The following is a 144,179-nucleotide window of genomic DNA, read 5'->3' on the forward strand; positions in this document are numbered from 1 at the left end:
TCGGAATCTATACGGTTCACTAACCCATATCGGGGAATTATGTGCTCTAATATTGTTTTAGACACCCCATTTGCAGTGGCGGTAGCTAGGGGGTATGCCTCAACCCAACCAGATAGATGATCTACTATGACCAACATATATTTTAATCTTCCTACTCTAGGTAGTTCAGTATAATCTACTTGTATACTCTGAAAGGGTCTCAATCCTGGGTCTCTTCCTCCCTGGGCCTGTTTTCTCAGAACTTTTTTATTTACCTTTCTGCATATTATGCATCCCTCACATATTTGTTTAGCAATGGTATATATCCCTTTACATCCATATTCCCTAAGAACTAAATCACACATTGCTTGTACTCCCCAGTGACTGCCTTGGTGTAGGATAGCCATAATCTCCCGCATCATCATTTTGTTTAACATTTCCCTTCCATCAGGTAACTTCCAATGCCTGTCAGCTGTCTTTGTAGCCCCTAAATCTCTCAATTCTCTTTCTTCTCTTTCAGTAAATATAGGAGGTCCCCTAGGACCTGGGACAGTAGGTATTAGGGAATGAATCACCACTTCTTGTGGATTCAGGGCGGCTTCCCTAGCCACTTCATCAGCTAATCTATTTCCCCTAACCTCTGGTTCATTTCCTTTCTGATGACCATTTACGTGCACTACGGCTATCTCTCGGGGGAGTAATAGAGATTCCAAGACCCGTTTAATCAATTCTTCATGAACTAATTCCTTCCCCCGGCTATTGATCAATCCTCTTTCCTGCCATTTCTTTCCGAACGTGTGCACAACACCAAATGCATATTTAGAATCAGTGTATACTGTTCCCTCTTTATTTTCTAATGTCCTAAGGGCTCTCTCCAATGCATAGAGTTCGCAGGTCTGAGCTGACCACCCATTTGGCAACCTTCCTGCCTCCACCACACTACTTTTTGTCCCATCTATAACTGCATACCCATTATGCCTTTTCCCTTCAATCACCCGGGATGACCCGTCTATAAAAAGTCTAGCCCCTGCATGAAGTGGAACATCTCTCAGGTCCATACGGACCTTAGTTTGGTATTCAATAATGTCAAGGCAGTTGTGCTCTGGATTCTGAGGAGAGTCTCCTTCCCCTTTCCAAAGAAAAGCAGCTGGATTTAAACAATTGTCGGTGACTAGCACTAAATCATCCTTTTCTATCAGTATCGCCTTATATTTCAAAATCCGCGAGTCTGTCAACCATCGCCCAGCTTTTTGGTTTAGGATTGTTCTCACTTGATGTGGAGTGCTTACTATTAGGGCTTCCCCAAATGTAAGCTTTCTGCTTTCCTCCACCAACAGTGCAGTGGCAGCCACAGCCTGCACACACTCAGGCCACCCTCGGGATACTGGATCCAATAGCTTTGAAAGATATGCTACTGGTTGTTTCATCCCTCCCCACCTCTGAGTTAATACCCCCAAAGCCGCTCCCTTATCTACGGTGACAAAGAGGTGGAAGGGTTTATCTAGGGAAGGTAAGACTAACACGGGGGCATAAATCAAATCTCTTTTGAGTTTCTCGACTAGTTCTTTTTCCTCATCATTCCAATTTAGATGTTCTGGCTCCCCCTCTATTAGTTTGAGATATAATTTCCTAGTCTTCTGAGCATAGGAATCTATCCACAATCTGCAATATCCCGTTAGACCCAAAAATTTGTGTAACTCTCGTTTAGTGCTGGGCAGTGGCATCCCCACTATTCCCTCGATCCGCTCCGGGCTTATCTTTCGCTTACCCTCACTCACTAAATGTCCCAAGTATTTTACTTCTTGCTCCACATATTGTAATTTGTTTTTAGATACTCGCAGGCCCTGCTGGCCCAGAAAATTCAATAATTTGTTAGTGGCTTCTACTACTCTTTCTCTTCTTATTCCTGATACTAAGAGGTCATCTACATACTGTAACAGGGTAGTCCCCTTGGGGCTGCTAAATTTCTCCAATATTTGTTCTAACTTCTGTCCAAATAAATTCGGGGATTCCGTAAACCCCTGGGGGAGCACAGTCCATCGGTATTGCTGTTTCCGCCCTGTCTTGGGATCCTCCCATTCAAAGGCAAACAAATTCCTACTTTCCTCCGCCAAGGGACAAGCCCAAAAGGCATCCTTTAAATCTATCACACTAAACCATTTGTGGTCATGAGGGATCTTACTTAATAACGTATAGGGGTTTGGCACCACTGGGTGCCTGACCTGTACTATCCGATTTAATGTTCTCAAATCCTGCACCAATCGATAAGTTCCATCAGATTTCCGTACTGGTAGAATTGGGGTATTATAAGGAGACATACATGGCTCCAACAGTCCATCTCTAATCAGTCCCTCAATTACTGGCTGCAGTCCCCGTTTACCTTCTATGGAAATAGGATATTGTCGTTCACAGATAACGTCTCCTTTTCGTTTTAAATTTATTGTAAGGGGAGGGATCTGTAGTTTTCCACGATTCCCTTCTCTAGCCCATACTATAGGGTTTATCTCTCTCTCTGCGTCCTCTGTCAACATTGCCAGTTGTACAACTAATTCTTTTTCCTGAATTCCAATCTCCAGTCCTAAAAGGATAATTAGGTCTCTCCCCAGTAAGTTACTTCCTATATCAGGGATATACTGCAGTTCCCCTGTAACCCTACCTTTAGGACCTTCTATCATCATAGGTTCAAATAGTGGAACAGTAAATCCTTCCCCTTTCACCCCCGAAACAGTAATTGACCGTGTTAACATTTCTACTTTCTTTGGTTTAAATTTCAGCGATGACCGTGCTGCCCCCGTATCTACTAGGAAGACTACCTCTTCCCTACAGGGTCCCACCTTCAAGTTTATCAAGGGTTCCTGGTGGGTCCCCGAGGGCAGGAACCCCTGACACCCCTATTCTTCATCATAATTCATAAGTGGAATTGCCCTTTCTTCCCTTTGTAGATCAGGACACTCCCGCTTAAAATGCCCTATCTTTCCACAATAATAGCATCCTGCCTGTAGCGACTTCCATCTCTGCCCCTGTCGCTCAAACCCTCTATCAAATGTTCCCCCTTGTCCTCTCCCTCTTCCTCTTCCTCTCTGTCCTACATGCTGCCTCCTGCCGCTCCGGTTGCCCACTATCGGTTCCATTCTCCTCTTAATTACCTCATCCACCATAGCTACCATCATTTTCGCCTTCTGTTTTTGTCTCTCATTCTCCCTCTTTACAAATACTTTCTGTGCCTCTCTCAACAATTCATCTAATGGTTTTTCGCTCCATCCTTCTATCTTCTGTATCTTTCTCTGTATGTCTGGCCATGCTTTTGTCACAAAATGTACTTTCAAAAGACCCTGTGCCACTGGGTCCTCAGGGTTCATTCCAGAGTATTTCCGCACTGAGTCCCTTAATCTTTGCAAGAAAGCTGAGGGAGTCTCATCTTTCTCCTGTCTAATTTCAAAGGCTTTAATCAAATTCTGTGACTTCGGAACTGCCTCTCTTATTCCTTTTAGAATCAGGTCTTTCAATTCCCTCATTTCTTCTCTATGCTCCGGGTTTTGGTTTTCCCACTGGGGGTCTCTGAGGGGAAACTTCACCTCTCCCTGTCCAGCATCCCCATCTCCAATCGGGTGTTCCCTGTCCCATATTTTAATGGCAGCTCCTCGTATAAGTCCCCTCTCCTCCCCAGTAAATAGTATATTCAAAATAGACATTAATTCAGCCCAGGTATACAGACTGGGCCCCAAAAATTGATCAATTTGTTCAGACAACCCCACCGGATCCTCAACCAGGACCTTCATTTCCTTTTTAAATGTTCTGACCTCCCCACTGGCGAAGGGGGCACTTACAAACCCAATCTCTTTGTCCCCTATGGGTACCTCCCGAAGGGGATAAGTCGTTACGTTTTTCCCCTTTTTCTTTTGTTTTCCCCCCTTAGACTTTGATTTAGATTCTCCGGAGGCCTCCTCTACATCTCCTGTAGCTTCCCTTTCTTTTGCTGAGGATTGAGGGTCAGGAACAACAACATCCCCAGCCCCTGTCCCTTCGTCCTCCTCTTGTGAATCATCTGTTCCCTGTCTGTCTGTCTGTCCTCCTTCCCCTTGTTCACCTAACCTGATTTTATGGTACGGGGGGGGGGGGGGGGGGGGGGGGCAAACAGTTAAGAGGATCCCAGGGACTAGGTGGGGCAGAGGGGGAATCCTTTGTCTTTACTACCATCATTCCCAAACTGCCCTACCAACAGGACGCATAATCCGCCTCCTCTTGACTAAAAGGTTGTTTTCCATTCACATACAACCCTAAATACTGACAGACCCAATCCTCGTCCGAACCATACTTTGGCCAGCAGACAGACGGACGAAGGATTGGTTCTTTGGTCCACACTAAACAACAATATTTAATCATTGTCTTTTTATCTTTTGCCCTTGTACAAGTATTACTTGTCCAATCCCGGAACATCCTCCCCAACGGACTTTCAGGAGGAATGTTACCAGGGACTTTTTCGTCCCTTACTCCGTGACAGCTACTCTGCCTACACCCCATTTTCCCGGGGCCCTCGCTAATCCCTCAGCGAGTAAATACCTCTTTTCCCGGCCACCAAGGCAATACTTAAAAGTCTGTTTTTCTTACCTTGGTCCGTGCACAGAATTGTCTGGCCCCTTTTGTCACCGTATCTTCTATCGAGCTCCTATCACTGTCTGATTCAGATGTCTCTCTTATAGGATTCACATCAGTCACCCAAGGGAGCAGACCAAACCGGGACACGAGACCGCTCCTCAATGGGGAACGGGACGGGTCTTCCCAGTGTCCAAGGCCAGCTACTCCCCCCCGGTGATGGAAGAAAATCCCGGACACGAGCCCCCAATTGTGAGAAACAAAGCCCACTCACATCAATAATTTCAGTCCGAGACCAAATTTCTGAAACAGCAGCGTCGTTTTATTTGTACACCTGCAGGTGGGTGCTTTGTCTAATTGCCAGGTAAGGCAATGACAAAATGCACAGTATATCCCAAAAACCCTTGCAATTTATACTGTTTTTTTCCCATACGTTTTCCTTATTCCATTGTCTGTTCCCTGCTTCGCTTACGTCACTCATTTCCTTAAGACTTATCCCACAACTTCTGTTTATCCTGTCTTGTCCGTGACAAACTCTTATCTCTGACTCCCATAAGGGTGTTTGACGTCAGTCTATTGTAGATTATTGATTAGGCATATCTTTTCTTCTATCAGCATCTATTTCCATCCAGAGGCCACTTTGACCTCTTTGATTAGGGTTTGTTCCTGTGTCTCCGAGTAGGGGGAAACAGATGCTTTCCTGTTTGCCCATACATCCACCATTGTTCTGTAATCACGTCTCATGCTAACATATCCTTTCTTTTTGCTGAATATGTATTTTCTCATTCCTGTTCTGTATCAGAATTTATACTTGCAGAAATAACATTAATTCATTTATATCCCACAATATTGACAGGAGCTTTTAAATATATTGTGGGCCTCCTTAAGACAGTGGCACAGCCACCAGGGGAGCTGCAGCAGGACCTGGATGGTTTGCCCAGTGTTTACAAACCTATCCAGTTCTGATGTCATGGTCACCACACACACAACTACAGACCACACGCTCACGCAGACCCTCTCTCATATGCTCAAACACACACTCCCACACTCTCACACGCACCCTCTCACAGACTTAAACCCCTTTATGCTCACACACACACACACACACTCTCACAGACACCAATAAGACCACCCCCAACACACCCCCACATGCACACATACACATATAAGTTTATGGGGTGAATTTGTACATGCAGAATTACATTTTACTTTGCTCAAAAACTGCATGAATCCATGTAAGATTTTGTAAATCCGTTCTTTCAATTGGAATCAATCTGACCATTGTGGCACAGACAGCCTCACAGGGAAGTTCACACGTTCAATACAATATCTGGGCCAACATGACACCAATTAGCGAATTTTGAGAAGATTTGTAGCTCAGGTTGAGGTTTTGGATGTAGGTTTGCTCGCTGAACTAAAGGTTCATTTCCAGACATTTCATTACCTTACGAGGTAACATCTTCAGTGGACCTCACGCGAAGCAATGCTGAAAATTCCTGCTTTCTATTTATATGTTTGGGTTTCTTTGGGTTGGTGATGTTATTTCCTGTGGTGAAGTCACTTCCTGTTCTGTTTCTGAGGGGGTGGTAGATAGGGTCTAACTCAATGTGTTTGTTGATATAGTTCCGGTGGAATGCCATGCTTCTAGGAATTCGTATGCGTGTCTTTGTTTGGCTTGTCCTGGGATGGATGTGTTGTCCCAGTTGAAGTGGTGTCTTTTCTCCCGTATGTGAGGATACTAGTGAGAGAGAGTCATGTCTTTTTGTGGCTAGTTGGTGTTCATGTATCCTGGTAGCTAGTTTTCTGCCTGTTTGTCCAATGTAGTGTTTGTTACAGTCCTTGCATGGTATTTTGTAAATGACATTAGTTTTGCTCATTGTCTTTATAGGGCCTTCCAAGTTCATTAGTTGCTGTTTTAGTGTGTTGGTGGGTTTGTGGGCTACCATGATGCCAAGGGGTCTGAGTAGTCTGGCAGTCATTTCCGAGATGTCTTTGATGTAGGGGAGAGTGGCTAGGGTTTCTGGCTGTGTTTTGTCTGCTTGTTTGGGTTTGTTTTCGAGAAATCGGTGGACTGTGTTCATTGGGTACCCATTCTTTTTGAATACACGGCATAGGTGATTTTTCTCTGCTCTGCATAATTCCTCTGTGCTGCAGTGTGTGGTGGCTCATTGAAATAATGTTCTGATCCATCTTCCTTTGTGGGAGTTGGGATGGTTGCTTCTGTATTTCAATATTTGGTGTTTTTCTGTAGATGCTGGTTTGAAGTTGCTCATTGGCTGTTCACTCTACTGTGACATCTAGGAATGGCAGTTTGTTGTTGTTTTCCTCTTCTTTAGTGAATTTTATGCCAGTAAGGATATTATCAATGGTCTTGAAGGTTTCCTCTAACTTGTTTCGTTTATAGACAATAGGTGCAGGAGTAGACCATTCTGCCCTTCGAGCCAGCACCACTATTCATTATGATCATGGCTGATCATCCTCAATCAGTGATGACAATGGTGTCATCCAAGTAGCGGACCCAGAGTTTGGGTTGGATGGTTGGCAGAGCTGTTTGCTCAAGTCTCTGCATTACTGCCTCTGCTAAGAACCCTGATATCGGAGATCTCATGGGTGTTCCATTGGTTTGTCTGTAAGTTTTGTTGTTGAAGGTGAAGTGACCATATACAGACAATGAACAAAACTAACGTCATTTACAAAATACCATGCAAGGCCTGTAACAAACACTACATTGGACAAACAGGCAGAAAACTAGCCACCAGGATACATGAACACCAACTAGCACACAAAGACTTGACCCTCTCTCACTAGTATCCTCACATACGGATGAGGAAAGACACCACTTCGACTGGGACAATACATCCATCCTAGGACAAGCCAAACAAAAACACGCACGAGAATTCCTAGAAGCATGGCATTCCAACCAGAACTCTATCAACAAACACATCAAGTTAGACATCTACCACCCCTGAGAAACAGAACAGGAAGTGACTTCACCACAGGAAATGTCATCACCAACCCAAAGAAACCCAAACATATAAATAGAAAGCAGGAATTTTCAGCATTGCTTCACGAGAGGTCCACTGAAGATGTTACCTATTAAGGTAATGAAATGTCTGGAAGTGGACCTTTCAGCTCAGTGAGCAAACCTCCATCCAAAAATGACACCAATTCTTAAAGTTCACTTGAGAATGTAACTTTTAAAAAAGTTTTGTGATTTACATATGAAAGAATTGAAACCAACATGATCATTCTAACAGATGAGAGACTTAACAAACAATCCAGTTATTTTTCAATATATAATTTCAGTTACATCATACTATAAACTTCTGCGATAAATTCTGTGTCTCATAATCTTATACTCCACAACCACCTGATGAAGGAGCAGCAATCCAAAAGCTAGTGCTTCCAATTAAACCTGTTGGACTATAACCTGGTGTTGTGTGATTTTTAACCAGACTCGAAACGTTAATTCTGCTTTCTCTTCATAGCTGCTGCCAGACCTGCTGAGCTCCTCCAGCGACATCTGTTTTGTTTAAAATCTCCTGTGGACCTTATTTTCCCCCCATTTCTACTTGCCTCACTCAGAGTTGTTTCTTCCCCCACCAAATGGGCTGCCCAAAATTTTCCAAATGAAAACAAGACGAGTCTGCATCTTTTTTTTGAAGTCAAATGTTTCCCCACTTCTGTGGCCATATAGTTAACAATTCAGTTCCAACAGAAACCATCACTCAGCAAGTCTGAGACTTACATTTCTGCAGGGCGATACTTGGATGTGATAATGATGATCTCTGTGCTTAACCGTAGCTATGTAAAGACATAAACATACTAAGGAGAGGATGAGGCAACTGTGGTTGTCAAGGGAAGTCAGGGACAGCAAAAGAAATGTGGTGAAGATTAGAGGGGAGCCTTTAAAAACCAGAAGAGAATAACGATTGTGGGAAGGGACGAAGTAATATATATGATTGCAAGAATTTTGTTTAGCTATCTAAAAGGTAAGAGAGAGGCAAGAGTGGATACTGGAAAATGAGGCTGGAGAAGTAGTAAGGGGGGAGACTGCAAAGAAATGCCAGAGAAACTGAACAGGTACTTTGCATCAGTTTGCACAGTGGAAGCCACTAGCAGCATAACAGAACTTCAAAAGAGACAGAGAGCAGAAATGAATGTAATGGTTATTATTGAGAAGAAGGTGCTGGGGAGAAAAGGCAGAGCAGTAGCTGTGCTGTACAGTACATGGATTTTAGCAAGGAGTTTGATAAGGTTCCACAAGATAGGCTCATTCAGAAAGTAGAGAGGCATGGGAAAGAGGGATTTGGCTGTCTGGATAGAGAATTGGCTGGCCCATAGAAGACGGAGGGTGATAGTAGATGGAAAGTATTCAGCCAGGAGTTTGGTGACCAGTGATGTCCTGCAGGAATCTGTTCTGGGGCCGTTGCTCTTTGTGATTTTTATAAATGACTTGGATGAGGAAGTGGAAGGGTGGGTTAGTAAGTTTGCCGATGACATGAACATTGGTGGAGTGGTAGGTAGTGTGGAGGGCTGTTGTAGGTTGCAACAGGACATTAACAGGATGCCGAGCTGGGCCAGCAGTATCTGCAGAAAGGTCACTTTAACCAAAACACTAAGTCTTGTTTTCTCAGCACAGATGCTGCCAGACCTGCAGAGTGTCTGCAGCTATGATGGGTTTAATTGGGATTTTCAGCATCCACAGTTCTGAATTTTTTAAGTAGCTGCACAGCCTTGTCATCATTTGTGTCTGCTGCTCTCTGTTGGGAGGACCATTGTCTCCCTTTCACACATTAATTTACACCCATTTTATATCTTTTTCGCTTTCTCTACCATTTCCCCCTTTGCCTTTTGCACTGCACCTCCACCTCTGTCAAAGGTAAATATATTTTAAAAAATTTGCCAGCATTTTCAATTGACTTCAAGCGACTTCACCTGATGAAGGAGCAGTGATCCAAAAGCTTGTGATTTCAAATAAACCTGTTGGACTATAATCCGATGTTGTGTGATTTCTGACTGTTTTCTCTCCGCTGATGCTGCCAAACTTGATGAGTTTCTCCAGCTTTCTCTGTGCTTGTTTCAAGTTTTTATTGCAATTTGTTTTAAACATATACATCATAAAATTATTGGAGACTGAGTGAAATGATGTTTGAGCAGGTATGGCAGAGCTGAGAGAACTTGTGACGATACCTCCAGAGTCACATTGAACAAGAAATAATATCGATAGCTTCTTAAATATGGAGGGAAAATCTGGGGGATCACAAACATTAAATTAAATAATCTGGAATAACTGAATCTAATGCTTTATATACATTGGCAACTGTGGTTAAAACCCATCTGCTCCACCAATTCTCTTTAGGAAAGGTAAACTGCCAACTTTACCTGGCGTACATGTGAAGCTAGTGCCTTAGCACTGTGGCTGACGATTGATGTGCAAAACACACGTGAGCCTTGCCTGTGATTCCCAAATTCCATGGATGAATTTTTAAAAAATTCAAATGACAATATCATTACTGAATCCCCAGCAACCAACATTCTAGGGCTATGGCGAGTTTTGATAAGATTTGTGGTTAAGGTTGAGGTTCTAGATGTAGGTTTGCTGGCTGAGCTGGAAGGTTTATTTCCAGATGTTTTGTCACTCTACTAGTTAACATCTTCAGTGGGCCTCTGGGTGAAGCACTGCTGATGATTCCTGCTTTCTATTTATGTGTTTGGGTTTGGTGATGTCATCTCAGGTGGTGATGTAATTTGCTGTGGTGATGTCATTTCCTGTTCTTTTTCTCAGGGGGTGATAAATGGGGTCTAAATCAATGTGTTTGTCGATAGAGTTCCGGCTGGAATGCCATGCTTCTAGGAATTCTCGTGCATGTCTTTGTTTGGCTTGTCCTAGGATGGATGTGTTGTCTCAGTTGAAGTGGTGTCCTTCCTCATCCGTATGTAAGGATACTAGTGAGAGAGGGTTATGTCGTTTTGTGGCTAGTTGATGCACATGTAACCTGGTGGCTAGTTTTCTGCCTGTTTGTCCAATGTCGTGTTTGTTACAGTTCTTGCACGGTATTTTGTAAATGACATTAGTTTTGCTTGTTGTCTGTATAGGGTCTTTCAAGTTCATTAGTTGCTGTTTTAGTGTGTTGTGGGTTTGTGGGCTACCATGATGTCAAGGGGTCTGAGTAGTCTGCAGTCATTTCCGAGATTTCTTTGATGTAGGGGAGAGTGGCTGGGGTTTCTGGATGTATTTTGTCTGCTTGTTTGGGTTTGTTGCCAAGAAATTGGCGGACTGTGTTCATTGTGTACCCATTCTTTTTGAATACACAGTATAGGTGATTTTCCTCTGCTCTGCATAGTTCCTCTGTGCTGCAGTGTGTGTTGGCACGTTGCAATAATGTTTTGGTGCAGCTTCGCTTGTGATGATTGCTTCTGTAGTTCAACATTTCGTCTGTATGTGTTGTTCCTGTGATGATGTCATTTCTTGTTCTTTTCTCAGGAGGTGGTAAATGGAATATCAACAAACACATTGATTTGGACCCCATTTTCCACCCCCTGAGAAAAAGAACAGGAAATGACATCACCAACCCAAAGAAACCCAAACATACAAATAGAAAGCAGGAATCATCAGCAATGCTTTGCCTGGAGCCCCACTGAAGATGTTACCTAGTTGAGTAACAAAATGTCTGGAAGTGAACCTTTCAGTTCAGCGAGCAAATCTACATCCAGATTCTGGAGCTATCATTGACTAAAATCTAACTGGACCAATACACATATATACTATGGCTGCAAGTGCAGGTCAGAAACTGGAAATTCTGCAACTTATAAATCAACTCATCTGAAGCCTGCCCACCATCTACATGGGACAAATTAATCTATGGTGAAGAGTCAATAAGGAATGCATGGTCAGGTGACTGACTGATGTATACCAGCATAGGAGCAAATTCGGATTATGTGGGAATTTGGTACACAAGGGAAAGGTGTACCGTAAGTAACATTTATTGTAATTAGTAAGGGATCTTAGTATGTTTTTGTATTTATCCCTACAAGGTTTTTATTAATATTTCAAGTCATACAGCATGGAAACAGTCCAACTTGTCTACACCAACCATGTTCCCAGACTAAACTAGTTCCATTTGCCTCCACTTGGTCCATATCCTTCCAAACATTTCCTATTCATGTACTTATCCAAATGACTTTTAAACATTATAACTTTACCTGCATCCACCACTTCCTCTGGCAATTGATTCCACATATGAACCACTGTAAAAAAAAAGTTGCCCTACAAGTTATTTTTATATCTTTATCCTGTCACCGTAAAAATATGCCTCATGGTTTTGAACTCCCCCACCCTTGGGAAAAGACCCTTGCTATTCAGCTCATCTATGGTCCTCGTGATTTTACAAATCTCTATAAAGTCATCCTTCAACCTCTTATGCTCCAATGAAAAATGTCCCAGCCTATTCAACCTATCTTTATAACCCAAACACTCCATTCCCAGCAACAGTCTGGTAAATCTTTTCTGAACCCTCTCCAGTTTAATAATATCCTTCTTATATGAGGGTGACCAGAACAACAGAGGAATCTCGATTATGTGAACATCGATTATCCGAATTTCAGATTATACGAACAAGATTGTAAGGTCCCAAAGCTTGGCTAAACTGTGTTATCTGGCATTTGATTATTCAAACAAAATACTCCCTACCATGTCGTTCAGATAATTGAGGTTCCTTTGTATACACAGTACTCCAGAAGAGGCCTAACCAATGTCCTGTACAATCTCAACATGACATCCCAACTCCTATACTCAATAGTCTGAGCAATGAAAGCAAGCATGCTGAACACCTTCTTAACCACCCTGTTTAAATGTGACGCAAATTTCAAAGAATTATGCACCTGAACCCCTACGTATCTCTGTTTTACAACACTATCCAGGGCCCTACCATTAATTGCACAAGTCCTGTCCTTATTTATTTTACCAAAATGCAATACCTCACACTTATCCAAATTAGAATCCAGTATAGATTTTTTTTTAAAAGGGATAATGAAGTTTACTTAAATTACTGAAGACGTTGAAGAAGTAACACAGAAGGTGGATCAGGGTAATGGTGTTGATGTGGTGTGTACAGACTCCCAGAAGGCATTTGATAGAGTGCCACACAACAGACTTGTAAGCAAAGCCAGATATCATTGAATTCAAGGAGCAGAAGCAATACACATACAAAACTGACTGCAATTCGGGAATCAGGATTCCTAACAGATGAATGCTTTTCAGGGGTGGAAGGAGCGGATGGTTTGCAGTGGAGTCCCTCCGAGACCACTGTTTGAACTCTTGATTTTCCCAATATACTTCAATTAGTTAGACCTTGGGGTACGGGGTACAATTTCAAAATTTGTGGATGATCTGAAACTTGGAAGCTTTATGGGAGAAAAATGTTTATGTGGAGAACTGTGAGGTGATACATTTTGTTAGAAAGAACAATAAAAAGAACTAATTTAAGTTCAAGCTGTAGACAGTCCTAGGTCTACTTGTACATAAGTCATTAAAGGTGACAGCACAGGTTCAGAGAACACTTGAGTAAAGCAGACAGTATCCTGGACTTTATTGACAGAGACATGGAGTACAACAGCAATGAGATTATATCAAATTTGTTACACTATAACAAAACTTGTAACAGCTTCAGCTGGAGTATTGCATCCTGTTCTGAGCACTGTACTACAGAAAGGATGTGAAGGCTTTACAGAAAGTGTACAAGTTTATGAGGATAGTTCCAAAGATAAAGAATTATAAAGTTATGAAGATTGATTGGAGAAGCTGGAAATATTCTTCTTGGAATGGGGTGGGGCTGGGTAGAGTCTGATTAAATTTTAAAATGATGAGAGGAGTCTCGACAAAGAAAATTGGGAGAAAATGTTCCAGTTTGGGAAAGGATCAAGGAGACGCTGCAGATTTTAAGTACTTAGTAAAATATGCAACTTTTTAAACTCATTTACAAGATGAGGGTGTTGCTGAATAAGTAGCATTTATTGCCCGTCTGTAATTGTCCAAAGGGCTTGCTGTGGCTCTGGAGTCACACATATGCCAGATCAGGTAAGGACAGCAGTTTCCTTTCCTAAATGACATTAGTGAACCAGATGGTTTTTCAAACAATTGACAATAGATTCCTGGTCATCACAGACTCTTGATTCCAGATATTTATTGAATTCAAATTCCCCCATCTACTGTGGCAGGATTCAAACCTGGCTCCCCAGAACATTATCTGGGTTAAGAGTCCAGAAATAATACCACTAAATCATTGCCTCTATTAATGATGACCAAATGATGAGTCTAATGATGACCATTAAACCATTGTCAATTGTCAGGAAACATATCTGGTTCAATAACATCCTTTAGGGAATGAAATCTGTCATCCTTACCTGGTCTGGCATATCTGGGACTCTACATGCACAAGAAAGTGGTTGACTGCCCTTTGGACAATTAGAGATGGACAATAAATGTTAGTTCGAGTAGGAATGTATTGCTTGAACAGTAGTGAAGGCACGTCAGTTGAAGAAGTTGGGGCGGCACAGTGATTAGCATTGCTGCCTCACAGCACCAGGGTCCCAGGTTCGATTCCAGCCTCGGGCGACTGTATGGCGTTTGCACAGTCTCCCTGTGTCTGTGTGGGTTTCCTTCGGGTGCTCCGGTTTTCTCCCACAGTCCAAAGATGTGCAGGTCCAGTGAATTGGCCATGCTAAATTGCCCATAGTGTTAGATGCATTAGTTAGAGGAAAATGGGTCTGGGTGGGTTACTCTTCGGAGGATCGGTGTGAACTGGTTGGTCCAAAGGGCCTGTTTCCACACTGTAGGGAATCTAATCTAATAAGAATTCAGAAAGGAATCAGATGGTTATTTGCAAAGCAAGAACATACAGAGTTATGGATACAAGTCAGTAGAATGGCACTGTATGAATTGCTCATTTAAGCAGCCAGCGTGGACATGATAGGCCTGTGATGTCACAACTCTGACTGTGTGAAGTCAGGAGTATGTTGGAATCCTTTCCTTCTGCCTAGCTGAGGACAGTTCCAACAATATAAGAGTGTCAACACCATCAAGGCCAAAGCAGCCCAATTGATTGGCAGCAACTCGACCACCAACTGACATTGACCACAGTGTGCGTAATTCACATTACACTGCAGCCCATAACCAAGACTCCTTCAAAGACTCCAAACCTGTAAACTTTACCAGCTGGAAGGACCAGGGCAGCAGATACATGGGAACTCCACCATCTGCAAGGTTCCTGCCAAGCCACTCATGGCCCTGGCTTGGGAATATATCATTGTTCCTTCAGTATCATTGGGTCAAAATCCTGGAACTCCGTCTCTAACTACACTGACATCAAATGAACCCACAGTGGTCGAGAAAGCAACTCACCACCTCCTCCTCTACAGCAATTGGAATTGGGCAATAAATGCTGGCCTTTCTAGCAGCAACAACCACATCCTGTGAAGGAATTAAAAAACAAACCTTAATGAACAAGCAGAGAAATGCAAGAATGTTTTGCTCCCAGAGGATGATTAAGGTCTGGAACTCTCTGACTGATGCAAGTGTTTGAGGCAGAAACCCTGATAAATCTCTAAACCCAGTTCAAATATTAAGTGCTGTAACCGACACAGCCAAGGACCAAAAGCCAGAAGATAGCATTTGATTGGATTGTTCTGGTCAGAGGTATGTATATGACTGACCAATTAACCTGATGACAAATTGTCAATTTCTGGTGTTTAAGATGATCTACTTTCATGAGGCAGCCAAGGTGCTTAATGTGATTGCTTCTCTCAATTCCTAAAGAACTATTAGTAGCAAATAGTAAAATAGAGGCCTACTTGCAAGACCCAGCACTTATTGTTGTCTGTCAGGTTGTAAAATAGGCAGAAATGCAATCAATCCTTAGGAATAGAGTTGTCATTTAGTTATCTGTAAGTTGAACTGGTCCATTGTTCTTCATCTGTCTCACCAGTACTGACAGTATGGATAATCTGTCCTCTGGCCTAATGTAATAGTTTTTGACTTATTACAGTCTGTTCTCAGAGTTTATATTGTTAATTGTGTGTATAAAACACCATAAACGACATTGTAATGCCACAGTAATTATCATCTGTCTGAGATTCTCTTAGTGGAAGTTACATGTCTTCCTCACAATGTCAAATGTCAGTGCTTTAAGTGTAGTTCACAAAAACCCATTATGCGTGTTCCCTGCATAATATAGAATGTTGATTTGAGAAGAATTGCATTTGAGAAGAAATTTTCACATCAACACACTGATTCTCATCTAAATAATAACTTTTGGAGATTAGTCAGCGTTATTTTGCAGGCAACCACAGCAGATAATCTAGGCACAACAAGTTCCCCCAGACAGCTGTTGAGATAACAAGTCAACCTGTTTTTGGTGATCTAGATCAAGATAAACTGTGCAGTAGCTTTCCTTTCTCCTTGCACACAGTAATAACTTGAATTTACTCTTATGTAGTAAATGTAGATTATGGATCTAGAAGAGCAGCCAAAAGTTTGAGAGTTGAAATCCCAATATGACACATTGAAGTCAATAATAATGATAATTTGGGGCATGTTATCAGGAGATTGTTTGGATTATCAGAAAAATAATGGTGGGAAAAAAATTCCTTCACTAGGTTAACTAGCAGCTTGGGAAGAGAACATCTCCTACCTTCACTGTCTTCAATCCAACTTCATCATCGCATTACATGACTGACTCTTAACAACCATAATTCGAATCACAACAAATAGGGACAAATGAGGAACACAAAGTAATGTCAAAATTAAGAGTACTTTACTTGAATGTGTGGGTTGTTAACATAGTTCATCAAATTCAATGTTTTAAAATATGGTATATAATTTGTAGATTCAAAGTAAGAGTAGACCTGAATCTACCTCAGTTTATGTGGCCACCAGTCAGACTGACACAAAAATGGGAGAAAATGAGACTGCACATGTTGGAGGTCAGAATCAAAATGTGTGGTACTGGAAAAGCACAGCCGGTCAGGCAGCATCTGAGGAACAGGAGAGTTCGAGCATTAGCTGAATTGCAGTGGTAAGGTGAGAGTGACAGCCCTTGACATCAAGGTCGCATTTGACTGAGTACAGCATCAAGAAGCACTGACAAAACTGGAATTAATGGGTATCAGGGGGCAAACACTCCACTGGTTAGAGTCATACCTGGCACAAAGGAAGATGGTTGTGGTTGTGGAGGGTCAGTCACCTCAGCTCCAAGACATCTCTACAGGAATCCTTCAGTATAGTATCCTAGGCCCAACAATCTTCAGCTACTTCATCAATGACGTTTCCTCTGTCATAAGGTCAGAAAGGGGGACATTAGCTGATAACTACACAGTGTTCAGCACCATTCGTGACTCCTCAGATACTGAAGCAGTCTGTGTTCAAATGCAACAAGATCTGGACAATATTCAGGCTTGGGCCAACAAGTGGCAAGTAACATTCATGCCACACAAATGCCAGACAATGACCATCACCAATAAGAGACGCACTAACCACTGCCCCTTGACATTCAACATATTACCATCACTGAATACCCCACTGTCAACATTCTTGGGGTTACCATTCACCAGAAACTCAATTGGATTCACCACATAAACACACTAGCTGCAAGAGCAAGTCAGAGACTTGGGATACTGTAGCGAGTAACTCACCTCCTGACACCCTAAGTCTATCCACCATCTACAAGGCACAAGTCAGGACTATGATGGAATACTCCCCACTTGCCTGGATGGGTGCAGCTCCAACAATACTCAAGAAGCTTGACACCATCCACAAAAAAAGCAACCCGTTTGATTGGCACCATATCTACAAACATTCAATCCTGCTCAGTAGCAGCAGTGTGTACTATCGACAAGATGACCTTAGAGGTTTATAAAATCATGAGGGGCATGGATAGGATAAATAGACAAAGTCTTTTCCCTGGAGTATGCAAGTCCAGAACTAGAGGGCATAGGTTTAGGGTGAGAGGGGAAAGATATAAAAGAGACCTAAGAGACAACTTTTTCACTCAGAGGGTGGTACATGTATGGAATGAGTTGCCAGAGGAAGTGGTGGAGGCTAGCACAGTTGCAACATTTAAGAGGCATTTGGATGGGTATATGAATAGGAAGGGTTTCAAGGGATATGGGCCGGGTGCTGGCAGGTGGGACTAGATTGGGTTGGGATATCTGGTCGGCACGGACGAGTTGGATTGAATGGTCGGTTTCCGTGCTGTACATCTCTATGTCTCTATGCAGTGCAGAAATTCAACAAAGATCCATTGACAGCACCTTCCAAACCCACGACCACTTCCACCTAGAAGGACATGGGCAGCAGGTGTTTGTGAACACCACCTTCTGCAAGTTCCCCTCCAACCCACTCACCACCCTGACTTGGAAATATACCAGCTGGAAATGTGTTGCTGGAAAAGCGCAGCAGGTCAGGCAGCATCCAGGGAACAGGAGAATCGACGTTTCGGGCATAAGCACTTCTTCAGAAGGGCTTATGCCCGAAACGTCGATTCTCCTGTTCCCTGGATGCTGCCTGACCTGCTGCGCTTTTCCAGCAACACATTTCCAGCTCTGATCTCCAGCATCTGCAGACCTCACTTTCTCCTTGGAAATATACCACCATTCCTTCACAATTGTTGGGTCAAAATCCTGGAATTCCCTCCCTACTGGCATTGTGGGCCAACCCACAGCAAGTGGACTGCAGTGATTCAAGAAGGAAGCTCACCATCACCTTCTCAAGGGCAAATAGGGATAGGTTATCAATGCTGACCAGCCAGTGACTCCCAAGACTCTCAAATTAATAATAAAAGAAGCTCATCAGGAATGTGAAGGGGCGCAAGGGGGCTGAGGGATGGGCAGCTGGGAATTCGATAGGTAGATGAAGGTGGGGGGGGGGTTTTGATGGTGATAGATTGGAAGGGAGGATGGAGCAAATAGGAGGGAAGAAGGATGGACACCACCTTCCTTCCCGACACCTTCCTTCCCTCCACTCCAACCTATCACCGTCATCCCCACTTTCATCCATCTATCATATTCCCAGCTGCTTTCCCCCCAGCCCCACCCCCGTCCCATTTATCCGTCAGCCCCCACCCCCATTCCTGATGTAAAACTTATGCTTGAAACGTCGACTCTCCTGCTCCTTGGATGCTGCCTGGCCTGCTGTGCTTTGCCAGCAGCACATTTTTTGCACAAAAATGATCCAACTAACGACCTTTCATCATGAACCAGAGTCTCTTTTCTAATTTTGTGCTTGCAATTACATTCTAATCAGGGAAGCTATGGGTGATTTAGTTAACCAATCATCTGGAAGAGCTGGTGTTGGATTGGGGTGGACAAAATTAAAAATCTCACCACACTAGGTTATAGTCCAACAGGTTTTGCAGCCTTTGCAGCGCTGCTCCTTCGTCAGGTAATTGATGAAGAAGCAGTGGTCCGAAAGCTAGTGCTTCCAAATAAACTTGTTGAACTATAACCTGGTGTGGTGAGATTTTTCATGCGGTTAACCCAGTTATTTTCAGAACTCTTTCAAATACCACTTTTACAATTTTTTCAACAGCCTCCTAAGGCTGAACAAAAGAAAATGTTGTCCCACCATAAAACAAGAAATTCCACTATAAAGCATCTAACATTTGGATTAGGATTAGATTCTCTACAGTAGGAAACAGGCCATCTGGCCCAACAAGTCCACACTGACCCTCCAAAGAGTAACTCACCCAGACCCATTTTCCCTCTGACTAATGCACTAACATTATGGGCAACTTTAGCATGGCCAATTCACCTGACCTGCACATCTTTGGATTGTGGGAGGAAACCAGGGCAGCCGGAGGAAACCCACACAGACATGGGGATAATGTGCGAACTCCACACAGACAGTAGCCCGAAGCTGGAATCAAACCCGGGTCCCTGGCGCTGTGAGGCTGCAGCGCTAGCCACCGTGCCACCCACCTTAACCTTGAAGGTCACAGTGGCAATTGTTGCTTAGTGCAATATATATTCTGAGTCTACTCAGCATTTACAGAGTCATAGGGATGTACAGCACGGAAACTGACTCTTCAGTCCAACTCGTACATGCCGACCAGATACCCTAAATTAATCTAGTCCCATTTGCCAGCATTTGGCCCATACCCTGATAAATGCTTCCTATTCATATACCCATCCAGATGCCTTTTAAATTTTGTAACTGTCTCAGCTTCCACCACTTCCTCTCGCAGCTCTGAATGCAAAAGTTACCCCTTTGGTCCCTTTTAAATCTTGCCCCTCTCACCCTAAACTTATGTCCTCTAGTTTTGGACTCACCCACACCAGGGCGTGTCCAATTACCCTATCCATGCCCCTCATGATTTTATAAACCTCTATAAGGTCACCCTTCTTTTCTGAACCCTTTCAAGTTTCACAACATCCTTCCTATAGTGAGACCAGAATTGCACACAATATTCCAAAGGTGGCCTAACCAATGTCTTGTACAGCTGCAACATGACCTCACAACTTCTTTATTCAATACTCTGACCAATAAAGCATATCAAAAATCCCATCTACCGGTGACTCCACTTTCAAGGAATTATGAACCTGTACTCCTCGGTCTTTGTTCAGCAACACTCCCCAGGACTTTAATATTAAAGGGTTTAAGTCCTTCCCTGATTTGCCTTTCCAAATTGCAGCAACTCACATTTATCTAAATTAAACTCCATCTGCCAGTTCTCGGCCCATTGGCCCATCTGATCAAGATCCTGTTGCGCTCTGATGTAACCTTCTTCGCTGTCCACTTCACCTTCAATTTGGTGTTATTTGTAAACTTATTAACTATACCTCCTATGTTCACATCCAAATCATTTATATAAATGAAAAGCAGTGGACCCAGCACCAATCTTTGTGGCATATCACTGGTCACAGGCCTCCAGTTTGAAAAGCAACCCTCCACCACCACCCGCTGTCTTCCATCTACGAGCTAGTTCTGTATCCAAATGGCTAGTTCCCCCTGTATTCCATGTGATCTAACTTTGCTAACCAGTCTACCATGAGGAACCTTGTCAAACATCTTACTTAAGTCCACAGAGACCACGTCTATTGCCCTGTCCTCAATCCTCTTCTTTACTTCTTCAAAAAAACTCAATCAAGTTAGTGAAACATGATTTCCCATGCACAAAGCCATGTTGACTATTCCTAATCACTCTTGCCTTTCCAAATACATGTAAATCCAATGCCTCAGGATTCCCTCCAACTTACCCACCAATGTCAGGCTCATCGATCTATGGCTCCCTGGCTTTCTTAAATAGTGGCATCATGTTAGCCAACCTCCAGTCTTCCAGCATTTCATCTGTGGCTATCAATGATACAAATATCACAGTAATGTGCCCAGCAACCACTTCCCTGGCTTCCCAAGGGGTTCCTGAGGATTTATCCACAATTATATATTTTAAGACATCAAGCACCTCCTCCATTGTAATATGCATATATTTTTGCAAGCGGTCACCATCTATTTCCTTCTATTCTATATCTTCCATGTCCTTTTCCACAGTAAACACTGATGAAAAATACTCATTTGGGATCTCCCCCATCTCCTACGGTTCCATACATAGGCTGCCTTGCTGATCTTTGAGGGACCTTATTCTCTCCCTAGTTACCCTTTTGTCCTTAATGTATTTGGAGAATCCAAAGGGATTTTACTTAACCCCATTTGCCAAAGCTATCTCATGTCCCCTTTTTGTCCTAGTCATTTCCCTCTTATATATACTTCTACTGCCTTTATACTCCAATGATTCACTTGATCTCTCGTGTCTTATCCTGACAAATGCTTCCTTTTTTTTTTGAACAAAACCTCAAATTTCTCTAGTTGTCCAGCATCCCCTAGGCCTACCAGCCTTGCCTTTCACCCTAACAGGAACATAATGCAAATGCAGAGACTCTCTCATTTTTGAAGGTTTCCCATTTTCCAGCTGTCCTTTTACCTGCAAACATCTGCTCCCAATTAACTTGTGAAAGCTCGACCAATACCAACAAAATTGGCCTTCCTCCAATTTAGAACTTTAATTTTTAGATCCAGTCTATCCTTTTCCATCACTATTTTAAAACGAATAGAATTATGGCCACTGGCCCCCAAAACACTCCCCCACTGCCTTTTTTCTTAAGAGGTCAAGTTTTGCACCTGCTCCAGAAGGTACATCCACGTACTACATCTGAAAATTTTCTTGTACACACTTAAATTCCTCTCCATCTAAACTCATAACATTATGGCAGTCCCAGCTTATGTTTACCATAACCACCCTATTATTCTTACAGATAAATGAGATCTCCTTACAAATTTATTTTTCAATTTCCCACTAGTGGGGGATCTTAGTACAATTCTAATAAAGTGCCCATCCCTTTCTTGTTTCTCAGATCCATCCAAATAACTTCCCTGGACATATTCCCAGGAATATCCTAAGTACAGCTGTAATGCTATCTCTTATCAAAAATGCCACTCCCCTTCCTCTCTTGCCCAACTTTCTATCCTTCCTATGGCATTTGTATCCTTGAACATTATGTTGCCAATCCTGTCCATCCCTGAGCCACATTTCTGTAATTGCTATGATATCCCAGTCCCATGTTCCTAACCATGCCGAGTTCATCTCCCTTCCGTTAGGCCTCTTGCATTGAAATAAATGCAGTTTATCAGTCCTACCTTGCTCTCTGCTTTGTTCCTGCCTGCCCTATTTGACTTTCTCCTTTTCCCAACTGTACCAGTCTCAGACTGATCTCTTTCCTCACTATCTCCCTGGGTCCCCCCCCCCTTTACTAGTTTAAATCCTCCTAAGCAGTTCTAGCAAATCTCCCTGCCAGTATATTCATCCCCTTCCGATTCAGGTGCAATCTATCCTTTTTCAGGTCACTTCTACCTCAGAAGAGATTCCAATGATCCAAAAACGTGAATCCTTCTCACATACACCAGCTCCTCAGCTACATATTCATTGGCTCTATTCTCCTATTTCTACCCTCACTAGCTTGTAACACCGCGAGTAATGCAGATATTACTACCCTTGAGGACCTGCTTCTTAAATTCCTGCCTCTTTGTAATCTCCCTTCAGAATCTCATCCTTTTCCCTTGCTGTGTCATTAGTTCCAATGTGTACAAAGACCTCTTGCTGGTCCCTCTCCCTTTCGAAAATATTCTTCACCTCTGAGATATCAGTGTTCCTCCTTTTTAAAGTGTGGTTGTTCTTAAATATCAAAAGGTGACAAAATTAGTTGCCTTTAAAAATTCTTATCAAAGGAGTAAGCCAGAGGAATTTATTTTATGAACAGAGAATAAAAGTGGAAACAAATTTGTTCTAAATTTCAAATTTTATTGGATGATCAGACTCAAAACGATTGTGTTTCATGTTAAGTGCAAATACAAAAATGAAATAGTATTCCAAAATCTTAAAATATTTGCTTGACGAAATTGTGAACTAGTACAATATTGGCTAAACTGCTAAAGAAAAAGCTGATTTTGCTTTTTCCTCTTCTAGTGTACCCACCCAAAACTCAACAGAAAGAGGGTTACTTTAAAACAATTTCTGGTCAATGTAATTTCCAGAAAGTCTACAAAAGGGATATTGACAGATTAAGCCAATGGGCAAAACTACAGCAGATGGAAGCTTAATGTAAGCAAGTGTGAGGTTGTCCACTTTGAACCAAAGAAAACAAATCAGGATTCTTTCTCGATGGAATGAATTTACCTACAGTGGATGTCTTAGAAACGTAGGGGCCCACATCTTTAAAATGTTCAACAGGTACAGAAAATAATCAAAGCTAATGGAATGCTGACCTTTACATCTCGAGGTTTGCAGCAGAGGCAGACGTTATGCTGTAGTTATATAAAACCCTGGTTAGACCCCACTTGGAGGACTATGAGATCGATATATTTTTGTTCAGTAAAACATATGAAGGAATACGGACCAAACACAGGTACATAAAGTTAGGCTACCTATCAGCCATGATCTCACTGAATAGCAGAACAGACTCATGCAGCTGAATGGCCTGCTCTTATGTTCTCCGTAGTTCATTAAACCACTAACCAAAAGTGTTATGATGAGGTGGCAGCATACCTGCTTCATGTGAGAGTCACATCCCTGAACTTGATGGCTTAGGAAAGCATAATCCTATATGATGCAACAAATTGATTACTAACCTGCAAAACTTTCCAATACATACTGATGACAGGTTGTAGGAATGAGACGAATCCCTAGTTAGCTACATGACGGAAAGAAAGTTGGAACCTCTTGTGCTCCACAATAGCTGTGGAGGCAACAGGGTTGGACTGGGTTGGACAAGGTTGAAAATTACATGACACCAAGTTATAGTCCAGCAGGTTTATTTGAAAACACTTTTTGAAAACACTTTTTGAACTGCTTCAGTATAGAACATGTAGGTTGCCATGGCGATGCAAACTTTTTTTTAAAATTGGGATTATTTTCTTGCTTTTCACACAAGTTTTGGCAAATGTTTACTGCCGAAAAACATCCAATTCGCATTTCCACAATAACAGTTCAGCACGTGTTTTCCATTGACAAAAATGGCAACTATAAAGAGGGTTAACAAAATGGAGCAGTCAGACCGAAGTCAGCCATACTGGCCAGAGGCTGCCAAATTCAATCAGGATAAAACTCACCCAAGAGGACCAAGGACTTCCAAGCCTCAAAAGCAAGAGGCACAAAAGTCTAGTGGGTGGCACAGTGGTTAGTACTGCTGCCTCACAGCATTAGGGACCTGAGCTCAATTTCACCCTTGGGCAACTGTTTGGAGACGGCACATTCTTCACATGTCTGCATGGGTTTCCTCAGTTCAAAGATATGCAGGTTAGGCGGACTGGGCATATTAAATTGCCTACAGAATCCAGGGATGTCCAGGCTAGGTGGGCTAGCCATGGGAAATGCGGGGGTTACAGGGATAGGGTAGAGGATGGGTCTGGGTGAGATGCTTTTTTGGAGAGTCAATTTGGACTATGTGCTGATCGGCCTGCTTCCACACTGCAGGGATTTTTTGATGAATCAAAGTGTTTTTTCCAATGATGTCTGCTAGGAACGTGAGAGCAATTTGATATGAAGTAGCATAGTTGTGATGTCCAATAGACTACCAGGCTCATTAAAAAAAAAATTGTACCTAGGTGAAGTACCAACTGCCTAACAGCAAGAGGAGAATACTGAGAAATAAAAAGCAGAAGAGAAATGTCCCCAGTTAACTATTTTTAAACTGTGTGTAAAATAGTGCCATAATTTTTTCTTAGTTACAGTCAACAAAAATAGTTAAATAATTAACTACAACTATTGCAAACCTTGAAGTTTAATGAGTAAAACAAAAATAAAGTGTTAAATGTACACAACATAAAATCTTGTCTGCAAATATTCCAATATATTCATTATAAAGCTACCATAATTCTCAGTATCAAAATTCCACAAAATATTACAATTATATATTTAAGCACGGAGGCAAACGACCGCATTATACATTTTCCCATGAACCTGTGATATATTAACATTGAGAACAACATTAACGCTAGCCTGTTGCATCAAGATGTTTGCTTTTTTAGGATCATGGATTACAAATACAGCTTATTACAAAAGGTAACAAAAGAAAAAATACATTCAAAGCTCTGTGACACCAGTGGTTTCGTGAGAACAGACAAAATGTAGAAATGCACTCTCGTTTGTTTATAGTTGATGACAATGATCTATCATAATACTTTAAAACTCCTTCGTCCGCACTTGCCAATATTTAATACACTCAACTTTTATAAAATATTTTAAAAAAAGAAATGCAAAACCACCGTTGTCTCCCAAAGTTTAATATTGCATCATTTTTGGACAAAAAGATAAGAACAGAAATAATTGAACTCAAATAGACTTCATGAGTTACCATTTGTTAAAACTAATTAAGACCTGTTTTACTGAAGTAAACAACTAAAACTACATTTGTTAAATAAAAAAGCTTTATACTCTTTGAAATGAAAGCTTATTCCCTAAATTACATGCAGTCATGCACCTAATCTTTCATCAGCAACTAACAAATGCAGATTTTCTATAAAAAGTAACAAGTTAGACAGTAATCTCTAACATAAAAATGAAACAATATTTTAAGAGCATCCGAAAACATAACATGCACTGTTGTACGGAGACCCCACCACAAAAAAGATAAGACTAAGATGTTTATAGCACCGGAGGCCATTTGGCCCAAAGATCTGACTACATTAATCCCATTTTGCAGCTCTTGGCCCATAGCACTGGAAGGCTATGGCAAAGCAATTGCATATCTAATGAACTGCTAGAGTTTTCTGACATTTGTTCGATCCTTGAATGTTAATTCATGTTGCTGTTCTTAGTGAACTGACATGAAATATAACTCAGCCAGCATGAAGCCACAAAGACTGCACTTTTCAAGATTCCACAAATTTAGGTAGAAAATAAAACAACGTAATATTTTTCTGGACTGGAAGAAAGTTAGAGACAATGGCTTTAGTGATAGAAGCTCCAATCTGGAAACCATTGGAGTGCAGGGTACAACTGCAGACTAGATAAGACTGATTCAATACTATGCAAATTTCAGCCAAATTCATTAAGTGGCAAAAAATTATATTTAGAGAAAGTAAGAGTGGAGGTTCACAGATATTAGATTCCCACATTGCTAAAAAGGTTACCTTAACAGTGAAGTCAACAGTAAGGTTACATTTTCAGATATGCACATCAAAAAAAGAGTAAATTAAACCCAACATTGGCAAGGTGGATAGGGACGTGTCATAGGTAAAATTACTAAAATGAGCAATACCAAATGCTAGCCACAGTCAATGGAAAGCAAATAAAAATGTGCAAACAGGGCTGTTGATTCATTATTACCCTCTCCTTCGGTCGCTCGATACAATTCCCGTTTTGAATATTTGTACATTTACTCTGAGTTGAAAGACCTAGCTCGGTTTGTTTTCACAAAAATTCAGCAGATATCAATAGGCAGAATATTTTGGAGTTAAGTCAATCAAACTATATTCAAAGGATCAAACTAATAAACAAGTCACAATAATGTACACTAACTGCACAAAAGTGTGTGAGAAAAGAGCTGATTTGCAGTCTGCTCATTTTCTTTCACTTGGATCAATAAAGTCAACACTGTAATATTAGCCCTAACTTATACACTAATGATCTAGTTTTTTGTTCAGTGTCTGGACAGTCAGGGCAAATTTTGAATTACAGGTTGTCTTTTACTGGAGAATAATGGGTAGCTGGCAATTGAAAGTTTGGTGATGTTAACAGGTGAAACATCTTCAAACAGTGACAAACATTTGCACTTCGCTTCCAGGCCAGGCAGAATTATTACTAGAGGGATCAGATTTTATGAGCTAAACAGACTATTATCTTTTACTTAAATTCATACATTAGATTACATTTGAAAGCCATAGAAATCATGAATGAAATTTCACAACTAGGTAGTTTTTGGATGCAACAGTATTGACATTCATCAACGATCAGACTTTTGAATTCACTATTTTCACTTTTCAAGTCATAAATTAACAAATTTGTTTCTAAACACCCTTCTTAACTCCACACATTTTTCAAATACAAAAGCACAGGTAAGTAAGGCTACTGCATAGTTTTGAAATATAAAAGGAATCTCTGAAATTGCAGACCTGAAGCAGAGTAGTTTTGTTCTTAAATTCATTGGAGGAAATATTGAATTTTCATCATTTCAAACAGAGGTGGCTATGGCCAACATTCCATTTCATGATCAATGAAAGTTATTCCCCAGGAGGTAAGATTTTGCGTAGAGATCGACCGTAATTGCCAGTTAACAAGTATATAATGCAGTATGATACAATTCAGAAGTAGGCTGAATTTTAGAAGGTCAATATTGCAGTGGACAGCCCTATAAAGACATACTCAAAAGTGCAGCCTGAATCAGTATGCACTCAAGTTTTTTGCATTTATTTATATCAGTTATATTCAGCGTATACAAACAATATTTTGACCAAAGACAGTAGCAATTAACAGATTTCAAACCTTAACACAAGCTTATCACTCAAACAATTGTAAACAGTACACTTAACAATGGGCATCAGGAAAATTGTTCTCAAATAAATATGTTTGTCAGGTAAGGCAGATGCAAAACGCAAATATTTCCAAAATGCATAAAATTTGCAACAGGTTGAGAAGTAGGAACTAGAATCAGGCCAACCAGCTTGAATATAAGAAACAATGTATTTTATGTTTCATTTATTTATGTTAATAACAAGAATTGTGGACAATTTATGTAGATAATTATGCTATGAAGTTACTGTAGGGTCAGGGTAACAAAACTATTACATCTTTAAAATACATTTAAACATAGAACAAAACAGCGCAGAACAGGCCCTTCGGCTCTCGACGTTGCAGCGACCTGTGAACTATACTCAGCTCGTCCCCCTACACTATCCCAAAATTACCCATGTGCTTATCTAAGGATTAATTAAATCTCCCTCATGTGGCTGAGTTGACCAAATTAGCAGGTACGGCATTCCACGCCCTTACCACTCTCTACTTAAAGAACCTGCCTCTGATATCTGTCTTAAATCAATCACCCCTCAATTTGTAGTTATGCCCCCTCGTATAAGCTGACTTCATCACCCTAGGAAAAAGACTTTCACTGACTACCCTATCTAATCATCTTGTATGTCTCTATCAAATCCCCTCTTAGCCTCCTAGTTTCCAATGAGAATAGACCCAAGTCTCTCAGTCTTTCCTCATAAGACCTTCCCTCCAGACCAGGTAACATCCTAGTAAATCTACTCTGCACCTTTTCCAATGCTTCCACACCCTTCCAGAAATATGGTGACCAGAACTGTACACAATATTCCAAGTGTGGCCGCACCAGAGTTTTGTATAGTTGCAGCACGATATTGCGGCTCTGGAACTCGATCCCTTGAGGAGTGAATCTTAACACATCATATGCCTTCTTAACAGCACTATCCACCTGGGTGGCAACTTTCAGGGATCTATGTACATGGACTCCAAGATCCCTCTGCACATCCACACAACCAAGAATCTTTCCATTGACCCAGTACTTAGCCTTCCTGTGAATCTTCCCAAAATGCATCACTTCAAATTGAGCTGCATTGAACTCCATTTGCCACCTCTCAGCCCAATTCTGCAGTTTATCCAAGTCTCCCTGCAACCTGCAACATTCTTCCAAACTGTCCAGTACTCCACTGACTTTAGTGTCATCTGTAAACTTACTAACCCATCCACCTATGCCTGCATCTAAGTCATTTATAAAAATGACAAACGGTAGTGGTCCCAAAACAGATCCTTGTGGCACACCACTAGTAACCGGACTCCAGGCTGAATATTTTCCATTAACCACCACTTGCTGCCTTCTTTCAGAAAGCCAGTTTCTAATCCAAACAGCTAATCACCCTCAATTCCATGCCTCTGCATTTTCTCCAACAGCCTACCATGTGGAACTTTATCAAAGGCTTTACTGAAGTCCATGTATACCACGTCAACTGCCCTACCCTCATCTATGTTTGGTCACCTTCGCAAAAAACTCAACGAGGTTTGAGAGATACGACCTGCCCTTGACTATCCGAAATCAAATTGTTGCTTGCTAGATGATTACAAATCTTATCTTTTATAAAACACGTGGGATTGATCGACATTACCTCCATACAGAAATAGCTTTAGATTTTCTCCATGATAATTTCACAGCTAAATTATCCTCTATAGTTGAGACACTTAAAACTATTTAAATTTTGATTGATCCACTTTTTATTTTACATATCTATTAGCAAACTACAGCTGAACTATGTGCACTCTGCACAGCAACAATTTGTCAAGTCCACTTTGGCACCCCCTCAGGAACCCATGACCTCAACCATTTCGAATGGCTGAGGTGCATGGGAATGTGGACCTTATGTTCCACTCCAAATTTCATATTATCCAGACTTGGACACATATCCTTGCTATTTCATTTGTTTTGGAGCCAAAAGTTTGGAACTGCAGACCCAACGGAAAAGCTGCAGTACCTTCAGGAAATTGACAACAGGTCAAGGAGGTCCATCAGCACTCAAGAGCAACTAGTTATGGGAAATAAATAGCAATACTGTCAGCGACACCAACAGCTCAAAAAACAGATCTCTCAAAAATTATGGTAAGTGCCTTGTAGCAACGAAAATGAATATTTGAGGCTGGATATCAAAATTTGGTCTCAAGATCCAGTCGTGTAGGGTAGTAGATATTCAGCATTGATTTTTATATTAAAAACACAAATATTATTGGTGCATTACATTGGATGCCAAAGGGCTGCTTGCCGCCTGGTAGAATGCAGGCTTAAGGCAAGTAATTAGTGGAGAGAGCTAGTGCACCAGAAAGAAATACTCTTCACCGTTCACTTAAACCATCTATTAGCTTGCTGATAAGATAACACAGGTAACAGCCTGGAATGGACTTATTTTAGCAGCCTTTTGGGAGCGTGTGTGATGTAAAGCACAGTAGGTGATGAAAAGGAGAAACAATGAGTCAATGAATAAAAATGAAAGATTTCATTGTGCACTGGATTTTCTGAAAAAGGTCTAAAGTTATGCTCTAGTTATGAATCGCGAAGCTGACAATGAAACAGCTCAGGCCAGCCTGCAAGACAACCAAACATCTGAACTTGAATGGATATCTGCACTTCATAGAATGTCTGGAGATCACGGTCTTGAACTTTCAGCTGCACCGTTTGTATAGACTCTAGAGGGTACCACTGATAAGCCACATTAATACAAGGGCAATGCAAAGCTTGTGCACTCTGTAGTTCAGTTTGTGCCCTCCAAAGTATCTTCACCACCTAGCAAGAGTTAAGTGTGATAGAGCATGTACCATTCATCGAAACCAGAAAAGGCTGATTGCTGAGATAAAAGGGAGTGTTGAGGAAAATTTGAATCTATACACACAGGGTTTAGAAGAACGAGAGGTGATTTTATGGAAAGATAAGATTGAGGAGACTTAACATGCCTCACCTCATTGGGGTATGTAGAACTAGGTGGAATAGTTACAGAATAAAGGGCTTGCTCACTCAATGTAGTAACAAGGAATTTCTTCTCAAAAGATTGTAAATCTTTGGAATTCTCCACATCAGGGATCAGTGAAAATTGACTCACTGATCAAGGTAGAGATAGATTTTAATGAAAGATTTTTGGCCTAAAAGGGTTAGAGGAAGCAAGAAAGCAAATGAAGCCAAGATCAGATTAAATATGACCCTACTGGATGACAGGAAGACTCAAAGGACCAGATAACATATGTTTGCTCAAACTCCCAGTGTTCTCCACACTGTCAAGGACACACCTATTATCTCTGCCACTGGATTCAATACCTACCCCCTCACTACAATCAAAGTGATGTATGTATAATCTTCAGAATGCAATGCAACTACTCACCTGGGTTAGACAGATTGTTATATCTTTAACTGTGACAGTCAGTAGGACAAAAGCAACCGCATTCCAATTACACACTCACTTCAGGTTTCCTTCCTGATTATACACCATACTGAATTGGTGCACATGACCAGTTCTGGGTGAAAATCATTGAATTTCCTCAAGCACAAGGTGAGCATATGATTCTTACATGGAAAACGGTTCAAAAAGAGGTAGCCCCCAACATCACCAGAGGGCAACAGGGATAGTTAAAGACATCCACACCCCATGAACACACACGCATTAAGCAATCTATTGAACAAGTTCAATGTCCATATTGCACACATTATCTATTGTACAATGGAGAGAGACATTCGTAATGCTGGGTGTAGAATATCTTTGAATGTATACACTAAACCAGAGATATTGAATGTGGTGGTGATAGTAGGACTTTATATTTTCACAAATGAGATGCTGCATATTCCCTTAGGAATTTTGATCTTAATGTTAGATTTTCCAAAAAGAAAACTAGCTAGTACTGCAACTTTAAATCCATCTTCTTAGAAACATCAACATGTACTGAGAATGAAACACAATAATGCATTGACTGAGGACAAAGCATTTCAGTGAAGGGTTGTTCCAGAGTACTTCATTTCCGAATTAAAATAACCCAATCTTGCATTCAACTGGCAAGGAAACTGAGAAAACTGTAACCAATGCAAGCACTCAGTCCTTATTATCTGCCAAATCATTGTTCACAGATCCACATACTTGTAAGTTTGGCACCACAAATACACTAAGGACAAAAGGGTAACTAGGGAGAAAATAGGGCCCCTCAAAGATCAGCAAGGCGGCCTTTGAGTGGAGTCACAGAAAATGGGGGAGATACTAAATGAGTATTTTGCATCAGTATTTACTGTGGAAAAGGTAATGGAAGATATAGAATGTAAGGAAATAGATGGTGATATCTTGAAAAATGTCCATATTACAGAGGAGGAAGTGCTGGATGTCTTGAAATGCATAAAAGTGGATAAATCCCCAGGACCTGATCAGGTGTACCCGAGAACTCTGTGGGAAGCAGGGAAGTGATTGCTGGGCCTCTTACTGAGATACTCGTATCATCAATAGTCACAGGTGAGGTGCTGGAAGACTGGATGTTGGCTAACTTGGTGCCACTGTTTAAGAAAGGTGGTAAGGACAAGCCAGGGAACTGTAGACCAGTGAGCCTGACGTGGGTAGTTGGCAAGTTGTTGGAGGGAATCCTGAGGGACAGGACGTACATGTATTTGGAAAGGCAAGGACTGATTAGGGATAGTCAACATGGCTTTGTGCGTGGGAAATCATGTCTCACAAACTTGATTGAGTTTTTTGAAGAGGTAACAAAGAGGATTGATGAGGGCAGAACGGTAGATGTGATCTATATTCTGGATGTAAGTTTGCTTATTGAGCTGGAAGTTCATTTCCAGACATTTCGTCACCCTACTAGGTATCATCTTCAGTGGGCCTCTGGGCAAAGCACTGCTGATGATTCCTGCTTTTTATTTAGATGTTTGGGTTTCTTTGGGTTGGTGATGTCATTTCTTATGGTGATATCATTTCCTTTAGGTGGTAGATGGGGTCCTAACTTGATGTGATTGTTGATAGAGTTCCAGTTGGAATGCCATGTTTCTAGGATGAACAAGCCAAACAGAGACACACACGAGTATTCCTAGACCTGAATTCCTAGAACATCAACCTGAGCTACAAATCTTCTCAAAACCCGCTGTGATCTATATGGACTTCAGTAAGGCTTTCGACAAGGTTCCACATGGGAGACTGTTTAGCAAGGTTAGGTCTCATGGAATATAAGGAGAACTCGCCATGTGGATACAGAACTGACTCAAAGGTACAAGATAGAGGGTGTTGTTGGAGGGTTGCTTTTCAGACTGGAGGCCTGTGGAGTGCCACAAGGATTGATGCTGGGTCCTCTACTTTCCATCATTTATATAAATGATTTGATTGTGAGCATAAGAGGTTTGCTGATGACACCAAAATTGGAGGTGTAGTTGACAGCAAAGAAAGTTACCTCAGATTACGAGATCTTGATCAGATGGGCCAATAGGCTGAGAAGCAACAGATGGAGTTTAATTTAGATAAATGTGAGGAGCTGCATTTTGGGAAAACAAATCTTAGCAGAACCTATATACTTAATGGTAAGGTCCTAGAGGTGTTGCTGAACAAAGAGACCTTGGAGTGCAGGTTCATAGCTCCTTGAAAGTGGAGTCGCAGGTAGATAGGATAGTGAAGGAGGCATTTGGTATGCTTTCCTTTATTGGGCAGAGAATTGAGTACAGGAGTTGGGCCACTGTTGGAATATTGCGTGTAATTCTGGTGTCCTTCCTATCGGAAAGATGTTGTGAAACTTGAAAGGGTTCAGAAAAGATTTACAAGGATGTTGCCAGGGTTGGAGGATGTGTGTTATAGGGAGGGGCTGAACAGGCTGGGCTGTTTTCCCTGGAGCGTCGGAGGCTGATGGGTGACCTTATAGAGGTTTATAAAATCATGAGGGGCATGGATAGGATAAATAGACAAAGTCTTTTCCCTGGGGTGGGGGAGTCCAGAACTAAAGGGCATAGGTTTAGGTTGAGAGGGGAATGAGCTTCCAGAGGAAGTGTGGAAGCTAGTAGCATTGCAACATTTAAAAGGCATTTGGATGGGTATATGAATAGGAAGGGGTTGGAGTGCTATGGGCCGGGTGCTGGCAGGTGGGATTAGATTGGGTTGGGATATCTGTTTGGCATGGACAAGTTGGACTGAAGGGTCTGTTTCTGTGCTGTACATCTCTATGATTCCATGACCAGACCCCTTTTTTATTCCATCGTCTCATCCGACCTGCCTGAGTAAACCGATCACATAGTCCTTTGCGGTATATAGGATTAGTATCCGCAACTTCTTGGTATACGCAGGAAGTCCATGCCTCTACCCCTCGCAGATTATGAAGACTGAGTGTATAGCTAAGCTATGTACTTTCAATTAGATGTCAAGAAACAGCATCCAACAAAACTCCTTAATGCAAAGAAGGGATGGATATAAAAGTGCCCTAGACTGGTCTGTGACCTGGCATGCATTAACATATTGATTGAGGTAACAAGCCACAGTTTGCCCAATCTCAACGCTAAGAATAGTCCACCTATTTTTAATATATTCATATAATCCATAGGAAGAGTTCCATCCTGTCCTGAGCTTCCTGTAACAGAGAGTGTATATGAAGGCACCCACTGAAACCTTACTACAATCAATGACGCTGGATTTTCTTTCAATAAATATTCAATGATACCCTGTACATCGATTTTTCACTCACCTATCTCTTATTGGTGATATTGATTTCTTGATGGGAATAGACGCAACATACAGAGTTTGCCTCTGGCACCACTGTCAAGTGGGGATTTATAGCATCACAACAGCCATCATAGTAAACAATGATATTCGGTGTTACCAAAATCTGCACTCACCAAGACGACCCAAGCCAGTTTTTCTAATCTAAACCTTTCGATATTGAGGCAGATTGTAGAACTATTTCTGCCAGAGCAGAAAAAAGCAACGCCAGTGTTTGTAGGTTAAAAGGGGAATAAAGAACAGCTAAGTTTTTGCAATTGAGATCACTATTGAGAAAGAAGGTGAAAAGTACATGTCATTACATTATAAAAGGTTTATATTGAAATTAATATGAAATTACATAATGATGTACAGCATCATTATTTAATCCAAAAACCAACAAAATGTGCACATTATAAAATGCCTGTAGGTACTTCAACAAAATCTTTTTTTAAAAAATTGAAATGATCTCCAGTTGATCAAAAGACATAATACCCTCCCATTCCACTGATCCTTATTTGATTAGAAAGATGAGCAGTTGAGAGATTAACCACAGATGGCATGAGTAAAAGATTTGGATATAATACCTCAAAAGAGATAAGCTTTGCACAAGATGGGTCAAGAAATTATCAGTTTGAATTACTTATTTTCAAGGAACTTTTTACTCAGCCAGCCTGTAATACATTACTAAAGTAAACTGACTAACAACTTAAGAAATCAATACTTTTGGTCAACAAAAAAACCCCAGAAATCATTGTGATCACAGAAGTGCATAATTCGCTTACTTATAAGCTCTGATATTATCAAAAAAGTATATTGACATAGTTACACAGTCCACTGATGTCTTCACAATATATCCATGTTATAAAGCAGATGACGGCCTTCATGATGTATTGGCAGATAACACCTGTTCTAAAATCTCATCAACAACTTCACTTTCATAGTTTATTTGTGTTAAGTCCAGTTCAGGTATAATCTTAACCAGAATCTGTGCAATGCCAAACCGCAGAGACCTGAGTTTCACACTGTAAGGAATGAAATATCCACACGTTAACAATTGTGACAGTTGAATAGTTCATTTCAATTAGATGGAATGTAAGATTGTCCTTAACATTTTTGTCCCCCCCCCCAGAGATTCTTGCAAATGCTCCAACACATATCTAATGAAGAATACTACTGCAAAACCCTTTAGGCATTATTATTGTTCAAAACAATCTTAGTGTTCAATCAAGGCAAAACTGTCATAATTGAATTTCACCAGAACAGATTTTATATTAGTTTTACAAAATCACCAGCAATCCCAATATAAACATTAAATCTTTTCAAAACTCGCAATAAACATTAAAATTCATTAGTATGAGAAAATTTCTTTTTAGTTTGAAATGAAACAATTCAAACTTCAAAAAATTACTTATTTCAACAATCAGTGCACAGAATGGGCTAAGCTTAACTTCTGTCAGCATTCAGAGGCATGTTTCAGTGGGGAGAATGGCTGCATTTTGTTAGTTTCCCCTCCAGAGAAAATGCCAACAGGAACAGGAACAAAATTTCTTAACGATTGTGAATTCCTAAGCTTACGTCAGGTTTGTCAAACATTTTTGCAGGTCAGGAATAGTTCCAGCTATCAGTGATATTGTTTCTGCCCAGTTTAGGAGGGGTAGACAAGAATTATGAAACCCTCCTTTTCATAGTTTCTGAAATCCATTCAACCTGTGTGACCAATGTCAAGTTATAGAGAAATTCTGCAGGCCAGGGAGAGGTGCTGAGGAAGGAGGACAACAAAACACGCCTTACTGTTTGCTGCAAGTGTTGGGAGCATGACACTGTCTGCAAGCAAGCATAGTGTCTGGCAGGAAGGGGGAGTCACAGGCAGATTCCCTGAAAGACACAGCTACCACACAAAAAAACACACCAGCAAAATTGAGACCCCAGACCTTCAATCTCAGACTCCTGAGTATTCAGACAAGCACTTAATAAACACAGCCTAGAATGGAAGCAGTCAAATCCCATCCATGTTAAACATAGGAAAAGGTGGAGCAGCAGCCGCCTCAAATGGCTCACTCACAACCTGAACAGTTCCAAAGCAGGGGAGCACCATGTCGCAGATGTAGGTGACTCTGGCTAGACCAGAATTTCCTGTGTATCCCTAATCGACTCAGGGAAGAAAGTCTGTGCAGAATGCTGAGAAACACCAAATGAGCAGACTATACAGGAACATGGTAAGCTACTTTGAAGGGACAGGGGAGCAAAGTCAAAAGAAGATGCCTCTGTTCCAAGATATGCTTCTAAAGCTTTACAATCTTATGACTGAAAGCTGAAGGGAAAGCCAAGGGGATTGCCTAAGGGCAGGCAATCACAGTGGTCTTGATGGTGTGATGAGGAGCTTCAATTTCTGTGCAATTAATTTTTTTCCAAAACTCCACATATGACCCTGCAGGACATCAGAACTGCAGCAACCTGATACACCCATCAGATCACCAATAGCCTTTTTTAAAAAATCAGACTAGTTACAACTTTTTTGGACACACAGCACAACACATCCTGGATAGGTATAGCTCCAACATAGTCCAGGGAGCTTGACACCATCCAGGACAAAGCAGCCGCTTGATTGGAGCTGAAAATGTGTTGCTGGAAAAGCGCAGGTCAGGCAGCATCCAAGGAACAGGAGAATCGACGTTTCGGGCATAAGCCCTTCTTCAGGAATGAGGAAAGTGTGTCCAGCAGGCTAAGATTAAAAGGTAGGTAGGAGGGACTTGGGGGAGGGGCGTTGGAAATGTGATAGGTGGAAGGAGGTCAAGGTGAGGGTGATAGACCGGAATGGGGTGGGGGCGGAGGGGTCAGGAATAAGATTGCAGGTTAGGAAGGCGGTGCTGAGTTCGAGGGATTTGACTGAGACAAGGTGGGGGGAGGGGAAATGAGGAAACTGGAGAAACCTGAGTTTGAACTCAGATTTCTCCAGTTTCCTCATTTCCCCTCCCCCCACCTTGTCTCAGTCAAATCCCTCGAACTCAGCACCACCTTCCTAACCTGCAATCTTATTCCTGACCTCTCCGCCCCCACCCCATTCCGGCCTATCACCCTCACCTTGACCTCCTTCCACCTATCGCATTTCCAACGCCCCTCCCCCAAGTCCCTCCTCTCTACCTTTTATCTTAGCCGCAGGACACACTTTCCTCATTCCTGAAGAAGGGCTTATGCCCGAAACGTCGATTCTCCTGTTCCTTGGATGCTGCCTGACCTGCTGCGCTTTTCCAGCAACACATTTTCAGCTCTGATCTCCAGCATCTGCAGTCCTCACTTTCAGCCGCTTGATTGGCATTGCATCTGCAAGCATCCACTCCTTCCACCACCAACACTCAGTGGCAGCAGTGAGTAGTACCTACAAGATGAACTGCAGAAATTCAAAGATCCTTAGACAGCACCTTCAAACCCAGTATCACTACCATCCAGAAGGACAAGAGCAGCAGATACCTGGGATCACAATCACCTGCAAGCTCCCCTCCAAATCACTCACCATCCTGATTGGAAATATATCACCATTCTTTCACTGTTGCTGGGTCAAAATCCTGGAATTCCCTCCACAGGAGCATTGTAGGTCAACCTACAGCCGGTGGACTGCAGCAGTTCAAGGTGGCAGCTCACTGCCACCTTCTCAAAGACAACTACGGGCAGACAACAAACGGGCCCCAGCCATTGACCTCCACATCACAAATGAATATAAAACAAAGAGGGTCACAGGACTTGCGTCAGTCCCAGGATTTACCAGCTTGATGACACGCCTTTCCATTACTGTTGCAATGACTGGATCCATTTTGTGCACAGGTAAGGAGGAACATACTTCCACCTGATGTCTTCTAGCCTGAACATAACCCCAAACCCAATCTCGGGTCACAAACTGTACCCACACCTGACTCCTCCCAAAATTTACATAAATCTTGAGCAAAGTCTGACAGAGTTCACAGATGTAGTTTGAGAGTCACAATGTGGCATTACTCACATTTGCCAACCCAGAACAAAAATTCAGCTGCCAAATTGAATTTTTTAAAAATTATTTGTGCATTGAGATAATACCCTCGGAAAGCTTTTCTTTTTAAAATAGAAGCTTACCAGCACTGAACTTTTCAATGCTATTTAATCATCAGTTTGAAAGCTAAATTTTGGAAGTGTCCTTGTGTTTTATTAAATTCCATTTCAATCAGGAAAAATTCATCAACATTCCCATGGCTGAAACCAGAACCACTGTTTTCATAAGAATTGAAGCTTGAAAATGATTCCAATCATAGGGTCATCGAATCTTAGAATGCAGAAACAGACACTTAAGTCTACCAGTCCATAATCCCAAACTAAACTCATCCCACCTGCCTGCACTTGGCCCATATCCCTCCAAACATTTTTTTATCCATGTACTTATCAAAATGTCTTTTAAACATTGTAACTGTACCCTCATCCACCACTTTCTCTGACATTCCACACATGAACTATTCTGCCCCTCATGTCTCGTTTTAGATCTTTCTCCTCACATCTTAAAAGAATGCCCTTTAGCCTTGAAACCCCACACCCTAGGGGAAAAAGCTCTTGCTATTCATCTCACCTACACCCCTCATTATTTTATAGACTTCTGAAAGGTCACCTCTCAATCTCATACACTAAAGTGAAAAAAAACAGTCCCAGCCTATCCAACCTCTCCTTATAACTCAAACCCTCCATTCCCAGCAACATTCTGCTAAATCCCATCTGAACCCTCTCCAGCTTAGTAATATCCTTCCTAGAAGAGGGAAACCAGACTGGACACGGTACTCCAGAAACAGGCCTTAGCAATGTCCTGTGCAGCCACAACACAACATCCCAACTCTTATACTCAAAAGGTCTGAGCAATGAAGGCGAGTATACTAACGGCTTTCTTAATCACCCTTCTTAATGCCCTGAACCCCTAGGTCTCTCTGTTCTACAGCACTACCCAAGGCCCTACTTTTAATCGTATAAGATTTGTTTTACATCTTCATGTAAAATGGGTGATTGCAATATCACTAATGTTTTATGTCCACAAAACATTTCCCATTAAAATTGAGGTATCAAATAGATAGTAAATTTACTGCTCAAGATCAAGGTTTAAGTATTTTGTCCCAACCCTGCCTTTCCAGGGTTGATTGATAATTTCATAGCTTGCCATGAAGCACTGTCCTTCGATCTTGTAGATCCCTGTTAGGCCTTACTGAGTCACCATTGTTCACCATCAGATCCCCATCTTCAATTCCTTCAAGCCTTGTTCAATCACATATAAGCAACCATTCTGAACGGTAGGCCCCAACACATACTGCACCATTCCTAAGGGTCTTTCCTAATCTGAGTTTGATATAGTTTCCAAACATAAATTTTATTTTTCTTGCCCCAGTAAAATCTCAAAACGTAATGTTTTACCTCGTGTCATTGGAAAGGTTATTCTGTTGTGCTTCAGTGACTTCACGCTTTAAACATTCCACTTCTTTACAAAGATTTGCCCATTTGAGCTTGATTGTATCATTTTCTCTTTGTAATCGTTCAGCCTGTGTCCGGGAGGGAGGGAAGAGTAGAACAAAAAACACTTTCATAAAGGTTGGTCTCCAATTATAAAAATATACTATAGCATTAATTTTAGGAACAAACTATAAAAGTATTATAACAGACAAATCCTAAAATTCTGAGATTTGTATAACAGGAAAAGAAATACTGAAAATCGGGCATATGTAACTTTCCCAGTATTCTGAAATTAAATAATGTGGCTAGTAAGGAGCCTGGAAACATAAAAGCTAAAGTAAAATGATAAGAAATCCTAAAGAGAAATTCTAAATAGTTGATGCAGGTTGTCACAAAATAATTGAAATGAATACTTAGCTAAATAAAACCAGCTTCAATTATTCACTGGTATAGTGTAATGGAATTGGGAGCAGAATAGTGACCTTTGCTATACCCAGTTTGACATCTTGAAGAATGAATTTGTTCCATTCCCCCACTCAAACTAGTTATCGTGTCTGAAGTTTATATCATGAGTACAATTGTTTACTTTTTCATTTTTGCAACAAATATAGGCTCAACAGCAAGGCACCCACAGCTCCGGTTTCAGGTATCAGCTTTATGAATGTGCATTACTTATTGACTCAAATGGAGTGGATTTAGCTGCTAGAACTGTCAGCCTGAATACAAACTGATGCAGCAGAATGAAATGTCATTTCAACCAAAGTCAGTACTGAGTACAAAATGGGATTCCCAGATGAATGGTGATGCTGAGTACGTGTCCTTTGGACTGACATTCAAGAATGAGCCATTTTTAGGACACTCAAGAAATTGAGTCTAAAAGAGAAGGACTGTGCAAAAACCAAGGCGAAGAACAGGTACAAGGTTGTGGATGAACAAATTAGATTTATCAAATCTCTTAGCATGTCACAGGTTTAATTCTAAAATCGCAAGGAGAATAAAACTGCTGTAACCCATTCTGCAATCAGTTCTTTTTCAGCTTAAAACATTAAAAGATGGGTTTGTTAAAACACATTCTGCACACACTGGACAGAAAAGGATATCTGCCCTGAGAACATTGTGGTTGCTGTGCTAGAGACTTTTGCTTCAAGTTGTTGTTGACCCTCACTATGCTGTTCCAGTACAGCTACAATATTGGCATCTACCTGGCAGCGTGGAAAATTGCCAGGTACATCCCGCTGACTAGAAGCGGGATAAATCCAGCTTGGTCAATTACTGCGCCAATCAACTAAGTTGAGAGGTGATGAAAGATGTCAATGTTGCTATCAAATGGCAATTAATTACCAACAACTACTTATTAATGCTCAGGTTGGTTCAACCAGGACCACATAGCTCCAACTGTTACCACAGCACAGTGAGAACAAAAGGATGGAATTCCAGCAATGAGAGGAGAGCGACTGCCCTAAACATCAAGACATATTTGACTGAGGATGACATCAAGGAACCTCAATAAACTGAAGGCAGTGGGAACCAAGGTGAAATTTTCCACTAGCTAATACCTGGCACATTCATGTCAAAATTTGTAAACCTATTTGCCCATTTGTATATTTTAGTTACTTACTTCTTCTTTATGCTGATCTCGTTCAGACTTGCAGCTTTCTAATTGTCGAAACATACTGTCCAACTGCAGAATTAGCTCATCTTCCTCCTTTTTTACCAAATTATCATTTTCTTTCAGATTACAAGTGAAACATTCAAACTTTAAATTCTCCAGTGTCTGGCACTGTCTCTTTAACTTTTCCATTTCCTTTAGTGCCAGTTCATATTGGGTTGCCTTTTCCTCATTACTAAGTTTGTAGAAGTCATTCATACTCTCTGTATGGTCCCCAATGACAAATTCAGACTGTGTCCACTGATGGCAGCACTCCTTTTTGATAGGGCACTCACTTTTTTCCAAAAGCTTTCTTTCAACATTTTCCAGTTCTTTTTCCATCAGTTCACATTTTGCTTTGTAGTGATCCCTCTCGTCAGTCATGGCTTTCAGAAAAACATTTTGCAAGTTTCCTTTTTCTCTGGTTTGAGCTATGCTTTCCATGTCATTTGCCAAACACTTAAGGTTGTCATCTTGAGGCCGTTGAATTTCTTCTTTCCGATGACTGGCGCCACTGGACAGGTTCGGCTTTTCAGAACCACTGCCCTCCTCCTTGACCGAAATTGGTGAGTTCTCAGTCTGTGTACCTTTAACTTGTTCTTCACAGTCATTGAGCAGTACATCATTGACGCAGTCAGTCGTATCTGTACTTGCTCTGTGCTCATGTTTTACTTTTGACAAGTCAAAAGTTAAACTCGGCCTCGGTGTACTTTTCTCATCAATAATAATGACATCATCATCAAATGTCGTATCATTAACAGTTTCCCCATTTACAGAGCTGTTAAAAGATTTTCCTTCGTCTAATTTTGGTTGCTTTGGATTTGGACTTGCTCCTGCATAGTTAAGTTGTCGTTTAAGACTAGAAGAAGAAGTAGCACAATGTTAGCATTAGCGTGCAGAGCAATTGTAGGACTGTGTTATGTAATTATTCAGCTAAGTAGTTTTTAATTCTCCAATATTTGTAAGATATAAATATTTGATTCAAATGAGAAATTTCTCATTTTCAAAAGTATCTTGAACTTCTAATCTTAATGCATATCATTCAAAATCCCTTCAGATTTATTCCAAACTCCCTCTCCTGCAGATGTTTGGGTACTGTTTCACAACTACTTTTAAGTACCTTACGAGTGTTTGGACAGCTAGTTTTTCTTGGATACTCAACAATATTCAATCCTGCTGCGACTAACAAATTTTTCAGCAGAGTTCACTGGCCAGCAATTTGAAACCTGATTGCTGTAGGGAAAAAAACATGCATTTGTAAGCATTTGTGACAAAGAGGACGTTCTAAAGCACTTTGAAGCCAATGAAATACTTTTAAAGCACAGTCACAAGAAACATAGTTACCTTGCACACAGCAAATACTCTTGCCTTATAAGTCTTATTGAATTCTTTGAGGAGGTGACCAAGCATGTGGATGAGGGTAGAGCAGTGGATGTAGTATGCATGGATTTTAGTAAGGCATTTGATAAGGTTCCCCATGGTAGGCTTATGCGGAAAGTCAGGAGGAATGGTAGTGGGAAATTTGGCCAGTTGGATAGAAAACTGGCTAACCGGTCGAAGTCAGAGAGTGGTGGTAGATGGTGAATATTCAGCCTGGAGCCCAGTTACAAGTGGAGTTCCGCAGGGATCAGTTCTGGGTCCTCTGCTGTTTGTAATTTTTATTAATGACTTGGAAGAGGGAGTCGAAGGGTGGGTCAGTAAATTTGCAGATGATACGAAGATTGGTGGAGTTGTGGATAGTGAGGAGGGCTGTTGTCGGCTGCAAAGGGACTTAGATATGATGCAGAGCTGGGCTGAGGAGTGGCAGATGGAGTTCAACCCTGTCAAGTGTGAGGTTGTCCATTTTGGAAGGACAAATAAGAATGCGGAATACAAGGTTAACGGTAGGGTTCTTAGTAAGGTGGAGGAGCAGAGGGATCTTGGGGTGTATGTTCATAGATCTTTGAAAGTTGCCACTCAGGTGGATAGAGCTTGTAAGGCGGCCTATGGTGTATTAGCGTTCATTAACAGAGGGATTGAATTCAAGAGTCGTGAAGTGATGTTGCAGCTGTACAGGACTTAGGTTAGGCCACATTTGGAGTACTGCGTGCAGTTATGGTCGCCTCACTTTAGGAAAGATGTGGAAGCTTTGGAGAGGGTGCAGAGAAGATTTACCAGGATGTTGCCTGGAACGGAGAATAGGTCGTACGAGGATAGGTTGAAAGTGCTAAGCCTTTTCTCATTGGAACGGCGAAGGATGAGGGGTAACTTGATAGAGGTTTATAAGATGATCAGAGGAATAGATAGAGTAGACATTCAGAGACTTTTTCCCCGGGTACAACAGAGTGTTACAAGGGGACATAAATTTAAGGTGAAGGGTGGAAAGTATAGGAGAGATGTCAGGGGTAGGTTCTTTACCCAGAGAGTGGTGGGGGCATGGAATGCGCTGCCTGTGGGAGTGGCAGAGTCAGAATCATTAGCGACCTTTAAGCGGCAATTGGATAGGTACATGGATAGGTGCTTAAGCTAGGACAAATGTTCGGCACAACATCGTGGGCCGAAGGGTCTGTTCTGTGCTGTATGGTTCTATGTTCTACTCTGAAGAATGTCAATGTGAAAATGGTCAGTTAATGTGTTTTTGATTGAGAAGTAAATATTGGCCAACACACCAGGAAGAACTCACCCTGGTTTCCTTCTAAGCAGTGCCACGAGTACTTTTACAACAACCCGGGGACAGACTGAACCTCAGTGTAACCTCAGCTATAAGAACTCTCCAACACTGTAGCACTCCCTCAACAGTGCACTAGTATGGCGGCTGTGCTTTTTGTGCTCAAGTCCTGGAATAGGACTTGAACTCAATCTTACAGCTCAATGGCAACATCTAAAAACTCAGCCGTGGGTCAAACAGAATTCTGGAGAAACTCAGCAGGTCTGATGGAACCTGTGGAGAGAGAAACAGAATTAACGTTTTGAGTCTGTTATGACTTTTTCAGAACTGAAGAACTCGTCATGAACTCCTCTCAGCTCTGAAGAGTGAATTCTGTTCCTCTCACCATAGATGCTACCCGACCTGCTGAGTTTCTCCAGCATTCTCGTTTGTCTCAGATTTTTAATATCCACAGTATTTTGCTTTAGTTTGAATCCCAGGTAAGACAGCAGTCATGAACAGAAGAGGGACTGAACTCTGGACTCTGATTCTTTATTCACTAAATCACTAGGAAGCACAAATTGAAATTTCTACAACTGATAATGAAATTATCTCAAATTACTGTTATTTGCTTAAGGAAGTAATCAAGCTTAAAAAGATCTAAATTAAAACCAAAGTTTGTGGTGAAACATTAAATAAAACGTAAATTTACTAACAGTTTAATGAAGTGAAGGTCTATCCCAAGCAATGCAGTTTACTGAGCCTACAACCATCGGTGAAGTCATATTCAGATAAATATTTCCTCCAGGGCATTATTGACAATACTGGTGCTGTTTCCCTCTCTTATCCCGAATTGGAAAAAAAATTATCAATTTTTTGGTGACCAGCTCTCACCTTCACCTGGTCCATCTCTTACTCTTCCCTCCCACTTTTCCATGACATCTGCTTCCATTTCTGGGGATAGGCTGGCCATCCACTACAAACCCACCGACTTCCACAGCTATTTAGATGGTACATTCTCTCAGCCTGTTTCATGTAAAGATTCCATCCTGTTCTCCTAGCTTCGCTCTCTTCACATCATATCTGTTCTGATAATGCCACCCTCATAAGAAGGTAGACAAGCAAGAGGCTGGAAGAACACAGCAAGCCAAGCAGCATTAGGAGGTGGACAAGTCAACATTTTGGGTATAACACTTTTTCAGGACCTGGGGTGGGTGTAAGAGGAGCTGCTGATTAAGGGGGTGGGGGGGCAAGGTGGTGAGGTGGGGATAGGTGAACACAGATAGTGGTTATGTTGAACAGTCCCTCTTCAGTGCCTACACAGGCACAGTGCCCCAATTCTTCTGCCATTGCTGGACACCAATGACTACATGGTGCAGCTTCCTGCACCCAGGCTGAACTACAGCAGTTCAACTTCCACCCCGCCCTCAAATTAAATTGGTCCATCTTGGACACCTCCCTCCCCTTCCTTGACCTTACCATTTCCACCTCCAGCGACAGTCTCCAGACAGACATTTACTACAACCTACAGAGTCTCACAACTATCTGGACAACACCTCATCCCACCCAGTATCCTAAAAGAACTTCATCCCATTCTCCCAATTCATTTGCCACATCTGCTCGGACGAGGAGACATTCCACTTTCCCAAACATTCCAGATATTCACCAATTTTGAACAACATGCTTCCCCACCTCTATCATTCAGAGGGCTCTGCACCACACCACTTCCATTCCCCGCTCCATTGCTTGAACACCCTTGCCTCTAAATGCAATAAAAACAGGGTCACCATTATCCTCACCTACCAGTCTCCGCATCTAACACATCATACTTAAACACTTCTGCCAACTCCAACCAGACCACACCACCAAGAACATCTTCCCCTTCTGACCCCTCTCTGCATTACACAAGGACTGTTCCTTTTATCAATTCTTCATTTGCACCACTCTCCCCACCAACTACCCTGAACTCAAGGAACCTTCCCTTGCAACCAGAAAACATGCAAAACCTGCAGACACACCACCCCTCCCCCACACCTCCATCCAGGGCCCCAAACAGTCCTTCCAGGTAAGACAGAGGTTCACCTCTCTCTTTTTCAACCTAGTTTACTGCATCAGGTGCTCCTGATGTGGTCTTCTCTACATTGGAGAGACCAAACGTAAACTAAGGTAACGTTTTGCTGAGTATCTGAGCTGGGCCCAGAGGGGCTGACCTGATTTTCCAGTTACACCCATTTTAAATCCCATTCCTACTCCCTTTCTGACGTGACCATCCTTGGCATGCTCCATTGCCACAATGAACCAAACTGCAAATTGGAGGAACACCATCTCATCTTCCACTTGGAAAGCCTACAGCCTAGAGGACCCAGCATTGAGTTCTCCAATTTCAAATAATCTCCCTTCCCACTCCCCGACTCCCTCACCCAGCAGCAACCCCCTGCAGAAACCCGACCCTGTTTTCAAGATACGAATGAGGCTGCCCTCAAAGAGTCAAATCAATCTATTTTTAATAAAATATTTGAAACTATAAAAGCTCTGCCCAGATTCATGAGACAGCCTTGTTTTTGCTCGCAAGTTAAAACTCTTGCAACAATTTGCATTGGTAGCATGACCGGTAAGCTTATATATCTGTAGGTGTAAAGAGATGACAATACAATTAGGGACGGAAAGAGGAAGAGTGCTGCAAAATTGGCAGGGACAGTGGTGGGACAAAGAAAGGGAAGAGACTGCAGAGGAGTACAGAAAAGGACTAGAAAGACGAGGGAGAAAGAGTGAGTGGGGTTGGAGAAAGAACACAAAAAGGTGCAACGGGGGAACATGGACAGAACGAAAATGAACATTTTTATTACTGATAACAAGTTCTATTTTTTTTTCTTTCAAGCTTCTTTTTTTTTTAATTCCGCAGAATTTTAATTTTGAGCTAAGAAATGATAAAAATGATTAAACAACCAAGTAGTCATGATTGCAAGTAATCCATGAGGCGACTAATCTTTAATTATGCAGGCATGGTGCACTTCCCTGCTACTGTCCGACTGGCTGAAGTACTGAACATCTGTGAGGGTCCATACATATATAAGCACAAGGAAAGTTTCGAGTTTTGGATGAATCAGAGTGCTCATTCAGTCGAAACTTCATTGCTGGTTAAAGAAATTCATTTTCATTAAATCCAATGCATGTATTTTGGAATGGACCCTGTCTTGGGACAGAAGCTGAACTGAAAAGGATGTTGAGCCCACACAGATCAGCAGAGCACTTGCAATGTATAAAGTGCAAAGACATGACCAGATATGAAATCCTGCTCACGGGGTGACTGGAACGAGCAGCAGTCATTGGCTCAACATTGCTATGGCATAGAAAGAAGCCACTGAGCAACAGTTTTTAGTTCAGTATAACTAAGGAGTGAGGACTGCACTTGATAATTAATGCTAGGCTTCAGTTTGGTCAACCAGTGAGACATTTTCAGAAGATGTGATTGGGAAGCTAGACAGCAAATAGTCACTGAGGTATTCCAAGTTTGAGAGCTGTTGCCTGACAGCTTTTTGCAGGTAGAAGCAGCAGGAAAGCCTCCAGACTAATCTGAGTTGCCATTAAATGGGAATCAGAAGGTAAAACTTTATGTGGAAGAATGAGATTCCTGTGAGTAATCAAGGGTTTGAAGGACTTTGTGACTTACTGTAATAACTAAAGAGAAAATGGACTGCTAAACCAGTTCATAAGATATGCCATAGTTGTGTCTGAGATACAATTCATAGTTTATAGGCTTTCACAATCTTGCTGTTAATTCATGTTTTTTTCCAGCATGTTAAAGTACAAACAAGATGGTAGTGTTTGGTTTGTTGACTCTTGTATAATAATGTTTCTTCTGTTGAAAATTACAGAATCCTGTGGCTTTATTCACAGCTAACTGAGATTTGTAGTTTTGTCCAAATTAACAAAAAGATACTGATCTCAATCAAAATCACTGACTGAAATATACAGTAGATTGGAGGGAGAATAAGAGGAAGAGGTGGCAAAACCAAAAGTAGTTTGAAGTTATAGATTTTAATAAAAGAGTATTCAAGTTGAAAGGTGGAGAGGCAGAAAGGTTAAGATAGAAACTCCGGTGTCAGGCTTATATATCTGAAGGATTTGCTCAACAATGATGGCCTGAAGTGATCCATAATAAGCTAGTGTTGGAGGTGCTCAGAAATCAAAGGGCTGGGGGAACGTCCAGGATAGCAAGCAACATTGAACTGCAGGGTGAGAACCTTTTTTTTTAAAAAAGGGAGCCAACGTAAGTCAACATGGAGACAGAGCATTGAGAGAACAGGATTTCCTGCAGGTTAGCATGCAGACAGTAAAGATGTGGGTGATCTCATATTCATGGCAAGTGGATAAGGGCTGTCAGCCAATAGACTATTGGCTTTGTCAAGACTTGATGTAACAAGAGAATATAGTAAATGCAGCCATATGATGGTGATGGGATAATTCTCTTTGGAATCTTCATCAACTTAAGAAAATGTAGAAACAAACATTTAAAAAGTATACAGCTCAAACGGCATGATTTTTGTTTAAAAGATTTCATGCTTCTGCATAATGAAAATCTGTACAATTACAAATTGACCTCGTCATATTAGAACAAATACACCAACAAATATGGTAACTGATGAAAAATTCAATTTTGAAAGGTATTCAACTTGCCAAGATGATATACTTGATAGCTTCTAAGAAATGCAATCGAACAATTTTATTTTGAATTGACAGCAAGTTAAAATGTTACAGGGAAAATGTAAAACAAACATGCACGCATATTAAATGTGAAATTGAGAAAGACCTCCTACCATAACTCTGAAAAGTTGTCATACTAGGCTTTATGTGGACACCATGAAAATGAGGCTTCTTTGAAAAAAGTGCTCAGTATAGGTGAAAACCATTTTCAATTATTTAACAGTGTAAGGTTTTCTGTTGCCAGAGTGGGAACTGGACTGGTTAAGATGACAACACAGCAACAATTAGAGGTGACTTCATTTGGGGAAGATTTATTTAAAGATTTATTTTCATATACAGCAATATAAAACAGGAGTGTAATTCTAGTTACAATGAAGTAAGGTTATGCAAACAATTTTGTTTTTGACTACACACTAGTAAAATTGTTTCTGGATTTAATCATTAGAGATTTCTACCTGAATGCTGTAGTTATATTGTTGCCAAATTGTAAGTGCCCCTGTCAAAACATCACTGACTCAGAATTTGCGAGAATAATAATGGCAAACTTGTAAAACACATGGTTAATACTTGCAAAAAAAGGACAATTTTCAGAAATTCATATCCCTTTGTACCATCCCTTGCTCAGCAAGGTTATTGTATGATGTGCCTCACCCCACTGTTTCACAAAAATATTACCTTGCCATCAAGAATTAATGCCATAATTATGAATCAAACTCAGTGCAGACAGTTACAGACACTATTTCAGTACAAGATCTTGACTAAGAGAACTGGATATGCATGTTTTTGTTAATTAATTCAAGGGACATGGCCATCACTGATCACCCCCCCCCTTTTAACTGAGAAGACGGAGGAGATGTGCCTTCTTGATCTGCTGTAATCTACTTCCTGTAATTAGATCCACAATGCCATCAGGGAGCAAAATCCAAGATTTTGGTCCAGTGACACTGAAGGAATATATTTCCTAGTTAAGATGGTTACTGGCTTGGAGGGAAAATTGCAGGTGATGGTGTTCTCATGTATCTGCTGCCCTTGCCCTTCCAGATGGTAGCTATCATGGGTTTGTAAGGTGCTGACAAAGGAGACTTGGTGAATTTCTGCAGTGAATCTTGTTGATGGTACACACTGCAACTACTGATCAAGGGAGTGAATGTTTCTGGATATGGTGCAAATCAAGCTGACTGGTTTGTCCTTGTTGAGCACTTTTGTATAGCACCCATCCAGAAAATTCAAAAGCATTCCATCATACCCCTGGCTTGTGCCTTGTAGGTGGCTGACAGGTACCTGGGAGTCAGGAGGTGGGTTAAAACTGCATCCACAGTTTTATTTTAGCTAGTTCAGTTCAATTTCTGGTCAATGATAACCCCCAGGATGTTGATAGTGGGATTCAGCAATGGAATACCCATGAGTGTCAAGGGATATGGTTAGATTCTTTGTACTGCCACTTGGCCAGGTCATGCTGTATTTGGATATGGATTGCTTTGATATCTGAGGAGTTGTCAATGGTGTTCATTGACTTTGGAGTACTAGGAAAGGAACTACTGAAACTGGCGATCAACTGCTGCAGTTAGAATTTATAAAACTGTAGGAACAATTTACTGAAAACACATTTCTGATGCATATGTTCCCATACAAGCCTTTCTAAAATCAGAGAATCCCTACTAAAACCGGGTACTGAGATAATATGAACAACCTGCAAAATCTCACTAACCTTTGATAATTAGATGGTGTTTGTGGAGATAATAACGATTTGACTTCCACAATTTGAAGATCACTCACAGGAGAGGTTGAGGCAGCTGTTGCTGGACAGGGTGATATGTTCAAAGTATTGTCTCCTTTGACCACCCACTTAGTGAGATTCTGGGCACTTGAAGTTACTTCTGTGGTTTTATGAGGGCCTGCCTGTCTTGGCAATGTGGCCTGGAGGTTCTGTAATAGAAAACTGTATACTCTCACTATCATAAAATCTGAACTAAATGCCAGGCAACAATTAAGACTTAAACAAATATATTACACATTTAAATTAATAGGCAAAGAGAAGAACTTGAATAAGTTATTTGGATTCAAGGGTACCCCTTTAGGAATAGAAAAGATCAAGTTAAGCAAGGTGAAATTTGTCTAGTTCTTGAATTCCAGCACCACTTTGATAAACACAATCAGTTTAAAAGCGACAATTTGGAAAGCACCCTCCATTTCTTTAAGTCTGAAAGTCAACAAGTCGACTCTGTAAAACAATTGAATGAGAACAGATTCAGAAACAGATTAGGTGCTCCAAGGAGAAGTCACTGTGGACTTGAAACATTCATTATGTTTCTCTCTCCAAAAATACTGAAATACTGCCAGATACAGAGTTGCTCCAGCACTTTGTTTTTAGATTTCGAGGAGGTATATGAAGGAAATAAATAGCAAGATGTATACCTATAACCAACTTATAAACCATGAACAATGTTTTCTTCACAAGTTACATGGTCCAAGCCCAGTATCCTGCTCAGCGCTTCTAATGTTTCTCTTTTTCAAGGAATTATCCAAATTCAATTTAAAAGAATTTAGGAACTCTATCAACACAGTATCCATCTTCTATGTAAAAGCACTTTTCTAGCCTCCTCTGTCTTTCTAGAAAAAAAAAGCCCGAAAAATTTAAGCCCACTAGTTTCTGTCACACTGATCAGTGGAAATATTTTATCATTACTTAGCTTGTCACTTTCCTTTGTAACCATAAAAAGTACCAGCTTTTATTCATCTGAAATCTAATTTAAAAATCTCCTATCCGCTTAAACCAGCTTTTGGAACGCCTCGTGCTGTTCCTTAATTATCAATGAGATTGAATTTAGTATGCTTAGTAGCTCTTGGATTTGGTTGCCAGTTAAATTTTCCTTTTACATTGAGGAGAAAAATAAAACCCACAATGCTGTCACCTTGTAGACAGGAAACAGCACACAGTAAATACATGATTAATTCGGGGCTCAGGAAAATTAACAGTAAAATTCTCAAGTGAAAGAAAAGCATTATGAATGCTAGAAATCTAAAATGGTACAATGCTGCAGAAACTGGGCAGGTGTGACAGCATCCGTTGAAAGAAACAGCATTAACATTTAGCAGTGTTTCAGAAGAATGCCACTTGGAGGTGGCGCAAGGAGTGCACAGGCACAAAAACTCAAGACACAGATGCCTTACAACTGGAGGTTTTGCTTTCGTTTTGGAGAAGGTACAGGGAGGAGAGAAGGTCCTTGGTGCTGTCAGCATGTGCCTACTCTTAAAATCAAATTCAGCTGAGCCTCACTCTCTGTTGCCCAACCAAATAGCCACACTACTACTAATTCTTCATCCCCACTCAGAAGGGCCACCTGCTGTACAAGTGCGATGGTATTATCAGAAATGGAATTTATTTACACAGGTTCATTCTGGCTGAGAAACCTTTGTCATTTTGATCACCATCTTTGCATTCATGCTGATCACTCTCTTAATGCTTTGAACGCAGATCTGAAGAGGGCTGGAAAAGTGATGGATTTTATGCTGTGAAAAAGTACTTTAAGGAACAAGTGGAACAGATGGTAACAATGCACACAATAAAAGGCAATGAGTGTGCTAATGGTACTAGAGAAATGATATGGATGAATACTATGTATTAATGACTGAAAATAGATCAGCTCTGCCGACTAAACCGATACAAAACACAGCGGAATGGGCAGGAAAACTAAAACAAAAACGGGGGGGGGGGGGGGGGGGGGGGGGGGGCAGGGGGCTATTGAAATGGAGGACAGAAGCCAAAATCATCAACATTGTTACTGGTCATGCTAAGATCATTGAAAGAAAAAATTTTATCCGCTGTCACAGTCTCATGACTGCTGAAAAATAATCAGCAAGTTTGATATGAGATTATTTCGAGAATATCGACTGAACAATGTATAGCAGAAAGCAAGAGGCTTGACTCCAATAAACCTGGAGTCAACAGATCCTAGACATACTGGCAATAAGGCACCACCAGTTTGCCTCGTTGATTCTGGGAATTACCCAGTGATCCTGTACTTTGTTGCTACTCAATGAATTCTGTTGGAAAGTGACATATGGCTGTGGGTTTCTTTTTACTGCAATGCTCCTTAAATGTATGGCACAAGAACAAATTTGAAGTTCATACCTCAACAATGTGTGGGGGAGACAATTGAGCTGGCCATAAAGCTGTAACCAAGAGCTAATACTTTATTGAATGTTAAATATTTAATAACAGTACCTTTGCCTGTAATGTCTGCTGCAATAATTCCTGCTCCTTTCGAAGAGCATCAGCTTCCTTCTCATATTTCTGTATGATGTTGTGTAGGTCTATATTACGCTGTGAATCAAACAGACAAATAGTCTCCTCATTTTTGGTCTCTGTATTTCAACTTGTTTCAGCTCCTTCCAATTCACTGTTGTTCACAATCTTTTCCTCTACTACCTTTAATAGTTTCATGGGTTCATTTTGATCACCTCAACAAGAATAGCATTAAGTCACATTTGGCAATATACACATCAACCAAAACACAAATCTAACTATGACCAAAGTTACTAAATTAAAGTCTTGACTGTAAACTAACAACTGTGCGTTGCAAGGTAACTTGGTGATAAACAAAACACTTCACTTTGGAATTCCTGTTAGGTTACCTTCGTTTTTTAGAACAATTCACCCAAAGTCATCTAAAGGCAACAGAAAAAAAATCTAGGAATCACATTTCTCCAAATAAAATTGGTTTTAAAATTATTGCATTAAAAATCGATCCTGCCCATAAAACTGGTCATGGTCAGAGACTAAACCAGTGTGACAAACCTCTTAATTGTACCCATCTGCAGCACTTCAATGGGATTCAAAAACGAAATCATTTTACTTTTAAGTTAAGGACATTAATAGGCAATGTTGCAAAACTTTTAAATATGTATAATTAATTTACTAATATTTACAATTTATGACCTCATGGCAAAATGCACAGCTAGTTAACAGTGATTGTAATATAATTAAATTTCACATTCAGTTTGAGGAAAAGAACAGTGCATCTATGACCAGCGTTTTAAATTGAATAAATTAACTAAAAATGCTCTTGTTCCTGATGATTTCTCTTTGAAACTTGGACCATGTTTTCACTTAAGTATATCAAGGAATCATTTTTAATAGGAGAATGAAAGATTTGCATTCTAAAACACCGCACAATAGTGCTGGTTCATAGAAGATTTACAAATTCACAAATGTTCAAAATTAAAGATCAAATTCAATTCAGAAATTTTGCACAAGCAAGTGAAATATGTGCCTGGATTGCTGATTGTAAACTCTACCCTTCTATTGTAAAGCTAGTCATATAAATAATGGACAATCCTTTAAGAACATTCTACAAAGCATTCCGGAAGAATATCCAAAGAAGTCCTGCCCCTTAAAACATTACCCGTTGTTTCCTTCTCTCCTCCTGAAGTTCTTGTTCCTTACGTTTGAGCTGCTCTTCTAAGATCTTGCTCTTCTGTTGAGAGAACAAGATGATCAGAATTCAGCAATGAACTAAAGTCAATATTTCATTAATTTTGCGCTTGTCCAAATTCAGCTTTGTGATTATGGCACTCTGACACAATGGCAATTAAAATTTTAAAAAAATTCGGAGAACATCCAATCCAGACAAATTTCTTCAGTAGGACAAAATGACTCAGTTCGAAAACCAAGATTCCTGACTCATGCTAATAGTCATCTGAAGGAGGAGGAAAGGAATAATCAATTTCTACGTTACCGGAAACAACCCTGGCCTACATACTAAAGTAAAACAAAGAATAAGGGTCCCTAGGCTCTCCCCAGTTTAGGGTAAACAAATAACTAGGGATACAATAGGACCGCTTTAAGATTAACAAGGTGGCACCGTAGGAAATGGGTGGGATACTAAATGAGTATTTTGTGTAGGTATTTACTGCGGAGAAGGATATGGAAGCTAGAGAATGTGGAGAAATAAATGGTGATAACTTGAAAAAAGTGTTCATATGACAGAGACAGTGGTGGTGGATGTCTTAAAATGCATAAAGGTAGATATACCCCTGGGACCTGATCAGGTATATTCCAGAGATTTGTGGGAAGCAAGGGAAATGATTGCTGGGATCTTTGTATCACAGCCATGGGGGGGGGGGGGGGGGAAGGTGCTGGAAAACTGGAGGGTGGTTAACATGGTGTCATTATTTAAGAAAGGTGGTAAGGTAAAGCCAAGGAACTATAGATCGGTGAGCCTGATGTTAGTGGTGAGTAAGTTGTTGGAGGGGATTCTGAGGTACAGGATTTACACGTAATTGGAAAAGCAAGGACTGATTAGGAATTGTCAACTTGGCTTGAGAAATTATGCCTCACTAACTTCATCAAGTTTTTTTTGAAGAATTGACAAAAAAAGATGTATGAAGGCAGAACAGTGTACACAGTCTACATAAACACAGTGTTTGACAAGGTTCGGCATGGTAGACTGGCTAGTAAAGTTAGACAGCATGAACTCCAGGGAGATCTAGCCATTTGGCTACAAAATTGGCTTGAAGGTAGGAGACAGAGGGTGGTGGTGGAGGGTTGTTTTTTAGACTGGATGCCTGTGACCAGCAATGTGCCACAATGATCAGTATGTACTGCTTTTTCCCACTTATATAAATGGTTTGGATGTGAATATATGAGGAATAGTTTGCAAGTTTGCAGATGACACCAAAATTGGTTGTGTAGTGAACAGTGAAAAAGGTCATCTCAGTACTAAGGGACCTTTATCAGATGTGCTGAGGGGTGGCAGATGGAGTTTAATTCAGATAAATGTGAGGTCACAGAGTCATAGAGATGTACAGCACAGAAACAGACAATTCGGTACAACTCATCCATGCCGACCAGATATCCTAACCCAATCTACTCACACCTGCCAGCAACATTTTTGCAAGGCAAATCAGTGCAGGACTCATATACTTAATGGTAAGGTCCTGGGATGTTTGTGCCGAATAAAGAGACCTTGGGGTGCAGGCTCATAGTTTCTTGAAGGTGGAGTCACAGGTGAACAGGGTAATGAAGACGACATTTGGTACACTTACCTTTATTGATCATTGCATTGAGTATCAGAGTTGGGAGGTCATGTTGCAGCTGTACAGGTCACTGGTTCGACCACTTTTGGAATACTGTGTTCAGTTCTAGTCTCCCTGCTACAGATTTTAAACTTGAAAGGGTGCAGAAAAGATTTACAAGAGGGTTTGGGCTACAGAGAGAGGTTGAATAGACTGGGTCGATTTTCCCTGGACCAGCAGAGACTGAGGGGTAATCTTATAGACATTTTTAAAATCATGAGGTACATGGATAGGGTGAATAGCCAAAGTCTTTTTTCCAGGGAGGGGAGTCCAAAACTAGAGAGCCCGCTCACTTCAAACATAGCCTATGATGCAAAAGGGAGCTAAGAGGCAACTTTTTCCAAGCAGAGAGTGAAGTGATGCAGAGTGGTACAGCTCCAACATTTAAAAGGCATCTGGATGGGTACATGAATAGAAAAACGTTCAGAAGGATATGGACCAAATGCTGGCAAATGGGATTAGATTAATTTAGCGTATCTGGTCAGCATGGACAAGTCAGAACGAAAGGTCTGTTTCTATGCTATACAACTCTATGCCTCCAAGAACTGCAGATGCTGGAGATAGAGTCACGCAGCACAAAACAGAGCCTTCAGTCCAACGTATCCGTGCTGACCAAGTTCCCAAAACTAAACTTGCCTGCATTTGGCTCACACCCCTATAAACCTTTCATATTCGTGCATCTGTCCAAATGTCTTTTAAATGTTGTAACTGTACCTGCATCTACCACTTCTGGCAGTTCATTTCATTTATGAACCATCCTCTGTGGACAGAGGTTGCCACTCAGGTCCCTTTTACATCTTTCTCCTCTCACCTTAAGAAATATGCCTGAAAATTTGTTGCTGGAAAAGCGCAGCAGGTCAGGCAGTATCAAAGGAGCAGGAGAATCGACATTTCGGGCATAAGCCCTTCTTCTTCCTGAAGGGCTTATGCCCGAAACGTCGATTCTCCTGCTCCTTTGATGCTGCCTGACCTGCTGGTTTTCCAGCAATACATTTTTCAGCTCTGATCTCCAGCATCTGCAGTCCTCACTTTCTCCTTAAAAAATATGCCCCCTGGTTTTTAAATCCTAGGGAAAACACCTTTGCTATTCACCTTACCTCTGCTCCTCACGAGTTCAGAAACCTCTATAAACGTCACCTCTCGGCCTCCTGTGCTTCAGTGAAAAAATCCCAGCCTCTCCATCTAACACCAACTCTTCAGTCCCAGCAACATCATTCTAAATCTTTACTGAACCTACTCCAATTAAATAATATCCTTCCTATAGGAGGGCGACAAGAACTGTACACAGTACTCCAAAAGCGTCCTGCACAATCTCAACATGACATCCCAACTTCTATACTAAGTGGTCTGGGCAATGCAGGCAAGCATGCTAAATGCCTTAATTATCCTAGCTATCCGTGAGACAACTACACACCTGAATCCCCTAGGTATCTCTGTTATACATTATCCCGGGCATTGTGTAAGTAAGTCCTGCTCTTGTTCCTTTACCAAAATGCAATACCTCATATTTATCTAAATTAAATTACATCTGCCACTTCTAAGCACATTGGCCCAATTGATCAAGATCCAGTTATAACTTTAGATAACCTTCTTCACTATTGCCTATAGCACCGATTTGGGTGTAATCTGCAAACTTACTAACTATGCCTCCTCATCCAAATCATTTATCTAAATGACAAACAACAGTGAACTCAGCACTGACTCCTGCAGAATACTAACACTCACAGGCCTCCACTCTACAAAACAACCCGCTACCACCACTCTCTGTCTCTCGCCGTCAAGCCAATTTTGCATTCAAGTGACCAGCTCTCCCTGAATTCCATGTGACCTAACTTTACTAAACAGTCTATCATGTAGAACCTTGTCAAAGGCCTTACTAAAGTCCACTGTAGACAATGTCTACCACTCTGCCCTCTATTGCTTTGGTTACATCCTCAAAACTCAACAACAAAAAAAAATCACTGGTGAAACTAGGCAGGTCTGGCAATATCTGTGGGAAGATAGCAGAGTTAATATTTTGAGACTAAGGAGATGCTGCATCTGAAATAATCGCCAGACTCAAAATGATAAATCGGCTTTCTTGCCTCTGATGCTGCCAAACCTATTGAGTTTCAAAAGGATTGCTATTTTTGTTTCTTGCATACAGACATTCCATAGTAGAAAGTGGAATTTTTTAGGCAGTCGAAATACATTACACCAGAAATTTTACATTAATTTTTTAACATTGGTTTTGACAAACAGAAATTAGGAGTTGATAAATTGGTGCTGTAATAAGTTAGCTTGCCTGTTTGTCTTGATCCATTAAACGCCGTCGGTTTTTCTCACGATTTCTTTGTTCTCTGGAATAACCCATAACAGGTTTTATTGATACAATGACAACCTAGAAAACTAGCCTATTACCTGAGATAAGCACAAATTGTGCAATTTAAAATCGTTCTAGTTCCCAAAAGAAACGGTTGTCATAAAACAGCTGCAACATTAGTTAGCTGATGTACTATTCTGTGGATTTTAACCAGGGAAATCTGTCGCTTTGACATGGAAATGGACCTTTTCTCAATGTCCCCCCTCACCTCTCCAGACACATTACCATTTGGTTCACGTGATAGCTGCTCTCTGATACCTCATCCAAAAGGCAATTCTTCAAGGCCTGCCTGAATAACAAGTTTATGAAGACTAATCAACAGAGGGAAGCCATCACACAAAATTCAATTTTCTCCATACAGACAACTTCCAGCAGAGGTAACTGGACAGCAGTCAGGAATCTCAGAAGTTAGAAACTTCGCACAGAAAAATGTTATTTGGCCCACTGAGTCTGCTGCTTGAGTATTCCTGATGAAGGGCTTATGCCCGAAACATTGATTCTTAGCGTGTTTTGAGAAGATTTGTAGCTCAGGTTGAGGTTTTGAATGCAGGTTTGCTCGCTGAGCTAGACGTTCATTTCCAGACATTCCGTCACCCTACTAGGTAACATCTTCAGTGGGCATCAGGCAAAGCACTGCTGATAATTCCTGCTTTCTACTAATATGTTTGGGTTTTTTTGGGTAGGTGACGTCACTTCCTGTGGTGGTGTTATTTCCTGTGAAGTTACTTCCTGTTCTTTTTCTCAGGGGGTGGTAGTTGGGGTCTAACGTGTTTGTTGATAGGGTTCGGGTTGGAATGCCATGCATTAGGAATTCTCGTGTGTGTAGGAATTCATCGATTCTCCTACTCTACAAATGCTGCCTGACCTCCTGTGCTTTTCCAGCACCCCACACACAACCCCCATTCAGTCTGCTGTCACTCTCACTGTGATAATCAATTCTAATCTCACTTTACTGTTCTTTATGTATGTACTTACAAGGTTTGTGTAAAGATTTGTAGCTTGGATATCAGTTTTTGTGGTTGTGGGTGCGCTCACCAACCTGAGAAGTTCACTTGCTGGGAAGTTCATAGCCACAACCACGACAACCGGCATCCAAGCCATAAATCTTTTTAACATACCTTGAACACCTACCGGCGAGAGACATTAAGACAAGCAAGGAAATGGGGAGTCCTGTGCCAACTGCCTAAGCGTTACCTTATGAACAACTCCAATTCCTACATGGATGTCAAAGGAATTAAATACTACCACACTGTCAGATACATACCACCAATCAACAACCCACAAACCAGGGATACAGTCAGACAAAACGGTCTCAGGATGGTCCAGGTTATGATTATGTATGTACACAACAGACCTCACAGGTACAGACAAGAAATTGTGCACCAAAAATGGTTAATTTCAAAAACAGCCAATCACGAGTGGACCACGATAATTGAACAGGCCATCATAAGACAGAACAGAATCACAAGACAAAATGACTAAGATGACCAACAGCAGAGAAGATAACACGACAGACACCTGTCCAGCACCAAACAGTTTACCGACACAGAAAAAGCTACACTAGCCAAGGGACTCAACTACAACCACAGGGACGCAAAAACAACAGACTTCCTAGCTGCACTAGAATGTACGCTCAGAACTAAACAGACTAACCAAAGAGACACAGCAAACAGTCAGACAAACTATTGTACCCTTACTAATGAAGAAAAGTCAAACAAACAACCTCAACACCAAAGACAGAGATGCCCTAAAGGCACTCAAAAATGACAAGAACATAATTATAGCACCAGTGGACAAGGGCAGAATGACGGTTATGATTAGATTCCCTACAGTGTGAACACAGGACCTTCGGCCCAACAAGTCCACACCGACCCTCCAAAGAGTAACCCAACCAGACCCTTTTCCTGCTGACTAATGCACCTCTTTGGACTGTGGGAGGAAACCCACGCAGACACAGAGAATGTACAAACTCCACACAGACAGTCGCCAGAGTCTGAAATCGAACCTGGGTCCCTGGTGCCGTGAGGTTGCAGTGCTAACCAATGAGCCACCATGCTGGGTTTTTTTTATTATCAAGGACAAGGTCAAATATATTCAAAAAACAGGGAAACTACTTACAGATACCAACACCTACCTACAAGGAGAGTGTAGACCCACGGCACAGCGAATGAAAAGAATAAACATACTACAGAACCTTCAAAAGAAAAATACAGACTAATAACCAGGATTAAGGATGAAACCAGAAAGCAACAATACCAAGACTTTACGGATTACCTGAAGTACACAAACCAGACATACCAGTTAGACTCATTGTGGTACTTCCAGGAATGCCATCGCAGAACTCTGACAAAAACTGAATTATCTTATTACCAGATCCAAACACTCCATACAATCATCACATGAATTCCTGGACAACATCAGGAATATAAACATAGACAAGGGCGAAGCAATGGTGTCATTTGATGTAATAGTACGGTGCACTTCAAATCGATAAAACTCTACCCAGAGAGACAATAGCCAACCTCCTGGACAAGCAGAACAGATAACACGATGGTAAGCCTATCAACAAGGACTGCATGCTCAAACTACTAGACCTGTGCATGACGACACACTTTACATTCAACAAACAAATACATGAACAGATCAATGGAATACCTATGGGCTCGCCAATCTCTGGGTTAATACCACAAGCAGTGATGTAAAGAATGGAACAAAAACCCTACAACAAATCCAACCCAAACTCTGGATGAGGTACACAGACGACACTTTTGTTATCATTGAGAACAGAAATCGAGAACACACACTGGATTATCAACACCACACTCACAGGGATCAGGAAACCAACATTCAACTCCCATTCCTAGATGTGATGGTACAAAGAACAGAGACCGTGGATGCACCAGTAAATGTAAAGGAAAGTCACACACACCGACCACGTTCTGAATTACAACAGAAACCACCCAAACACACACAAGAGAAGCTGCATTAGGACCCTGTTCAAAAGGGCTCCAAAACAATGCAGCACTCTAAACCTGTGAAGGGAAGAAGAACATAACCTCTACAGTCTTCATCAAGAATGGATATCCATGTAAATTCATCCACAGATGCCTAACAGACAAGCATTGTGATGAGGACATCCCACAACCTATCTCACTAACTATGCTACCTTACACAAAAACCATCTTGGAACTGACGGCCAGACTTCTCAGACCACACAGGTTCATGCCAGCCCATAAACCAACGGCTGTGCTCAGACAACTCACCAAGACAAAAGATCCTATGCCCATCACGTGCAAGACTAAAATTTACAGGATTCCATACAAAGACTACACAAATAGGGCAAACAGGCAGACAACTAGCAATCCCCATCCACAAGCACCAATTAACCATTAAATGTCACCACCAGCTGCCCCTTGTAGTGATACACACAGATAACAAGGACCACAAATTTGACTGGGACAATGCATCAATCAAAAGACCAGCTAAATTTAGGGCAGCCAGAGAATTTCCAGATGCATGGCACTCAGGCACAGACTCCAATCAGCAAACTGACTTAGACCCAATGTACTGGCCACTACAATGAGCAAACGGAAAGCACCAGAAACAGAATCAAATAAATTCCAGAAAATACAGTACAGGAGACTCCAAAGCACTGAAATTGTCAGCTAGACAGGGGACAAAATGACTGCAAATCAACTTCCCAGCTCAGTGAACATAGCCACAACAATGTGTATATTTGTAGTATCTCTGCTTTGCATGCTTAACTTTGCATGTATTCGACATTCAAGGACTCCTTTATCGAAAACAATTTCTAATCCTTTTATGGCCTGAACAAAGAATGAAAACTACAGAATTACAAACAAAAGGGGGAAAGAGACAGCCAGACGTTGTTATTGTGTTTAGCTTGATCAACCCAAAACTCACGCAGACTTTGTTTTCTCACTATAACCTTATTTGTTTTTACAAATACATTAAGGTCAAAAGGGTAACTAGGGAGAGAATAGGGCCCCTCAAAAGATCAGCAAGGCGGCCTTTGAATGGAGCCGCAGAAAATGGGGGAGATACTAAACGAGTATTTTGCATCAGTATTTTAGTGTGGAAAAGGACATGGAAGATATAGAATGTAGGGAAATAGAAGGTGACACCTTGCAAAATGTCCATATTACAGAGGAGGAAGTGCTGGATGTCTTGAAACGCATAATAGTGGATAATTCCCCAGGATCTGATGAGGTGTACCCGAGAACTCTGTGGGAAGCTAGGGAAGTGATTGCAGGGCCTTTTGCTGAGATATTTGTATCATCGATAGTCACAGGTGAGGTGCTGGAAGACTGGAGGTCGGCTAACTTAAACGGTGCCACTGTTTAAGAAGGGTGGCAAGGACAAGCCAGGGTGAGCCTAACGTCAGTGGTGGACAAGTTGTTGGAGGGAATCCTGAGGGACAGGATGTACATGTATTTGGAAAGGCAAGGACTGATTAGAGATTGTCAACATGGCTTTGTGCGTGGGAAATCATGTCTCACAAACTTGATTGAGACTTTTGAAGAAGTAACAAAGTAACAAAGAGGATTGATGAGAGCAGAGCAGTAGATGTGATCTACATGGACTTCAGTAAGGCGTGTGACAAGGTTCCCCATTGGAGACTGGTTAGCAAGGTTACATCTCACGGAATACAGGGAGAACTTGCCATTTGGATACAGAACAGGCTCAAAGATAGAAGACAGAGGGTGGTGGTGAAGGGTTGTTTTTTCAGACCGGAGGACTGTAACCAGTGGAGTGCCACAAAGATCATTGCTCCAAGCACTACTTTTCATCATTTATATAAATGATTTGGATGTGAGCATAAGAGGTATAGTTAGTAAGTTTGCAGATTACACCAAAATTGGAGGTGTAGTGGACAGTGAAGGTTACTTTAGATTACAACAGGAGCTTGATCAGATGGGCCAATGGGTGAGAAGTGGCAGATGGAGTTTAATTCAGATAAATGCGAGGTGCTACATTTTGGGAAAGCAAATCTTAGCAGGACTTATACACTTAATGGTAAGGTCCTAGGGAGTGTTGCTGAACAAAGAGACCTTGGAGTGCAGGTTCATAGCTCCTTGAAAGTGGAGTCGCAGGTAGATAGGATAGTGAAGGCGACGTTTGGTATGCTTTCCTTTATTGGTCAGATTATTGAATACAGGAGTTGGGAGGTCATGTTGTGGCTGTACAGGACATTGGTTAGGCCACTGTTGGAATATTGCGTGTAATCCTGGTCTCCTTCCTATTGGAAAGATGTTGTGAAACTTGAAAGAGTTCAGAAATGATTCACAAGGATGTTGCCAGGGTTGCAGGATTTGAGTTATAGGGAGAGGCTGAATAGGCTGGGACTGTTTTTCTTGGAGCGACGGAGGCTGATGGATGTCCTCAAAGATTTACAAAATTATGAGGGGCATGGATAAGATAAATAGTCAAAGTCTTTTTCCCTGAGGTGGGGGAGTCCAAAACTAGAGGGCATAGGTTTAAGGTGAGAGGGGCAAGATATAAAAGAGACCTATGGGGTAATTTTTTCATGCAGAGGGTGGTACGTGTATGGAATGAGTTGCCAGAGGAAATGGTGGAGGCTAGTACAATTGCAACTTTTAAAATGCATTTGGATGGGCATATGATTAGGAAGGGTTTAGAAGGATATGGGCCAAGTGCCTGCAGATGGGACTGGATTGAGTTGGGATATCTGGTCAGCATGGACGGGTTGGACCGAAGGGTCTGTTTCCGTGCTGTACATCTCTATGACTCTAATCAAGTCGTTTCTAAAATATTTATACAATCTTCCTTTAAAAAATGCAATGGTCTCATCTATTACCTGTGACAAAGTATTCTTAGCTTTTGTAAGTCAAGAAAAGTTGGTAGCAATGGTACTCTAGTGCGTTTTTTCTTTCAATGCTATCGAGATACCAATTAGGGAAACAAGGTGCCTCCTGCAACATTTTGTCGAGCGCAGACAGATGTGATGGGATCTATGGTGTCAGACTCATGGGTAGAATTGTACTGTATATTGTCCCTCATAAGTAGTCAGTGCAGAAGCAGGCCATTCAGCCCATTAAGTCTGCTCCACCAATGAGATCATGACTGATCGGATAATCGTAAATTGCCTTTTCCCCATAACCCTCGATTCCCTTAATGATTAAAAATCTGCCCCTCATATTTAGTAAGCCAGCATCAACAGCCCCTACAGTAAAGAATTCCATAGATTCACTACCGTGAGAGAAGAAATTCCTCTTAATCACTATCTTAAACATGCAACGCCTTCTCCTGAAATTATACCCTCTAGTCCTAGACTCTGCTGTAAGGGGAAACAACTTTTACACACGTACCCTGTCAAGTCCTCCAAGAACTTTGAATGTTTCAATTAGGTCACTTCTCATTCTTCCATATAGAGCTTTAATCTTCTCAATCTCTTCTCATAATGCAGTCCCTCCAATACCTGGCATCAGGCTAATGAAGTTTCTCTGGACTGCCCTCGATGTCAATATATCTTTCCTTAGATAAGGGCTCCAAACTGTTCACAGTATTCAAGCTGTGATCTTTCTAGTACCTTGTGCAGTTTTAATAAAACCTACTTACTTCAATATAGTAATTTTATTTTCCTCATTCAAGTCATTAATACATATGATCAGTAATTGGGGCCCGAGCGCTATTCTCCACAGAACATGGCCAGATTCATCCTGAAATTGACCCCGTACACTGTCTTTTGTTAATTAGCCAATCCTCTATCCATGCTAACATCCGACCTCCAAAACCATGGGCCCTTATCTTAGTAAGCGCAGTAGTGTACCAAATGGCTCCTGAAAATCCAAATGTAACAGATCCACTGCTTACCTGTTATTTAAGCTGCTTGCCACTTCTTCCAAAGAACTCTAGTAAATTTGGCAGTGTTATTTCCCCTGTATGAAGCCATGCTGATCCTGCTTGATCATGTGTGATTTCTAGATGCTCTGCTATTACTTTTGTTATCATTGACTCTAAACTTTTCCCCAATAACAGACATTAAGCTAACTAGCCTAAGGTTACTTTCTTTTTGTCTCCAAAATCACTTTTATAAATATAAGTATCACACTGGCAGTTTAAATCATTTGGAACTTTTCCAGAATATCCGGATTTCTAGAAGATTATTACCAGTCCACAATCTCTCTAGACATTTTCAATTGTGGAACAGGGTGTCACATTACACAACACAGGGACAAAATGGCAACACAAATAATAGCCATTCTTTCGCCAAGAGTGAACATCATTCCAAGCACTGTCTTGGTCTTTGTGAATAGGAAGATCCGTGTTACTCATGATGTGTCCCATAATGGAACAATCCTGTATGTAAAAAAGTTTCTTTCAACAGTGTTTTCACGTTGGTCAGTGAAGTATCTTTTCACAGATTCAGGGCTGCAGGCTTCACTGGCTGGACTGGTATTTATTGGCCATCACCAAATCCCCTGGAGAAGATGATGGTGAGCGGCCTTTTTGAACCACTGCAGGCTATTTAGTGTGTACACCCACAGCCCTGTCAGGAAGAGTGTGTCAGGGTTTTGGCTCAACAATAATGAAGGAACACCAAAACAGCTCAGAGTCAGGAAATACGTCACTGCTGCTAGGTCAAAATTCCGTGTTAATTTTCCCAAAGAAAATAATATTTCCTCTTTCACCGTGTTAAAACTCTTGAGGATTTTTTTTTTAAAAAACCATCGAATCATAGAATCCCTACAGTGCAGAAAGAGGCCAATCAGCCCATTGGGTCTGCATCAACCTTCCAAAAACCATCCCACCCAGACCCACCCATTCCCACAACTCAGTAATTCAGTAGAAATAATCCAAACTACATAAATGTAAACACCAAATGACCAATTAGAAGGCAACTTGAACTTTTCTCCCCCTTTTTCTGGGAACTACCATTCTCACTGGAGTACATGCTTTGCATCCTCTGTAGGTTACATCATTATGACTTCTAATCATCCACTATACTGACAACACAAGCGAAAACATGGAAGCAGTGGGTGCACAGAAATACCACTGAACTCACTGACGCATAGTATAAGGGGGAAAGAAATTATACTTCATCTACCATCAAACCCACATTTGAAATATATTTTAAGTCCACGATTTAAACAAATGCAGTTTTGTAGAAAAAATAAGCATGACACAACCTGAAGTTCATAACCTACAGCAGCATTTAACCAATTAGCTCAATAATGTAAAACGTTTCATCAGTGAGAAAAACTTACATTTTTTTATATGTTTTCTCATAACTGGGAGTAACATCAACATCATCTTCAGGTTCTTCTGGGACACTGCAGCTCCTAAACAAGAAAACAAATATGCAATCAAAACCAATTTGATAGATGAAAGCAGAAACTACCAACAACATATAAAATCTTAGGAAGCAATTAATTAACATCTTGTGAGATCCTTCACGATGTCCGGTTCCATGTAAGCATTGTTCTATCTTTAGTTTTCAAATGTTGGATCACCACACATAGAACAGAAAACATTACAGTGCAGAACAGGCCCTTCGGCCCTCGATGTTTGGAACCAATCTGAAAGCCCATCTAACCTACACTATTTCATTCTCCTTCATATACCTATCCAATGACCATTTAAATGCCCTTAAAGTTGGCGAGTCTACCACTGTTGCAGGCAGGGGATTCCATGTCCCTACTACTCTGAGTGAAGAAATGACCAGTGATATCTGTCCTATATCTATCACTCAATTTAAAGCCACATCCCCTCGTGCTAGCCATCAACAGCCGATGAAAAAAGCTCTCACTGTTCAACCTATCTAATCCTTTGATTACCTTATATGTCACAATTAAGTCACCTCTCAACCTTCTTCTCGAACAAAAACAGTCTCAAGTCCCTCAGTTTTTCCTCAAAGGACCTTCCCTCCATACCAGGCAACATCCTAGTAAATCTCCTCTGCACCCTTTCCAAAACTTCCACATCCTTCCTATAATGCAGTGACTAGAACTGTACGTAATACTCCAAGTGTGGCTGCACCAGAGTTATGTACAGCTGCAGCATGATCTCATGGTTCCAAAACTCAATCCCTCTACAAATAAAAGCTAACACACCGTATGCCTTCTTAACAACCCTATCAACCTGGTTAGCAACCTTCAAGGATTTATGTACCTGGACACCGAGATCTCTCTGCTCATCTACACTAATCAAGAATCCTACCATTAGCCCAGATTATACATTCCTGTTACTCCTTCCAAAGTGAATCATCTCACACTTTTCCGCATTAAACTCCATTTGTCACCTCTCAGCCCAGCTCTGCAGCTTATCTATGTCTCTCTGTAATCTGCAACATTATTTGTCACTATCCACAACTCTACCTACCTTAGTGTCATCCGCAAATTTACTAATCCACCCTTCTATGCCCTTATCCAAATCATTTATAAAAATGACAAACAACAGTGGACCCAAAACAGATCCTTGCAATACCCAACTAGTAACTGAATTCCAGGATGAATATTTCCCATCAACCACCATCCCTGTGTCTTCTTTCAGCTAGCCAATGTCTGATCCAAACCGCTAACTCACTGTCAATCCCATGCATCTGTATTTTGTACAATAGCCTCTCGTCGGGAATCTTATCGAACGCCTTACTGAAATCCATGTACACCACATTCAACTGCTTTACCCTCATCCACCTGTTTGGTCACCTCAAAGAACTCAATAAAGATTTGTGAGGCACAACCGACCTTTCATAAAACAGTGTTGACTATCCCTAATCAATTTATTCCTTTCTAGATGATTATAAATCCTCTCTTATAACCCTTTTCAACACTTTACCCATAACCGAAGTAAGGCTCATAAGTCTATAATTTCCAGGGTTGTCTCTACTCCTCTTCTTGAACAAGGGGACAAAATTTGCTATCCTCCAGTCTTCTGGCACTATTCCTATAGACAATGACGACAAAGATCAAAGCCAAAGGCTCGGCAATTCCTCCCTGCTTCCCAGAGAATCCTAGGATAAATCCCATCTGGCCCAGGTGACTTACCTATTTTTACATTTTCCAGAATTGTTAACATCTCCTCCTATGCACCTCAATCCCATCTAGTAGAGTAGCCTGTATCTCTATTCTCCTCAACCACATTGTCTTTTTATAGTGTGAATGCTGACGAAAAGTATTCATTTAGCACTTCGCCCATCTCCTCTGACTCCACGCACATCTTCCCACTACTATGCTTGATTGGCCGTAATCTTACTCTAGACATTCTTTTATCCCTGATATACCCATAGAAAGCCTTAGGGTTTTCCTTGATCCTATCCACCAATGATTTCTCATGTCCCCTCCTGGCTCTTCTTAGCTCTCTCAAGGTCTTTCCTGGCTAACTTGGAACACTCAAGCACTTTAACTAAGCCATCAAATCTCATCCTAACATAAGCTGCCTTCTTCCTCTTGACAAGAGATTCAACTTCCTTAGTAAACCATGCTCCCGCGTTCGACAACTTCGCCCCTGCCTAACCGGTACATACTAATCAAAGACACATTTCCTACATTCCATTTTGACAGGAACATGGACGTAGGTTTGCTTGCTGAGCTGGAAGGTTTGTTTTCATGAAAACGAACCTTCCAACTCAGTGAGCAAATCTACATCCAGAACCTCAACCTTAGCTACAAATCTTCTCAAAACTCACTTAGAGGAACATTTTCAACATTTGTGGTTTGCACCTTTATTTTGAATTAAAGAAAAACAGCAGAAATGTAATCATTTAAACTGCACTCTGGCATATTCTTTAAAGAACTTACACCTAAATTAACCCACCTGCACTACATTCCACAGTGCATAATTTCAAAACAATCACAAAAAAATGCTTTCATTTATAATTTGTTGATCATCTCTCAATACTTGAGTATTTCTAAACTTAAAAACTCATTAACTGAATTTGAAATAAGGGAAAAACATTATAGCATGGGATTCTTTTTGGAAGATGTATTTATTATGCAAACATAACTACATTGCTTTACAAAACCATTCAAGGATGGCACTTGTGCACCTGCAGTAATGCTCTCCCACATAATGCTGGTGGAGAATAACACATTCTCCAAATGTGGCCACTTTTCTGAAAAGTGCCGGTTTGCTGATACCGCGAGTCAGGAAAGTAGCGGCAAACGAATTGCCAGAAGAAACATTCCGCAGATAACAGAGATACTTTATGCTGTTCTACAAATCCACACACGCAAATATTGCAGTAATTGTAAGTTGTGTAAAGGATGCCTTTGAGAGAAAAACCATCCAAAATGAAGTCTTAACTTGAATGCTGATCACGAACTGAAATTCAGCTGAAGTGAATGTGGGAAAAGACTCTTAGCTATCACAAGTAAACTTACCTATTATCCACTTTTTTTTTTGCCATGCAGGCTGTTAGAACATTTGGCCATGTGTTTTTTTTAAAAGCTTCTGATTTATAGACAATTAAAGTCACAAAATCCTTAAATAACTTGCACTTGGAAGATCTGAGATTATGGTATACATGTTCCTTAAAAGTTTGATACTTCATTGTTCCCATCTGCCTTGAATGAGGCACCAAGTGTTCACACTTTCCATATTGTTTACAAAAGGCTCTTCGGAAGTTCCTGTGCCTATACAGGCAGACTGGTGGTGTATGTGTGCATCCAAACTTAAAGCAGAGTCTGCCTTGCTGGGGTTGGGGGCATGATAGCTACAGAAATGTTAACATAACAGCAACCTCGGGCCTACTACAATGTTCCAGCAAAGCATAATGCAAGCTCGAGCAACAACACCTCATTTTCCCTTTAGGTATTTCACAACCCCTAGGACTGACTATTTAATTCTACAACTTCAGATCCAGACTGCATCAGGCCTATTCTCCATTTTCCTTACACTTACTCCCTTCCCCCAGCATGGTCTTGTTTACGTCTTCTTGACTTTGCTCTGAACAGTCAGGACCCATTCTGTCCCTTTCACACATTAATTCATACCCGTTTTCCATCTCTTTTTCTATTTCATCACCATTAACAATCTGCTGATCTTCTGCACTTAGCCTCTACATCATGTTCCCTTTGCCCCTATTGAAAGTAAATAAATACAATTTCCTACCCCTTTTAGTTATGAAGAAATCATTCAGAATATTAACTAGGTTTCTCTACACACAGATGATGCCACACCTGATGAGTTTCTTCAGCTCTCTATGTTTATGGTTTGGAATTCTGCTTCAATTTCTGTTTCAGGAAGAGTGTCTTTGAACAATTTTAAAGGCAGAGATAGTGGGTAAAAGGTTATTAAGGATAAGTGGAAATGTGGATTTGAGGCTACAATCAGATCATAGAGTAGAATAGAATCCCTACAGGGATTCTGTAGGGAAACTGGCCTTTTGGACTGTCAAGCCCTCAAAAACCCTCCGAAGATCATCCCATCCAGACTCCCTCCCATTCCTGCACACAATGGATAATTTAGCATGGCCAATCCACCTGGCCTACATATCTTTGGATTGTGGGAGGAAACTGAAGCAAACTCCACGCAGATATGGGGAGAATGTGCAAACTCCACACAGATCATCGCCAAAGGTTGGAATGAAACTCAGGTCCTTGGTGCTGTGAGGCAGCAGTGCTAACCACTGAATCACCGATCAGCCATGATCTTCTCCAATGGCAGAGCAGGTTTGAGAGCTGAATGTTTTAATCTTGCTCCTTGATTGTATTGTTCCCAAGATGGGGATACAGGTTTAAAAAAAAAAATCGTTGTAGATTCCTGAAGAAGGGCTTATGCCCGAAACGTCAATTCTCCTGCTCCTTGGATGCTACCTGACCTGCTGCGTTTTTCCAGTTAAAAAAAAATTGACTGAGCACACCTGCACTTTAGAAATGAATGCAACACTTTTGAGTCCCTCGTATGAAATAAAAAGCAGCTCTAGATTAAATTTAAACATCTGGGAGCATAAGAGAAATGGTAAACAACTGAATAGGCAAAAGGATTAACGAAGAAAGAAGTGCACAGTTGTCCAAAGATGAGAGATAACATTGTCTAAAGCTTATAGATCTCTAATCCCCAAGTTTGCCTAATTATTATTTCTATGTTACCCTACATTCTCTCCTTTTTGAATCTTTGGAGGTGGTGCATTGTGATTGGCCCTCACGTAAAGTAGAGAAATGTAATACTATGTTGGCAGAAAGTAAATGTGTGAAACTAATAATGAATGATTCTTACCTGAAATGTGGATCTGGATTCATGCTACAGAACCACTTATCAGACAGCTTATCTGGATCAATCCCATCTGGAAGCTTTCGCCATTTTAAACAGCCATCACATTGAGCCCAAGTTTGATCAGGAAGCTTCCTGCAAATAAAAGTACAGTCTACATATTTGAAAAAATACTATAAACATATGAATTCAGAAGTAGAAATAAATTGGAAACCAAAAACATAACTGTATTGAGCTTTATCTATTAAAATCTCCTGTGGAATTGTCTCACTGCAAGATACACTGAAGTGTGGCACCTTGGATTCTGTAAATTAAGTAAGATGCTTATGTATCATAAATCATGGGACACCAGGTTATAGTCCAACAGGTTTAACTGGAAGCACTAGCTTTCAGATCGCTGCCCCTTCATCAGGTGGTTGTGGAGTATAAGATTGGAAGACACAGAATTTAGAGCAAAAGTTTACAGTGTGATGTAACTGAAATTATACATTGAAAAAGACCTGGATTGAAAAAGATATAATTTCAGTTACATCACACTGTAAACCTTTGCTATAAATTCTGTGTCTTACACTCTTATACAGCACAACCACCCAAATGAAGGAGCAGCGCTCTAAAAGCTAGTACTTTCAAATAAATCTGTTGGACTATAACCTGGTGTTGTGTGATTTTTTAACTTTGTACACCCCAGTCCAACACCAATATCTCCAAATCATAAGCCATGGGAGTCATTAAAAGATATTTGTCGATAATTTTATTATGTTTGTGTTTTTCTTGGCTGTTTTGTTTAAGTTCTAATTTTGGCCCTTAGAAAGTTTAGCTACTAAGAAAACAGCAAATAAAAATATTTCAGAAAGCGCAACTGTCTGTGTGGAGTTTGCACATTCTTCCCGTGTCTGCATGGGTTTCCTCCAGGTGCTCCAGTTTCCTCCCACAGTCCAAAGATGTGCAAGGTAGGTAAATTGGTCATGTTAAATTACCCGTAGTGTTAGGTGCATTAGTCAGGGGTAAATATAGGGGAATGGGTCTGGGTGGGTTGCTCTTCGGAGGGTCGGTGTGGACTTGTTGGGCCGAAGGGCCTGTTTCCACACTGTCGGGAATCTAATCTAATCTAATCTAATCACTTTGGGCAATATCTGGAAGAGGTTAAAGCATTGAATCATTGATCAAACCCACTAATTGCTTTCTGACTGGAACCAATGTATAATCTTTCAGCTTTAAATGTAAAAGTAAAAAAATTATAAAAGCAGAAAGAGTTGACAAACTGTGACAAGCAGAAATTTTTTGATGCTAAATATTCATTATGTTTACAAGATCAGTGTTTGAAATCAGATTCCAGATTCTCATTAGAACTCTCAGCATCATGCAGGACAGAACTACGTTTATACAATAATCCAGCCCAGAATGAAGCTACTCAGTCTGTCACATCTGCACCAGTTCTCTGAAATAGCTAACTAATTTATCTTAATAGCCAACTTTTGCCCACAACCTTGCAAAAGTCTTCAAGGCATCTTCAATTTCTTTTTAAAGATTCCTATCAAACTCCTAATTTCAACACACTTTCAAGTCATGTTTTAAACCTTCACAAACTTTGACATTTTCCTCTAGTTATTTAGCCAATTATTTTTATACTACGGAATCAACTATTGAAGATTATTTTATTTATTGGAGAGTGGAGAATTCTAATCAGAGTGCAAGATCTACACCTACAATAGGCTCAGATTTAAATTCACTAGTAGGAAAATAGCAATTGTTTTCAATGTTACAGAAACTAAACTTATATACAAAAAGTCTCCCAGCAATTTAGATTTGCATCCATCCATACAGAATAAGATAACTGAAACTTTGGCATACATGAATAAATTGATTCGGAGATGCCGGTGTTGGACTGGGGTGTACAAAGTTAAAAATCACACAACACCAGGTTATAGTCCAACAGGTTTAATTGGAAGCACACTAGCTTTCGGAGCGACGCTCCTTCGCTCCGAAAGCTAGTGTGTTTCCAATTAAACCTGTTGGACTATAACCTGGTGTTGTGTGATTTTTAACTATGAATAAATTGCATACACATCTCAAAAGGGTTAAGAAGCTGCATGGGAATTGAAGGAGCTTCTTACTTATTTTAAAACAAATTCACAGTATGTGGGCATCGCTGGCTGGGCCAGCATTTATTGCCTGTCCCTCAATACTCAAATCGCATTTGAGAGTCAACCACATTGCTGTAGGTCCGGAGTCATGCATAGGCTAGACTAGGTGAGGACGGCAGTTTCTACCCTAAAAGGACATGAGTGAATTATGATGGGTTTTTCCCGACAATAGACAAGGCGTTCACGGTCATCGTTAGACTCCTAATTCCAAAATTTTAAAAAATTGAATTCTAAATCCACCATCTGCCAAGGCGGGATTCAAACTCAGGTCCCCAGGACATTACCTTGGTCTCTGGATTACCAGTCTTGTGATAAAACATGAAGCCATGTTAAACATGCTGCTTGCTGAAGTAGCACAAATACTTACTGCGAGTCTTCTACAGGTATAACACTCTGAGGATCTTCTTGGTTTCTCATATTCTTTTTCTCATTCCAGTAATCACTCAGCTTCAGTCCGAGTGCTTGAATCGTCAGTCTGTAATTTGGAAAAATATGTATCAGGTATATCCTAAGAAATTAATTTTTTGCTTGAATTGCAACATTTCCCATACCCTGGTCCTGTCAGGACTTGGGCTGCCTTCAGCACAGTCTACCCATCTTCTGTCTATTTTCAGCTCTCCTTACCAGTTATTCAGCTTCCCTTTTATTCAAGCCCAAGAGATCATCTGCCTACCCCTTTCAAATCTCCCTCTCTATGTTTTCTGTCTCCATTTGCCCACCTCTGTTCTTCCACCTCTCCCCCCACCCCCCCAATACCACATCTTCAGCACAAACACTACTCTTTCTCTAGGGGCTATCAGATTTGAAATGTTAACTCGGCTTTAACACTTCAGATGCGGCCAGACCTGCTGAGATTCACCAGCATTTTCTGTTTTTGTTATAGGAAATGGTTTAGTAGCTACCTCAATATAGGTTAGACTTGCTAACTAAAACAAAACTAATTTTTTTTATTCATTGTGGGTCTTGGGCGTCACTGGCTGGCCAGCATTGATAGCTCATCCCTATTTGCCCTTGAGGTGTTGCTGGTGAGCTGCCTTCTTGAAACGCTGCAGTCCACTTGCTGTGGGTTGACCCACAATGCCGGTAGGGAGAGAATTCCAGGATTTTGACCAACGGCTGTGAAGGAACGGTGGTACTTTTCCAAGTCAGGGTGGTGAGTGATTTGAAGGGGAACTCGAATGTGGTGGTGTCCCCAAGTACCTGCTGCCCTTGTCCTTTTAGGTGAAAGGGGTTATGGGTTTGGAAGAAGCTGTATAAGGATCTTTGGTGAATTTCTGCAGTGTATCTTGTCGATAGTACACACTGCTGCTACTGAGCGTCAGTAGTGGAGGGATTGAATGTTTGTAGACGTGATGCCAACAAACTGGTTGCTTTGTCCTGGATGGTGTCAAGCTTCTGGAGTGTCATTGGAGTTGTACCCATCCAGGCAAGTGGGGAGTATTCCATCGCGCTCCTGACTTATGCGTTGTAGGTGGTGGATAGGCTTTGGGGTGTCAGGAGGTGAGTTACTCGCCTCAGTATCCCTAGTCTCTGACGCACTGTGTTTATGTGGTGAGTCCAGTTGAGTTTCTGTCAAAGGTAATCCCAAGGATGTTGACAGTGGGAGAATTCAGTGACGGTAGTACAGTTAAATGTCAAGGGGCGGTGGTTAGGGTGACAGTCATTGTCTGGCATTTGTGTGGTGCGAATGTTACTTGCCACTTGTCGACCCAAGCCTGGATATTGTCCAGATCTTGTTGCATTCAGTATATGAGGAGTTACGAATGGTGCTGAACACTGTGCTATCATTGGCGAACATCCCCACTTCAGACCTCATTACAGAGGGAAGGCCAGAATGCATAAATTTCTGCAAGTAACTGCCCACATGGAGTGTGATGCGATATAAGACGAGGTGGTAAAGGACAATAACATATCATTATGAGACAGACAGACATGTATAGATGAGCTCAGTTGTGCTTTGTACAAGCACCTGACTGTTTTGAATAAAACCATACAAAATGAATAATAAGATCAGAATTCCCTGCATTCTTCAAGCATCATGTGTTCTTGTAACTCTACTTTTAACTTCAATGACATGCATCATTCTGCAATCCTCCTGACAAGGTGAAATACCAAAGTATTGCTATGCTCGCTTCCTCTCTCAAAGCACACCATCTGGTGGCCAACTGAGAATATGAGACTATTAACAAAATAAGAGTTCTGATTTAAGTTTGAATTCTCTAGCAACTAAAAGACTTACCTCTTTTCACCATGACTGATTAAAAAAAAGACTAAATGCTCAAGGTTTAAGTTGTCTCACTAGTTTTTTTTTAATTTCTTTTTGATTGCATACCAATTTCGAACAACGATAACTCAGGCATGTTTCCAGTTTGTTGGAAACAAACCAAAAAAATCTTAACATGTTTTGCGTTATACAACATTGTATTCACACTCCAAAAGTATTGATTCAGTATACAGCGAAAACTAGCTGAAACAAACGTTAAACTCAAGGGCAAAGGCCAAAATGATACTGCTGGACCTGTCAGCACTATGAGACTTTCCACTTCACACTATTAAGGCTATATTTATAATTTTCAGAATTCACAGCATATACATTATGTAGTTGTAAAGTGTGTTGTAAACATATCCCATGCCACATTTTTGTTTTGATTACTAGTGCATTAAATATTTCAGAAAAATAACAAGGGGGACCAATCTAAGTGGTTATGTTTCTACAATCACTGTGCTTCTAAGCTCAATGACATAGTTTTGATAGTGTTACTTTTTTTAGTTCATTCACAGGGTGTGGGTATCGCTGGCAAGCCAGCATTTATTGCCCATTCCTAAAGGACCAAACTGCAGTTAAGAGTCAACCACATTGCTATGAGTTCGGAGTCACATATAGGCTAGACGAGGATAAGTACGGCAGTTTCCTTCCCTAAAGGACATGAGTGCATTACAATGGACTTAATGATTTTCAGAATTCCTCCATGGCCAGTAGGGACGTTAATTGTGAATTTATCAGAATAATAATCTCTTAAATCATATTTATATTTTGTCAATAGTCACATATTCTGAGCTGGCCACCAGATGGTGCGCTTTGAGAGAGGAAATAAATACAGCAGTACTTCGATATTATATCTCTTGTCAAGAGAATTGCAGAATGAGGCCTTGAAGTTAAAAGTTGCAAGAACACAAGATGTATGAAGAAAGCAGTGAATTCTGATCTTATTCTTTGTTTTGAATAGTTAGGTACTTGTACAAAACACAACTGAGCTCATCTCTCCAAGACTAGCTCATAATGATATACTGTTGTCTTTTATTCCTGAAAAACTAGAAATAATGAGCAAACTGACCTTGGCACAGTATCAGTTCACAACAAAAATAAACCCAAATCAAATTAAAACTTAAGCTACCAGTGACTGAAGTCAATTTAATGATGCATTCATTTCCAAAGAGGTATTAAAGAACAATATGAAAATTGTAACCTTCTTCCCCTCCATACAAAAAGGTATAACATTGCATAATGAAATTAAGGTGACTGCAGGCTTTAGGCCATTAAATTGCTGAAAGAACCGTATGCATATTGTAATGAAAATAAGATAGCTTCCCAACTGTGAAGTCTTACCTATACTCATTTGTATAGTCAAAGTCTTGTTTATTATGTGTTGGCTTAAGAAAGTCGCATTCAATAATTCCAATGACCCCCACTCCCATGTTGTTTGCCTGAAAAGAAGACAGTAGAATGGATTCATATTACTTTAGATTCAGAAGACAAATGCAAACTATAATTTTAAACCATAACTGATCTTATATTTTGCAGGGAGAAAGCGAGCACTGCAGATGCTGGAGATCAGAGTTGAGAGTGTAATGCTGGAGAAGCACAGCAGGTAAGGTGGTAAGGTAGCATCCAAGAAGCAGGAGAATCAATGTTTCAGGCATAAGCCCTTCATCAGGAATGAGGCTTGTGAGCCAGATAGCTGAGAGATAAATGAGAGGGGGACTGACGTTGGGGGTAAGGTGGCTGAGAAAGTGATAGGTGGGTGAAGGCAAGGGAGAAGGATTTTAGGTTTGGGGGAGGGGAGGGGTGGAGCGGATAGATGGGAAAGATGATGTACAGATCAGGAGGATAGTGCCAAGTTGGAAGCTTGGGACTGGGATAACGTGTAAGGAGAGGAATTGAGGAAACTATTTTATAGATGTACTTACTCTGAGCTGACAGCCAACTTTCTCGTAAGATTTAATCAACCTGTTTTTATGGTACATCATTATCCCAAAATGTTCTTTATTTCTCCAGTTAAAGCCAAAGGTTATTTTTATGTTTTTGTTCTGAAACAGCATTAAGGAAATGTAAAATTCAGCTGTAATTGGAATGCAAAATTAAATAAACACAAAAAAAAGAAATTAATTTGGAGTTGATGCAATGGTTGGAACGTAACAGAACTCTCTTTTGACATCTGCCATTTCAGCTACCCTCAGTGGTAATGGGGTAAAATGTTACCCAAATACAGGCATGCAAAGTGTATTTTCTTATTGTATTTTCATGATATTAAGCTATAAAACTCAAGCATTCCTAACAGAAAACTCCTTACCAACCCATGGATGACAGAGGGAGAATAGAAAAATTAAAGTTAACAAATTAAGTTTCTCACCATCCAAATTCTGAATTACAATGCCATTCCTTGACAAAGCCAAAATCCTAGTACTCTTAACACCACTGTGAGTGTTCCTATGTCTCAAAGATGCAGTAATTTAAGGGGGCAATTCACCACCATTTTCATGAACAATTAGGACACGTATTAAACACTGGGCAAGCCACTCACTCTGTAAATAAATTGGAAAGCGTCTGCCTCATAAATGATATCATCCTTACACAGGCTTTACTGACCTATTTGTACGCAAGGGCTTAACCATCAGTGGCAAGATGAGCATCAGTCTCTATTCCCGAACTGCTCGAGAAAGTGGATTTGAGCCATCTTGTTGAACCATTGCAGCCTTAGATGTGTAGTTGTCCCCAAAGCAATATCACATAGGGAGTTCCTAGATCTTGACCCAGTGATGATGTAGGAAAGGTGAGATATTTCCAAGTCAATATCGTGCACCAATTTGGTGAGCAACGTGAGAGTGGCCACCCATACAGCTGCTGCTAGATGGTAGGGTGTAATGTAGTGTACAAATTCCCATGCAAAGACTGCACAAAACACTATATAGGACAAACAGGAAGACAGCTAACGATCCGCATCCATGAACACCAACTAGCCACGAAACGCCACGACCAGCTATCCTTAGTAGCCACACACGCAGATGACAAGCAACATGAATTCGACTGGGACAACACTACCATTATAGGGCAAGCCAAACAAAGAACAGCCAGGGAATTCCTAGAAGCATGGCACTCATCCACAAACTCCATCAACAAACACATCGACCTGGACCCAAAATACCAGCCACTACAGCGGACAGCTGAAACTGACAACCGGAAGCGGTATGGACAGGCCACTATAAATGCCGGAGGAAACACCACAGAAGCGCTTCACAGGAGGCTCCCAAGCACTGAGGATGTCACCTAGACAGGGGACGAAACGTCTGCAACACAAATTCCCAGCTTGGCGAACAGAACCACAACAACAACGAGCACCCGAGTTACAAATCTTCTCACAAACTGTGTGCTTCTCAGTTTAGCACCCCCAGTCTCTGACCTGCACTTGCAGTCAAAATATTTTTGTGGCTGATCCAGATAAGTTTCTTATCAATGGCAACTCCACAGGGTGGGGAGGATTCAGCAGTGACAATGCCATAATGAAGGAGAGACAATTATACTTAGGTTGGAGATGGCCATTACTTTCCAGTACCAAAGTCTAAATGTTGTGTAGATCTTGCTGTTATGTACTCTTGGACTACTTCAGTATGAATGGTATTGCTTATGGTGCAATCAGCAAGAATCCCCAATTCCAACCTCATGTAGGGAAAGTCTCACGTGAAACAGCTAAAGATGTTTGGGCATAGACATGACAGTGAGGAACACCTCCTTAGGACAGACCATAATTCAATTCAGTGATAGACTAGGTCTGTGATGAGTGGCCTCCAATAGCCTAACAAACTTGCTCTAGACTACATATGATTAGTAACTGGACAGGTTTTTCCCAATTTCCATTTTTGAGGCTCCTTTGTGCCATAAAATACTTCCTCAATATCAAAAGCATTCAACTCTTGCTACACCATTGAAATAAAGCATTTTTTTCCATACCGCTGTACTAGAAAAGCTTAGCTAAGGGCCAGTTCTGGAGCAAGAAAGTATTTGGGGGTTGCCTGGGCCCACAGCCTTTACTGCATCCAATACACTGAGCCATTTCTCATTATCAAACAAATTGAATTAGGAGTTTGCAATTTTGGCTGAGATGAATTTTTCATTGAGCACTTCTCACTGAAGATGCTGCAAACCCTTCAGCCTTATATTTTGTTTTCAAATATGTACCCAACTGACAGAGTGGGGAACGTATGGGGATCCTCAACATCGTGCTAGTTGCTTAATTATCCACCACCTTATATCACTGGATAATTTCTTGGCATCTCTGTCCTAAATGGGTAACACCTTTTTTTTTCTATTAAGTTATCTTGTAACTCTGCTGCAGGAGCAGCAGCTCATTTTTAAGCATGCCTTGTGCTGCTCCTGCATGTTGCCCTGCACTCCCTGTTATATCTGGTTCACTGGCTTTAGTGAAATGCTGGGCCACGAGGTTACAGATTATGCTCCCATGTAACACTGCAATTATTGATGACACACAAAATCTTACTGGCATCCAGTTCTGAGCCACAGATGTGATTTGAATTTATCCTACTTAGTACGTGGAACAAGGTTATGGAGGGCTCCGTCAATGTCACTTTGTCTCCACACCTACAACACAGTGACTACACCTGAAAATAAATTAAATTAATTAGAAATGATGTTCAGAGGTGTGTGAAGCACTGAAGGGCATTGTTTAAGATATTACAATTTCCTGTTAACAAGCTCATTATGAAATTGCCTCTTATTAGGAGTCATCGCACTCATTATCTGAGTAACAATGGAGGATGTACAGATACCCTGTATGCTCATCCCTCACAATCCAGCTTTAAAATAGATCGCAGGGATAAATAAAAATGCAATGAGACTTATTGGGGGCTTTACTGCACAGTGTACTAATCAAAATTCTCATTCCTGTCAATAATCCACCATGAGAAATGTACATATTATAAAGCGGCATAATACTGTAGCATTTGCAAGTTTATCTCCCATAATATTTGGCTTAAAGGTTCTTCAAAAAGGATACAATAAACATCGGTCTGTATATATCATGTTCAATGTGAGCGAGACTTTTAGAAATGAGCTGAGTTTTGACTTTCACTCCCAGAAGAATGATTTGCATCCGTGGCTTCAGATACAAAATACTACAATAAGCCTGAAAAAAAAAACTTTAAGCATGAAGTGGAAAATATCTCAAAATATTCTTTAAATATTCTATCACCCTCAAGAACATCATCTACAGGGAAATCAGTTAATTTCATTTTAAATGAGGGAACAAGTTACTGCAGATGCTGGTATCTGTACTGAAAACAAATGCTGGAGATCACAGCAGGTCATCTAGAGTCAAAACATTAGCTTGCTCTCTCTCCACTGATCTCCAGCATTTGTTGCTTTTAATTTCATTTTAACCTTTATTTCAAATTCTCAGATTGAACAGACTAATGTCTAAAAGAGAAATTCCTTGAGAATGGAACAGAATGTCACAATACATTTTTCTCAACGCACCTTAACAATCAAGATGCAATTAAAAGCAATTATTCGCTTCATAAGACCATTATTATTTTTAAAACAAAACATTTTTGGACATTAATTTTTGTAAGGAAAATTTGAATTACTGCAATACAATCAGAAACAAAATTAGTCAGTGGTGACCCAATTTTATTTATGTGGGCAATCAAATTTCAATCACAAACTGCCTAACCTTCTAAAATAGCAACATAAGAAACTTCTAAGCTTGCTGGCAACACTTTAAACTTACTCTTAAAGAATAATCACTTTCCGGCACAATTTGGTCCATCCGCTCCTGCCTTTTGTATTTTCTTTTTCCTGTGTCATCATCTAAAAGATCGCCAGGAATTCTGATGTCATGTTTATCAGTTTCAAAGTCAAACTCTGGTTTTCCATCCTTGGTTCTTGAAATAAAGTAACACTATTAAATCTGTGCCTATTTAAGTCCATGAGATTTAACAAAACTCTCTCAGAAGTACTTACAGTTATTATAATTGTGTATTTACACAAGCACAGAAAAAAAGAGATGCTCAGACTGAGGAGCATTTGGACAAGCAACGCATTTCTATTGATCACTAAGTCAGTAACTCGAGTGAATAAATTTAAGATCATCAAACAAATGAAGAGAGTTCCAGTTTATTATCTAGACCTTGTTAAGATATCAAGTATCTCGCAAAAAAGTGACTGAAGTGAAATCCAACCGCACCTAAGAAAGAGACTGGATCAAAATTTAATTTCTTTTTGAAAAACGTATGAGGGAAGAACAGGAAACTACGACTAAATAGAAAGCACTTTCACAGAGCCAGTACAAATGTGGTTAACCAGAATGACTGCTTCTGTGTGTAAAGTTTCATGCAATGATTGTATCAGAGACCAGAAAGTGTTCAAAATACTGTTGCTTTTAAAAGTACATTTCTTTCTAGTGAGATTGTTACAAAGTATCAATTAATGAAGTTTGACTTACATTCTTATATTCCAAATTATAACCCTTGTTCCTCGTTTTCCTGAAATGGCATTCAGTTCTGCCAGGAGTTCCCCTTCCGTGCTAAATAAAGAATGTTGTAAAATTGCATTCAAACTTGTCTGCATGTCCTCACTTATAAGCTTTTGTAAGACTTGTGTTAAAGAATGTAAACATACTTTCAAATAAGTAGCAGTTTGAAACTCTTACAGCACATCGACATTTCCTAAAATTTGAAGATCTTTTAAAAGAATAGAATCATACAATCCCTACAGTGTGGAAACAGGCAGCTCAGCCCAACAAATCCACACTGACGTTCCGAAGAGTAACCCACCCAGACCCATTCCCCTACTACTCTACGTTTTACCCCTGACTAATGCATCTAACCTACACATCCCTGATTACTATGGCACTTTAGCATGGTCAATTTACCTAACCTACACACCTTTGGACTGGGGGAGGAAACCTATGCAGACACAGGGAGAATGTGCAAACTCCACACACAGAGAGTCACCTGAGGCTGGAATTGAACCCGGGTCTTTGGCGCCATGAGGCAGCTGTCCTAAACACTGAGCCACTGTGCCAAACATTCTGAACATAAAAATATCTTCTGACAATGTACAAAAACACATGGATAGCTATAGCTTTGGAATATGAAGGTGCATTATTTGAAACATGAATTGGGATTATCATTGACTGGACATATATATCTTTGACGTTTTTTGGAAAGAACATATTGCAAAGCACAGGACACCAGCCATAGCTTGAAAAAATTGAAGCATTTACAAAGAACACAAATTGCTTTTTGATACAAGATCAAATTACCCAATTTATGAAAATAATAAAAGCTACTGGATTGGAACATGGAAAAAGATCTTGCCTCAAGCAACAGTTTTTATCCTCTTTTGCCAAAAGCCTCCTAATCAAACTCGGAGATTCCAAAATCCACTGGACACATGATCATGAGTGAAGAGTTCTTAAAGGGATGTCTCAATGTCACAGCCAGGGAGTTCTTAAAAGGAGAATGCGCAATTCACCATCACGGCTTCTGGAAAAGCAGAATTCAGACAGACCTGCCTAAACTAGAAAGACTACCCAGTAGAAACAGGTGGAGTATAAAGCAAATTTAGCCACAGTTCAACATTTGGACAGTCTAGGAATAATATTTTTTGTTCTGAATTTAGCTGATACTCGGCGAAAAACAATGTAACATTCTGTAGAGCTTTCTTATATTCTGCTTGCGGACCTGGAACTTGTGTATATATGAGTATGTTGGTTTTCAAGACATGGAGTTGCACGCATTCGTACAGTTTAAACCATTCCTAATAATCTTTACAAACAAAATATTGGGCAAGTGCAAAGATATAGTGTGTTAACATCCCAGCCAAAACAACATATGGGGATGGCAAGTATACATAAATCACTTTGCAGCAAGAAATACTGCACAACTCCCAACAAACATTAAACACCAATAATCCTACTCACCAACTAAATTAAAAATTACTGAGAAAGACTTGCAGAAAAGGAATGGCAGATAATGCAGCTTTTTAAAGAACAAGTCTTCTAATCAAAAACAAATATCTCCAACAGAAAAAGGATATTGTTTGAGTTGAATGAAACAATCGGTACAACCACATTTTCTGCTTTTATTGCTTCAAGGTAAGTCTGAGACAAGAAGCCGACACTACTTGTTTCCCCATTTTTGGTGAAAACAATTGCATCTTTTCCCAACCGCATGGATCCAGACTTGAAACCGTTGCCATAAAGTCCAACAGGAGCATGACCATTTATTGGAACTTTGTCACTGAATCCAAAGCTGAGAGGAACAAGAAAGAAAAAGTGAATTTCAAGTATTTCAAGCTAAAATAGTATACACCACTTCTCAGTTTAAAATAATAAATCCAAACAAAACCATTGAGCATTGCAGTACATGTTAGAGAAGTCAGGATTCATAGCCTCACAGTGATGGGGTGATCATTTATAATGAGATGGGGAAGGAATTTCTTCAGCCGGAGGGTGCTGAACCTGTGGAACTCATTGCCACAGAAGGCTGTGGAAGTCAAGTTATTGAGTACATTGAGCAATTAGTAAAGGAGGTCAAAGGTTATGGGGAGAAGGCAGGAGAATTGGGGTAAGAAATGTATCAGTCATGATCAAATGGCAGAGCAAACCTGTTGGGCCAAATTGCCTAATTCTGCTCTCATATCTTATGGTCTTACCTGCTTCTGTTCCACAAGGTCATTGCCGACAATTCACAAGACCCTTTGTGGGTTATTGCAATCTAGTTACCTTGAATATATTCCTTTGATGAGGGCAGCAAACTACTATAACTTATAGTTTAACTTCAAAACAGCAGAAGCTGCTGTTTCATCTAAAAATCTTCCTCAACCATTTTATTTCAACCGAGAATCACTTTCAGCCAATTTGTACTGCTTTGTCCTTACTGGGACAGACATAACATGCTCAATCATTGAATACCATTAAGGTTGCAATAGCCAAATATTTGGTTTCTCAGGAACTCAAGAGATACTGAAAGTTTTGAAAAAAAGTGGAGCTGAAGTAAAAGATCAGTTATATTGGCACTGAATGGTGAAGTGGGGTCATCATGAGGTTATGGCCAGTTCCTGCTCCTCTGCACGTTCTTGGAAAACACCATGCTTGGATCCCTTCAAACACATGCGTGTTCTTGCAAAACAAGTCTCACCAAAACCAAAAATGACACCATATGCCCCTGTGAGAAAGGTAAGCTATCCCTCCTTCTCGGCTTGTCTCCAACTCATCAATACTGATAACCACGCCCCCTCCGATGCCTTTCTATTGTTCTTCAGTCCAATTCCATCCACAGCTAATAACTGTAACCAAGGAACCACCTGCAATGACTTCTTTCTGATTCAGCACAATTATGCCTGATGTGTTCCCAAGGACCTGACTTTGGCCACCACCTACTTCTCACCCAAATGAATCCTCTTGGTAACATTATCCAATGCTATGTGCTGACAAAACCCATCTCATCTCCAGCCCTCTAAACTATTTCAGTGTCTCTAGATTTTCAGAATGCTTTTGCAACATTCAGTATCCTCCAAGTTACATGTTGTGAAGAGCGATGCTGTTATCTTTCGCCCTCAAGATAATCCCTATTCCCTAACCCCCAATTCCACCCTTCACCCTGACAGCTGATCAAGGCCAATCCAAATTTTTGTCAACCTTTGTGTGATATCAGATTCAGAGACAAGTAATAATCTTAACTTGGCTGTTAGCATAACAACAGACTGTTTGTAAATCCTACTCAATCACAGAATTACATCGGATATTGGCTGTTACTTCGACATTTTTCAAGCACTGGTTGGTTGAATATGGTCAGTACACTGCCTGTTGAGCCAGACAAAACATCATATAGTTTGATGCAACTGACCAATCGTTGAGATGCACAGTTTATATACCTGGTGTCACACCACCAATGAATCCTGAAATTGTCCATTTTGGCAGAAAGAATTAAAAAAATCTAATCAGGGAGCAATTGTAGAGCTCTAATTTGTAGTGAGACCTGGTTGTCCTAGTGCGTGAATTACAAAAGATTAGTGTACAGGCACTGCAAGTAATTAAAAAGTAGAATGTGTTCATTATTGCAAGAGAATGGAATACAAAGGTAACAAGGTTATACACTTCAGTTACACATGGCACCGTAAAAGTGCATGTGGAGTACTGTACACCTCATTTCAGAAAGGATGTATAAGCATTGGAGACTGCTCAGAGATGGTTTATTAGCATAAAACCTGGAAAGGTGTGTTGCCCTATCACCAAATACTGCACAGACGAGATTTGTATCCATCTATTGGGGTTTAGAAGAGCAAGGGGCAACGTGATTGAACATATAACATTTCAAAAAGGTTTTGACAGGGTAGATGTGGAGAGGATGTTACTTTCTCTTCTGGGGGAAATCAAGAGCCAGGGGTCAAAATTTCAAAATCAGGAGTTGCCCATTTAAAACCAAGATTAGGGGTTGTGAGCATTTGGAACTTTTGGAACTGAAAAGGTGACAGAAGGTGAGTGATTGAGTATTTTTAAGGCAGAAGTAGATCAATTGTTGTTCATCAAGAATATGAATGCTTATCAAAACTAGGAATTTGGACGAGGTTACAACAAGTTGATTTGAGGATCTGAATGACCCAAGGACCCTGATTTGTGTATTATGTAATTTAGGATAATTTATAGTTCCATTTTAAATTTGCATACATCCTGATGAGGGCAAGATGAAAGAAAGCATTTCTTTATCAAAATGACACACATTGATCTGATGATATTATTTTCAGAAAAGGAGTGTTTAATTTACTGGGTGCTTTCTGCATCAGGGGAATGATTAAAAGGCATAGTTTTTTTAAAAATGCATAATGCTCCATTCCTATAGCTCTACTCACAGTAAAGTGATATCTTAGCGATCATATGGACTTCCTCCAGAAGTGACATATTGTGACTGGCTCACAGATGCAAAACAAATTGCTATGTTAGCAGGGTTAGATGAAGTTAAGTAAGAAAAATAAGCATACTGCAGGATGAGTGGGAGATCTGGCCACTGAAATTTTAGTTCCAGTGTCAGTAATTTCTGTTAATCCCTAAAATTGTACAGTTTACAGCGTAGAAGTTAGCCATGCTTCATGTGTAATTGTGCAAGCAGGACTGCTACGTATTATTTTAACATGTTATATGCACCAGCAAATGATGATCTCACGCAAAGGTCAACCCCAAAAGACACTAGTATATCAAGCTACTGTTCGTAACTTGTAAATTTTTCCTCTCAAATCGCTGAATAATTTTAATCGTAAAAATCGTAATCGTCAGCACGTCACTGACATTCCTCCCACATCATTTATAAGAAAAGCACAAACTACAGGTACCTCAACATTCTGTGCAACTTCCTTTGATTCATCCCCTGGCCATTGTCAGCAAATACCAAGCAAATGTTTTCCTTTATTACAGTCTTATCGATCCACATCTGCTTTGCATTTACATCTGGATCATATGCATTATCTGGAAAAGTGAAAACAAAGTCAAACATTGGAATAAAAATGAATTATACTCAGCTGAATTAAATTTTAGATACTATGCTTTTTAAGAGAAACCACTTCGTATGAACAGAAAATTGAAAGGCAGCACAAACGTAAGCGGTCCCACCACAGCTGCCAGCCCTCAGCTAAACCAATACACTCCACAAAGAAACTTGGATCAAAAAGCTGAACTGCACAGGTTTGCATATCCAATGGAATACCCACCTAGCCTGCACATCCCCAGACACTGAATAATTTAGCATCCCCTATCCACCTTTGGACTGTCGGGAGGAAACCAGAGTACTGGAGGACGCCTACATAGACACGGGGAGAATGTACAAACACCACACAGTTGCCAGAATGTTGAATGAAACCCAGGTCTGTGCTACTGTGAGGCAACAGCGCTAACCACTGAGCCACTGTGCAATTCAAATGACTTCCGCCAGCATTAAGGAAGCACTTGACCATTATAAGGCCTAGCAAAATTGAAGCCAAATGGGAATCAATGAGAAGTTTCTACACCAGCTCAAATCATAGGCAGCACAATGAAAAGAAAGCCAACCGTTTCAGTGTTCCATCAATCCTCAGCTGATTCAGTGACCCTCCTTCTACATAGTCAACGTATGCTGATGTGCTTAGCCCCATTCATAGCCCCTCAGATAACGAAGTAGTTCATTCCCATATGCAGAAAGAAATGGGCAATATTCAGGTTTGAGTTGATAGTTGGCAAGTAACATTCACACTACACAGTCAGTCAGTCTATAACCACCCGCAAAAGTCTGTTCCCTATAACATTCAACAGCTTTTTCATCATTGTGGTCCCAACTGTCAATAATTCTCAAAGTCACCACTGACCAAAGAAAGTCAAATGAACCAACTATATGAATAAGTCACAGGAGTAATTCAGAGTGAATAATTCATCTCAATTCCCAAAGCCTGTCCAACATCCATAAAGCACAAGTGAAGGGAATGATGAAACAGTATTCATTTACCTAAAGGAGTTCACTTCCAAAAACACAAGATGCTCAACACAATCCAGACAAACTGGCCTGTACTGTACCCCTTCCAGCATGTTAGGCACTTCCTCCACCACTAGCGCACAATGGTAGCACGTACATATACAATATGACAAAATAAGTTCACTTAGTGACTGTAAATGTGGCAAGCAGAACTCAATACAGAGAAGTGTGAGGTAATGCTTTTGGAGGGCAAACAAAACAAGGGACAACACAACAGAGTAGAGTAAAAAGGAGTATACTGAGAGGCATGATTTGGAGGTGCCAAAGAGGGGTGGAGAAAGAGAGAGACATTAGGTGCATGCCTATAGGATTTTCAAGGTGGCAGGGCAAGCAAGTAAGATGGTAAAGAAAATAAATGGAACATTTACCTTTTTATGATAAGGTAAGAACACAAAAGGTGGGGATGTAACAAACTCTAGTTAGGCCACAGTTAGACTTGTGTACACAATTCTGGTCATCATGTTTACAAGAAAGAATACAAATACTCTGACGTTCAGAGGTATCTACAAGAATGTTGTCAAAAAATTGTGGAGGATATGTTTTTTTAAAAAGTGGTTTGTTGTCCAAATGATCTAAACTCCTCTAACAAGAGCTCAGGATTTAAAAAATAGAATTATTGGAAAAGTCTTTGTTGCTATTAATGAGTCAAAACCTCAAACCTGCATTATCTTCTGCAAGAATTCCACTTTGGAGCAACAGGTTTTCTGCAGACTTGGATGGTCAGACCATCCTTCACCTACACCCGCCACCTCCCACTACCCTGATCCTCTGGCCTGATCCAAATCCGTATTTCAACATGACCACATTTAAGATATCATCAAAAATACAAGTTCTGCAATCCTGTGTTTGTGTTGGGGACTAACTGTCTCAGCAAATAAATTTCAACTGGTGCAGTTGTGCATCATGATAAAACCATTGCATGACACACAAAACACTGTGGGGGGCTGTTATCCATTCCCATGAGAACACAGACATAATCCTTAGACAAGCAGAGACCTGTTCTATCCAGGCAAAATGAACACATCCAGACAATGCAACCATCCTGAAGTAAACAAAAGCACAGTAACAATACCTCACTGATGCATCACTCTTGTCAAGTGTCAACTTGCTAATCAATGAGCACCCTTATGTTGTGTAATAAATATTGCCTCTCCCAGCAACATTTGGCACATTTTGGATGTAGGTTTGCTCGCTGAGCTTGAAGGTTCACTTTCAGGCGTATCAACAAACACATTGACTTGAACCCCATTTACCACCCCCTGAAAAAAAGAACTGGAAATGACATCACCACAGGAAATGACATCACCAACCCAAAGAAACCCAAACATATAAACAGAATGCAGGACACATCAGCAGTGTTTCATCCGGAGGCTCACTGAAGATCTTGCCTAGTATGGCAAACATCTGAAAATGAACCTTCCAACTCAGCGAGCAACCCTACATCCAGAACATCAACCTGAGCTACAAATCTTCTCAAAACTCGTTGGTACATTTTCATTGACACATTTGAGAGAGAGGTAATAAGCTTCAGGTGTATATTTTTTTCAAGAAACACAAGGTTTGTACTGTACAACCAAATGACTATTTGTATGGAGTTTACACAATTCAAATTAAATCAGTGAATAGGGAAGAAGTATTGAGTATTTAAAAATATTGCTCTGGAAGGTTAAATTGCATGGAATTTAGGGGAGCTGGCAAATTGGATACACAGTTGGCTTGATGGTAGGAAGCAGAGGGTAATTGTGGAAGGATACCTGTCAGACTGGAAGCCTGTGACTAATATAGTGCCTTAGGGATCAGTGTTGGGCCCAGTGCTGTTTGTTATCTATATCAATGATTTGGCATGATTAGTATGTTTGCTGATGACACTAAATAGGCAGTATCGTGGACAATGAGGAAGGTTATCAGAAATTGCAAGAGGACCTTGATCAGCTGGTAAAGTGTGCTGAGGAATGGCAAAAATAGAGAAGTGCAATTTGTAAAGTCAAATCAAGGTAGGGGTTTCATGATGAATGGTAGGCCTTAAGGAGTGTAGTGGAACAAAGGGACCTTGGAGTTCAAGTGCACAGTTTGCCGAAAGTGGAGTCACTGGTAGACAGGGCAGTGAAAAAGGCTTTTGGCACAATGGCCTGCATGAATCAGGACACTGAGTATAGAAGTTGGGGTAGTTATATTGCAGTTGTACAGTACGTTGGTGAGGCCACACTTGGAATATTGCGTTCAGTTTTGGTCACCTTGCTATAGGTATTAGTAAATTGGAAAGAGTACTGAAGAAATTTACAAGGATGTTGCCAGGACTCAAGGGTCTGTATTATTGGAAGAGTTTGGATAAGCAGGGTCTTTTTTTCTTTACAGCGTAAGAGACTGAGGGGGGATTTTATAGAAGTGTATAAGATTATGAGGGGCACAGATAGGGTGAATGCAGTCTAGGGTTGTGGAATCTAGGTCTAGACAGCATCAGTTTAAGGTTAGCGGGAAAAGAATAAAAGAGAAACTAACTGTCAACTCTTCTTTTAACACAGAGGGTGGTAGACATATGGAATGAGCCGACAGCGGAAGTGGTTGAGACAGGTACATGAACATCATTTAAAAGACATTTGGACAAATCCATGGATAGGAAAGGTTTGGCAGGATATTGGCCATTTGCAGGGAAATGGGGTTAGTATGGATGGACGTTTTGGTCAGCACAGACTAGTTTGGGCCAAAGGGCCTGTCTCTGTGCTGTAGACTCTGACTCTACTCAACATCTAAATATTTGTGCTGAAAATGTGTTGCTGGAAAAGCGCAGGTCAGGCAGCATCCAGGGAACAGGAGAATCGACGTTTCGGGCATAAGCCCTTCTTCAGGAATGAGGAAAGTTTGTCCAGCAGGCTAAGATAAAAGGTAGGGAGGAGGGGCGTCGGAAATGTGATAGGTGGAAAGAGGTCAAGGTGAGGGTGATAGGTCAGACTGGGGTGGGGGCGGAGAGGTCGGAAAGATGATTGCAGGTTAGGAAGGCGGTGCTGAATTCGATGGATTAGACTGAGACAAGGTGGGGGGAGGGGAAATGAGGAAACTGGTGAAATCCGAGTTCATCCCTTGTGATTGGAGGGTTCCTAGGCGGAAGATGAGGTGCTCTTCGTCCAACCGTCGTTTTGTTGTGGTCTGGCGATGGAGGAGTCCAAAGACCTGCATATCCTTGGTGGAGTGGGAGGGGGAATTGAAATGTTGAGCCACAGGGTGGTTGGGTTGGTTGGTCCGGGTGTCCCAGAGGTGTTCTCTGAAACGCTCCGCAAGTAGCCGGCCTGTCTCCCCAATATAGAGGCGGCACACCCGGACCAACCAACCCAACCACCCTGTGGCTCAACATTTCAATTCCCCCTCCCACTCCACCAAGGATATGCAGGTCTTTGGACTCCTCCATCGCCAGACCACAACAAAATGACGGTTGGACGAAGAGCGCCTCATCTTCCGCCTAGGAACCCTCCAACCACGAGGGATGAACTCGGATTTCACCAGTTTCCTCATTTCCCCTCCCCCCACCTTGTCTCAGTCTAATCCATCGAATTCAGCACCGCCTTCCTAACCTGCAATCTTCTTCCCGACCTCTCCGCCCCCACCCCAGTCTGACCTATCACCCTCACCTTGACCTCTTTCCACCTATCACATTTCCGACGCCCCTCCCCCAAGTCCCTCCTCCCTACCTTTTATCTTAGCCTGCTGGACAAACTTTCCTCATTCCTGAAGAAGGGCTTATGCCCTAAAAGTCGATTCTCCTGTTCCCTGGATGCTGCCTGACCTGCTGCGCTTTTCCAGCAACACATTTTCAGCTCTGATCTCCAGCATCTGCAGACCTCACTCTTTCCCATCTAAATATTTGTACCTTAGAACTACTACTGCCACACTGAATTGATTTTGAATACAGCACAATCCCTTGCAAAACGTGAGATTTATAAAAAAGATCAGGAGTCCAGGAGAATATTGCATCACAAGTTCCTTAAGTTTCAAAATACAAATTTCAGCATAGATGCAGAAATCAAAAATGAAACTGAAAGTGGTGGTCTGAAAGATTAGTGAAATCCACCCACAAAGTATGCAGTAGAGTTTCAAGGAAGTCATGTCACAGATGTTCTTTGAGATATGCTTTAACAACTCACACAGCAGGAGCTACTGGTTCGCTACTGCAATCTACCTTTTCTAAACACAAACTCGTCAATATTTAACCACAAACTGTTTCAAATATTCACTACAGTTTTTGTTTTAAACAACTTAACTTACTGCACTATTTGTTTTGCAATGATTTAAACTTCCACATGCAAGATCATGCATATAAAAGCTAAAAAAGTTCAGCATAAAGATTAAGGTTGTTTTTTTTGACGAGATCCAAATTCTCAGAGGCATTACCCACAGAATTTCAGAGAAGATTTTAAAAAAAACAATTGCTTGGAAAAGCTCTGCAGGTCTGGCAGCATCAGTGGAGAGAATCAGAGTTAGTGTTTTGGGTCCAGTGACCCTTCCTCAGGACTGATTGATTTTTTAAGTTCTGAGGAAGGGCCACCAAGACCTGAAACATTAAGTTTGATTTCTCTCTGCAGACGCTGCCAGACCTGCAGAGCTGTTTTCCAGCAATTTCTGTCTTTCTTTCCGATTTACAGCATGCGCAGTTCTTTTGGTTTTACTTTTTACTTTAAAGCGGGTAATACTCAGCTGGGAGGTCGGGGGCGGGAGGAGAAAGAGAGTTGATAACACTCACCTATCAGCTCGGCCACTGCACTGAAAGGCCAAGTATGACTGGTGGAGTTGGCGTGCAGGAACTTGGGACTCATCTGAGCGAATGAAGATAACACACAGAGAATATAATTAATAAGCTGGAGATGGAGATCAAACTGCAGAGGGAGGCAATGCAACATCACCTCTCCCAAAACAAATGCCATGCTCTCCTGTCACTCAGGGTGGTATACCCTGCCTAACACCAGCCTCTCCCCCAGGAGGCTGGTTGGACCTACCTCCCCGTGGCCACAGCTGTATGACTCACCGCGCTCAGAGGGATGTCCTGCGGCCCCACCACCAGCGAGCCGCCGCCGCCACCGCCATTGCCGCCGGCCCCGCTCCGCAGGAAGGCCGAGGCCATCTCGTCTGCAGCCTGCTCCTTTAAAAGTCAGACGGTTGTGACTGACGGACCTACCCCCACCCACCACAGACACACACACACTCTCAGGAGCGGCCCCGCCACCTCTGTTGACAAACTCCAGCACCCTTCTGTCACCGCCCAGTGACGCACTTCCGCCAGGTCCTGCGCCCGCCCGCCCACCGGCTGCGTCATTGCCTCGTAAACTTCCGGTGAGCTGCTCCCCAACCCTCTGCAGGCCAACCAATCAATGCTCGCCCCCTACTGTACATAGGGTCTGACCTGCCCTGCAATTCAATACAACCAGGGCTGGTCAAGCACGATTACTTTTAGAGAAAAATCACACAACACTGCTCTGAAAGCTAGTGCTTCCAGATAAACCTGTTGGACTATAACTTGATGTCGTGTGATTTTTTTTTGACTTTGGAGAAAGTGAAGTCTGCAGATACTGGGGATCAAAGTGGAGAGTGTGGTGTTGGAAAAGCACAGCAGGTCAGGCATCAGCCGAGGAGCAGGAAATTGGACGTTTCGGGCCAGAGCCCTTCATCAGGAATGAGACTGGGAGCCTCAGGGGTGGAGAGAGGGAGTGGGGCTGGGGTGAAGTTAGCTAAGAGTGCAATAGGTGGACGGAAGTGGGGGTGAAGGTGATAGGTGAGAAGTAAGATAGGACAGGTAATGAGGATGGTGCTGAGCTGGAAGGTTGGAACTAGGGTACGGGAAGAGAGGGGAAATGAGGAAACTGGTGAAGTCCACATTGATGCCCTGGGGTTGAAGGGTCCCAAGGCGGAAGATAAGGCGTTCTTCCTCCAGGCGTCAGGTGGTGGGGGAGTGGCACTGGAGGAGGCCCAGGACCTGCATGTTGTGGGATATGGGTAAAGTAGTGTTACTTCTGCAATTATAATTACTTATGCAAGGTAAATGAACTCACACCAGTGTGTAATTGTTTCAACTAAGAGCTGAGTCAACAAGAATGCAAACTATGTGGAGGAAATACATAATTGTTTTTGTATTAGCTAAAATTGTATGCAAGAATGAAACGTGACTGCAAAACAATGGTAGATGTTACAGACAAATAGATAAGGTGCTGTGAGGATGTAGGTTAAGCCAGATATGCTTGCACGAGCAGTAGTTATAAGCATCTGTTTCCCACTTTTACAGAAACACAGGAACAAACCCCAATTAAAAGGAGATAAGGATCAGTATGGTTGGGGAAAGCACAGGTGGAGGGAGTAGATAATGGTGAAGAAAGGATATACCTAACAATGGGCCACAGTGGGATGTGGTCAAACAGCCTTGTGAGGCCAGAATTAAGCATTTTGTCACAGACAAGGCCGGATAAGGCAAGAGATAAACAGGAGTAATGGGTGCCGGTCTTAGAGAAGTGGAAGATGTAAACGGGGAGGAGCAATGGGATAAAAAAAGGAACCAAATTACATAAATATCATGTATTAGTTGAATTTAGTGTGTGTGTGTCCCTGCCTTGTAGACAGTGGACATCGCACTCTCTTGCAAGAGTAAAATAAATGACACTACAGATTCAGATCTTGTCTCGGACTGAAATTATTGAAGTGAGTGAGCTTTGTTTCTCTCAATGTCCTCTGCAGAGTGGGAGGGGTGTTGAAATGTTCGGCCACAGGCGGTAGGGTTGTTTGGTGCGGATGTCCTGGAGATGTTCTCAAAAACTCTCTGCGGGAAGGCGTCCAGTCTCCCCAATGCAGAGGAGACCGCATCGGGAGCAACAGATACAATAAATGACATGTATTATTGTATATGATCTCTGAAACTCTTAGGAATACAGGCTCAGTTTTGCTCAATCTCCTCAAATCCTCTTGAAATAAAGGAGAAAGCGAGGACCACAGATGATGGACAGTCAGGGTCGAAATGTGTCGGTGTCGAAAAGCACAGTAGGTCAAGCAGGATGTGAGGAGCAGGAGCATCAATGTTTCAGGCGTAAGCCCTTCTTCAGGAATGCAGAGGGGAAGGTGGCTGAGAGATTAATCAAGTTTGGGGGTAGGGGTGTGGCTGGGGCTAAGGTGAGCAGAAAGGCAACAGGTGGATGTAGGTGGGGGGGTAATAGTTGGTGGGGAGGGTGGAGCAGATAGGTGGGAAAGAAGATGAACAGGTAGGATAGGAGATAGAACTGGGTGGTGCACAGTTGCAGAATTAAGAGGTTGGAGGCAGTGGATGGGAGATTCCCTGAAGATGAGATTTTGGATGGTCTGGGAGATGATGGGCTGGTGATGGGAGGTGAGGTCATGGTTGAGGAGGAGGTGGTATCCGTGAACTGGCACCTGGCTTTGGTGATGTAGAGGTCGGTGCGCTACCAGTTTCCAAATCTCTCCTCCCCCACCAACTCATCCCAGATCCAACCCTCCAATTTAGCACCACCCTCTTGACCTGTCCATCTTCCTTCCCAATTATCTGCTCCATCCTCCCCACCAATATATCATTAAGCCCCACCTGTAGCCACCTATCACCTTCCCAGCTATCTTGCCCTCCAGCCCCACCCCCACCCATTTTTTCTCTCAGCCCCCTTCCCCCTCCACATTCCTGATGAAGGGCTTATACCCAAAACACCAACGCTCCAGCTCCTTGTTTGCTGCCCGACCTTCTGTGCTTTTCCAGTACCACCCTGTTAAACTTACTCCTCTTGAAATAAAGGCTAACATTCCATTGGCCTTTCTGATCTTCCTTTAGGGCAGTTACCAGGATGTTGTATGGGTGAGACAGTTTTAGTTACGAAAGAGAGATTGAATAGAGTGGGGGATGTTTTCCTTAGAGCAGAGAAGACGGAGGATGGCCATGATTGAGAATCCTAAAATTATAAAGGAGCATAAATAGGCTAGACAGGAAGGACCTATTCCCTCATTGGAAAGATCAATGACCAGGAGGCATAGATTTAAAGGGGTAGGACTTTTAGAATGGATGAGAGGAAGATGTTTTGCAGCTAGAGGGTAGTGGGAATCTGGAACCGGTAACGCCCATTTAGCATAGGCAAGGCAGAAACCCTCAAAACATTTATAAGTGTTTAAACGTGCATTTGTGATATAAGGACTTACAAGACGATATGCCAAATGCTGGAAGATAGGATTAGAATAATTCGGTGCTTGGTTTTGACTTGTGCAGACCGGAAGGGCTCCCTCATTATGGGCATTTAAGCGGGCATTGGATAGGCATATGGAGGATAGTGGGCTAGTATAGGTTAGGTGGGCTTGGATCGGCGTAACATCGAGGGCAGAAGGGCCTGTACTGCGCTGTATTCTTCTATGTTCTATGTTCTATGAAGTGCGGTCAGACTTTAGTAGCCTATTGCCAAAGACACCTGTACCCCTTTGTACATTTACATTTTCCTAACCTCTTAAATTCAATAATTAATCAGTATGTTTGATCCTCCAAACTGGATAACTTCACATTTTTCATCTTCAATTTTCTTGCCTATTCACTAAGTCTGTCCATATTCTCCCAACATTGTTTTACATCTTCCTTTCAACACATTCCATTTTGGCTTGTAATATTTTCAAATTTGGAAATATTATATTTGGTTCCCATTTCCAATATTGACACATATTGTGAACAGTTGGGGCTCCAAGAATTGATCCTTGTGGTACCCGACTAGCAATATCCTGCCAATGCAAGAATTACACATTTATTCCTACTTCCTAATTTGTGCCTGATAGCTAATCATTAATCCAAGCCAGTACATTACCACCAATCCCACAGTTTTTAATTTTTTTTGTAACCAGCCTCTTATGGGATCTTCATCAAAACACTTCTGAAAAGCATGTATATATGCCCATTGGCTCTCCTTTCTTAACTTTGTTAGTAAGATTTTCAAAAAACCTTCAAGTTCAATCATAATTTCCCATTCGCAAATCCATTCAGACTATGCCAAAATCAGGTAATTGTCATTCAAGTGTGCATTTATCTCATCCTTTATAATAGATTCTAACAGACTCCTATCAGTAGTAGGGAAAATATCAGGTCTATAGATCCAAGTTTTCTCCCTCGCTGCCTTCAAATAGTGGGGTGTAACTGCTACGTTCCAATTTACAGGAGTCATTCCAGAATCCACAGAACATTAGAAGATAATCAACTATCACTACAGCCACCTCCTTACACAGCTATAGAAACTCTTACAGTTCCTTTTCATTTTTTCTACTAGGTTGCATTCATATTCTACTCCTTCATTCATTTTCTATTCCCCACCGCCCCCCCCCTCCCTTTCCTTATTTGTTTCTGAGTGTTCCTTTTGCAAAAAAGATGCAAATCCTCAGATTTACCATTCCTTTCTTTAAAGCTATACAATCCTGAACTTCCTTTATTAGTCATGGTTGACTGATCTTGGAGTTTTTGCACTGAAAGTTATTGCATGTCATGTTACAGTTCATTAAAGGCTAATCGTTGTCTCTGTGGAATCATTCTTTTTAAACTATTTTCTCAATCTGTCTTATGCCTCCATAAATTTCCCTTATCCAAATTTAATGCTCTTGCTTCAGAATGAACTACCTCACTTTTAAACATTATGATAGAGTTTTATATTTTGTGGTCACTCATCTGTAGAGTTTCTTTTGCAATGCCATTGATAATTAGTCCTTTTTCAGTAAATAATACTAGATCTAAGATAGCACATGATCGCATTAGCTCAACATGCTGCTCTAGAAAAACAATATTTAATACTCTTTGGACATTCATCCTGCACAGCTTTGGTTTGCTCAATCTATATGCAGATTTAAGACACACCTAATAATTATGTTGCCTATGCTACGTTTCTCTTATCTCCCAAGTACGTCCACCCAAACAGTACTATTTGGTCGTCTATAAATAACTCCAAACCATATTTGCTGCCTCTTGCTATTTCTTAGATCCACCCATAGTCAGTTCTGCTATAACACACGTTTCTTCAGCACGAATAGACTTCAATGCAATTGAAGAATTTAGACCATTATTTACAGAACATGAACTTTTCTTGTCTGTATTGGCTATAACACGATTCTGGCTCGATAGTTTAAATGCATGGCTATTGAGAGACTTTTTTATAATGCGAGATTGCATGAGAACAGAACAATCGATATCAGAACCGACTGTACCATGCATTCTTCTAATCGGAGATTCTCCCTCACTAATGTACTGATCCTATCCATTACCGACATAACCCCATTTTTTCCTTTCTTTCTGTCCTTCCTGAATATCAAATATCCTTGAATATTCAGTCCGCAATCCTAGTCATCATGCGGCAGCAATTAAATCAAACTCATATCTCTATTTATTCCTTTAAATCATTTCCTTTATTATAAATGCTGTGTGCACTCATGTAAAATATATATAACTTTGTCTTTTAGACATCATTCTAGTTCCGAAGCATATGCTATATTTGGTTCTGTTTTTTTTCTATTAGTCATCCTCACATCTTTTCAATTTCCTGTTACCAACTTCACTTCTTTCCAATGTGTGTTATGGCTGAGATACCCATCTCTTGGAAAACTGCTTTAAATCCACCCCAAAAGCACGAGCAAATCTCTCTGCAATGATATCAGTCTCAATCCTGTTGATATGAAACCCATCTCACATGTCCCAGAATCAGTTTCAATTCCTCTGAAATCTGATGCCCTCCTTATTACACCAGTTCTCATTTACATCAGATATTCAATTCTGTTCTTATCATTAGCACACAGATGAGAGGAATAGATAGAGTCAATAGTCAAAGACTCTTTCCCAGGGCAGGATTGACAGGTACGAAAGGTCATAGTTTTAAGACATGAGGAGGAAGGTATAGAGGAGACGTCAGAGGTAGGCTCTTTATGTAGAGAGTTGAGAGTGCATGGAATGCGTTGCCAGCGGTGGTGGTGAAAGCAGAGTCATTAGGGACTTTTAAGCGACTGCTGGACAGAAACATGGACAGCAGTGAGTTGAGGGGAGTGTAGGTTATTATATTTTACACTAGGATTAAACCTCAACACAACATTGTGGGCCAAAGGGCTTGTTCTGTGCTATACTTTTCTATGTTCTAACTGGGAGTAATGTTGAGATGACCATTGTTGAGGTCCTGCCTTTTAATTTCATTATTCCCCAAAATCTGCCTCGAGGACTCATTTTTTTTGTTATTCCATCACAGGATGTGGCTGGACTAGAATTTATTGCCAATTCCCAACTGCCTAAAGGGCAGTTAAGAGTCAACTACATTTTGTTCACATCGTTGCTCCCAACGTGGACTAGATTTTTGGCTAATTCCACTTCCTCAGAAGGAGATCCTGCAGGTGCTCCATGATAGTCTTAACACTGGTACCAGAGAGACAACCTACCATCTTGGAGTCACATTTAATGACACAGAAATGCCTGAGAGATCTCCTGAGGTAATGGATATCACTCTTCCATTCTTCTCCCTCCACCCCTAGACAGTTGGGGCCCCAGGCTTGTCAGTGACTGTATTCCCAAGGAACTATCACCCTTGGTCATTTCCAGAATGGAATACAGATTAGCAAGCAGAATAAACTCAAAAGATTCTGCACAATCTGTCCAGTTTTCTTAGACTGTCTGTAGTTATTCAATCTCTCTCTGCCTGTACACTTCCAATCTGTGGTGTGACCACCTCTTGAAATGTACTGTCCAAACTGTTGTGCATTCTTGAGGCAGAGGGTTGAGACTGCAACTGCTCAACTTCTGATACATAGAGCTCAAGTTTTTGCAGACCTACATTCCACTAGGCCCTTCTGACCTACTATCCTGTATCTTATGAAATGAAGGATCTTGACCAGATGGGCCAATGTACTGAGAAGTGGCAGATGGAGTTTAATTCAGATAAATGCGAGCTGCTGCATTTTGGGAAAGCAAATCTTTGCAGGACTTATACACTTAATGGTAAGGTCCTAGGGAGTGTTGCTGAACAAAGACCTTGGAATGTAGGTTCATAGCTCCTTGAAAGTGGAGTCGCAGGTAGATAGCATAGTGAATGCGGCGTTTGGTATGCTTTCGTTTATTGGTCAGACTATTGAGTACAGGAGTTGGGAGGTCACGTTGTGGCTGTACAGGACGTTGATTAGGCCACTGTTGGAATATTGCGTGCAATTCTGGTCTCCTTCCTATCGGAAAGATGTTGTGAAACTTGAAAGGGTTCAGAAAAGATTTACAAGGATGTTGCCAGAGTTGGAGGATTTAAGCTACAGGTAGAGGCTGAACAGACTGAGACTGTTTTCCCTGAAGTATCGGAGGCTGAGGGGTGACCTTCTAGAGGTTTACAAAAATATGAGGGGCATGGATAGGGCAAATAGGCAAAGTCTTTTCCCTGGGGTTGGGGAGTCCAGAACTAGAGGGCATAGATTTAGGGTGAGAGTGAAAAGATATAAAAGAGACCTACGGGGCAACTTTTTCACACAGAGGGTGGAACATGTATGGAATGGGCTGCCAGAGGAAATGGTGTAGGCTAGTACAATTGCAACATTTAAGAGGCATTTGGACGGGTATATGAATAGGAAGGGTTTGGAGGGATATGGGCCAGATGCTGGCAGGTGGGACTAGATTGGGTTGGGATATCTGGCTGCCATGGACGGGTTGGACCGTAGGGTCTGTTTCCATGCTGTGCATCTCTACGACTTTATAATTTGTTACTCCTCGAATAAGCAGGAACATACTCTAAAAATGAAACATGCTATTACTCAGAAAAAAAGAGCAAATTAGCCCAGAGACAAAGTAAATACTGTACTCAGGTTTTACTTTCAAGATTAGAAATATTGATCAAATCTACTCATCAATCAACTGCTTTTGCTGTGCTTGTGTTGTCATAGTGCTATTGGTCTCCGTGTAGGTAGGCCCATGGACCTACATCTTACTTCCTCTCCTGATCATCTCTCACGCTAGACACTATTTCTTGCAGTAAACCTTGTTTAAAGCACCTCTGTCCCTTCTGTTCAGAATTGACACTTCCATGCAAATTTCCAGTTATTCACACCATCTCACTCCACTGAAGTCTCCCTTACTCTGACTATAGATTACTCAGACGGCATGTTTTGAAATAGGCTATTTTAAATTTTCTTAATGGCTATTGGTTCCACATCAGCTTCTAACTTTTCCTGTATAATTAAACATGCAAATATTTACCAGTTGAATAGCCACTTTGAACCGGTCACTCAGGTAAAGCCTGATCGTACAGCTTACTGTCTAAAATGGATAAACTCCAAAGCTAAGAAACATACATAGTCACAAATATATTGGTCATGGGCAACTTTAAGGAAATATCTGTAAACTGTGATACCAGGTATCTACAGTGATGAATAGGGACTGTTTGATCATTAGTTCCCTCCCTTACTGTATCAATAAAACATGACTAAAACCTCAAGAATTCAATTTGCAACTACTTTGGTACTTATGACTTAAGATGATGCACTGGCAAACTTGGGGGTTCAGATAGTTGCAAAAACCTTAAAATGTCTCATGTTTGTGTTTTATTGAAAAGGAGGGGAAGCTCAGGGTACATTTTCAATTCTCCCATGTGTATGTTGTCATGGTATGCCTAAATTGGATCTACAGACAGCCATCTTAAGATCCAGAGATCATAAATTGTTTTTCCACAGCCTTTTGTTCCTACAGAATTTCGTACTAACATTAAGCTACTCAAGATTCCTTCGGTCCTGTCCTGACTATTCCAGAGATTGTTGAACTGCTCATAAGTTTTTTTTCTGAATGACCACTTCTATCTGTAAAACCTAAACACACGTAATGTTTGGAATGGTTCTCTTTTTCTAGAAGAAAGCTGTCTCTGCTTCTGTCTCCTTGTTTCTAGGCAACAGCCCACTTTTCTTTAAAATAAAGCATCAACCTACTTACCTAAAGGGATACTAGTGGATAGGGTCTCCAAGTATCAAAAGGGTTGAGAAGGTCAGAATGTCAACAGTTGTGCTTTGAACTGTCTGTGTGGGTCCAGTATTAAAGGAGAGTTCAACTCTCAAGAATACATAATCGTTATTTCTATCTGGATACAAGATCCATGTAATTCATATTACCATCGTGAAGGGAGCTTCAAGTCACAGATTTTCCTAAGGATGACTATCATAGAAAGGAGAATTAGTTTATCAGAGTCCAAGGAGAGAGAGAGAGGTTCGAAGCTTCTGGGGTTCACCATACAGGAACATGGTAGAAGCATGTGCTTATATTGAAAAGACCAAATTAGAGTGTCAAATGAGCTTGGAAGGTTTGCCTAGCTTGCAAGAGAGAGACACAGAGGGGGAAGCAGAGGGAGCGGGGGGAAGCAGGGGGGACAGAGGGGGGGAGGGGAGGGGGGGAAAACAGAGGGAGAGAAGGGGGGGGGGGGGACAGAGGGAGGGGGGGACACAGAGGGAGGGGGGGGAAAACACAGAGGGAGAGGGGGGGGGGGAAACACAGAGGGAGAGGGGGGGGGGAAACACAGAGGGAGAGGGGGGGAACGGGGAAGAGTCTCCAATAATGCTTATAACATAAAAGATAGCTTTGGGATTACAATGTGCTGAGCTGAGAAAGGAAATGAACAGAAGCAAACCCTCCGAGATGTGAAACATTTCAGGCTGATCCTGAGAGAACTGAGTAACCACTTAAAGGACAGTTTAAAGTATGTCTGTAAAGTATTTTCTCCAGTGAAAATGTGAAACATTGTCCTTTTAGCAATTAACTTGGAAGTTCAAATTTCTTTAAATTGTTTGTTTTCTGTTGAAATCATAACAAGTAACATTTTATAAATAGACAGTTTAGAAAGGTTTTTCCAAACAAGTGTGTGTAAAACATTCAATGCATTAAAATAAGGCTGACAACAGCAGTACATAGGTAATTAAATGATCTCCAAGTTCACACAACACTGGTATCAAGGGCATTCTGTAATATCAGGATTCTGCATTTTATTTAGTGACCAGGTCATTCTTGGCATGTACATTCACAGTATTAAGTTTGCAGATTGAAAATAAGGCTGTAAACACAAAGACCAATCCAGTTAAAGCAATATGAGCATTCCCTTTTACTTTAAAGTTTACATTCTCATTAGGTTAACTCACACATGGTTATTTGTCTGTTTTTGTGCCCATTTAGTAATGTAAAAAAAAAAAGAGTAGTTTTAGAGTAATTTAGATAGAAAGAGAGTGCACCATTTGAAAATAGATATTTATACAGTTTATATACATACACATACAGTGAAGTTGATAACCAAAATAATTAATCAGTTAATTAGTATTGAATAAACAGTACCAATACTTTATAGGTACCCCATTTTACTGACAAAAAACCCATAACAGAGAAGAGACAGTACAAGGCCACTGCCACTCTGGATGAGAGATGCTCACGTTGCCCCTGAATTATACTCATTGTATTTCATAGTATACAGATGAGGCTTCTTCCAATAGGCACAGCATGTTTAAAGGTTTGATTTGGATCCAAGAGGTGAACCGTTACAAGTTGATTCTTAGCAAATAGAAAGTAATTCTGCCCTTCACCACAAGCAAACCACTCAAAAATGACAATACTAACAATAGAGTTCCTTAATTTCACTCGTTCCAACACTGTTTCACTGTGTTGGGATCTCTGCTCTTCCAAAACCGTTAAGACACAAGAAAGACAAAACCTCTCGTATGTATCCTCAATAATAAATTAGTTCAGTAACCCAGGTTTTACTGTCATAATTAAGATACATTCCATTGAGTTCAATGTTCCATTCCCATTTCCAAAAAGTCACGCGCAATATTTTCTTCTATTCGTTGTAAAACAGCATTACTGTTGGTTGGTTCTATCATGGAAGCTGACCTGTGAAGACTTAGTGTATTTAGTTCTTCAAGGGATCCATTTGGTTGAGTCTTAAAGATGCAACTCAGTATTCTGAAGAAATGCGCAAGTGTGTGGATGCTGGACACAGATTGTTGAGTCAAGAGGGGAAATTCATATACGTCACTGGAATTTATTTCTTCTGCGCAGTAAACTTCCTGCATTAAATAAGAAAACAAAAACACTTTCTCACAGCATACATCATCTTCTGCACATAAGCATAAACATGAAAGCAATTTTCAGGCAATGTAACCTAGCGAGATTGAGATCCTACGTAACTTTACAATGACACTTATCAACTTTTGCAGATGCGCCATTGAAAACATCCTATCCAGCAGTATCACAGCATGGTATGGCAACTGCTCTGCCCAAGATTGCAAAAAATTAGAGTAGTGAATGCAGCTCAGTCCACCATGAAAACCATCTTCCCTCCACTGACACATTCTATATTTCCTAGTACCCGTAAATGCAGCCATCATCAAAGACCCCTCCCAGCCTGATTACACACTCTTCCACTGGGCAGAAGATACAAAAGTTTGAAAACATGTACTAACAAGTTCAAGAACAGCTTCTTCCCTGCTGTATTCAAATTAATGAACAAAGCTCTTATACATTAGAGTTGATCTTTCTCTGTAGCTGTGACACTATGTTTCGCAGTTTGCTCTCATACACTAATGTGCTTATGAAATGATGTGGAGGTGCCAGTGTTGGACTGCAATGGACAAAGCCAGAAGTCACATGACACCAAGTTACAGCCCAACAGATTTATTTGAAATCACAAGCTTTCAGAGTGTAGCTCCTTTGTCAAGTGAAACGGCCTGAAGAAGGGGCTATGTTCTGAAAACTTCTGATTTAAAATAAACCTGCTGGACAATAATCTGGTGTCATGTGGCTTTGTACTTATCTAAGGTATGATTTGTCTGGATAGCACGCAAAACAAAAATTTTCACTGTATCTTGGGATGTGTTACAATAAATAAATCAAATCAAATCAAATCTCATTCTCATTGCTATGCATTTCAGGTCCACCTCCAGACAGCCCCAACTGAGCCAACCATTTCAGAAATTTCAGAATTCTGTGCCTGTTCTAATCCCCTCCAGCACCTGTGTTTTCTGTAATTACACACAGATGCATATTATATGAAGTACGATCACTGTGTGAAAAAGTTTTAAGGATATTTATAGTCTCCTTAAATCACTAGTTTGACATACCAGTCGTCCCTAAACATCTTTCACTACAGAACATGCAGTAACAAATTTAAGCCAGTTGAAGAAATAAAAGATAATAGTAGCTATCCAAAATCTGCAAAGAAGTCAAGTTAAACATTGACAACTTTAAGCACTTCTGTGAAAGTAAGAATTTGTGTGGGAAAACAAATTGGTGTCACCAAAGCCAGACTAAAACTGACTAAATTTGCAAGACTTTCAAATTAATACAAATGTTTGACCAACACCCTAACCAAGGTGACTAATTCGAAATAGCCTCCAACTTAGTTATTACACCTTAGTAACTAAAACAAAAGGTTTTCCTTTTTTGTTATTTAAAAATTAGCTATATGACTGAGACATATTCAGATAGTAATCTCTGCCTTCAATGCGAGAGAGAGGATGGAACAAATGCAGACATAGCTCAATCCAAGGAACCAAAAGGAAATTGAAGGTTTGCCTCCTGAGGAGGGTAAAAACAAAATCAGACGTTTACCAAGTTGTGAAAGGAATAACATTTACCCCATTTGTTTGCTGCAGAATATCCAGAATTCGTACTGCATATGGTTTATAAGCTTGGAACATTTCCACAACTTCCATTTGTGGGCTGCAATCAGCAGCATTCACCTCTGGAACAAAGGCCCACCTGTACCTAAAAATATCACAGGAGGTTTTCAGCATCATCACAGCAGAAGTATATAAAATATCCAGTGAAAACATGAACAATAATAATACTGCAGAAACATGTTGAACTACAACCAGACCAAGTTGGTTCTTGCTCCAATATTCTAACTACCTCCTGCTTGGAAATCAAATTCCAGAGTGCAATAGCAGTTGGACAATGTGGCAGCGAAGATGAAATCAAATGCAAACACAAAAGAACTAGCAGGACTCGGCCATGTGGTCTCTCAAGCCTGTTACAAAACTCAATTGAATAGTCACAGAATTTCTACATTAGGTTTGGGCAAAAAAAATGGAGTTAGTGTCCTCAAACACATCACTTCATAAAAATTTAGTTTTATTTTTAATACTAACTGTGCTGTGTCCTGAACAGAAGGCTAGGAGAATACTGCAATCCCACCTGTGAAGATAGATTGGCAAGAGGGAACTCCCCCAGTTGTCAGCTGTAACTAGGTGTTAAAACTCTTAACTCTAAGCCAGCAAGCTATGGGTTCAAGTCTCCCATATAAATGAAAGCCCATAATCCAGGTTTACAGTGCTCCCTCAGCACTGCTTTAAAATTGGACTGTCAGAGGGATCATCCCATTATTAGATGCTGAAGCCCAATGTGGCCTTTCAAGTGGACATCAATATTCACTGTAAACATATGTTTCAAGGTGTATGCACTCACCTTCAACCATGGTTTATACCAAAGAGTGTGTAGCAGTCCTCAAATTATAGTTTACTCATGCAGTGACCACTAACCCAAACATATTTTTGTCCAGTGAAACTTCCGTGTGTGCTATGGGTAAAACAATACCCCACACACTTTTTTTGTTAAACGGTACAAGGAACCTTTTCTTTGAAAAGGGCGGGGGGGTTGGTGGTGGGGAAGGAAAGCCACCAACCAGGGACACCTCAGATAAATGTTAAGTCTGATCTGGAGTTACACTTATTTGAGGACATTCAGGGTAGCAGTAAAAAACCTCTGCATTAGCAAAGGACTCAAATAAATGCTCACTGACAGCAAACAATTTAGTCATCAGATATAGTCATGAGGTATTGAATGTTCAGATTTGGTGTTGGATTAAAAGGTCAGGATCAGGCTTGCAGTTGAATCACCTCCTGGTACTCACTGCCAAGGCTTGCACATGCACAGCGGCCACTTGGATGAGTTGTCAAAGGGATATGAGCATCCTTGGAACTGTATTCCAGGAGGGAGTCAACATTAAGATTCAGATTTCTGAAGAATCATATCATACTCAAAGTATTAACTCTCACTCTGTCACCACAGATGCTGCCACACCTGCTGAGTTTCGCCAGCATTCTTGGCGCTTGTTTCAGAATTCATGGATTCACTCATCAGGTAAGTTAGCTTCGGGCAAAGGAGATTCACTAATAATTGCCAGATACACCATTAAGATTTCCCTTTTCCTACGTGGGAATACTCAAGTAAAGTCTCCATTATCTATCAGTGCGTAAGAATTCCACTGTAAGCTCTCTCAATTTGGCAACCTAGCGTTTTGTTGGCATCACTCTCTCCTTTTGATCAGACCTCGCTGATGGTATTTATGACCAATGCTGGCCACAACTAATGATGCCCACTCATGTAGCCAGCACCACCCATTTCCCACAGTGCTCACTCATGTAACCAGCATCACCTATTCCCCATGGTGTTCATTCATGTAACTGGCTGCATTTCCAGTGTGTGACAGAAACCAGGGATTTTACTATACTGATCTAGACATTCTAATTTGTGGTGTTTGACCCAAGATATCTCTGGAGTATTAAGGAAATAAATGTACATTAGCAAAATAAAACCCATTTTTCGTATTACCAAAGAGTTCTTAAAATAAAAAGCAGCATCTCACATGTCAAAAGCAGACTTACATTTGAAATAAAGGCATTGCTTCTTGTGGAAAACAGAGTGCTGTATCCAGAAATTTACAAGCGGAAAAATACATGTCGAGGTCATTCTGTTCCATTTCTAACAACAGGGATTCATTTCCATTATTAACTTGAGATTTTTGACCTGCTTTGCTGAAAAAAAAGAGAGGTATCAATTCCACCATCACTGAATGTAGAGTTATATTCCTGAAGGTTAACATAAAACAATTTCCTCCAAATTGCATGGTATTTTCTCACCAGGAACAGTGTACTCCTTACTAAGTTAACTGTCTAAGAGTACCATCCAGCTTCTGATACTTTACAATAGTTACCATTATGCAAACAACTTGTTAGTAAGTGCTGACCAGCTCTCAGCTATTAGTCTGATCCTCGGCTCATCGACACTCGGAACATCTGAAAAGCAGCACAAACCCCCCCCCCATAACACCAGCAATCTCTGACTTCAATGTTCAACATCAGGAATGATTTCTCTTTTGGTTAGGGTGGAAACTAATAGTGAGTTTTTGCTATTTTGAACAGTGTAGATTTGATTTGACAATCAGCAAGCAGTTGATTTAGGTGGCATGTTGGCTCAGTGGTTAGTTCTACTGCCTCACAGCACCAGGGACCCAGGTTCAATTCCACCTAGGGCAACTTTCTGGGTTGAGTGTGATTTCTCCAGTGTGATTTCTCCAGGTGCTCCGGTTTCCTCTCACTGTCTAAGGATGTGCCGGTTAGGTGGATTGGCTGCATTAAATTGCCCGGGATGTGCAGGCTAGCTGGATCAGCTGTGGGAAATGCAGGGATACCATGATTGGGTGGTATGCTCTTCAGAGGGTGGGTGTGGATTTGATGGGCCAAACGGTCTGCTGCCACACTGGAGAGAATCTATGAAGCATACACATAAACTTGCACTCACTAATTAAATTAATATTTTGCATTTTTGTTCCCACTTTTGAGATTGAATCTGCATCCTTCAAGCTCTGATCCAATACTGCAACAAATCACATGAGTCATACCAGCTTTTTATTATTTCATGTTAAGCATGAGTTTTAGCATGTTTCCTGAGCCCACCTGCAATTCTCATTCTTCTTACCCTTCCATTGTTAAAATAGCTGCGTTATTTTGGTTGACATGCGAACTTTCAAACCTCATTTTTATTTCTGCCTGATCGACTATACCATCCTGAACACTTTTTCCAAGTTAAACTATAACTACTGGACTAGTGAATAAAGAGCTGAAAATGTGTTGCTGGAGAAGCGCAGGAGGTCAGGCAGCATCCAGAGAACAGGAGAATCGACGTTTCGGGCATAAGCCTTCCTGAAGAAGGGCTTATGCCCGAAACGTCGATTCTCCTGTTCCCTGGATGCTGCCTGACCTGCTGCGCTTCTCCAGCAACACATTTTCAGCTCTGATCTCCAGCATCTGCAGACCTCACTTTCTTCTCTAGTGAATAAAGATACAGACCGGCAAAAAAAAACAAGGTTAAAGATAAAAAACATCTGACTGAAGATATTGTGATGGTGAGACTAGGCCATCACAGGTTTCGAAGAATTGATCACAATTTGGCTGAGTCATTGCCATCATGACAAGCATTTGTATTTTGTGTTGCAATCTTGGTTCAATCACTACTCTAATTATTTCCATCTGATAAGATCTTTGGATATCTCACTCGAGTCTAGAGATGGGGAGGCAATGGCCTGGTGGTATAATTACTGGACAATTAATCCAGAGACCCCAGTCATGTCCTGGCAACCCAGGTTCAAATCCTACCATGGCGGATAGTGGAATTTGAATTCACTGGGGGAAAATAAAAATCTAGAATCAGGTGTCTAATGATGACCACAAATCCATTGTTGCATGTTGGAAAAACCCATCTGGTTCACTCATGTCATTTGAGGAAGGAAACTGGCCTATATGTGATTCCAGACTCTCAATAATGTGGTTGGCTCTTAAAATGCCCTCTGGAAAATTAGGGATGGGCAATAAATGTGGTTCTAGTCAGTGACCCCCTCAAATGCAAAAAAAAACACATTTTAATGCATTTTAGAACACATTCCATAAATTCTTTCAACCTCTGATACTCTAATTCCATTGTTATATGTTGGATGTTTTACAATTGTTACATTTTAAACTGGTCTCTTTTAATTGAAAGTAAAATGGATCAATTTGATGAGAAAGGGGATGCTCAGAGACAGGTCCATGTTACTTGATAACAATTCGGCCCAGTAACAAACCAAGTGATACAGTTACCAGGAAAACAGGAGATGCAGGAAATGACTTCTTCAAAGTCAAGTATCAGGTTTAACATCTGGAGACAACAGCATGAGACCAATTGCAAATGAGCACATGAGGTGGGTGTATAAAGCAAGAAAGAGCAGGTTGTGGCAGTTGGTTCACTCTTCTGAAAGATGACAACAAAACAGATTGGACTTCTGGAGGTCCAAAATCCAAGGAATCACCAAAGTGTACATTACAGCTGGCAGTCGTTTCGAACAGGATCATAAGATCAAGCGAAAGTGCAAGTCAAAAGGACACTGGAGCAATCACCATGATGTGACAGCGTAACGGGAGCTTGTGAAACGCTGGGAGGGATTTGAACTTCAATCTAGATGGTTACCCGCCTGCTGAAAATATTGCATCAATTAGCATATGGTTTTCTATTGCGTTCATTGATTGATGGGGCAAGGACCTTTTCTGGGAACTAGTGATCATTTGCCCACTAAACTGATGTTTAGCTTCTGGCAATTTTAATGTCTTTGTGACAGCCAAGTTTTAAAACATGAGACCTCTACACATGAATCTTTGAGTTGGTTACCGGTAAATAAATTCTCTTTTAAGAGAAGAAATGGTCTCTACAGGATTATAAGAGTGCAATCTCCAACTCCGTCAATAAGATCATAAAATATTATTTTTAATTCAAAACACCAGTTTCTTCATGAAGCTTCATGAAGTAAATAGCAATCAAATCATCTCTTTCATTAATGGCTCGATTTTCACTTTGAAGATTGGACCAAATTGTGGAACATACTCTTGTCATCACCATCTCAAAGATTCAGATGAGCATTTGTATTCTTCACTGTTTAAGTTCCGTAAAAGAAGCTCAACTGTTTTGCCAAGAACTCTTTATATAATTATACAATTCTTAACAGGTTTTACACACATACGCACAGTGAAGTGAAACAAAAACACCCTAGATATAGTTCACTTCCAGCTTAACTCCCTTCTTACCGATACATTTCAGATCTTATTCTATTCCATTTGTACCAGAATCATTACTCAACTGAACTCAACTTTCTTGTCCTAACAAACATACTTGTCTACATCCTATGCTGAATTTGAAACTCGTCAAACACAGTCTTGTGCTGTCACTCTGTTCTAGGCTCCACCCAATCTGTTTCGAATCTGTTTGACAGCTGTTCTCAACTTTGGTCCTTGCATTTCAGCATTATATTAAAGTAAGTACTTTTAAACCTGTGGTTGGGAAGTTGACCATCTATCAGGAAGGGGAACCTGGATGGATTTGCCGATCTCCAAATGCTAGGCCCTGATGCTAATTTTAGAACCTCAAACGAGGACAGTGAACACAGTATGGACCACAATTAAAGACTCAAACCTTCTTTAATTGTCTGCAGGGATCAAACAAAGTGATTGGATAGTCAGACAAAATCAATTTGTTCAGACAGGTTGTGATACATCTTCAGGGCAGGTGGGATTGAACTTGAACTCGGTTTTTCCAGACCAGAGGTAGGGGGACTACCACTATACCGTACCAGTTACTGGATTATTTACATTACTAAGATTACATTAAGAGAGCTTGCATCCTGGCTCATTACAATTTTCTAAATTAATCTGTCCAGCTATTACATACTTCAGGAGTAGGTGGGATTTGAACCTGTGCCTCCTGGCTCAGAGATAGGGGTACTACCACTACAGGAGCCTAAAAATCATCACCATTTGTTGGATAAATTATCTGTCCCAACCAAGCTAATTAAGCACCAAAGCAGCATGAATCTTGAACTTTTTCCATCTGTATAGCCTGAAGAAAGCTAAGCATTTACTCTTTTATCCCTCCACAGATACTGCCATATCTGCTGAGTTTCTTCAGCACATTGGATAATAAATAAAAACAGGTATTTACTCATTGAGCAATAAAAAAACATTTGTTCTCAGTGACAAATTTAAATTAAATTTAAATTTCTTGATCTCAGGTTTTCTGGTTATCCTTTTTCTGTAAAATAAAAGTCCAACCAAGAAACTTACTTTGATAGAATTCTGATTAAATCCTCTTCCAGCTGCATGAACACCTGAACCTAAAGAACACAAGATGATTGGCATTGGTATTTTTAACCACAGAATGGTGCATTCCTTTCTATCCTTTATAAAAGGTAGTTTTACAATAGGCAACTTTCAAATCGCATAATACTAAAAAATGATACAGATCAATGGAAAAGTAGATGGTTTTGTAGAGAGTATATTTTATTTCAGTTGGCTTGAATCAAGCCAGAGCAACAGGACTAGTCCAATTCAAGAGAAAGGAGGGGCATATGTTGCTTGGGGAAGCGAACTGGAAAGGGATCTCTGCTGCAGCTATATTACTGCTTTGGCCTTCTTCTACAGCAATAGGAGGATTTGAGTTATGAAAATAAGTGGGACTTTTCCACTGGAGCATACGAATTTGAGAGGTGACTTTATACGGGTTTATACAAATTATGGGAGGTAGTGATAAGGTGAATTGCAAGGATCTTTTCCCTATGGGGCACAGTAAAAAGGCGAGAGGAAAATGATTGGAGGAAGACATGAGGGTCAACTTTTTTTATATAGAGACTGGTTTGCGTGTGGATTCAACTGCCAGAGATAGTGGTGGACGCAGGTATAATTGCAATATTTAAAATACTTTTGGATAAGTGCAATAGGCAAGGTTTGGAGGGACATGTCCCATTTTCCTGTATTTCGCCTAAGTTCAGTTTGGGAACATGGTTGGCATAGACTAGTTGGACAGAAGGGTCTGGTTCTGTGCTGTATGGCTCTAATGATTTTATAATAGCTTTATTTCCTCAGGAGAAAAAAAAATGATGAGAACTTTTTTTTAAACAAACTTTATTAAAAATGAGAGAAACAGCAGGCACACGTTGCTGTAATCATTCTCCAAGAGATCATTAACATTACGGGGAAAATATTGTGCAGCTTTGCCTATGGCTGGGGAAACAATTAATGGTACAGAAATTCTTGTTAAGTACTATTCCATTCACTCTAAAAAACATTCTCAATACATAACCTGGTTTGTCAATCAAACCGTCCCTCTGTTACATATTGCACACCTGAGGCTGGCTCACACTAGGCAGAATTAAAATCAAACAGTATCTGATTCATCAAACAGTATCTGATTCAGCAAACCAAGCACATTTTAATGATGCTCATTGTTAAATTAGATCAGTTTGTTACACATGGAATTTTGCCAATTATAAATAATGCTTTCAGCTTTTGTGCATTTTTACCCACAGTTTAAAATAATGCATTTATCCCAAATGAAACAGCAACATTGTTGATTCCCAATAAATTTCAGTACTGATACTATGTAATAAATCAGCATTGCATGGACAGTAATCAACTCGACAGGTGAAACTTAAAGTAAAGCAACTTTCAATTAGAGTTTGAAATGTATTTTTTAAGCAGGTTCTGTGATAGGTCCAAGAGTTTTTCTCTGCAATTTTTCTTGAACATTAGTCCAAACTAAATTAATATAGCATAAAGAGAGTGGTTATTTTGTGGCAAATACCTACTCTTGCTACTTCTTTCAGAATCAACCACGATTATGTCTCTCAGTTTTGAATATAATCACAGTGTGGCAGAGCAAACTGACAAAATTTTCTTCTCTTACCAGCTCAGTCACCATGATAGGCCAGAGTGAAGTGAGATGCTGGGGAGAAATTCTCATCAGCAACACTCTGAAGGTCAGAAACATTTGGGCAGTAACAACTGAGGACATGCCCACACGAAGGGTTTCCGTCATGCGCTCTACAAAAAGAGGGAATGGGCATGTTAGAGGTGGTCCCACAGTGGATCATGAACTCGTCATAAGCAGATTAAAACCTGTTCAGTTGCAGACTTAGGATCTCTACAAACCGCTTCGCTTTGTGCAGAAATCTACTTTCTTCTCTATTCAAATGGTAAGGTCCCCGGGAGATTTGCTAAACAGAGACAGCGTGGAGTGCAGGTTCATAGCTCCTGGAAAGTGGAGTCACAGGTAGATAGGATAGTGAAGGCGGTGTTTGGTATGTTTTCCTTTATTGGTCAGAGAATGGAGGACAGGGGTTGGGAGGTCATGTTGATGCTGTACAGGACCATTGGTTAGGCCACTGTTGGAATACTGCATGCAATTCTGGTCTCCTTCCTATCAAAAGAATGTTGTGAAACTTGAAAGGGTTCAGAAAAGATTTACAAGGATGTTGCCAGGGGTGGAAGATTTGAGCTATAGGGAGAGGCTGAACAGGCTGGGGCTGTTTCCCCTGGGGTGAGGGAGCTGAGGGGTGACCTTATAGAGGCTTACAAAATCACAAGGGGCAAGGATAGGATAAATAGACGGTCTTTTCCCTGTTTTGGGGGGAGTCCAGAACTAGAAGGTTTGGGTTTAGACTGAGAGGGGAAAGATATAAAAGAGACCTGAGGAGCAAGTTTTTTACGCAGAGGATGGTACGTGTATGGAATGAGCTGCCAGAGGAAGTGGTGGAGGCTGGTACAATTGCAACATTTAAAAGGCATGTGGATGGGTATATGAATAGGAAGGGTTTGGAGGAATAGGTGTCAGGTGCCGGCAGGTGGGACTAGATTAGATTGGGATATCTGGTTGGCATGGACGGGTTAGACTGTAGGGCCTGTTTTCCTGCTGTACATCTCTATGACTATCTACAAAAGACAACATCACTCAGATACAAAAGTAGGTTGGATTTGGAATGCATACAAATGTACAATTTAGCAGCAACAGTAGGTTAAACAAGACCCTCCAGCCAGCTCTGCCAATGAGATCATGGCTGATCGGATTGTAACTTAAATCCACGTTCCTGCCAACACCTCACCCCTTTGCTCAACAAAAATCAATCTCCTGTGTCTTAAAAATATTCAAGGACTCACCTTCCCCACCTTTTCAGCAGGAGGGCTCCAAAGTGACATGACACACAGAATAAAGTGTGTCTCATCCCTTTCCTAAAGGGGCAGCCCCTGATTTTTACCCAAAGAACCCTAGCTCTACATTCTGCCCAAGCAGGAATGGCCCTTCTACAGCAACCGTCAAGGGTCTTGCCTGTTTCAATCAAGTCACCTCTTACACTTTTAACATTCAGCAGGTTTAAGCCTACCCTGTCCAACATTTCCTTATCAGACAGCTCTCTCTCTCTTCCCTGCCCAAACTGTATTAATACAGTATATTAAATCTCTGAACTGCTTCCAATCTTTTAAAACCTTAAACTGACTTATACTGTATACAGTACTCCAGATGTGTTCTCACCAGTGATGGAAATGTGTTGCTGGAAAAGCGCAGCAGGTCAGGCAGCATCTAGGGAACAGGAGAATCGACGTTTCGGGCATTAGCCCTTCTTCATGCCCGAAACGTCGATTCTCCTGTTCCCTAGATGCTGCCTGACCTGCTGCGCTTTTCCAGCAACACATTTCCATCGCTGATCTCCAGCATCTGCAGACCTCACTTTCTCCTCAAAGTGTTCTCACCAGTGCCCTGTATAGCTGAAATTTAACCTCCCTACTTTTGTATTCAATTTCCCTTGCAATAAAATGATATTCTTTTAATTTCCTTAATTAATTTTGATGATTGAAATCTAATATTTTGCCACTCATGCAGGAGGACACCCAGAATCCTCTGCAGCTGAGAGCTTGCAATGTCTCACCATTTCCATAAATTTTTTTTACTCTTTGTGCAAAGCTAGATAATATCTTTCTGCGATATTATCCTCCATTTGTAACATACCAATTTGTCTCCTCTCCTCACTACAACCCACAATCTGTGTTATCATCCCTATGCAATATGTTATAGTCAAAACAGACCATCAATATACAACTTTTACCATTCAACTTTAATAGCTGACAATTTAAATCAACAAAAGGTGTTTTTTTTAAAAAAGGATATATACTAAAATGGCTGATGTGCTCATCTGACTAGGCTGAGCCAAACTCAAACCCAGTGAGCAAATATCAGCCTGAAACAAAATTACCATCAATATGAAAAAAAAATCTGTATCTTCCAGTTGATTCACACCTTTTGGAAACTACACATGAAATGAAAGGTTGTTCGTAGAGTATTCAACTTGGGAAAACGGATTAGACTCAGGAAAATGTACAAACAAACCTTCATCAATATTTGCTTTGGAGAAGATAAGAGAAGGAAATGTAGATTTGTGAATGCCGGAGAAATTTGCCCAATAGGTTAGAGATCACAAAACACCGCTCTTGAAGTGAAATTGACCAACAGTTTATTGCAAGCGATATCGCTGGAAGAGAAATAGACCAGGCTGACACAGAACCAACAGTCTGTACAGGTAGATCAGAATTTCTCTTCCCAGAGCGGAGGATGAGACCAGTTTTATCGTAATGCTGCACAATGACACTGATTAAGAAATGTCTGAAAATGGAGTAATCTAGTTACAAGGATGCTAACTGAAAAACCGTTATCGGATGAATGTCATGTTCGTTCACACAATGCAACATCCTGACAGTAACAATGGTTCCATTCTTCTTCACAGGTAGATATTAATGTGTCTTCTGAAGTGACGAGGTGCTTCTATTGTCCTGTTCCTGGAGCATGTCCTTGCTGGTGCCTCTCTGTCTGACTCAGTGTGGCATTGGTATTGCTGGGTTGTGAAACTGCCCTTAGGGCTTTGAGATATCTGTGGTGCTCCGTTACGTCCATGGGAGCTGAAAGTGTCTGATTCGGCTTGTGAGCTGCTCGGGAATTCTGGGTGTTCTGGTAGAGTTTGGCCAATTTTGCTTTTGTGGGCCTATCATGGGTTAACAAATCTTTTCCCCAGTGAACAAGGGATAGAAAACAATCTCTCCACCTAAAGCTCATTTTGTCTCTGGCTCTCTCCTTCAAACTCAAGTGCAGACACCAGTTGATGAAAAGCAACGTTGAGCAATAGTGACTATGAACTCTGACACCTGCAGGTTCACTATTACTAAAGAAACAAGATGATAGAAAAGCCCTTGGACACTGATTTCACTGGTTGTTCAAAAATTCTAAAAATAACAAACTGTAACTGCTTGCACCTTCTCATCTCTATTACACTTCTTTATGGAACACAGAACAAAAGGCCCTGTACAGCACAGTACAGAACCTTTGGCTCTCGATGTTATGTCAGTCTCTTATCCTACTGCAAGATAAGGCCAACCTACATATCCTTCATTGTACTAACTTCCATGTGCCTAGAGTCCCTTAAAAGACCCTAATATATCTGACTCTACCACTATTGGCAGTGCATTCCACGCATCTACCACCGAATAAAGAACCTACCTCTGACATCTACCCTAAACATTCCTCCAATCACCTTAAAATTATGCCCCTTTGTGATGGACATTTCTGCTATGGGAAAGAACCTCTGGTTATCCACTCTCTATGCCTCTCAACATCTTGTACACCTCTACCAAGTCACCTCTCATCCTTTCTAGCTTCAGTGAGAAAAGCCCTAGCTCCCTCAACCTTTCTTCATACAACACAGTGGCTAGCATTGCTGCCTCAGCGCCAGAGACCCGGGTTCAATTTCCGCCTCAGGCGACTGACTGTGGCGTTTGCACATTCTCCCAGTGTCTGTGTGGGTTTCCTCCGGGTGCTCCGGTTTCCTCCCACAGTCCAAAAATGTGCAGGTTAGGTGAATTGTTCATGCTAAATTGCCCGTAGTGTTAGGTGGGGTAAAAGTAGGGGAATGGATCTGGGTGAGTACGCTTCGGCAGGTTGGTGTGGACTTGTTGGGCCAAAGGGCCTGTTGCCACACTAAGTAATCTAATCTAATCATACCCTCCAGTCCAGGCAGCATTCTGGTAAATCTCCTTTGCACCCTCTCCAAAGCTTCCACATCCTCCTTATAAGGAGGTGACCAGAACTGAACACAATATTCCACGTGTGGTCTAACCAGGACGCTATAGAGCTGCAGCATAACCACATGGCTCTTAATCCTCCTGCTAATGAAAACCTACAACACAGTTCTCTCCATTAACAACCCTATCAACCTGGGTTGCAACTTTGAGGGATCTATGGACATGGACCCCAAGATTCCTCTGTTCTCCCACACTGCCAAGAATCCTGTGTTCTGTATTCAAATTCAACTTTCCAAAATTAATCACTTTACACTATTCCAGGTTGAACTCCACTTGCCACTTATCTGCCTAGTTCTGCATCCTGTCAAATGTCTCATTACAACCAACAACCCTCCACACTGTTCACAACTCCACCAACCATTGTGTCATCAGCAAACTTACTATCTCACCTCTTCCACTTTCTCATCCAAGTCATTTATAAAAATCACAAAGAGCAAAGGTCCTAGAACTGATCCCTGTGGAACACGACTGGTCAACGAGCTCCAGGCTGAAGACTTCCGATCTACCACCACCCTCTGTCTTCTTTGGACCAACCAATTTTGTATCCAGACAGGTTTCCCTGTATCCCATGCCTCCTTACTCTGAATGAATCTACCATGGGCAACCTTACCAAACACCTTGCTAAAATCCACGTACACCATATCCACTGCTCTATCTTCAATGCGTTTTATCACATTCTCAAAGAATTCACTCAGGTTTGAGGCCCCTAACAAAGCAATACTGACTATGATTTTAAAAGAAATCATAAATCCTGTCTCTCCGAATCCTCTCCAAAACTTTGCCTACCACTGACATAAGACTGAATAGTCTAATTCCCAGGATTATCCCTATTCCCTTTCTTGAACAAGGGAATAATATGTCACCCTCCAATCATCTGGTACTACTCCAATGGACAGTGAGGATGCCAAAGGCACAGCAATCTCTTCCCTGAATTCCTGTAGTAACCTAGGAAATACCCCGTCTGACCCACAGGATTTATCTATCCTCATGACTTTGAAAGTTAACAGCACATGCGCCTTCCTAACATCAACTTGTTCAAACCAATCAATCAGTCTGTTTCACGTTGTCCTTCGAAACGTCATGGTCCCTCTCAGTAGCAAATACTGAAGTATTCAGTAAGGACCTCCCCTACTTTGTCTGACTCCAGGCACAGGGCCACTCAGCTCCAGACCTCATTACAATCTTGATTCAAACAAAGACAGAAGAGCTGAATTCCAGAAAGGAGAAGAGAGTGATTACCTTGGACAACAAAGCTACAGCTGAGTGTGACATCAAGGAGCCCTAGCAAAACTAGAGTCCATGGGAATCAGGGTGAAAACTCCACTCATTGGAGTCATACCTAGCAAAGGAAAATGGTCATTGTTGGAAGTCAGTCATCTCAACCTCTGGTCATCTCTTCATAAGTTCCTCAGAGTAACATCCCAAGCCCAACCATCTTCAGCTGCTTCATCCAGGACCTTTTCTCCATCATAAGGTCAGACATGGAGGCATTCGTTGATGATTGTACAATATTCAGCACCATTCATGACTGCACAGATAATGAAGCAGTCCATGTTCAAATCCAACTCGACCTGGACAATAACCAGGTTTGATCTAACAAGTTGCAAGTAACATTCATGCTACAGAAGTGCTTGAATGATGATCTCTAACAAGAAAGAATCTAACCAGTAACGTTGACATTCAATGGTATTGCCATTGTATCCTTTGCAAATAACATCCTTGCAGTTACCATTGACCAGAAACAACTGGACTCATTATCCAACACAGTGGCTACAAGAGCAGGTCAAAGACTAGGTAGCCTGCAATGAATAACTCACCTCCTGTCTCCTTGTAGCCTGTCTGCAATCTACAAAGTACAAAGTTAGGAATGTGATGGAATACTCCCCACTTGTTTGAATGAATGTAACTGGAACAAAATTCAAGTAGCTTGACACCATCCAGGATAAAAAATGTCCACTTGGTGGTGACTCCCTCGGCCACTGATACTCAGCAGCAGCAGTATGTACCATTTACAAGATGCACTGCAGAAATTCACCCAGGCTCCTCACACATCACCTTCCAAACGCAAGGCCACTTCCGTATAGAAGGACATGGGTGACAAATAAATGGGAACACCATCACTTGAGGAGTTCTCCTCGATGTCATTGGCTATCTTGACTTGGAAATATATCGTCGTTACTTCACTGTCGCTGGGTAAAATCCTGGAATTCTTGCCCAAATGGCATTGCAGGTCAATCCACAGCACATGGAATGCAGTGATTCAAGAAGGCAGCTCACCACCACTTTCAGGAGCAACTATAGATGGGTAATAAATATTGGCCAGCCAGCAACACCAGAGTGGACCAGTGAATAAAAATAACCTCCTCTGGCTGAAGCTCTGTCTTGGTGGCAGGGTTTATCTTTTATACTTGGTTTCTGCAGCATGGCCATGGTGACTGATTTAAATCAAACATACATGACAATTATTTTAAACTGCCCAATTACAAAAGGTGTCATTGGAGTCGTTTCCACACTCAGTCCAGATCAATCTCTACATTTCTGTTTTCTCATGGTCAGACACCAACCTGCTCATCAGCATTTCAATGCTAGAGTCTGGCCAAAGCAAGGAAAAATACAGCCGCCACCACCTTCCACTGCCAGTGTCTCGGCTGTTAAACTCACATCTGGGCTTTTGTGATTTTGGAAGGTTCACGATTACAGTTACAAAATACAGGCAGTATTAAAGCAATTTTCTGCAAGTTTACTGATTTTGTAAAGTAGTAGATATGGTACGTTGGTTAATGAGACAAAATATATGACAGTGACAGATGAGAAAGCTTCATTGATCCCAAAGATCTCTTGTAAAACGGAGGAATGGGGATGGTGGTTTTGAAGTGGTGCGTTTGTCTTTGTTCTTCTCTTGGGCAAATATAGAGAGCACCTGGCCTTCTCCCAAGAGCATGATAGCTCATTCCAATGACTCCTCTCTTACTCTCTCCCCACCCAAACCTTATTTTGGGGAATGGCCACCGCTGGTCAGTTGATCACTTGTCTAAACCATCGCAGCCAATGACCATGATGCTAAGATAACCATTGCCCACCTCCATTTGAAAGTTAGCTTTCATTCCTTTGGAGAATACAAGCTTATTTTCCCAAGCACTGCATTCATAATAAAGTAGTGCGGCTGGTGCCTGATAAATCCTTGATCAGTCATGACTTCAGTGACGCTTATAACCTCTCCTGTTTTCATATACTCGATATCAAATTATACTTGCAGTTTTAAAGAGGAACCCAATTTTCAAAATTCTGTAACCTTGCAAAGCCATTTATCCTCACATTCCCATTAAACAAGGTGCTGTCTTCACATCTGACTGGATTTCTGAAGTTCTGTTTTGACCATTTGGTTCCTTTTATACAACTTAGGACAAGACACCATTTGGTACTACTCAGCCTCTTTTAGTTTTTTTTTTAATTTTCAAAAATAAACTTTATTCATAAAATTATTTGGATCTCTTTACAATTGGTCATGCCATTCTTGTGCACACATTACATTGCTTTACATACAGACATCGAAATTTATTTTTCCTATATACAAGTCTGTACATTTACTATCCAGCTCTTCTGCTGAGGCGTCAGCGGAGCCCAAATGACTGGGTGGGCCCTCTGTTTCTTCTTAGGCAGGCAGATGTTACACGGTGGCCTTTCTCCACTCTGCCTTGGTGGCAGCTACCCTAAGTTTCAGCGCATCCCTCAACACGTAGTCCTGGACCTTGGAATGTGCCAGTTTGCAACACTCAGTCAGGGTCAGCTCCTTCAACTGGAAGATCAACAGGTTTCGGACTGCCCTGAGAGCGTCCTTCAGAGTTGATGATCCTCCAGGCACAGTTGATGTTCGTCTCGGTGTGCGTCCCGGGGAACAGACCGCAGAGTACTGAGACCCGCATCACAGCGCTGCTCGGGACGAACCTCGACAAACACCACTGCATTCCTCTCCAGACTTCTTCTGCATAGGCACATTCCAGAAGGTGTGTGACAGTCTCGTGCCCCCTGCAGCGTCCGGCTGAGAGTCCGGGCGTGCATAAAGGATCTCACAGGCAGAGCCCTTCTCACCATCAGCCAAGCCATGTCTTGGTGCTTGTTGGAAAGTTCTGGCGATGAGGCGTTCTGCCAAATGTCTTTGATAGTCTGCTCAGGGAACCGATCGACAGGATCCGCCCTCTCCTTTTCCCGAAGGGTCTCAAGGACACTACGTGCTTACCACTTCCTGATGGACTTGTGGTCAAAGGTGTTGTTCTTCATAAACCTCACCACAAAGGACAGGTGATACAGAACGGTCCAACTACTCGGAGCGTTCCGCGGCAGCGAAGCCAGGCCCATCCTTCGCAACACCAGGGACAGGTAGAACCTCAGTACGTAGTGACACTTGTTTGCGTACCGGGGATCCACGCACAGCTTGATGCAGCCACACACAAAGGTGGCCATCAGGGTGAGGGTGGCATTGGGTGTGTTTTTTCCCTCTGTTGCCCAGATCTTTATACACAGTCCCTTCGGACCCGGTCCATCTTTGATCTCCATATAAAATGGAAGATGGCCCAGGTAACTACATTGGCACAGGTTCTGGTAATAGGCCAGACCTGTGTCACGTATAACAGCAATGACAGTGCCTCACACCTGATGACCAGGTTTTTTCCCCATAATGGAGAGCGATCGTAGCTTCCATCTGCCCAGTTTCTGCCTCACTTTGCTGAAACGCTCCTCCCAAGACTTGGCGCACGCTCCAGCCCCCCAAACCAAATACCCAATACCCAGGTGGTCGGTCCCGACAGTGAAGGGGATCAAGGATTGGTCGGCCCAGCTCCCGAAGAGTATGGCCTCGCTCTTGCCTCGGTTTACCTTGGCCCCCCCCGAGGCCCGTTCGAACTGGTCACATTTGCACATGCGTCTGTGCATGGACAGCGGATCCGAGCAGAAAACGTCGTCATCATCCATGTACAGGGAGGCCTTAACCTGTACGCCCCCGCTGCCAGGAATAATCATCCCTCAGGCTCGCATCCTTCCTGATGGATTTGGCAAATGGCTCTGTGCAGCACACAAACAAGGCAGGAGAGAGACAGCAGCCCTGCCTGACTCCAGATCTGATTGGGAAGCTATCTGATTCCCATCCATTGATTGACACTGCACTGACAATGTTGGTGTAGAGCAGTCTGATCCAATTGCAGATTCCCTCCCCAAAGCCCATTTTGGAGAGAACATGTCTCATATATGTGCGTGATATCCTGTCAAAGGCTTTCTCCTGGTCCAGGCTGATGAAGCAAGTGTCCAACCCTCTGTCCTGTATGTAGGCGATCGTATCCCTGAGGAGTGAGAGACTCCGTGTTCTTCCTGCCCGGTACAGTACAGATTTGGTCAGGGTGAATCACCGACCCCAAAGCAGACCTGACCTGGTTGGCGATAATCTTTAACAAAATTTTGTAATCTGCATTCAATAGTGAGATTGGTCTCCAATTTCTGATTTCCTCCCTCTCCCCTTTCCGCTTGTCGGTGAGGGCGATGATGCCTTTCCTCATGGATTCACTCATGGTACCTGCCCGAAGCATACTGACATACACCTCCAGCCAACCAAGTCCCACAGAGCAGAACAGAGCTCAACCAGTAAGCCGTCGCTTCCGGGAGTTTTATTCTTTTCGAAAAACTTTAGGGCCTTGGTCAGCTCGTCCAGAGGTAGCAGCTGGTCCAGCCTCTCCTGTGGTTCTGTCATCTAAGACCACCGTGATAGAGGACAGGGACGACTGGGAGGCTGTGCTATCGGTTGGCTTCACGTCATACAGACTGGCATAGAAGGATTTGCTGATTGAGCCATCTTCATCCTTCAGGCTGCTGAGCACGGAGCTCTCTTTGTGCACCTTCTGGAAGAAGAAACGTGAGCATATTTTGTCCTGCTCCATGGAGCGGACCCTGGACTGGAAGATTATCTTGGAGGCCTCCGAGGCAAAGACCGAGGCTTGCTGGCCCTTCACCTCCTGGAGGTCCTCCGTGACATCCACCCCCATCGTCTGCAGCAGGAGCAGGTGCTGCATACTTTCCTGGAGTTGGGACAGTTTTCCCCGCCTCTCTCTCGCCTCCTGGACACCTTTCAGGATGAAGAACCTCTTGATGTTCCCTTTTACTATTTCCCACCCGTCCGCTGGGGACTCAAAGAGGGGCTTCACGGTTCTCCAACCTGCGTAATCCCTCGAGCTCCTCAATGTTTCCCGCGGTCAACAGCTTTGTGTTTAGCTTCCACGTTCCCTTACCAGCCCGCTGCTCGTCCTGTAGGTGACAGTCGGCCAGCAGGAGGCAGTGGTCAGAGAAGAACACCGGCTTGACGTCGGTGGATCTGACCGAGAGCGTTCGGGACACAAACAGGTAATCTATCCTTGAGCGGACAGACCCGTCTGCCCATGACCAGGTGTATCTACGCTGCGCTCCATCTGCAGGGGTGCTGAAGACGTCATGCAGCTTAGCATCTTTTACCGTTCCCATCAGAACTCTGGATGTGGTGTCCAGTTTACTGTCCCCCCCGCCGGATTGCCCATCTGCAATGATACAGTTGAAGTCTCCGGCCAGAATGACCGGCCTGGACGTAGCCTGCAACAGTGGAAGCTACTGCAGGACAACCGTTCACTCTTACCCACTGGGACATACACATTAATCAGTCTCAGGGGAGCATTCCTGTACATGACGTCAGTGACGAGGCATCGCCCACCCACCACCTCCTTAACATCGGAGATGGTGAAGTTGCCTCCTTGCAACAGGATACCCAGGCTGGAGGCGCGGCTATCATTGCCCCCCCCGACCAAACTGACAGCCCATGGGCCCACAAGCTCGACCATCTCCTGTAGCTGCTGCGGTGCGGTATCCCACACTCCTGCAGAAACAGGACATCGGTTTTTACGTTGGCCAGGAAGTCCATCGTAGAAACACATTACGTAACCGATTTGATGCTACGTACATTGATACTGGCAATTCTTATCCCCATTTTAACAGTTTACGAGGTTACCAGTGTCCATTTGCTGCTGGTCTTGCCTCTCTGGGGTAGCAGTTGTGCATGCCCGTGGTGATGGCAAACTGCTGGACCCTCCCAGGGCTGAGGTAGCTGTCCAGCTCCACGCTGGGACCATTTCCCCACTCTGGTGTCTTTGGGTCGGGGCCAGGGTCCGCAGTCCAGTTCTCTGTCTGACAGCAGGGCTGTCATAGGACCGCTGCTCCCAGTTACCTGGAGCTGTGGGCTGGTGGGTACCTCGTGGTTCTCACCGGGTGGGGGGAGGCCTTTACCGATCCCCTCAGAGGGATCATCTTTTCCTGCTTGGGCGGTGCTGCCCTCCTTTTTCCCCGCGGCGCTCTGTCTCTTCCTCTGGTGACGACCCTCCTTGTGCCCGTCCTCACCATCCGAAGAGCTGCCTGTATCCTCGTCGTGTAGGTGTCGCTTCCCCCTTCGCTGGGTGGCTTTGAGGCCCTTGAGAGGTTTCCTCTTCCTGCTTTTGACAGTAATCCAATCCTTTGCCTCCTTTGATCCCTCCTCTTCCATTTCCTCCATCTGTCTTGAAGGAGCTTGGATCGGCTGCTGCATCTCCCCGCTGTCTGCCGTCTGCTCCGCTACAGCCTGCCCTTCCTTCTGGGTGCCTCCAGACACCGTTCCCGTGCTGTTTTGTGGTATCTTGCTGGTCTTAGGCGGTCCACGGCTCGTGTTGCCACCTCCGGCCATCTGTGTAGGTGGCGGCCCCTTGTCTTGGGCAGGCCTTGTACATGTGGCCCGCCTCTCCGCACAGATTACAGTTCTTGGCCTCCTTACATTCCTTGGTCGGGTGGCCTTCCTGCTTGCAGTTTCGACAGATGGTCACTTTACAATCCGCCGCCATGTGGCCTGACCTCCCGCAGGTTCGGCACACTTTTGGCTGCCCTGCGTATGTCAGGTAACCTCTGCTTCCTCCGATGGCAAAGCTGGAGGGTGGGTGGAGGATGTCCCCACTGGCATCGACCCTCAGGGTTACCCTGACCTGTCGTTTGCTGGTCCAGATCCCGAAAGGATCGACCACATCGGTACTCTCTCCCTTGACCTGGACGTATCTCCTCAAGAAGCTCAGGACATCTGCTGCTGGGACGTGAGGGTTGTACATCTGGATTGTTACAACCCGACTCCTCTGCACAGGAAGCACACACAACAGGACCGCCAACAAGATAGAGAACAGAGGTTCCCCTTCCTTCTCCTCGAAGACCTTCAGGAGTTGCTCGCAATTCTGGACGCTCCTGAAGGTCACGTCGAAATAGCCTGCCGCAGGGAAATCCTGCGGGCAGTACACGTTCGCTGCTTCAAACCCGCAGCACTCCAGCAAAATCTTCTTCACGAATGCCGTCCGATCGACTGGTGTACGCTCCTCCACCTTCTTCACAGTCACCCTGACTGTGTTACGAATGCCCTGGCCTGGGCTGCGAGCCGCTACGGAGGCCATAGCTCAGAGGTTGGCTGGTACCTGAATTGATGTTAGGCCGAACCCAGCATAAAGATCCACCAAGAGCAGGTCAGCACAACCAAACGAATCTCCAATGTCCAATCACGATCCAATGACGATCTCCAGCAGCACCGACGACTCGGAACATGACCCCGATGGTATCTCCCCTGCCAGCACACGTCTGCTGCGTCAAACCTGCAGCACACGAGCAGAATCTCTGCCTCTGGTCCTCAGTGACTACACATATTCCGAGCCAAAAGGCCGATATAGCACATGTGATAACATGGGGTAAACCCTTCTGATAATGTAAACCAGACACAGAAAAGCTCACCTTGCCTCATAACCTCATGTGACAAAGAACTACCCATTTAACTACTTAACTCCAAAAAGAGAACATTACACTGTAAGCCTCGTTTGTCTGATTCATTTATCTACCTCTCACTGTACAACACTATAGTGATCTGATAATGGTGGGAGGGGACTTTAAGATTTACAAAATAATAAAGTTTCAAAACCAACCAGCTATCGGTCTCCTTTTTTTCAGTCTGAGGCTGCACACATCTTTCATAGATAAAGGTACCTTTCAGAGAGCGGGTCTGCAGGCAGTCTGTTGATGCTCTGTGTGACTCTGGCTAACTGTTCAAAATGCCTGATTTTTATACCCCAAAACATTGGATCGTGTTATTAGTTTGATGTCGTCAAAACAGTAAAATTCAAATTCACCTGGGTTTTACTATCTTGGGACATAATTTAAACTGATTGACTCAATTTGAATTGTTGTTCTAGGACATAGCAGTTCAGCTATTCGTTTGACAGCCAAATGTTACATTTTAAAATATTTCAGCATACTGCGCTTGGAGTCAGTCACATGACAGGCTTGCCAGCATTTCAACTCTTTTACAGTACATGCTTACAATTTCATAACACATCACAAAGATTAGAAATCTAGTTCAATAGAATAATCAGTGTAAGAATTAAATGAAAGAAGTGTGCAGATTGTTATTCGCCAAAGGGTTAAGGAATAGAGGGGAAAAGCTGCACATAAGGAATTCAATCACACAGCAGAAACGATCCCACTGAATGCCCAAGCAGGCTGGACAGGCCTGCTCCTGGGTCACATTTTCCCGACAGTCAGAGAGCTGGAACTCCTAGGACATTAAGCAACTCCTACTACCCACAATTATATTTTAAAATAAGGGTTTATTGTATTCATTCATGGGATGTGAGCATCACTGGATAGGCTAGCATATTTTTAGCATATTACTTAAAAATGTACAACTGTGTCTGGAGTTTGCACATTCTCCCAGTGTCTGCATGGGTTTCCTCCGGGTGCTCCGGTTTCCTCCCACAGTCCAAAAATGTGCAGGTTAGGTGAATTGGACATGCTAAATTGCCCATAGTGTTAGGTGCAGGGGTAAATGTAAGGGAATGGGTCTGGGTGGGTTGCGCTTCGGCGGGTCGGTGTGGACTTGTTGGGCCGAAGGGCCTGTTTCCACACTGAGTAATCTAATCTAAAAGTAATCTAATCAACGGAAAAATGTTGCTGCACAAATTTACCTAGGTTAGGACATATAAATCATGTCAAGATGGCAGACCAAATCTGAGGCACTCTCATTTCATTCTGTTCATTTGGAGCAAATATTATTTCAACTATTTATTTCTTATGAGCAAAAAAAAGTGTACAATCACCTTGTATAAGTGGGAGATACAGATGATACTGGTCCAGTTCACCACTGAAAATTGCAAAAGCTTGCCGCTTCACCAACATTGCTTTTTGCTCATAATTAGCAAACAGTTTTAGTGAGCTGCTCTGCATGCCTGAAAGTGAAGAGAAAGATGAATTTAAATAAAGACAAAGACCAGAGCAGAAAAAATGCAATTAACTGCAAATTAGAGACTACATTTTAACCGGTTGTCCTGAGGGGGCAGGGATTAAAAAAAAAACTTTGAAAGTGAGATTTATTCCTAAACTGGCAAAATCTCATTAAACTTATTTGATCTACATTTCAGTATAAAAACAAGAGATTATAACAATGAACAAGTCAATTGTGTCTAATCTGGTCTTGAACTTTTAAACTGTTGAGAAAAAAAAAGCTTGCTAGAAATGAAGTCCAGTCCCTTTGTAGCCTGCGACATCAATACTTTTAATGGTTTGATCTCTTTATCCACAACATGATTTAGACTCTGATTTTCCATGCAATATGTGCTTTCCTTACACATTCTAACAAAATGGACCATCTCACATAAAAGAAAATGTGTGTTCTGGTTGTAGGTTTGCTCGCGGGAAGGTTCATTTTCAGATGTTTCATCACCATGCAAGGTAACATCAATGAGCCTCGAGTGAAGTGCTGGTGTTTTGTCCCACTTTCTATTTAGGTTTTTACGTTTCCTTGGGTTGGTGATGTTATTTCCTGTGGTTGATGTCATTTCCTGCTTTTTTTTCCAGCAGTTGATAGATGGGATCCAAATCGGTGTGTTTGCTGATGGCTTTCCAACCGGAACTCTATGCTTCTAGGAATTCTCATGTGTGTCTGTTTGGCCTGTCCTAGGATGGATGCATTGTCCCAGTCGAAGTGATGTCCTTCCTCATCTGTATGTAAGGATACTAATGATATTGGGTCATGTCTTCTTGTGGCTAGTTGACGTTCATGCATCCTGGTGGCTAGTTTTCTGCCTGTTTATCCAAGGTAGTGTTTACTACAGTTCTTGCAAGGTATTTTCTAAATGACATTAGTTTTGCTTGTTGTTTTTATAGGGTCTTTCAAGTTCATTAGTTGCTGTTTTAGCGTGTTGGTGGGTTTGTGGGCTGCCATGATGCCAAGGGGTTGAGTAGTCTGGCAGTCATTTCCGAGATGTCTTTGGTGTAGGGGAGAGTGGCTAGGGTTACTGGGAGCATTTTGTCTGCCCATTTGGGTTTGTTGCTGCGATATCGGCGGACTGTATTCATTGGGTACCTGTTCTGTTTGAATATACTATAAAGGTGATTTTCCTCTGCTCTTCGTAGTTCCTCTGTTCTGCAGTGTGTTAGCACACATGAACGTCATTTAGAAAATACTTTGCAAGAGCTGGAAAAACAGGCAGAAAACTAGCTACCAGGATATATGAACCTCAAGTAACCACAAAAAGACATGACCCACTATCACTAGTATTCCTTACATACAGATGAGGAAGGATACCACTTCGACTGGGACAATGCATACATCCTTGCACAAGCCAAACAGAGACATGCATGAGAATTCCTAGAAGCATGGCATTCCAACCAGAACTCTCAACAAACACACTGATTTGGATCCCATTCATCACCCTCAGAGAAAAGACAGGAAATGACATCACCAACCCAAGGAACCCTAAACACCTAAATAGTAAGTGGGCCATAACACCAGCGCTTCACTAGAGGCTCACTGATGATGTTACCTAGTATGGTGATGAAACGTCTCAAAATGAACCTTCCAGCTCAGCGAGCAAACTTACATCTAGAACCTCAACCTGAGCTATAAGACTTCATAAAACCTGCCAGAAAATATGTGCTGAAGGCTGCTTATGACTCCAAGGTTAAATAACTAACACTGCATGAGAACTGCGGTCCTTTAAAAGCACGCTTTTTTGACAAAGCTGCTGCAAGGTGGCACAGTGGCTTAATGGTTAGCATTACTGCCTCACAGCAACAGGGACCTAGGTTTGATGCCACCCTTGAGTGACTGTGTGGAGTTTGCACGTTCTCCCAGGGTCTGCGGTTTTCCTACAGGTGTTCCAGTTTCATCCCACGGTCCAAAGTAGTACAGGCTAGGTGGACGAGCCATAGGAAATGCTGAGTTTCAGGGATAGGATAAGGGGTGTGGGTCTGGGTGGGATACACTTCAGAGGGTCCATGTGGATTCAATGGGATGAGTGGTCTACTTTCACACTGTCGGGATTATATGAAACTCAGAGTGATGTAAAAATCTGCAACGTCAGAGATCAAGAGGACAAAACCACCAATGAACCACCCAAACATGTACATCCCAGGAAAAGGAAGGAACAACTGATTAAAAGTTAATGAAGCCTCAACTTGTACTTATTACAGCAAGTGCTTCAGGCTAAAAACAGGAAAATAATGGGGCCAAAAGACTGATCAACAACTTTTTTTGTGACTTTGGTCATAATAATGCATGCTAGGATATTGCAAGTATGATCTGTTCTTTATTTTTACTTTATTCTCACTTCAGTACTTGCATATGGATTCTTATTTTTCTTCACATGAATAAATCAAAATAACTCTGGATACTGGAAACAGTTAATGCTTCAAGTTCAGTGACCTTTTTCAGAATTCTTCTGAGGAAGGTTCATTGAACTTGAAACATTAACTCTGCTTCCTCACCATTGATGCTACCAGACTTGCTGAGTTTCTCCAGCAATTTAAATAGAACAAGCTACAGAGCTCCACATCTTTTACCATGCCCCCCCCCCCATTCCTTTTGAAACATGTAAACCCTGGATTTTCCAACAGCCGTTCCTGCCCCTGTGACATCCAAGTCTCCGTAAAGGCCAAGTACTGATCCATGCTCTGAGTTCGTCACTCTTATTCCTGATACTTCTTGCATTAAAGATAGACACACTTCAAACCATCATACTGACTGCACCTTTGCCCTATCAAGTGCCCATCCCACCTCATAGACACTCTACTTGTTGGTTCTGGCTGTTAACTACTTACTCTATCATCTGATCTGGAGCTCCAGTTCCCAACCCCTGCCAATCTATCTTAAACCCTCCCAAAGAGCTTTAACAAACCTCCCGCCCAGGATTGGTGCTCCTCCAGTTCAGGTGCAAGCCATCCTTTTTGTATAGGTCCCACCTACCTCAGAAGGTATCCCAATGATCCACCCTCCCTCCTACATCAGCCCTGAAGCCATGTGTTCATCTGCACAGTTCTAAGATAAAGAGCAGGAGGTTGAAGTGAAATTGAGAAACAATTCTACATGTTGAGTTGTGTTTCTGGAACTAACTTCCTAAAATTAGAGTAGAAGCAGATTACAGAATTAACCTCAACCGAAACAGGAAGTGAACCCACACGATTTGCATTACTCTGCATGAGAAATCAGCCATCCAGCCAACAGAGGTAACTGATGGACCAGGAGGCATGTGGGATGTTTGCTTTAATTAGTTCAGGAATTGAATTCAGAGCAAGGAGGGTATGATGGAGTTGTACAGAACATGATTCAGGCCACAGCTGAAGTACTGGCATCCGGTTCTGGTAAAGGAAGGATGTGGTCACAATAGAAAGGGTTTAGAGTAATGTTACCCAGGCCTGGGGTCATTTAGCTGGAGAGAAACAAAATCAGCTGAGGTTGACTTCCTTATAGAGAAGGCTGAGTGGGGATCAGCTTGAGGTAAACAAGATTCTGAAGGGCACAGACAGGGTCAATAGGGAGAAACCTTACCCCTTTGTTGACAGACCAATAACCAGGGTGCACATAGAACACAGAACAGTACAGCACATTACAGACCCTTTGGCCCTTGATGTTGTGCTGACCTTTTATCCTGCTCTAAGTTCAGACTAACCTACATAGTTAGTTATTCTAACTTCCATTAGCCTATCCAAGAGTCACTTAAATGTCCCTAACTTTACATTCCAGGCACCCACCTGAGTAAAGAACCTATGTCTGACATCTCCCCTAAACTGTGGGCGGCACGGTGGCACAGTGGTTAGCACTGTTGCCTCACAGCACCAGAGACCCAGGTTCAATTCTCACCTCAGCATCTGTCTCTGTGGAGTTTGCACATTCTCGCTATGTCTGCGTGGGTTTCCTCCAGGTGCTCTGGTTTTCTCCCATAGTCCAAAAATGTGCAGGTTAGGTGAACCGGCCATACTAAATTGCTCATAGTGTTAGGTGAAGGGGTAAATGTAGGGGAATGGGTCTAGGTAGGTTGCTCTTCGGAGGGTCGGCGTGGACTTGTTGGGCCGAAGGGCCTGTTTCCACACAGAGTAATGTAATGTAATCAATCACCTTAAAATTACGCCCCCTCATGGTAGCAGTTTCTGCCTTGTGAAAAATGTCTCCGGCTATCCACTATCTATGTCTCTCCTCATCTTGTACACTCTGTCTAATCATCTCTCATCCTTCTCAGCTCCAGTGAGAAAAGCCCTAGCTCCCTCAACTTTTCATCACAAGACATGTCCTCCAGTCCAGACAGTAAGCTGGTAAATCTCCTCTGCACCCGCTCTAAAGCTTCTTCATTCTTCCTATGAGGTGACCAGAACTGAACACAATATTCAACATGTGGTCTAACCAGTGCACTGTCAAGCTGCAGCATAACCTTGCGGCTCTTAAACTCAATCCCCCTGCTAATGAAAGGAAACACACATACACCTTCATGACAACCCTATCAACCCAGGTGCCATTTTTGAGGAGATCTACAGACATTCAGCTAAAAACACATGACAGAATTATTTCCATGAGCATTTGGAACACCTTAGCATACATGGGGCTACCAGCTAAACGTAGGAAAATGGGATCAGAGTAGATGGATATATGATGGCTGGCATGAATACAACAGGCCAAAAGGGCTTCTTTTCATGCTGTAAATATCCCTGTGACCCCAATATTTATTTCTCAGTCCAACCCAAAGTTCCTTTTCCATTAGGTGAAGTGTTAATCAGTCTAATTCATCAACACCCCTGTTATGCCTAGTGATGATATCTTTCTATGCCTTTTATCCAGAGTGATGTTGACTAGCTGCCTACTCCCAGTTTGTTCTTTCACTCCCTGATTAAGAGAAAACGAGTGAAAGCAGATGTTTCCTGTCCTGCAGCACTGACAGCTGAGTCCTTGAACCAACATCTTATCATCCAGCACATTCTTTAATGTAGCTGATCAGTCATTTATCAGTGGGAACCTGACAGCCCTCCAGTCGGATTCTTAAATAATTATATACAGCCTTCAGTTTTGGCACCAGCTAGTCTCTCCCGAGCATGCATTCTACATTCCCACATAGACTTCACTTTGATTAACTCATCACATTCCCTTGCTGTCAGAACTAACGCATGGTTTTATCACTGACTATCACCTTTTCACGATAATACCTTGACTTGAATACAGTAGCTACCCACAAAAGTGCAACATTGTTTGAAGGCACTAGAGTCTGAAGATTACCCAGTTATGCCCAAAAAACAAGGGTTGAGGATTGAGATAATTCAACATGTCAGGAATTGGCAGGGTTAAGCTAATAACTTGACTTAAGCCACAGGTTCTCTCAGCTGCTGTTCCGGTCAAATTTTTCTGAACTGGTCCATGTTATCTCCCAAAAACCCAGTTGATAAGACTGCATATTCTGGGCATGGATTGGGTAATTTTAAATGAAAAAAAAATTGACGAGATTGGTCACCATAAAAATCACAGTTTTGAATTTAAACCAAATAGAATTTGTCAATACCTTACTGCATGCAAAGCCTACTTACAAACTGAAGGAGAGTTCATCTGGATTAAAAGTTTTAAATTACTGTAACTATTTATCATCTCAGCTCTAATATAACTCTGTACATCTGGTGGGAATGTGGGTGGGGGTGGCGGCTAAAACAGGGCAAATCCCTCAAATTACCTGTTCCGGTGCTGAATACAGGTTAATTCAGCAACTAATAGCCTGGTGAATATAGTTAAACACAGGTTTCCATGACAGTTTTGTAATCCTGATTTTAGTTGAATGGAACTCCAGCCCAGCATCTTACATGCTCATCAATTTCCTTGTGATTTCACTCAAACTGAACCAAACATAATTGCAGCAAAATGTAAAAGAATGAATCCATTCATTTAGACAAACACGCACTCTTATTTTCTGATTAATACATAGATTGCAGAACTGGTAAATTGCTGCCAAATCATTTGTTTGCCTTACTCAACCTGACTACACATTCTCAGTCTAGCAGCGTACGAATTTATCCACAATTTTTTGGCTCACGTGGACACTGACCAATGATATCCAGAATGTCTTTGTAGCAGTTTCACTCCATTAGTAACAACACACTGTATTTATATAGCAACTTTCGTGTGAAACTAAGTCTCAATGGGTTTCATTAACATACAATCACACAAAAACTCTTGCAATCTTCTTTCATATCACTAGTTAGCTTATCCTCATTTCAACTTCCTGCCCCCTATTTATTGCTTTTTTCAGTTGTTATCTGCTGGTTTTCAAATGTCTCTGAGCCAATTTGTGGGCACAGTATTACGTGGCTGGTCCAGTTCAAACTCTAATCAAGGGTAACCCACAGGATGTTGATAGTATAGATTCAGTTTTAGTTAAAATCTCATTTTCAAGATGACATATGCACAATAAACTGGACTCACTCATCAAGTCTTTGAACATTGTTTTCTCATGAGTCAACAGATGGTCAATGATGGACTTCCAACTGGGAAAATAAATAACAAAATTTAAAGAATTACTCATACAGCACATGTTTCCACTCAACCATTATTTGGATGATTTGGAGATGCCGGTGTTGGACTGGGGTGTACAAAGTTAAAAATCACACACCACCAGGTTATAGTCCAACAGGTTTAATTGGAAGCACACTAGCTTTCGAAGCGACGCTCCTTCATCACGTGATTGTGGAGGGCTCGATCGTAACATAGAATTTATAGCAAAAATTTGCAGTGTGATGTAACTGAAATTATACATTGAAAAATTGATTGTCTGTTAAGCCTTTCAGCTGTTAGAATACAGTGATAGTTTCACTTCTTTCACATGTAAATCACAAAACCCTTTTTTTTTAAAAAAAGTTGCATTCTCGGGTTAGCTGTTAACAATGGTGATAGCTAGACAATATGTTGAAGGTGTTAGCCCCCTGTGATCTCTGTCTCTGACCTGATGTTTAGATTGATTCTAAATTTAAAAAGTGAGATAACAGAGTTCTACATGAATGTATGCAGTTTTTGAGCAAAGTGCAATGTAACTCTGCAAGTACAAATTCACCACACAAAACATGCGTGTGCATGTGGGTCTTTGTCTGTCTATGTGCGCGTGTGCATGTGGGTCTTTGTCGGTCTGTGTGCGCGTGTGTGTGTTTGTGTGTGTGTCTGGAGTGGGGGTTGTGTGCGCGTGTGCGCAGAGTGTCTCAAGTCTGTGAGAAGGTGCATGTGTGCGAGAGTGTGTGTACCTGTGTCCGTGCGAGAGTGTGTGTACCTGTGTCCGTGCGAGTGTGTGTGTACCTGTGTCCGTGCGAGGGTGATCACCTGTAATATCCATTGAGAGGAAAACAGACGAACAAAGCAAATTATGGCAGCATTACAGGGCAGCTACTTAGATAGAAATAGCCAGATTGGGGCAGAAAGGGACAAAGTATACAAACATGGAAAAACAGTAGTAATTAGAGTTAAAGGGGGAGAAATGGCAAATTCAAATGGGTCTTTAGTTCCATGCATTCAGTATTCAGAAAAAAAAATTAAACAGCATAAATAGAGGTTCATGGGTATGATACTAAAGTGATTACAAGACATGGTTACAAGGAGCAAAAAGAGCAATTGCTGGAAAATTTCAGTAGGTCTGGTAGCATCTGTGAAGAGAAATCAGAGTTAATGTTTTGGGTCCAGTGTTCAAACAAATGGTCACTGGACCTGAAGAATGAACTCTGATTTCTCTCCACAGTTGCTGCCAGACCTGATGAAATTTCAGCAATTTCTTTTTTTTAAGTTTCAGATTTCCAGCATCCACAGTTTTTTTTGTGTCTTGTGGTTACAAAGAGATCAGAATGGGGAACTAAAACACAATGGTATGGGACTTTGCAAAAGGTTAGGCAAAGCAAGAAGTGTGGTGGGGTAACTTTGTTAGTAAGCAATGGATGAAAGCAAGAACTTTTTTTGCAAGACAAAAAACCCATGTACAGCACGGAAACAGACCCTTCGTTCCAACTTGTCTATGTCAACCAGATGTCCTAACCTAATCTAGTCCCATTTGCCAGCATTTAGACCACATCCCTCTAAACCCTTCCGATTCATATACCCATCCCGGTGCCTTTTAAATGCTGCAATTGTACTAGCCGCCACTACTTCCTCTGGGAGCTCATTCCACACACATGCACCACCTCCTGCATGAAAAAGTTGCCCCTTAGGTACCTTTTAAATTTTTCCCCTCTCACCCTAAACCTATGCCCTCTGGTTCTGGGAAAATAACTTGTCTATTTACCTAACCATGCGCCTAACCATGTGCCTCATGATTTTATAAATCCCTAGAAGGTCACACCTCAGCTGGTGAAAGAAAGAAATGACAAGGTGAGAAAGAGACTGTTGGCAGTAGTCTACAAGCCCCTAGGAGTATTAGAACAGAGAATAAGTTGAGGTCTGTAGAAATAATATATTATTAATCAAGGGTGAACTTAATTTTCACATATCTGGGATAGTTTCAGAAAGCAAAATTTTGTACATTTAACGGAGAATTAGGCCACTGTAATGTGTAACAAGACAGGTTTAATAAATAATCAAAAGTAAAACATCTCCTGGAAAACAGTGACCATGAAATGAATGCTAAACTGTACTACAGTAAGAGGGAGAAACTTGGCTGAAGGGGACTGGGAGTTATTCAAAAATAGATCAAGTGGAAAGATGATCCAAAGAGAGCCTACGGAGGGATATCGACAGCTTAAGGAAGTGAGCAAAAATGTGGCCAATATAATGTAGGAAAATGAGAGATTATATACTTTGACAGGAAGAATAGAACAGCCAAATATTATTTAAAATAGAGAAAAACTACAGAAAGCTGCAGCAGAGGGGTGAGAACCTTTGTGTATAAATGACAAAAAGCTAGCATAGTAGGTAATAGGAAGGCAAATTGAAGTTTCACCTTTATTTCAAAGAGACTGGAGTATTAAAATAGGAAAGTCTTGCTCACACTATACAAGACCACATTTAGAATATGGTTAAACGTTTTGGTCATCTGATCTAAGGGAAATAATACCTGCATTGAAGGCAGAAAAAGTCACAAAGTTGATCCCAGGTATGGAGGGATTTTCTTATGAGGACAGATTATGTAGGTTGGGCCTATACTCATTGGTGTGGAGTAGAATGTGAGGCGATCTCAATGAAAGATAAGATTCTTCAGAGGTTTGACAGGGTAGATTTTCCTTGTGGGAGAGCCTTGGACCAGACGGCAAAATCTCAGTCAGGGATCAATGACTGAAGACAGAAATGAGGAGGAATTTCTTCTCTCAGAGGGAAATTAATCTGCAGGTTTTTTTTTAAAAACCACAGACAGCTGTTGATGCTGAGTTGTTTAGTATATTCAACAGTAAGGTTGACAGAAAAGGGAAATGGGGATGATCTCATTGAATGATGGAGCAGACTGCACTCACTTAACCTATACTTCAAAACACTGCTGAGAAAAGAATGCTTGAGATTTGAAAAAAAAAACTAAAAGCCAGTAAAATTTTAGAATCTAGTGCATTCAATATCATTGGAAAAAAAAACAAAATAAGGACGATAGCAAGAGTAGATTGGAGCAAGTTGAATTAAGTCGCCAGATTAGGGAGGAGGGAGGAGGGAGGAGGGAGGAGGAAGAGAAGAACCTTGAGGCCACAGACAGCTAGGTGAATGGTCGACCAAACTAGGCTGCTGGCAAATCTCTGTATGGGGAATATCAGGATCACAGCTCAAGCAGTAAGAGGCGGCACAAACCTCAACAGAGTTGAGTCAACTAGAGACAAAGTTAACTTGATGTCAGTTTTGGAAAATGCACCCATAAATAGTCCAAAAGAATTGTTAGAGTGTTGCTTTTGCAAACAGTAACTAAAAAAGCTTAATGTAAAACACACACGAAGCATTTTGGAGGAATATCAGACTATACTTTGGCAAAACAAAACATTAAGTTCCAAATGGAATTATAAGCCCATTTTCAAAAACTAGTGCAACCACCTGAAATACAACAATAAAATATACTATTTTCCTACTGGTTAATACAAGACGAGTCCATCTGGAAAAAGAGTGGATCCATGAAGAGATCAAAGACTTCCTTTTTCCACGCTCTCTTGGTGTAAGCATAACCACTCAAACTACTCAGTAACTGAGCACTGGCTCGAAAACTTGGGATGTTGTACTCACTGAGGGGAAATGAAAAGAGGACAGTTTCAGAACATAGCAAATCAAAAGAAAAACTAAGTAGGACATAATCACTACACCTAAAATCTTCACAGGTGAACCAAAACTTATGCATCCACTTCAAAAAGAATATACGCACATTTTCCATTCTTATCTGAAAAAGCTTCAAGATCAAACTTTTGTCAATAAGTAGTTGGCAATGGCCTTAACTAATAAATAGTTTTATTTTAAAGCACTTTTTAAAAAAAAAATCAAACCTATACAAAATGTCAATCTTACACTACTAAAAGAAGTTAAATTGGCGAGAAATGATCTACAACTATTTAATATCTCATTGTTCCTTATGTGGAGACAAGAGAATTTCATCTAATTTGTTCAGTGTTTGTGACTCTTGTGTTAAACTTCCCTTTGTGTCATACATGGGACAAGTAAAGCGGCCAATTTAGTGTCAATAAGTGCTAAGTGCTAAAACTAAGGATGAGTTTTGTGGTCCTTCATTATTAAAAACTATATAGGTTCTTTAAACATGTATAAAATCTACACAATGCAAAGTTGTGCCATCTTTTGTAATGCTGTTTGAAGTTCCGTCACAAAGGAGTCAAATCTTCAGTAGACCAAATATTGACAAGTCAAAAGGTAATTAAATACATGCCCCTGCTTTTGACTTCAAGGCTCCTGGTTGTCTAATTGAGCTGAAGAAAAGGTCACTTCCACAACTCTGGAAAGCAGCAAAAGTACAGGCCCAGTCATGAACTCAAGAGTTTATTTCACCTTATGATAATCTCTCAATACAGCATCTGGTGCACTACCAAGGCTGTCTGCTCCCATCTTCAGGATTCCAATCTGTGACTCTTCCTCATCCTCTGCCACTAAAAAGTCTCATTGATACCTTGGTCCAGAGGATGGATATCTCAAACTACCAGCTGCCAGTCTCTTGGGGCTGGATTTTCTCGGCTGGGTGATGGTGCCAACATTCCAAGTCAGGAACCCAGAAGTATTAACTTAGAATATCACTGAGTTGACATGTCTTAGATACTTTGGAAATAACATGTTGCAAAGGGAGGTGTTGGGGGGGGGGGGGGGGGGGGGGGGGGGGGGGGGGGGGGGGAGAAAGAGAGAAAAAAAAAGCCACTGTTGCAGGGGCAGGAACACAACTTCTTGACTCGAGTCTCTGAGTCAATAATACTTTCAGAGTCATTTAACATCTCGTTTTGATGACAGTTCCTCTGGTGGAGCACAACTTGCGCATTTGGAACATCAGTCCTGTTCATAATTCTTTTTATCCTGACGTTGGCTTCAGTGAGATTCTGGATTTAGATCATTAAATCCAACTCCTCTAATTCTGATTGCAGACTCTGATCCATAAACTGACACTTCTGCTCACGTGAAAAATGGTGTTCAGTGCACAAGAACCAGAAGCTGAAAATGAATTTACCAACATGCATACAACACGGGCATCTATATTATTACTTTGACTTCACACTAACTGAAAAAGCCAAGAGAAAAGAAATTGGTTTGTTTTGATTCTATCATGAATTAAATTTTGATCGATTTGGTCTGAAAGCCTGGACATATGAACTCCCAACATCTTAGCAACTGATCAAAGCAACGATAGACATTTCATCTTGTTACCTGTGGTTTCTCAAATATGGGAACACATAATACAACAGCCTGGAGATGAGAGGCACTGCTTTCTCCTTTTCATCACTCCGATAAACCATATCGAGAAGAGGTGCAAGTACCTGAAAATTATTCCAAAAAACAAAACAAAAGCAGAAAAGGGAAGTTCAGATGGAGCTTACCAGAAACACAAAAACAGGACTTCATTTGAAACTAAGTACCGCAGACACAAAAAGAAATAAAACCACAGTGCAGATAGCAACACATCACTATAATTTGCAATAAATGCTACACAGATTACAGAGCTTAAACACTATTTTTAAGCTGCATGGTTTCTCCACCTGCAATAGATGGTCAACAGGTGAGCTAAACTGCTTACTTAAAGCCTGGTTATCAGCAGACCACCCAACATATAATTCTAAATTTAATTCATTCAGTAGAGACTGTATTATTCTCATTCGTGGGAGAATGTCAGCCATCATATGAGAGAATATGGAGGACAAACCAAACACATAACAGAGGAAACTTCTGGCCCCAAATACTCTTTGTATACTTCTCAAAAAAAAGTGTGAATGACACTTGCTGGGTTCTCCACAGTAGATTGTACTACCTATCTTTTCCACTGACTACAGGCAATGTTAAAACAAGCAAATCACACTTGGCGAGAGGCAATACCTTCTCAATGAATTGCAAATCATCCCAAGAAAGGATGAATAATGTGCCCGGTCTCGTGCTCTGGGAGCAGTGACACAGCAGACTTACATAATAAGTTAACTTCATTAAAAATATAAATGCAAGGTTGCAGAATGGACTACAAGATAAAGGCAGCATTTAAAATTTGTTGAGAAAGAATACAGTTGTAATTGCTCAAGAATTGTCCATGAATAAATCACACGTTTGCACACACCGACCTACCTCAGCCAACAAGGTTAGAGCCTGCACGCTGTATAACGAAGCAACTGCTGTTGATACCACAGCGGATGGTGGGGAGAACGAACCTCAAAGTGAAACAAAACAATACCTACTTTACTTTTTCACGTGACTTTTCAGTGCATTTCGCCCAGCCATTACAAAATCTCTAACTGTTGCACCAACAAAAAAAATCAATCCTCAAAAATAAAACTTAACAACTAATTATTTTACACAAATGAACAAGTGGTCGTGTGTACATCTGAACTGGACAACAGGACAACTTTCAAATAATGCAAAATACTATGGACACTGGAAATCTAAAACCAATAGTTTGCCAGAGAAACTCTGCAGGTGTCACAGCATTTGTGGAGAGAGAGAGAGAAAAAACATTTCATGTTTCGAGTCCAGTTTGACCTTTTTATTGAACTCACTTCAGAGTTCTGAAGTCATACCAGACTCGAAACGTTAAGTTCGTTTCTCTCTCCAAACATGCTGCCAGAACTGCTCAGTTTCTCCAGCATTCTTGGTGTTTGAATTGGAAAACAATTGCCCATATATTGGTGAACAGAATCTAAGCAATTTTTACAGCAATACAATAGTTGTGCAAGTTATTTGACATTGTATGGCAGCCCACAACTCATCTTATTGCGTTGTGCATGTAGCGATCTGCTGGACATCGGAACAAAAGTTGACCGCTCAGCCCTTCATGTCTGCTTCACTATTCTAGATCATGGTTAATCACCTCCCTCAACATCACTACTTTATTCATACAAGAGCTGCAGGTGTCACTGGTTGAACCAGCATTTATTGCCCAGGTGGTGAGGCGAATTGCTTTCTTGAACTTGGAGTTAGGAAGGCAGTTCCAGGAATTTGATCCAATGACAATAAAGGAATACTGATACAGTTATAAATCAGGATTAGATTAGATTAGATTCCCTACAGTGTGGAAACAGGCCTCCCGGCCCAACAAATCCACACAGATCCTCCGAAGTGGAAACCAGCCAGACCCATTCCCCTATATTCACCCCCGACTAATGCACCTAACACCCCACAGGCAATTTAGCATGTCCAATTCACCTGACCTGCACATCTTTGGATTGTGGGAGGAAACCCAGAGGAAACCCACGCAGACACAGGGAGAATGTGCAAACGCCACACAGACAGTTGCCTGAGGGAGGAACTGAACCCGGGTCTCTGGCGCTGTGAGGCAGCAATGCTAACCACTGAGCCACTGTGCCGCCCCTGGTGAATGACTTGGCAGAAAACTTGTGATCCTCGAGTCTGCTGCTTTTTAAATGGTGTTTCATGTGTTTGGAAGGTGCTATCAAAAAGGTACCCTCATGCTACCTCCGTATCCCTTTGGTGTCATTAGTACCTAGAAATCTATCCATGATTGAGCTTTTGCCACACAGTGGTAGACAATTTGCAATACTCAATATTCCATTGCAATATCACAATTTTGTATTAAAAATGCAAATGTCTAATTAATCTAAGCCATAGAAAACTGGCCAATTTATCAACTTGATTTTCTCTTCAGTAGAAACACTTATTTTTCCACAATGAAATTGCGTTTAGCTCCACTGTAACATAGGAGGCAAGGTCAACTAGCAAATGGCTCAGTGGGCAACATGAGGAAAATCGTGAGCATCATAAACACAAATCATTCTTCTTGCTGCTGAAGTTGAAGGTGACATATTCTGCATGTGTAAAAATCAACCAGTTTTCTGACTTATGCTACATTACATCCTCTATTCCTGAAGAAGGGTTTTTGCCCGAAACGTCGAGTTTCCTGCTCCTCGGATGCGGCCTGACCTGCTGTGCTTTTCCAGCACCACTCTAATATAGAGTCTGGTTTCCAGCATCTGCAGTCCTTGTTTTTACTGAGCTAAAACACAATCAGAAAACTCTCCTCCCAATGTTGTTCATTGCCACCAGCAGCACCTGATCCCAAGTGGGAAAAGATGCTCACACAGTCTCACAGTAAACAGACTCAGACTTGACTATCTGAATAGATTTATTACATGGTACTCAACCTGTTGTACGATACCAGAGTTACAGGATGACCTGAGCGGGCACGGTGGGTCAGTGGCTAGCACTGCTGCCTCGCAGCGCCAGAAACCAGGGTTCAATTCAAGCCTCGGGCGACCGTTTGTATGGAGTTTGCTATTTCACCCAGATGCTCCGGTTTCCTCCCACAATACAAAGATGCACATGTTAGGTGAATTGGCCAAGCTAAATAGCCCAGAGTGTTCAGGGATGTGTAGATTAGGTGTATTAGTCAAGGGTAAATGTAGAATAATGGGAATGAGTTTGGGTGGGCTATTCTTCAGAGGGTCGGTGTGGACTTGTTGGGCCTAAGGGCCTGTTTCCACACTGTAGGAATTCTAAGATCTTTTGTGAGACAAGAGGCTGTACTCAAAAAAGTATACATTGCTGCCAGTGAAACTTTGTACACAACGATTTGTTAACTCATTAGCTCCTCTCAGGAACAGTTACTCTAGTCTCATAGCACAGACCTTTTGATTAGGTTAGATTAGATTACCTACAGTGTGGAAACAGGCCCTTCAGCCCAACAAGACCCGCCGAAGCGCAACCCACCCATACCCCTACACTTACCCCTTCACCTAACACTACAGGCAATTTAGCATGGCCAATTCACCTGACCAGCACATCTTTGGACTGTGGGAGAAAACTGGAGCACCCGGAGGAAACCCACGCAGACACAGGGAGAATGTGCAAACTCCACACAGTCAGTCGCCTGAGGCGGGATTTGAACCCAGGTCTCTGGTGCTGTGAGGCAGCAGTGCTAACCACTGTGCCAACATGCTGCCCTTATCTAGTGATGGCAAGTAAACCTTTCAGGTCTTAGCGTTTTTGTTTTTTTTTTAAAAAAACGTGCATGAGTAACTTTCATAAACTACACAGGATAGAATAAACAGAAGTAAAATGAGAATCCAGGCTGACTTACATCACAAATACATGTAATCGGACCAAAATATTTTGAGCCTCCCACACTATCACCTCACAAATTTGAGGACATTCTAATAAGTCAAGGAGATTCTATGAAGTG

The 144,179-nt window shown here is 41.5% G+C and overlaps 2 protein-coding genes across 5 annotated transcripts in view; both read right to left on the bottom strand.

Moving 5' to 3' along the window:
• Positions 1 to 24,879: 24,879 nt before the first annotated feature.
• morc3a (MORC family CW-type zinc finger 3a) lies at positions 24,880 to 93,532 on the bottom strand. Its single transcript, XM_087992536.1, has 19 exons — positions 93,338 to 93,532; positions 93,056 to 93,128; positions 87,155 to 87,287; positions 83,863 to 84,078; positions 82,266 to 82,409; positions 81,552 to 81,705; positions 80,820 to 80,948; positions 77,719 to 77,838; positions 77,138 to 77,235; positions 73,898 to 74,005; positions 71,393 to 71,521; positions 66,442 to 66,516; positions 58,115 to 58,169; positions 54,159 to 54,230; positions 52,979 to 53,077; positions 50,462 to 50,679; positions 41,394 to 42,282; positions 39,740 to 39,864; positions 24,880 to 35,346 (listed from the first exon to the last, which is right to left on the bottom strand). The coding sequence occupies exons 1-19, from the start codon at positions 93,431 to 93,433 to the stop codon at positions 35,205 to 35,207; spliced, it is 3,075 nt and encodes a 1,024-aa protein (XP_087848662.1). The 5' UTR covers positions 93,434 to 93,532; the 3' UTR covers positions 24,880 to 35,204.
• A 9,726-nt stretch (positions 93,533 to 103,258) lies between these two features.
• Positions 103,259 to 144,179, bottom strand: part of dop1b (DOP1 leucine zipper like protein B) — a 150,884-nt gene continuing 109,963 nt past the window's right edge. For all 4 annotated transcript variants that reach the window (XM_043701242.2, XM_087992537.1, XM_087992538.1 and 1 more), the window contains 10 exons: positions 141,113 to 141,195; positions 140,210 to 140,319; positions 138,430 to 138,579; positions 134,840 to 134,901; positions 128,208 to 128,336; positions 113,834 to 113,970; positions 112,216 to 112,265; positions 107,956 to 108,105; positions 105,928 to 106,057; positions 103,259 to 104,358 (listed from right to left, as the gene is read on the bottom strand). In XM_043701242.2, the coding sequence (XP_043557177.2) occupies positions 104,083 to 104,358; positions 105,928 to 106,057; positions 107,956 to 108,105; positions 112,216 to 112,265; positions 113,834 to 113,970; positions 128,208 to 128,336; positions 134,840 to 134,901; positions 138,430 to 138,579; positions 140,210 to 140,319; positions 141,113 to 141,195 (1,277 nt within the window). In that variant the 3' untranslated portion in view covers positions 103,259 to 104,082. The remainder of the gene's footprint in view (positions 104,359 to 105,927; positions 106,058 to 107,955; positions 108,106 to 112,215; positions 112,266 to 113,833; positions 113,971 to 128,207; positions 128,337 to 134,839; positions 134,902 to 138,429; positions 138,580 to 140,209; positions 140,320 to 141,112; positions 141,196 to 144,179) is intronic.

The sequence above is a fragment of the Chiloscyllium plagiosum genome, unplaced genomic scaffold, assembly GCF_037043375.1.
Source record: "Chiloscyllium plagiosum isolate Xiang-an unplaced genomic scaffold, Cpla_swu_hap1 HiC_scaffold_12, whole genome shotgun sequence".
In the NCBI taxonomy this organism is placed as follows: domain Eukaryota; kingdom Metazoa; phylum Chordata; class Chondrichthyes; order Orectolobiformes; family Hemiscylliidae; genus Chiloscyllium; species Chiloscyllium plagiosum.

Bases quoted from the DNA above. Each gene is read 5' to 3' on its own strand.
- morc3a (XM_087992536.1), bottom strand. From the start codon at position 93,433: ATGGCCTCGGCCTTCCTGCGGAGCGGGGCCGGCGGCAATGGCGGTGGC. The intron at 42,283-50,461 runs GTTAGTGAGATT...TTCTTCTTCTAG, and splicing joins ACACCATCTAATTATCAAAG to TCTTAAACGACAACTTAACT. The intron at 39,865-41,393 runs GTAAGTAACTAA...TCCCGGACACAG, and splicing joins GAGATCAGCATAAAGAAGAA to GCTGAACGATTACAAAGAGA.